The sequence below is a fragment of the Triticum aestivum genome, chromosome 1D (assembly GCF_018294505.1).
Source record: "Triticum aestivum cultivar Chinese Spring chromosome 1D, IWGSC CS RefSeq v2.1, whole genome shotgun sequence".
Lineage (NCBI taxonomy): Eukaryota > Viridiplantae > Streptophyta > Magnoliopsida > Poales > Poaceae > Triticum > Triticum aestivum.
In genome coordinates this window covers 84,643,473-84,787,651 of record NC_057796.1, presented here as the reverse complement: position 1 = coordinate 84,787,651, position 144,179 = coordinate 84,643,473, and positions in this window count along the sequence as shown.

Genomic DNA, 144,179 nt, shown 5'->3' with positions numbered 1-144,179 from the left:
CTTGGTGCCTGGAACTGCACCAATACACAAGAAATATTATCGGATGCCTTCCTCAGAATTGGTGGAATTAAAGAAACAATTGGATGAGATGCTGCAGAAAGGATACATCCGCCCAAGCTCTTCACCACAGGGATCACCAGCGATATTCGTGGATAAAAAGGATGGCAGTCTACGAATGTGTGTGGACTACCGACAGCTGAATGACGTCACCATCAAAAACAAGTATCCGCTGCCAAGGATTGACGATCTGTTTGATCAACTAAGTGGGGCCAAAGTATTCTCCAAAATTGATTTGAGGACCGGATATCATCAGCTCAAGATAAAGAAGGAGGATATTCGCAAGACCGCGTTCACCACTCGGTACGGTCTTTATGAGTATACCATTATGTCCTTCGGCCTCACCAACGCCCCAGCCTTCTTCATCCATATGATGAACAAGGTGTTTATGGATTTCTTGGACAAATTTGTGGTGGTTTTCATTGATGGCATCCTCATTTACTCCAAGAGCAAAGACGAACACAAGGAACATCTCCGAGCAGTTTTGCAAAGGCTTCGCGACCATCAGCTTTATGCCAAGTTCAGCAAATGTGAGTTTTGGCTCCAGCAAGTTGGATTTCTCGAGCATGTCCTCTCGGCAGAAGGAATCTCAGTGGATCCAAGCAAGGTGGAAGATGTACTTGATTGGTCCGCACCCACGACAGTCTTAGAAATCCGGAGTTTCCTTGGACTAGCCGGATATTATCGCCGTTTTATTGAAGGATTCTCCAAGATTGCCAAGCCAATGACCGAGCTCCTAAAGAAGGATAAGAAGTTTGAATGGACCGAGGATTGCGAACAGAGTTTCAATGAGTTAAAAATCAGGCTGACGTCAGCACCAGTATTGACTCTTCCAGACATCTACTGCAGTTTTGATGTGTACTGTGATGCATCCAGAAAATGGCTTGGATGTGTACTCATGCAAGATGGCAAAGTTGTGGCTTATGCATCCCGACAACTACGACAACACGAAGGAAACTATCCCACTCATGATTTGGAATTGGCCGCGGTAGTGCACGCATTGAAGATCTAGAGACACTATCTGATTGGAAAGAAGTGCCAGATATTTACCGACCACAAGAGTCTCAAGTATATATTCACTCAGCCCGATTTGAACCTTTGACAGCGAAGATGGCTCGAGTTGGTTAAGGACTACGACCTCGGAATAAATTATCACCCGGACCAAGCCAATGTAGTGGCTGATGCCCTCAGCCGCAAACCAGCCAACCTTAATGCTCTCATGGATTCATTTCCTCCTGAGATTTATGAAGAAATCACTCGGCTCAATTTGGTGATCACCGATGTCCGTCTTGCCAACATATTGGAAGTTGCCCCTACTCTCGAAGAAGAAATCCGCAGTGCTCAGGCAGATGACAAACTATTGAAAATATATGTCCAGAAGATGCACAAAGGGCATGCACCGGATTTCTCTAGGGATCAACAAGGTATGCTATGGTTCCGAGGAAGGATTTGCGTATCCAACCTCGAAGGTCTGAAGAAGAAGATATTGGCAGAAGCACATGAAGCGCCATACTCAATTCACCCAGGTGGTACCAAAATGTATGAAGACCTTCGTCGGGTATTCTGGTGGGATGGAATGAAGAAAGACATCGCATACTTTGTGGCCTGTTGCGATATATGCAACAAGGTAAAGGCGTAACACCAAAAACCCGCCGGACTCCTCCAACCTCTGCCAGTATCCCAATGGAAATGGGACGATATCTGCATGGATTTCATCACCGGATTACCAAGGTCTCACCGAGGAAACGACGCAATATGGGTCATAGTGGACACCTTAACAAAGGTGGCACATTTCCTTCCCATCCGGACCACCTACCGTGCAAATCAACTTGCACAATTATATGTGTCACAAATTGTCAGTCTGCATGGAGTACCCAAGACTATCACTTCCGACAGGGGATCTCTCTTCACCTCCGCATTTTGGTCCCGACTACATCAAGCCTTGGGGACTGCTCTGAAGTACAGCACGGCTTATCATCCCCAGACAGATGGACAGACTGAGCGAGTAAATCAAATACTCGAATATATGCTCTTGGCATGTGCATTGGCCAAAGGAACCAAGTGGGAAGACTGTCTGCCCTATGCCGAGTTTTCGTACAACAACAGTTTCCAGACCAGCTTAAAGATGTCACCCTATGAAGCTCTGTATGGCCGAAAATGCCGCACCCCGTTGAACTAGTCTCAAACCGGTGACAGTAGTATTTTCGGCACTGATTTAATGCTTGAAGCAGAGAAGCAAGTCAAGGAAATCCGAGACAGACTGCAGCTGGCCAAATCACGACAGAAGAGCTACTATGATGCCAAACACCGTCAGATCAGCTTCGAACCCGGAGAACACGTATATCTCCAAGTCACCCCTATGAAAGGAGTCAAGAGGTTTCAGACCCACGGGAAATTGGCACCCAGATACATCGGTCCGTTTCCAGTCATGGCCATAGTCGGAACAGTTGCATATCAGTTGGAATTGCCATCGGAACTATCAGAAGTACAAAATGTGTTTCATATCTCGCAGCTGAGAAGATGCATCTCGCCACCGGAGAAAAGGACTGATATGGCAGAGATAGAATTGGCTAAGGATTTGACTTACGAGGAAAAGCCAATCAGAATATTGGATCTGACAGAAAGGGTCGCTCGCGGCAAAGAATATGGTTTTACAAGGTTCAATGGGAGCATCACACCGAAGAGGAAGCAACCTTGGAAAGAGAGGAATTTTTAAGGACTGCATATCTAGAATTGTTTTCCCAAGCAACCGAATCTCGAGGACGAGATTCATCCTAAGTGGGGGAGGTTTGTGACAGCCTAGATTTTGCCTTCTCTCTTTTTCCGGACTTGCCTTCTCTCTGTTTCCGGACTTGGTTTTTGCCTTGCCTTGATTTGGATTTTGGAATCATTTCAAATAGACTTGTCACTTGGGCATACCCTTGACTTTCACCAAAGTGACCTATCTTCTCCTCATCCAACCTTATTTCTCTGATAAACCCCCAAAATAATCAGATGAATATTTTTCATAAAAAAAATTCATTTTCCTCTCGGAGACTCTATTCAGAAACTAGTGCTCCAAAGCAACCCGCATTTCTATTGCTCCCAAAATTTTGAAATAATTCCTGAATATTCTTTGGACCTTGGCACACCTTCCCAAGCAAAAATATTGCATGACTTTTTGCAATATTTTTGCTATAGAAAATAATTTCTCTTCTGGCCCAAAATTTCAGATTGTACAACAAGTGCATTTTTCCTTGATCTTTTGGCCCTAATCTTTCTTGAGCTTAATTACCCTCCTAAGAAAACCTAAACCACAGCAGATCAGCCCAAATGGCCATCTAGAAGCCAGCTTAACTTGGCGACCAAGTTTCTAGTCAGAAACTTGCCAACTTGGTTGCGTCTAGTCTGGTCGGCCTGGCTATGTGTTCTCAATGTTCCTAGACTAAACACTGCGTGGACTAGAGCGTAGACAAGGTTTGGCAGCGCTTGGACGTTGTCTTGACCATGCCAGGGCGGTGATCGCGTGAGGACACGGCGCCTGGCATGCGTTCGACGCGCTCTGGGTAGCGCCAATGCCTCTGTTCGGCGCGTGCTCGAGCCAGCGCTCGCCGACGACTGCCGCGCCGCGCCACCAGCGCTGACCCATCATCCTTGACCCCTCCCTGGTGCTCGCCGATGCCAGAGATGCCGCAGCAAGCCCGGGCACGCCGCGGCCAAAAGCCACAGTGCCTGCGTGCCCTTGTCCTCTTCCCCCCTTCGTCATGTGCTCGTCCATGAGCGTGGACAGCTCCCGCATTGACGCTGCACGCTTGCCCCCTCGCACTGGAGCGTTTCGTTACCGTTCGCCGGCTTCCAAAGAACTCCGGCAGCGACACGATACCCCCTCGCTCTAGCTATAAATAGGGCCTCCCTCCTCGATTCCTAGCCATGCACCACTCCTCACCACCTCCACGAACACGTAGAAGGGCCACAGCCCGACCGGGCAGGCCTCTGGCCGTCTGCCCTGACCAGAGCACTCCGGCAACCTCCGCAGCTCGGCCACCTCGCTTCGGTGCCTCTCGAGCTCGACCAACTGCTCGGGCGTGGCATTGGAGGTCCCTTGGTGCTGCCTGGATGCTGCTGAGCCCCCGGAGCCGCCTCTAGCCGTCGTCTTCTTCCACTCCAGCGAATCCCGTCCGCCACCGCAGCTTGCGAGCTTGACCGTGAGCAGCTCCGGCCATCCCACAGCAAGCCACGGGTGCGGGCAGGTGCGCCGTGAACCCCGCTTCATTTCTATCCATCTCATCTAGCCCCAAACCCCCTCCTCGCCGGCGTGAGCTCCGGCGAAGCGCCGTCACCCTCTCATCTCGCTCCCCCTCTCTCCTGACGTGCGGGGCCCACCCGTCAGCCTCACCACTCGCGCCCGAAGCAGTATGAGTGGAGACGTATTTCCCCTTTACTCCTTCGATGTCACCCCCAGGAATTTCTGTTTGATTCAAATTTAATCAGAAATTGACCCAAACTTTGACAAGCCACCATTTCTAAACCATAAGTCCAAATGATTTGATTCTTTTTGCATTGTCTTTGTTTCAGAAAGCTCTATCAGCACACCAAAAGGTGGATTTTCCTTGCTGCCTAGAATTTCTAGTACTATTCAGAGAGGTTTTTGATATTTTTTTGTGATTTTTAATTATTTTTAGAAGGAGAAGCTTGTCTTGAAGCAAACCAAGAGGGGTGTGATCCTCCTCTACACTAAGGCAAGCCACACCAGCATTTGGATTGTGTTATTTCAATGTCTATGATTTTCTACTTGAATATGAGTTTTTATGTGCATTTAAAATTTGATAAATAAATCTTGTTAATTGCTAGTTAGTGTATCATGCTTGATATGCTTGTTTTAATTACTGGTAAATTGCATGAACTTGTTTGGTCAAGTAGAATAAAATTTTGCATTAGTTATATTGCTATGGTAGATAATGATAGTTCTTTTATTGTGATATTTTCATATAAATGATGAGCTAATAAAAATATTGCTTGATAATAAAAATGAATTAGGACAAGTGATGTTTTTTATCCTGAGTATTGCAAGATAATTATGATGATAAGTTTGATCCATATCCATGTGTTGTTTGCTTTGCATGTCGATTATTTTCATGATTATGTCAACGTATCATGTTATTTATAAAAAAAATTATATCAAAGTTAAACTTGATTAAGTTCAACTTGAATATGATGTTGATCACATCATGGTGCCACTGAATCAGGTTTTTATTCAGTGCGACCACATTTACCTTGTGGGAAGGTCTTAATTCGGTCCTTTGTTGTGCCTCTCACCGGTGCCTCCCGCGAGGGAAGGTTATGGGCGTGCATACCCTGGCCCGATAAGCACACATAACCTTGTGTGCTCGTTTTTGTTTTTATGGTACCTTGTCCCCGTTTGGGACCGTTTTGCCACGACGGTGGTCGTTGGTGCCTTTGGTAGGCACAGGGCCACCCAAGACCAAGCCCTGAGAGGGAGTTGGTCGGAGTGGCCGGGAGAGTGCCATGACAAAGGGAGGGTTTCGTCAGAACACTTTGGTCCACCCGAATGGGAGTGCGAGGCCAGGGGTTCCGTAGTGTGGGTAAAGTGTGCTACCTCTGCAGAGTGTATTTAATCTATCGATAGTCGCGTCCTGAGTTATGGGCATAGCTCAGGAGTAAGTCACACCATGGATCAACTTTTATAAGTTATCTTGCAAAATAAATGATTGTTGCGATGCATTGTGTTTCGTGGTGATTCATGAACTCTTTAGTTGTTCATGAGTGGTTGGTTTCAGTTGTGACCCCGGTATGGTCACCGTTTGGCTACGAGGTAACCGTTTGGTAAGCGAGTCTGCGAGACTCGGTGCGCGTATTGGTTTCATTGCATCTTTAGTAGTTCTTGCATTGCATTAATTTGATTAATTGTCTTGATACTGTCTGTCATCGTGCTTATATTTGTTGTGAGCTTGCAAGTACATTCAATGTACTGACCTGGCGTGTCATGCCAGCTTTCAGGCAAGTCGGTTTGCATCGGAGGGCATCTCGCCTCTAGGCCGTGTCCACATCGGTGTCCCTGTGCTATGGAGTTTCCACTTCGTCGTTCTTCCACTGCCGCGTAGTTCGTGTGATCGAGGCCCTCGTCATGTTCATTAAATAGCGTACATACTGTTCAGTAACACCGTGTGTGTCGCTTGGCCTCGTATCTCGATGTAATATCAGACTTATGTAATCTGCTAGCATCAATAAATCGGTTGTTTTTATACCATGTTGTTGTGTATTGCCAGAAGACTTGATCTCTGGGCTGGCAATGCAAGGTAAACCGGCTGCTCTGAGCCGGAGTGCCACATTCTAAGAAGAAGAAAAAGAAAAATGATAGGACTTTGCATGCTTCTAGTGAACCTGTTGTTGACACACCTGAGAATCCCAATGATATTTCTATTTCTGATGCTGAAACACAATCTGGTAATGAACATGAACCTAGTGATAATGTTAATAATGATGTTCATATTGATGCTCAACCTAGCGATAACAATGATGTAGAGATTGAACCTACTGTTGATCTTGATAACCCACAATCAAAGAATCAACGTTATAATAAGAGAGACTTCGTTGCTAAGAAGCACGGTAAAGAAAGGGAACCATGGGTTCAGAAACCCATGCCTTTTCCTCCTAAACCAAGAAAAAGGATGATGAGGATTTTGAGCGCTTTGCTAAAATGATTAGACCTATCTTTTTGCGTATGCATTTGACTGATATGCTTAAAATGAATCCTTATGCAAAGTATATGAAAAACATTGTTACAAATAAAAGAAATATACCGGAAGCTGAAATTTCCACCATGCTTGCCAATTATACTTTTAAAGGTGGAATACCTAAGAAACTAGGAGATCCAGGAGTACCAACTATACCATGCTCCATTAAAAGAAACTATGTTAAAACTGGTTTATGTGATCTTGGAGCCGGTGTTAGTGTTATGCCTCTCTCTTTATATCGTAGACTTGATTTGAATAAGTTGACACCTACTGAAATATCTTTGCAAATGGCCGATAAATAAACTGCTATACCTGTCGGTATTTGCGAGGATGTGCTTGTTGTGGTTGCAAACGTCACTATTTTAACGGACTTTGTTATTCTTGATATTCCCGAGGACGATAGTATGTCGATTATCCTTGGTAGACCCTTTTTGAATACTGCAGGGGCTGTAATTGATTGCAACAAAGGCAATGCCACTTTTCATGTTAATGGTAATGAGCATACGGTACACTTGCCGAGGAAACAACCTCAAGTCCACAGTATCAATTCTATTGGAAAAATTTCAACGATTACTATTGGAGGTTTTGAATTTCCTCTTCCTACTGTCAAGAAGAAATATGATATTCTTATTGTTGTGGACATACATATCCGCGTTGAGGTAACCTAGTGCTATTCGAAAATTCTCCGGTTTCATGCGATTCGGAAAGAGTTTGTTAACAAGACTTGATCAACCTTGTTAGTGGATTCCTTTTGATGAGCACGAGATGGACGAAGTTAGAAAGCACAACTCTCTGTACCCTCCTTTTACTTTCTGTTATTTAGATTAAATAAAGCAAAAAAAAGTATTTTCCGTCTGTTTTCTGAATTATCCTTGCAATAAAAATACCCCGAAAATAAAAGTTCTCCAAACGTCCTGAAAATGAAATATGATTTTTTATAGAATATTTAAGAATTTCTGGCACTGAGAACACACCAGGGGGCCCACCATTTGGCCACGAGGGCACAGGGCGCGCCCACCCCCTGGGGCGCGCCCCCTGCCTCGTGGGCCCCACGTGGACCCCCTCCACTTAGTCCAGCACCCACTCACTTCGTCTTCCTCCAGAAAAATCCTCCCATAGCTCAAACCCGTGTTCTAGCTCATCTTGCTGCCATTTTCGATCTCTTTGGTCAAAGCAGCATTCACAAAACTGGTTCGGGAGATTGTTCTTCGGTATGTGACTCCTCCAATGGTCCAATTAGTTTTTGTTCTAGTGCTTTATTTATCACAAATTTTTGCTGGTAAGGTGACCCTGTTCTTGAGCTTGCATGTCAAATTTATATAGTCCAAAGTAGTTTTAATGCATGATATAGCCTCTAGGCACTTGTGGGAGTAGTTGATATCAATCTTGTTGGGTTTGGTTCGCTTTTATTTTGAGTCACTAAAATTTTAAAAAAAAATCAGAAAAAGAAAATGTTGAAGAGATTGTTGAGAGGCTCTTCGAGTCAAAGCTCGAAGGATAAACATAATGAGGAGAGTAAAAAGCCCAAATACAGTCTTCCTCGCACTGTAGAGGTTCGGCCGAGCGAATGGCCTTGTGACGTGTTCTTGAGAGCCACCGGAATTTATGATGACTTTTATTACTTGGCTGAGAATGCAGACCTCACCGACTTCCTCCACGACCAGCGCGACTAGTATCTCCTACTCACTAATATTTTCGTGCAAAATTTTTATTTCCATGCTAAGAAATCATCACCTTCAGTGGAGTTTCACTTATATGATGAGGTTAGGGAGATCTCACTCCATGATTTTTGTCGGGTCTGGAAGATACCCTTTGTGGGCCGCATCGAGGAACCCCATCGTAATGATGTGGATGGATTTATTGATAGAATTGCTGTAGGGGAAACGAGGAAAGTTTCCGATGCAAGAATTACTAGTATACATTTTCCTATTCTATGTTACTTCACGATGTTTGCAAGTAGATGCTTAATTGGTCGCGGGAACAGTGGAAATCTTAGTGCCCTGATCTTGTCATTTTGCGCCATGCTTTGTTTCGTGATACAACTTTCAGCTTAGGTGCTATTGTTGCTAAACGATTAAGTCATCTTCGGAGGCATCTTTCCTTCACGCCTTGCTGAACACTTTGAGATACCTATTAGGCATTATGAGAAAGAGGAAAAGTTGCTGCCCCCTGTTTTTCTAGATTATAAGAGTATGGTAGCACATGATTTTATTGTTAAAAATAAGAAGAAGATGCTTAAGTATAATTTGTTATTTGATAAAACTCACTGTGAGATTATTACCTTGCGTGCACCCTCTTTGTTTAACATACTTTCAGGCACGTACCTCATCTTTCCAGAGGCCATTTATGCATATTGGAGGCTGACACAAGTCCCAAAGCCTGAGCCTAAGCCACCACTGACCCATATCGACACTTTGTTTATCAGTGGGGTCCAGAGGAGATCGCCAACCAGTGGCACCCTGAGGACCCTCCCCAGTACACCGGAGAGAGTAGCTTCGATCCGTGGGTATAGACCAACTTAGGCCAAAAGCCTAACCTTGGGGGAGTATGTATTTCTCACCGACATTACATTCATGTTCACGCACTCATGCCTTATTGTCGGTGCTCATACTTATTCATTGTACTATCCATGCTAGTTTGTTTTCTTTTCTAAGCCTTCTTCTTGTGTGTCTGAAAAACCTTAAGAAAACCCAAAAATATTAGTTGTAGCTTTTAGCTAGTTTACTTTCCATGCCTATAGTAGTAGTAATTAAAAGAAAACCCAAAAAGATTTCTCGTTCTTCTTTTGCTTGTTGGGAGCTTTCCCGTGTAAATAGTTTTATTTCATTTCTTTTCTCTGGGGGTCGAGAGGAGAAGACCATGATGAAAATGTTGAGTGGCTCTCATATGCATTATTGTTGATTTAACCAAGAGCCCATATTACCTTGTCTTCTCCCTTGTATTAAATGCTTGCAAATTCCAGCATAGTCCAATGCACGTGCACTATTATTATTATCCACATCGTTCGGTCGTGCGAGTGAAAGGCACTAATGACGATATAAGATGGACCGATTGAGATGAGAGAAGCTGGTATGAACTCGACCTATGTTGTTTTTGTAAATATGATTAGTTCATCATTCTTGATCCAGTCTATTATGAATGAAACATGTTTGCAATGACAATTAGAGATTATAGTTGTTCATGCCATGCTTAATTAGCTACGAGTTTATAATGGTTTACCTTGCGTGCCAACATGCTATTAAAATGGTTGTGATGTGGTATGATAGGGTGGTATCCTCCTTTGAATGATTCGTGTGGTTTGACTTGGCACATGTTCACACATGTAGTTGAAAGAAAATCAACATAGCCTCCACGATATTTATGTTCATGGAGATTTATATCCTACTCATGCTTGCACTCATTGTTGATTAATCTTAATTCATGTTCATGACTGTTGTCACTCTCTAGTTGGTCGCTTCCCAGTCTCTTTCTAGCCTTCACTTGTACTAAGCGGGAATACTGTTTGTGCATCCACTTCCATAAACCCAAAAGTTATTCCATATGAGTCCACCATACCTTCCTATATGTGGTATTTACCTGCCGTTCCAAGTAAATTTGTATGTGCCAAACTCTAAACCTTCAAATGAAATTCTGTTTTGTATGCTCTAATAGCTCATGTATCAACTAGGGATGTCTATATCTTCCATGCTAGGTGGGTTATTCTCAAGATGAGTGGACTCCGCTCATCACTCACGAGAAAATGGCCGGTAACCGGGATGCCCAGTCCCATGCTCAAATCAAAATAATTGCAAACAAAACTCCCCCAGGATTGTTGTTAGTTGGAGGCACCCGTTGTTTCGGACAAGCCATGGATTGATGTTTGTTGGCGGTGGGGGAGTATAAACTTTACCATTCTGTTTGGGAACCGCCTATAATGTGTGTAGCATGGAAGATATCGAGATCTCTTGGTTGTTATGTTGACAATGAAAGTATGCCACTCAAAATATTATTTATCTCTGTTTCAAAACTCGAGCTCTGGCACCTCTGCAAATCCCTGCTTCCCTCTGTGAAGGGCCTATTGTCGGTGTCAAAACCGGCGGACCTCGGGTAGGAGGTCCCGAACTGTGCGTCTAAGGATGATGGTAACAGGAGGCGGGGGACACAATGTTTACCCAGGTTCGGGCCCTCTCTATGGAGGTAATACCCTACTTCCTGCTTGATTGATCTTGATGAATATGAGTATTACAAGAGTTGATCTACCACGAGATCGTAGTGGCTAAACCCTAAAAGTCAAGCCTGTATGACTATGGTTATATCCCTCTCCTCCGGACTAAGTCCTCCGGTTTATATAGACACCGGGAGGATCCAGGGTTACACAAGGTCGGTTACAAAGAAAAGTATCTACATATTTGATCGCCAAGCTTGCCTTCCACGCCAAGGAGAGTCCCATCCGGACATGGGTAAAGTCTTCGGTCTTTGTATCTTCACAGCCCATCGGTCCGGACCATGGCTAACAGGCCGGACGCCCGAGGACCCCTTAGTCTAGGACTCCCTCAGTAGCCCCCGAACCGGTCTTCAATGACAAGGTGTTCGGCTCATAGATTGTCTTCGGCATTGCAAGGCGGGTTCCTCCACCGATGACTTCCAAGTAGTATATTCGGCCTTCCATTTAATGTCGTATCCATCGGTTTCTGTGTATTAACAACTTCAGCTTCCACTTGTCGAGAAAATGCGAGAGATCAGGGTATTTTTGCACATAACACCCCGGCCACGCGAGGGATATCGTCTAGTTAAAGAGATTGGATCCCAGATCCATTTGACATCTCGCGGAAGAAAAATCCTCAAAGATTGCCAGGAAAAAACACTCCAACATGTCTAGCATCCCCAGCTCCTCCTCCCGTCCCTGCAGCCTAGAAAAAGGCGAGTGGGAGAAGTGCTCCGTATCCCATAGTCAGCTGGAGAAGCTACAAATACAGAGGTTTCCCCCCCCTGCGCATCTGGTCCCTGTTCGAGCAAGGTTGGCCTCCTTCAACGGCAAAACCCAGGCGGAGGATTTCCCCAATCCATCTGGGGGAACGAGTGTGTTTCGTCCCCTATCTGCTAAGGGGCGTGGGATTTCCCATTCATCCATTCCTTCGAGGGCTTCTGGAATATTATGGCCTCCAGCTGCACAACATTACTCCAGCATCCATCCTGCATATTGCGGGTTATGTCGCTTTATGCGAACCATTCCTGGGTTGTGAGGCCCATTTTGAAATGTGGAGAAAGTTATTCTGCCTTGTCCCGCGTAACCACAAGGGATCAATATTTGAAGTTGGCGGAGCCGAAATATGGCGCATTGCCAAGACCGGATACCTATGCGGCACACCGAAGAAGGCATCTGAAGAATGGACTTCCGAGTGGTTCTACATCGAGGACGTCGTACTTCCAGACCCAGTCTGGAGGGGTCTTCCTGAGTTCACAAGTGTTCCTTTGAAGAAACGCCACAGCTGGCGCCCTCGGAGCCTCGAGGAGGAAGATAGTGTGGAAGTTCACCAACTCTTGAGCAAGATAAAGATGCTCGCTTAGTCCGGATATACGATAGTCAAAGTAATGGCGACCTCCATAGTGCGGGGGGTCCAGCCACGCCAATACATAGGACTTCCCATGTGGCACTATAATGGGGAAGATGACGCCTCCCGCTACGGTAGGAAGGGTCCAGACACCCCCGCCGCCCTGGCCAGAATATTGGCCGAACTGTTCAATGGGGAGGAAGAGGAGTTCCTGCGCATGAAGCACATGGAAGGATATTCTATGTACAGTCCTCCTAGCTGGGTAAGCCCCCAACTCCTTTGCACTACTCATTCCACTCCCTGAGCTACGTTCAATGAACATTAACCTGTCCATATATAACAGCACTGATGAAAGATTTTCGAGGGGCTTGACAGCCCCGCCCCGCAGCCCGAGGGCCACAATCGGGACCTTGACCCCGGATTCGAAGAGGATCCGGATATATTCGTGGTGCTCGAGAATGGGGTGTTTTACCGAGCGAGCTACGACGGCACAGAAGTAGCCATCATCGCTGATTATCCCGGCCTTCTCCCCGCTTCACACGTAAGTAATCAGAAGACACCTTGTCCAAAAGAGTTCTCTCATTCTACCTCACCCACCGCACCGTCCTGTGCTTCAGAGGGGAGGCGCTCGACGCGCCATGCTACTCCAAGAGTGATTCTGAAGAGAGCGGCTCCCGTACCGGGCAAGCCTTTGAAGAGGAAGGCGAACGAAGACACGGTTGGGCCCTCATCAAAGAGGTACGAGTTCGCAAGTATGTTTTTGGTTAATAGTCACATCCAACTGTGACTTTCATGTTCGTCCTGCATCAGGAAAAGAGTTCGCCGGACTGTGTCCGGGGATTCGGCCCCAGCCGAGGAGCCAGAGGCCGATATGGAAGTGACGCCGGACTGTCCTTCAGCCGAAAGCTCGGAAGATATGTCCGTCACCAACTCGGAGGTGGAGAGCGCCATGAATCACCAGCACCAGAGGGCCATTTTATGGGACCCCCGCTTCTCGGAAGAGGCTTTTAATGCCTTCAGCTCGGCTGATGCCTACATCCGAGCTGCTTGAGATGGGCTTAGCAGAGCCACAAAGCAACATTTAAAAGATGCGCAAGTAAATTTGATGTGTCCGAATATGATAATCATATGCCAGTAGCCCCCGAGACTTAAAGTAGTTGGTACAACTGATTTGAGGATCGCTGTATAAGCAGGTTCTTTCTGAGAAGAACGACCTGCTAGCCCAAGAGCTAGACAAGTGCCGGACACAGTTAACTGTAGTTACCGCCGAACTAGAAAAATCCAAGAAGGCATCTGCAGGTAATATTTCCCTCCATCGAGAAATAGTAATTGTATAGCAGCTGTGTTAACGCTGCGGTATCAGGATCGTCAGATCAACTGGAGGAGAAAGAGTCAAAAAGACTACGTCGCAGGCGAGCGGGTGCTGGCCCGAGTCAGACAGGAGAAAAACAAACTTCAAGATTCAAACACCCAGCTGGGCGAAGAACCAAAAGATGTGCGGGCCCAGTTGGCCGACTCCGTAAAGGAGAACAAAAGGATGCGAGGCAGCATATTTAGTATGTGGCCGAACTATACCTTATAGAAATTCGGGGCATAACAGGGACTGACAGAGTTATGTCTGCAGGTATGCTGACCAGTCGTCCCGAAGGGGAGATGTCCGGATTCTCGGGCGATCTGCTACAAGAGCTGTCGCGCATGCATGAGCAAGCTCGGCAGGCGATGCGAAGCATTGCCAAGGCCTTGTGGCCATCTGCCTCTCCTCCAGGAAAGATGGAGAAGCTCCTAGAGATATTCAAGGGAGCGCGGCGGCGCTTTCGATTGTGGAATATATTGGCCTGCCGGGAAGGTGCGCGAGAGGCCTGGGCCATGGTGAAAACACGGTACACCAAGCTTGATCCGGATCATATGGCTTGGGTCGGACCTCTAGGGTTAGATGGGAAAGAAGTTTCCGTTAGTTTGGTATATGACCAAGTAAAAGTAGCCGCCAAGTATTCCCAGCAGGATTGTAAGTTAGATAGCCTGCTGGACAGTATAGAGGAGGAAATGTTTGAGTCCAAGTGACTGTGTATTTTCCTTCTAGCTGAATTGTAAAACGATTGTCATGGCAGACCTTTTCACTTCGACCTCTGGACCCAAAGGTGCAGAGTGTTTCCGAAAACTATTGCGGCCGAATAGACCGGTGTATGCTTGGAAACCGGGCGTAGGGGTCATAGTGATTGAACAGACAAGTTGTATCCGGCTAGTTATGCTATATTACATTAAGATTGTAAGAAACATCTTCCAGAGAGAATAGTTCCGTTAAGGGTTCCTTTCCCTGGGTATCCATGCGTTAATGCGCATGTCCGAACTGGGATTCAAAAATCGCAGTATGTTTTAACTTCTGGGGTTTCACAATGTAGTAAATGCAAAAAACATCTTTAGTCCACCGACCGAATATTCCCTTAAGAACGCTAGCTTTCGGCTTCACCCAGTCTGAGGTACTCATCCGGATGACTTGGCAGTAACAATCGCAGAGGTGCTCCCTTTATGCCCTAGCCGAACTAACGGGAACGTAGCGCATAAGCGCAGGAGCCAGGCAACCCAGCTTGGACGTACATATAATGGCGAAGAAAAGGGACATATGGAAAAACGCATATGTGATGAGCTTGGTGCTCGGAAAATAATAACAAGCTTCTGTCCAACAAGCCCCCAGGTATGATGGACGTACATATGTAAGTATGTGTATGTTACCGGTGCGCGGTTAAGCCGCACGAAAAGCTTTAAGGCTAAAAAAAGGGGGAAAAGCAAAAGGAGAGGAAAAAACAAAGGGAACAGTAGGGAGAAGGAGACAAACAAAGAATTCGGCTCTAAGCATAGAATCTTCGGATTCCGGCCGCGTTCCAAGGGTTCTGCTCTAAGAGATTATTTGACGCATCACGCAGGCGGTACGCTCCTCCAGTGAGAACATCGTCAATGATGAAGGGACCTTCCCATTTGGGCTTGAGTTTGTCCTTTTTCTTCTCCGGCAAGCGTAGAACGAGTTCGCCAACATTGTAAGTCTTGGCCCGTACTTCTCTGCTTTGATATCTGCGGGCCTGTTGTTGATAAAATGCGGAACGGGCTTTTGCAACGTCGCGCTCCTCCTCCAGGGCGTCTAGGCTGTCCTGCCGATCGAGCTCGGCTTCTCTCTCTTCGTACATGCGCACTCGAGGTGAGTCATGAATAATGTCGCAGGGCAACACCGCCTCTGCGCCGTACACCATGAAGAAAGGTGTGTATCCGGTAGTGCGATTGGGCGTGGTCCGCAGCCCCCAGAGTACGGAGTCGAGCTCCTCAACCCAGTGCTTGTTTGATTCCTTCAAAGATCGCACCAGCCTGGGTTTGATGCCGCTCATAATAAGACCATTGGCCCGTTCGACTTGACCGTTTGTTTGCGGGTGATAGACGGAGGCGTAATCGAGCTTAATGCCCAGATTGGCGCACCAATTTTTCACCTCATCGGCTGTAAAGTTGGAGCCGTTATCAGTGATGATGCTGTGTGGAACACCATAACGGTGTACAACACCGGATATAAAGTCTATCACTGGTCCGGCCTCGGCCGTTTTAACTGGTTTGGCCTCTATCCACTTAGTGAATTTATCCACCATGACCAACAGATATTTTTTCTTATGGCTTCCTCCTTTAAGGGGTCCGACCATATCAAGCCCCCAGACCGCGAAAGGCCAAGTGATGGGGATTGTTTGCAGAGCGGTGGGTGGCATATGGCTCTGGTTAGCGAAAAGCTGGCATCCGACGCAACGTTGGACAAGGTCCTGCGCGTCTGCTCGGGCCGTCGGCCAATAAAAACCTGTACGGAAGGCCTTGCTAACAAGGGCCCGAGCTGCGGCATGGTGGCCGCCGAGACCAGCATGAATTTCAGCCAGGAGCTGCCGCCCCTCCTCCTCGGAGATACATCTTTGAAGGACTCCGGTAGCACTTTTCTTGTAGAGCTCTCCGTCGTGAACCTTATAGGCCTTCGAACGCCGGACAATGCGGCGGGCCTCGTTCTGATCCTCAGGGAGTTCCTTCCTATTAAGGTAGGCCAAGTAGGGTTCAGTCCATGGGGCAATTACTGCCATAATGAGATGGGCCGACGGTGTTATTTCGGTGGCTGAGCCCCCGATGATAGCGGTGTGTTCGGAATCTGGGGTTGTGTTCGGGTCCGGACTAGTGTCGCCGCTCTCCCCTTGCCACACCACGGATGGCTTAAAAAGCCTTTCAAGAAAGATGTTAGGTGGGACGGGGTCGCGTTTGGCGCCGATGCGAGCGAGGACGTCCGCCGCTTGATTACTTTCTCGAGCAACGTGAAGAAACTCGAGCCCCTCGAACCGAGCCGACATTTTCAGGACGGCATTGCGATAAGCCGCCATCTTCGGATCTTTGGCGTCAAAATCTCCGTTTATTTGAGATATTGCGAGGTTTGAGTCCCCACGCACTTCTAGGCGTTGTATGCCCATGGAGACAGCAATCCGAAGACCATGCAATAAGGCCTCGTACTCGGCTGCGTTGTTGGAGTCTGTATATAATATCTGGAGTACGTACTGGACTACATCTCCAGTGGGGGACGTTAAAATGACACCCGCTCCTAATCCTGCCAGCATTTTGGAGCCATCGAAATACATGACCCAGTTGGAATATGTGCCGTACTCCTTAGGGAGTTCGGCCTCTGTCCATTCGGCGATGAAGTCCGCCAATACTTGGGATTTGATGGCTCGACATGGTTTGTATGTTATGTCAAATGGAAGGAGCTCAATGGCCCATTTGGCAATCCGGCCCGTAGCATCGCAGTTGTTTATTATATCATTGAGTGGTACTTCGAAAGCCACCGTGATCGAACACTCTTGAAAATAGTGTCGCAGCTTTCGGGATGCCATAAAGACCGCGTATGCTATCTTTTGATAATGAGGGTACCGGGATTTGCATGGTGTGAGAACAGTGGATACGTAATATACCGGCTTCTGAAGCGGGAACTTGTGTCTGACCTGCTCTCGCTCAACAACGAGCATGGCGCTCACCACCTGGTGTGTTGCCGATATGTATAATAGCATGGGTTCACCGACATTTGGCGCGACCAGGATTGGGTTGCTCGCTAGGAGGGCTTTTATTTCTTCCAGTCCGGCCGTTGCCGCATCCGTCCACTCGAAGTGATCGGTGCGCCGGAGTAAGCGGTACAGTGGCAATGCCTTTTCTCCCAATCTGGAGATAAAGCGGCTTAACGCTGCCACACATCCGGCCAGTTTTTGGACCTGTTTAAGGTCTGTTGGTGTAGCCAATTGCGACAAAGCTCGGATTTTGGCTGGATTTGCTTCGATTCCTCTGCTGGAAACAATGAAGCCCAGCAGTTTTCCGGCGGGGACGCCGAAAACACATTTTTCTGGATTGAGCTTAATGTCGTATGTACGGAGGTTGTCGAATGTAAGACGTAAATCGTCTATTAGCGACTCGACGTGCCTGGTCTTAATGACGACGTCGTCCACATATGCTTCTACTGTCTTGCCGATCTGCTTTTCCAGGCATGTTTGAATCATGCGTTGGTAAGTGGCGCCCGCGTTTTTGAGCCCGAAAGGCATAGTGTTGAAGCAGAAAGGCCCATATGGGGTAATGAATGCCGTTGCGGCTTGATCGGACTCCTTCATCTTGATCTAATGGTATCCGGAGTATGCGTCGAGAAAACACAGTGAGTCGTGTCCTGCGGTTGCGTCGATGATCTGATCGATCCGGGGGAGGGGGAAGGGATCCTTAGGGCAGGCCTTGTTGAGGTCTTTGAAATCGACACATAGGCGCCAGGATTTATCCTTCTTTGGTACCATCACCAGGTTTGCTAGCCAGTCCGGGTGTTTTATTTCTCCGATGAATCCGGCTTCGAGTAACTTGGCTAGCTCTTCTCCCATAGCTTGTCGTTTGGGTTCGAAGAAACGCCGCAGTGTTTGTTTGACCGGTTTATATCCCTTAAGGATATTGAGGCTGTGTTCGGCTAGCCTGCGTGGGATTCCTGGCATGTGAGAAGGGTGCCAGGCGAATATGTCCCAATTCTCGCACGGGAACTTTCGTAGCGCGGCATTGACCGTTGGGTCGAGTTGTGCCCCAATAGATGTTGTCTTGTTGGGTTCCGTTGGATGGACTTGGAATTTGACTATTTCTTCTGCTGGTTTGAAGGAGGTGGACTTGGGTCGTTTGTCTAGGATCACATCGTCCCTATCCACCGTAGAGCGCAATGCGGTTAGTTCTTCGGCCGCGAGGGATTCAGATAATGCCTCGAGGGCCAGGGATGCGGTTTTGTTTTCGGCGCGGAGTGCTATGTCCGGATCACTGATAAGAGTGATTATGCCATTGGGCCCGGGCATCTTGAGCTTCATGTACCCATAATGAGGTATAGCTTGGAAGCGTGTAAAAGCGTCTCGCCCCAGCAGGGCGTGATATCCGCTGTTGAAAGGGGCCACTTGGAAGGTTATTTCTTCGGACCGATAGTTCTCCGGTGTGCCGAATACCACGTCAAGTGTGATTTTTCCCGCACACTGCGCCTCCCGACTGGGGATGATTCCTCGGAAGGACGTGCTGCTTTGCTTGATGCGGCTCCTGTCTATTTCCATCTTGTGGAGTGTATCCTCGTAGATGAGGTTTAGTCCGCTGCCGCCGTCCATGAGAACCTTGGTGAGCCGAAAGCCGTCCACAATTGGACTGAGAACCAAGGCGGCTGGTACTCGGACTGCTCTGTGTTTTGGTTCGTCACTGGCATTAAAAGTTATAGCCGTGTCGTTCCAAGGGTTTATTGCTGCGATTTGGCAGACTTCGGTGAGTTCACGGAGTGCCCTTTTGCGCCTATTGTTTGAAGCGAATGTCTCGAAGTCCGTCAATACTTTGGGGTCGTCATCTTCTGGGGGTTGTTGTTCTGGTGTATTCTTGGTGAGGATATCTTCGCCGCTCTTGGCCACTTGCCGGAGTATCCAACATGCTCTAAGGCTGTGGGTTGGTATGTTATCCGGTGTTGCGTGTATTTTGCATGGCCCATCGAGCCATCCTTCCAGAACGGTTCCACGCCCCGTAGTGGATTTGTATTTCTTTACTATTGGGACGGGCGTGCCACGAGGGTGCACCCTTTTCCCCTGAACGAGGGGTTGAGTGTGGACCGATGGTTCCCAACGGGCTGCCTGAGTTTTCCAGGCGCTTTCCATTGCGCTGTACTTCTGTACGATAGTTGCCAGGTCAGCAAAGTGTAATATGCGACGGCGGTTGATGGCGTTGAGGATTCCTTCGTCCATGCAATTGTTTCGGAACGCTGAGATTGCTTCCTCGTCGCGGCAATCTTTAATCTTGTCTTTGACAAGAAGGAATCTGGCCCAGAAGTGGTGGACCGTTTCCTGAGACTGCTGTTGTATGCTCATGAGAGCGCTTATATGTGGGTGGGTGGGTGGTTTTAAATCCGAACCCTGACCCAATTTTGGATCCGGAATCTGAAGGTCGTCCGAATTTAACAGATCGGGCTCCGGGATATCCACTAATTTCCTGGGCCCGCCGTCCGATTCTATGTTCGGAGGGCGGGATGCATCTCCTCGCAGATGGGTGTGCAGTTCTATGAGATCGGAGATCTGGACATAGTTCGTCCTTAGTATGGCGGAAGAGTTGTCGTCTCGCTCCTCGACTACCGCTATCTGGTGAATGATCGGCGGAGATTTGATTTCTCTCTGATCGGGTTTAAGCCCAATTCGATCATAGTCTGTAGCAACCCCCAGGGCGGCGATGTGGTCGAGGAGTTCGTTTAAAGACGAAAGCTCCACTGGATCCATCTGCTTGGAGTGTCCGGAGTCGATACGAAGGGGATTATCAATGACCCGGGAGGTCATCGTCGGCTCAACGGCCGAATGGGCGGTCATGGTAAAGCCGCCCAGCCGGAGGGTTTGGCCTGGGGCCAGTGCTCCTCCGGAGGTGATATTGTCCTTGAGAACAAGGCGAGCCATCGATCCTGTCTTCGACGCCACAGTGGAACTCTCAATGAAAGCACCAATCTCGGTGTCAAAACCGGCGGATCTCGGGTAGGGGGTCCCGAACTGTCCGTCTAAGGATGACGGTAACAGGAGACGGGGGACACAATGTTTACCCAGGCTCGGGCCCTCTCTATGGAAGTAATACCCTACTTCCTGCTTGATTGATCTTGATGAATATGAGTATTACAAGAGTTGATCTACCACGAGATCGTAGTGGCTAAACCCTAAAAGTCTAGCCTGTATGACTATGGTTATATCCCTCTCCTCCGGACTAAGTCCTCCTGTTTATATAGACACCAGGAGGATCTAGAGTTACACAAGGTCAGTGACAAAGAAAAGGATCTACATATTTGATCGCCAAGCTTGCCTTCCACGCCAAGGAGAGTCCCATCCGGACACGGGTAAAGTCTTCGGTCTTTGTATCTTCACAGCCTATCAGTCCGGCCCATGGCTAACAGGCCAGACGCCCGAGGACCCCTTAGTCAAGGACTCCCTCACCTATCTATTTAATTTTATGTTGAGTCGTCCTTCTCTTATTAAAAAGCACCACTTGGAGAGCACCGCTGTCATTTGCATGCATTGCTATTAACTTACATTGGGTATGACTGTGACTGGATCTCTTTTACCATGAATTACAATGTCTAGTCAGTCCTTCATCTTCAAGGGTGCTCTGCATTTATGTTTTGCGGTCTCAGAAAGGGCTTGCGAGATACCATCTTGTTATATCATGTTATGATTGTTTTGAGAAAGTGTTGTCATCTGAGATTCATTATTATTGCTCGCTAGTTGATTATGCCATTGATATGAGTAAACATGAGACCTAAATGTTATTCTGAATAAGGTTAGTTCATAATCTTTGCTGAAAAGTTGAATGCTGGCTTTACATATTTGCAACAACAAGATCAAACAGAGTTTGTAAAGGTTTAAGCTTGGGGGAGTTGATACGTCGCCAACGTATCTACTTTTCCAAACACTTTTGCCCTTGTTTTGGACTCTAACTTGCATGATTTGAATGGAACTAACCGGGCCTGACGCTGTTTTCAGCAGAACTGCCATGGTGTTATTTTTGTGTAGAAATAAAAGTTCTCGGAATGACCTGAAAATCCACGGAGACACGTTTTGGAATTAATGAAAAATACTAGCGAAAGAATCAGCATCAGGGGGCCCACACCCTGTCCACGAGGGTGCAGGGCGCCCCCCTGGTGCGTGCCCCCTGCCTCGTGGCCCCCCTGGGACTCCACCGACCTCAACCCCAACTCCATATATTCATGTTTGGGGAGAAAAAAAATCAGAGAGAAGGATTCATCACGTTTTACGATACGGAGCCGCCGCCAAGCCCTAATCTTCCTCGGGAGGGCTGATCTGGAGTCCGTTCGGGGCTCCGGAGAGGGGAGTCTGTCGCCATCGTCATCATCAACCATCCTCCATCACCAATTTCATGATGCTCACCGCCGTGCGTGAGTAATCCCATCGTAGGCCTACTGGACGGTGATGGGTTGGATGAGATTTACCATGTAATCGAGTTAGTTTTGTTAGGGTTTGATCCCTATTATCCATTATGTTCTAAGATTGATGTTGCTATGACTTTGCTATGCTTAATGCTTGTCATTAGGGCCCGAGTGCCATGATTTCGGATCTGAATCTATTATGTTTTCATGAATATATGTGAGTTCTTGATCCTATCTTGCACATCAATAGTCACCTACTATGTGTTATGATCCGGCAACCCCGAAGCGACAATAATCAGGACCACTCCCGGTGATGACCGTACTTTGAGGAGTTCATGTTTTCACTAAGTGTTAATGCTTTGGTCCGGTACACTATTAAAAGGAGGCCTTAATATCCCTTAGTTTCCAATAGGACCCCGCTGCCACGGGAGGGTAGGACAGATGTCATGCAAGTTCTTTTCCATAAGCACGCATGACTATATTCGGAATACATGCCTACATTACATTGATGAACTGGAGCTTGTTCTGTGTCACCCTATGTTATAACTCTTGCATGAGGAATCGCATCTGACATAATTATCCACCATTGATCCATTGCCTACGAGCTTTTACATATTGATCTTTGCTTAGTTACTTTTTCGTTGCCACTGTTACGATTACTACAAAAAAACTGCTACTGTTACTTTTGCCACCGTTACCATTACTTCCATACTAGTTTGCTAGTAAATACTTTGCTGCAGATATTAAGTCGTTGAGGTGTGGTTGAATTGAAAACTCAACTGCTAATACTTGAGAATATTCTTTGGCTCCCCTTGTGTCGAATCAATAAATTTGGGTTGAATACTCTACCCTCGAAAACTTTTGCGATCCCCTATACTTGTGGGTTATCACATAGCATACTTTATAGAACCTATGACTGAGGCATAGGGAATGACTTTTCATTCTCTTTCTATTTTCTGCCGTGGTCGGGTTTTGAGTCTTTACTCAATTTCACACCTTGCAACACAGGCAAGAACTCCTTCTTTGACTGTTTCATTTTGAACTACTTCAAAATCTTGTCAAGGTATGTACTTATTAAAAAAACTTATCAAGCGTTTTGATCTATCTCTATAGATCTTGATGCTCAATATGTAAGCAGCTTTACCGAGTTCTTTCTTTGAAAAACTCATTTCAAACACTCCTTTATGCTTTCCAGAAAATGCTACATCATTTCTGATCAACAATATGTCTTTCATATATACTTATCAGAAAGGCTGTAGTGCTCCCACTCACTTTCTTGTAAATACATGCTTCACCGCAAGTCTGTATAATACTATATGCTTTGATCAACTCATCAAAGCGTATATTCCAACTCCGAGATGCTTGCACCAGTCCATAGATGGATCGCTGGAGCCTGCACACTTTGTTAGCACCTTTAGGATTGACAAAACCTTCTTGTTGTATCATATACAACTCTTCATTAAGAAATCCATTAAGGAGTGCAGTTTTGACATCCATTTGCCAAATTTCATAAAATGTGGCAATTGCTAACATGATTCGGACAGACTTAAGCATCGCTACGAGTGAGAAAATCTCATCGTAATCAACACTTTGAACTTGTCGAAAACTTTTTGCGACAATTCGAGCTTTGTAGAAAGTAACACTCCTATCAACGTCCGTCTTCCTCTTGAAGATCCATTTATTCTCAATGGCTCGCCGATCAACGGGCAAGTCAATCAAAGTCCATACTTTGTTCTCATACATGGAGCCCATCTCAGATTTCATGGCCTCAAGCCATTTCACGGAATCTGGGCTCATCATCGCTTCCTCATAGTTCGCAGGTTCTTCATGCACTACAAAAAAAAGACACATCCGTGACATTTTGGGCCGAACGATTTTTTTCTGTCATACTTATGACACTTCTATGACGCTAATTGTGACAAAACATAGTATCATCATAGATGTGGTGGGTTCCTACTTCTATAACAAAAAATCATGATAGAAAATGGGCTTTTCGTCCTGGGCGGGCCGGAGACGCAGCTGCATGACATTCTTTGGGCCGTCCATGACGGAAAAAACTGTGGTAGAAGCGAGGGCGAGGAAAATATCGGGGTGTTCCCAGTTAGGATGGGTGGTCGGGGCCAAGCGATGCGCGTTTGTCTCGTACACGCACGCGGATGGGTGCGAGGCGTTGGGCTCTAACTGAACCCGAGTGAGGCATTGGGCTCTAACTGAACCAGAGCGATTGCACTGCAGGCTACGCGTTACTGAACCTGAGCGATCGACCGATGACTATTAACTGAACCCGATTGAGCGATTCCTTCGCTACTGCTGCTAACTGAAGCCGATCGATGCTGCCTCTGGATGGACAGTGAGCGTTGCTGGGGGGTTTGGATGAACAGTTCCCTGTGGAGGTGGATGAACATGACCCCGTGGCGTTGCCTCTGGATGAACAGGACCCCGATGATTCGAGCCGGTTGGGGCTGGATGAACAGGACCTCGTGGAGGGCAAGATGAACAGGACCACCCCATGGAGGGCAGGATGAACAGTAGACGGTGGAGGGCAGGATGAACAGTAGCCCATGGAGGGGTGGTTGAACAGGAGCCCATAGAGAGGGCTGGTTGAACAGTGGCCGGTGGAGTAGCGCGCGGTGGAGGCTGGATGAACAGGAGCCCGTGCATGAACAGTCGCAGGTGGAGGCTGGAGGAGGTCGACGGTGGATGAACAGTAGCCCGTGGAGGCTGGAGGGGGTCGACGGTGGAGATGAACAGTATCCCGTGGAGTCCCGTTTTGCGGTACGCCACACCCCTCCCGATCAACAGGACCCCCGTTTTGACCGTAAGAGGTCCGTTTCCTCCGTTTTGCGGTACGCCAGACCCCTCCAGATGAACAGGATCCCGTTTCGAACGTGGCCGTTCGAACACAAGGCCGTTTCCTCCGTTCTGAGGTACGCCAGGCCTCGTTTCCATTGGCTGTTCCGTCCAAGCCCTCCCGATGAACACGACGACGCATTCCGTTCCGACCCAGCCGGTTGGCTCCCCATGAACATGACGACGGCGCTCTTTCTCCGTTCCGAACCAGCCATGTACACGAGCCCTGGCCGTACGTACGCACGAGTAGGCGTTCGAGACCCCGCCCGTATGTACGTACGTGGCCGTATTTACTTTCTTGCACCCTGGCCGCTGTACATACGTGTACATGCTACGTGCACGCCTCTACTATGACACGTGCGCGCCTCTACATCGACTAGTCTGTACGTACACGTTCGCGACCAGAATGACAACGCTACGTACGCTTCGACCTGGTGGGTCCTGACTGTCAGGCACTTCCTTGCGTGCGAAGATGTAGCTGGTGGGTCCCAGCAGTCAGGGGGCGAATCGTTTTTTTGTTTTTGCCCGGACGCACTTCCTTGCGTGCGAAGATGTAGCTGGTGGGTCCCAGCAGTCAGGGGGAAATGGTTTTTTCTGCGAAATACGGTGGCCCGTCCGGTGGGTCCCCGCTGTCAGGTGGAGGAATAATTATTTTGCGCGTAATAAGGAGGCACTTCCTTGCTGCGGCCGTGGACCCAGCTGTCAGCTTCTCCATGTATAGTCCACGTCCGATGGAAGCCGTTCCTTGACCAAGTTGACCACGCCGCGCCGAGAGCACCAGGGCGGTGGACGACGGCGAGGCCTAGGAAGGGGACGACCCGGAGCCAAGTAAGACGCGGAAGTGGAAGCCCGCGGGGAGAGGAGTACGAGGGTTCACTGGTTCGGCTGCGGTGTGAGGCTGCCGTCGCCGCAGGGCCTGGCCAGCGGTGGGAATAGTAGGGGGCAGTGAGGCCTCCGCGGCAGCACAGCCGACAACGGGAGGCAGGAGCATGCGGCACGACCGGCGCTGCTTTGGGCGGCTGGAGCAACAAGACCAGAGGTTGAAGAAGCACTACAGCCGTTGGATGGACATCGTACGATCACTGGAGCTAGAATCATGCATATTGACTAAGTTGACAAAGACTTCCGTCCCCGTCAACTTAGTAGGCCCACAAGTCAGCCTGCCACTATACTGGGTCCTAGCTAGCAGGGGGGTATTCATTTATTTGTGCGTAATAAGGACGCACTTCCTAGCGTGCGAAGATATAGCTGGTGGGTCCGAGCTGTCAGTGACAGTAACGTTTTTTCACGAAAGACAGAGGCCCTTTCGGTGGGTCCCAGATGTCAGGTGGAGGAATCATTATTTTGCGCGTAATAAGGAGGCATTTCCTTGCGTGCGGCCGTGGACCCAGCTATCAGCCTCTCCACGTACAGTCCACTTCAGATGCATGTTGGTCGTTGACCACGTTGACCATGCCGCGCCGAGAGCACCTGGGCGGTGGACGACGGCGAGGCCTAGGAAGGGAACGACACGGAGGCAGGGAAGACTCGGCTGTTGTTTCCCACGCGTTGGGGAGTACGACTGTACGAGGGTTTACTGGTTCGTCTACCGTCGCCGGAGAATAACAGTAGGTGTGGGTGAGTAGAGGGATGGCTAGGCCAGCGATGGGAGTACAGTGGGCGGTGAGGCTTGCGCGGCAGCACAGCCGGCTGCGGGGAGGAGGGAGCAGGCAGTCCCACCGGCGCTTGTTTGAGTGGCTGGAGCAGGAAGAGCAGAGATTGAAGAAGCACGACAGCCGTTGGATGGACATCCAACAGTCACTGCTTGTGCGTCAACCATTTTTTAGGAAAGCCTCAAATCTATGGAAAACAGCATACAACCCATCTGCCATTATTTCTAATAATTTACAGCCCATTTGCTAATTTTTAAGGTTTTTTGGAGCCCATATTCTTTTTGTTAACATTACAGCCCATATTGTGGCCACGGTTAAAAAATTATACGAAATTTTGTATATTTCGGTGCGGTCCGAACTGTTTTTAATCCCGAAATTTCGAGTCACATTCAAACTGATTTTAAAAATAAATGTATATCAATATAAAATCCAACAAATTGTCCACGCATAAAAATTAATGCAATTTAAAATCTCGAAATGAAAAAAAGAAATTTGAAACTAATTGCCGGTTTGATGTGTTTTAAAAATGTACAACCCATTTCTCATTACTGATAGGCCATTTTCTCGTCCAGCCGAATCAAGCTCTCCTCGTCTTGAAAGATTTGCAGCCCAACAGGCCTGACAAAGCAACTTACTTGGCCAATCAAAAAAAAAACTGGGCTAGCCATTTTCAGAAAGAAAAAAAACTACTGGGCTGGTCTGTGGTAAACATAAAAGAGAAGGCTGTCTAGACAGGCCAAAGTGCCCCGCACAGCCCAGTTGATACCCTACTTCCGTCTCAAAAACAAATTAGATAAATGCCACTCCAATTATGGCGATTCATAAAAATGCTACTACAATTTCCAAACTTTGAAAAATGCCACTGCAATTTTTGCAAACTTTGGAAAACACCACTGCAATTTGCAAACTTTGAAAAACGCCACTCCAGACTTCGAAAAATGCCAGCGGAAATGTCATGAAATGGCATTTTTCAAAGTTTGGAAATTGCAGTGGCATTTCTCAGAAACACCAGATTTGGAGTGGCATTTATCAAATTAACCCAAAACAAAAATAACTGGGCGACCTGCTGGGTCCCTGGTGTCAGCCGCTCGTTGTGCAATTCTCTCATTTATTGACTACGTTGACAATGGAATGGGACCCAGATGTCAGAAATCCATTAGGAGGAGCCATTTTTTTATTGGCTTGAAATAAGGAGGCACTTGCTTGCGTACTGCCATGACCTTGTGTAACATCCCAAATTTTCAATTTGGAATGTTATACATTAGAATCATCATTGCATAGCATATTTTATTGCACTTTGGCAAATCCTCGAAAATCCTAAGCAACTCAAGGACCCTCGGAGAGAGTTGGGGATTTTTACCAATTATCATATTTGATTTTTATCAAATAATAAAACGAGGATTTTTGGTTTTAATTATTTTTCTCTCCGAAAAATATTTCGTATTAAAATAAATGAGAGGAGAAAATATGACTTCTCCAAAATAATTGAAATATTGGAGGAAAAATATTAACATCAAATATTTGATTTTATTCGGATTTTAAAAACTTCAAATTTTGGGCCAAGAAAATGTTCACGTCGTCCTAATTATTTTAATTAGATGGTGAAAATTTGTTTTGGCATTGTTGGAGTTTTATTTATTTTTCTACGATTTTTTTAGTTCGGCGTAATATATTAAAAAAAAATCCCCGCGCCCGACTGGGCCGAGGCCCAGCCGAGCCAGGCTGGCCCATCCCGCGTCGCCGTCTCCCTCCTGGAGACCGGGACGAGCACACCGCCGCTGCCCGAGTCCGGGACGGCCACGCCTCCCCGGCGCCCCCTTCCCCAAGCCGGAGTAGCCCCCCCACCTATATATATACCCCACCCCGCCGCCGCCTCCCTCACCTCGCCCCGCCGCCGAACCCCGCCGACGCCGGAGCCCGAAGCCGCCGCCGCGAGGAGCCCGCCCCGACGCCGTTCCGCCGCCGCCCGCCGACCCCGTCGCCACCCGCCGCCTCCCCGCACCCTGCCCGCACCCCGAAGCCCCGCCGGAGCCGCCCCGCCTCGCCGGAGTAGCCTCGCCGGAGGTAACCGAAGCAGCCGCCGCCGAGTCCGGTTAAAAAAAACCGATTCGATTTATTTTTTTCTTGGTTTTATTAATTAGTGAATGTTCACCGACCCGTTCGTTTTAACGAACGTGTTCGTCGGATTGTCGCTGTTAACGAACGTCCGTTCGTTTAACTGTTCGTCAGTTTTCTTTTTCGTCGGATTTTCCGCGGTTATTCCAGATCGCGATTTTCGATCAGATTTTCGTTTTCGTTTATCTTTTCGCTCGTTTATCGGAATCAGGCGATTCAAGCGCCTAGAGTTTCGTCTTGAAATTCTCATTCTGTTTAACCCACTCAAACAAGTTTTTGCTACTGTAAAATTTGACCTAGATCCAGATTAGTAAACGAAGCTTGTTTCTTTCGCCGCTTGATTTCCGTTGCTTCGTTCGATTTGATTCTTTTTTGCAAACCGGAGTTCTTAAGTTGAACTTTCTGGTTAGATCATTATTTGAGTTTTACCTGTGCATTTGATGAGTGCTTATTGTATGCTTGTTTGTTTGCGATAGAGTACCCGGAGTGCGCCGCTTGCTACTTCGAATCTCTAAGTTTCACGGATCACCAGCAAGGCAAGTAACACTTTGATCATATCTTTTACTACCCAGTTTTATTGCATTAGACCAACCCTCAAAAATTGCATGGTTAGGATCTAATTAAATTGTGGGTATTGGGAAGTAGTTGAGCTAATACCTATTGCCTTGTTTATTGTCAAACCCTTGGGAGTTACTTTTACGTTTGCTTATATCGCTGTGCTATACTAGTAGACGTGGATTCGGTTTGAGAGGTATTCACGAAAGATGTGAGATTGTTAATTAATGGTTTACTTAAGGTGGCAACTAAAACTCACATCTGGGTGGATTGAGGCACCTGGAGAACCCAGTGCTGCCTGTATTTTTGGATATCCCGGAGTACCCGTGTGATCATCCTATGGACCGCCACCCAGGCTCAAAGGGATCATGAGATTATTCATGCTAGAAACTTCCGTGTGCAGCCACAAGCTATTATGGGCTCTAGCATAGTTGAGTAGGTTGTGTGAGCTCTTGAAGAGGTAGAATAGCAGATGTAGGGGATGTAGGTGGTACTGTCTACCCGGAGTAGAGAGTTAATGCTTCTGAAAGACTGTGTCTCGGTCATCCGTTTCTCAAACACCATGAAGTGCGAGAATCCCTACGGAGGAGATCGAGTCTTTGGGGAAAAGTGCACAAACCTCTGCAGAGTGTATAAACTAATCATGGTTAGCCGTGTCCCCGGTTATGGACATCTTGAGTATCTAGTACTTGGATTATCATGTGAATCTCACCATCATGTTACTTTAATTAATATTGTTGGGTTAATGATGATACTTAATTGGGATTGAGATGCTGTCAACCATCTCAATGTTTCACAACCACCATGATAGTTAAATTAAATTTATTCCTTTGCAGTAGGGAAAAATTGGCTTTTCGCAAAACTATAACCATAGAGCCTTCTATCAGCCATATATGCATGTAGTATAGCATTATTATGTTCATTACTCTCTATGTGTTACATTGCCAGCATATTCCATGTGCTGACCCATTTCGGGCTGCAACGTTTTATGTTGCAGACTTTTCAGACGATGAGTAAGGTGCCTTAGGTCGTGGTCTTATACTCAGTGATGCCGTTGGAGTTGATGGACTCACTTATCTTCCAAGTCTTCCGCTGTTATCGTATTTAGATGGCCTTAAGCCGTATTTATCATACTTATTTCTCTTTTGAGATACTCAATGTAATAAGTGTGTGATTGCTACTCTGTTATAAATCCTCCATTTGTACTGTGCGTGTCAGCATTACTGATCCAGGGATGACACTAAAGCACAGAGCACAGACTGTTTGAGGTCTGGTCGCTACAAAGGTGGTATCAGAGCACACGCTGACTGTAGGACACGACTACTAAGTTTAAACCCTAGAACACTACTCTCTTCTCATTTGTGACTCCTCTCCACTTTCTACTCTTTAGGAATGGCGGATGCAAGGAACAAGTTCATGCAACCGGATGAAGATACACCTTTTGGACGACACTTGAAGGAAGTCACTAAGTACCTAAACATCGGAATACCAAGCTTCACCGGGACCCACAACGCCACACTACCAGAAGAGGAGCGCTGGAAGATTCAAGTTCAAATTCCTGGAAGGACGTTTACGCCAGTCACTGAGCCTATAGAGTTTTCCTTTGATGCACCAACCTGGAGTTTAGGGAAGAGCATGGCAGCCCACATCTCTATGGGACGCATTGGAGAAGTCTACCGCAGGGAGCTTAAGGATACTATCTATCAGATTTGTGGACGCCGAGATGAACAATGGGAGATGATCAGCACCAAGAAGGATGGATCAATTGCAGCTTTCATCCAGGAGCAAAACCAACACATTCGTCACCAGGAGAACCGGATGTGCTCAGACATGATATATCTGAAGAAGGCATTGACCAAGATCACGGAGTTGGAGGAAGAACTCAAGTCTACGCACGATGGATATGAGGAGGAGATCGCCACGTTGTTGGAGAAGAACGGCGAACTGATACAGAAGATCGAAATATTCATGGGAGACTCATCACCTGGAGGAGAAGATGACGATTCTACTTGCCCGAATAACTACATCATCATCGACGACACCGACTCAGACCCCAGTGAAGATGACTTTATTGATGAAGCTAGAGCAGATATCATGGAGTCTTCGACCGATCAAAATTTCTAGTAGACCACCATATCAGTAGTAGTATTTCCCCATGTATATAGTATAGTCCGAGCACTTTTGTAACGATAGTTAGATTGATTGTATGCCTTGTTTGATTTGATTGAGTGATATTGATTGTGTTTGTCTCATGAGCATATGGGTAGTGTTTTCCCTCTAGACCTCATTCTATTCTAAATTCTCATCTTTTCTAAACCTATCAGATGCCTCCGAGAGGCAACACCGGATTTGTTTTCCCACCGGAGATCACTCAGTTGATTCAGCAGCAGAATGCCCTGATGCAAGTGTTGGTACAGAACCAAGGCAACAACAACAACAACAACCCACCACCACCACCTGTTGATCACTTAGCCCGTTTCTTGAGGCTAAATCCGCCGGTGTTTTCCAGCAGCACCGAGCCGATTGTTGCAGATGATTGGCTCCGCAAGGTTGGAAGGGAGTTGACCACTGCAGGATGCACGGATGCGGAGAAAGTGCGTTTTGCCGCACATCAGCTTGATGGACCCGCAGCATCATGGTGGGAGAATTACACAGCCACACACCCTATTGACACTGTCACATGGGACCAGTTTCAGCAAGCTTTCCGTACTGCCCATGTTTCAGCAGGAGCTATGGCTATGAAGAAGCGTGAGTTTCGCAACCTACGCCAAGGAGGACGAACCGTAGGCCAGTATGTGGAGGACTTTAGTAAGTTAGCACGTTATGCTCCCGATGACGTTGCTACAGATGCAGCCAAGCAGGAGAAGTTTCTCGAAGGATTGAATGATGAGCTGAGCATGCAGTTGATGGTAGCAACCTTCAACAACTACCAGGAGTTGGTAGATAGAGCTCTCATGATGGAAGGGAAGCAACAGCAGATTGAAAACCGTAAGAGGAAGTATGGACAAGAGAAGTACAATTCTGGAGCTCAGCAGAAGCCACGTTTTACCCCGAAATCGGGAGGACAGTTTCAGCATACCCATGGAGGAGGTAGTTCGCACAACCATAGTGGACCCAAGAATGGTAATGGGAATGGAGGAAGCAACGGGCAGAACCGTAATAACCCATCTACCCCAGCCATGAAGGATCTAAGTCACATTACTTGTTTCAAGTGCCAGAAGACTGGACATTATGCAACTGACTGTCTTGAAGCCCAGAATGGAAATGGCAATGGAAGGTCTGGGAAGAAGCCGAACCCTTTCAACAAAGGACAAGTGAACCACGTTTACGTGGAGGAGGTTGAAGCACAGCCTGATGCAGTAATAGGTAAGTTTTTGGTTAAGTCATTTACTGCACTCGTTCTTTTTGATACTGGTGCATTGCATTCATACATATCAAGGGGATGTGTGGATAAGTATAAACTGACAACCCAAGCCCTTAGGTCACCCATGTTAGTAACCTAGCCAGGAGCAGAGTATAAGGCTAGTTTATGGTGTGATCGGTTACCATTAAGGATTGGTAACTATGTTTTTCCCTCGGACCTAATAGTATTGGAATCGCAAGGATTGGATGTGATACTAGGCATGGATTGGTTATCAAAGTATGAAGGGAACATTGAATGCGCCAGTAAGTCAATTTTTCTTACCACCCCAGAAGGAAGGAGGATTAAGTATGTATCCCGGCAAATGCCGAAGAGGACTTAGGTGAATTCCTTATCAGGAGTTGTATAGGAGGAAGTACCAGTAGTGAAGGATTACCGGGATGTATTTCCAGAAGAGTTGCCAGGCATGCCACCGGATAGAGACATTGAGTTATTGATTGAACTTTTGCCAGGCACAGGGCCAATATCTAAGAGACCGTACAGGATGCCCGCAAAAGATTTGGAGGAGATTAAGAAGCAGATTAAGGAGTTACTGGATAAAGGCTATATTTGCCCAAGTTCGTCACCTTGGGGATCACCAGTACTTCTAGTATAGAAGAAAGATGGATCATTGAGGATGGTTGTTGATTATCGTGGATTGAATGAAGTGACCATCAAAAACAAGTACCCACTGCCGATGATCAATGATCTATTTGACAGATTACAAGGAGCTAAGGTATTTTCCAAGATCGATCTACGATCAGGATACCATCAGTTAAAGATTCGAGAGCAGGATATACCTAAGACGGCTTTTACCACCAGGTATGGGCTATATGAGTATACCGTTATGTCATTTGGTCTGACTAACGCACCTGCCTATTTCATGAACCTAATGAACAAAGTGTTTATGGAGTTTTTGGATAAGTTCGTCGTGGTGTTCATTGACGATATTTTAGTCTACTCCAAGAATGAAGAGGAGCATAAGGAGCATTTGCGTTTGGTACTTGAGAAGCTCAGAGAACACCAGTTATACGCCAAGTTCAGCAAATGTGAATTTTGGCTGAAGGAAGTTGGATTCCTCGGACATGTTATATCCGGAGAAGGAATAGCAGTAGACCCCACCAAAGTTGACACAGTAACAAGCTGGGAATCACCCACGTCAGTTGGAGAGATCCGGAGTTTTCTTGGACTTGCAGGATACTACCGGAGGTTCATCGAGAATTTCTCGAAGGTTGCTAAGCCCATGACAGAGCTGTTAAAGAAGGACACCAAGTTCAATTGGACCGAGGAATGTGAAGCTAGTTTCCAAGAGTTGAAGAAACGATTGGTTACATCACCAGTGTTGATTCTGCCAGATCAACGCAAGGATTATGAAGTATATTGCGACGCTTCACGTCGAGGACTTGGAGCAGTGCTTATGCAGGAAGGAAGAGTTGTTTCATATGCGTCACGGCAACTTAAACCCCATGAGAAGAATTATGCCACACATGATTTGGAGTTAGCAGCCGTAGTGCATGCGTTGAAGACATGGAGACATCTTCTCATCGGAAACCATTGTGAGGTGTACACGGATCACAAGAGTTTGAAGTACATTTTCACGTAGAAGGATTATGATATGAGGTTGCATTTGTTGGAAATATGCCCTAGAGGCAATAATAAATTGGTTATTATTATATTTCCTTGTTCATTATAATCGTTTATTATCCATGCTAGAATTGTATTGATAGGAAACTCAGATACATGTGTGGATACATAGACAACACCATGTCCCTAGTAAGCCTCTAGTTGACTAGCTCGTTGATCAATAGATGGTTACGGTTTCCTAACCATGGACATTAGATGTCGTTGATAACGGGATCACATCATTAGGAGAATGATGTGATGGACAAGACCCAATCCTAAGCCTAGCACAAGATCGTGTAGTTCGTTTGCTCAGAGCTTTTCTAATGTCAAGTATCATTTCCTTAGACCATGAGATTGTGCAACTCCCGGATACCGTAGGAATGCTTTGGGTGTAGCAAACGTCACAACGTAACTGGGTGACTATAAAGGTGCACTACAGGTATCTCCGAAAGTGTCTGTTGGGTTGGCATGAATCGAGACTGGGATTTGTCACTCCGAGTAAACGGAGAGGTATCTCTGGGCCCACTCGGTAGGACATCATAATAATGTGCACAATGTGACCAAGGAGTTGATCACGGGATGATGTGAGTTACGGAACGAGTAAACAGACTTGCCGGTAACGAGATTGAACAAGGTATCGGGATACCGACGATCGAATCTCGGGCAAGTAACATACCGGTAGACAAAGGGAATTGTATACGGGATTGATTGAATCCTCAACATCGTGGTTCATCCGATGAGATCATCGAGGAGCATGTGGGAGCCAACATGGGTATCCAGATCCCGGTGTTGGTTATTGACCGGAGAGTCGTCTCGGTCATGTCTGCTTGTCTCCCGAACCCGTAGGGTCTACACACTTAAGGTTCGGTGACGCTAGGGTTGTAGAGATATTAGTATGTGGTAACCCGAAAGTTGTTTGGAGTCCCGGATGAGATCCTGGACGTCACGAGGAGTTCCGGAATGGTCCGGAGGTAAAGATTTATATATGCGAAGTCTTATTTTGGTCGCCGGAAAAGTTTCGCGCTTTATCGGTATTGTACCGGGAGTGCCGAAAGGGGTCCGGGGGTCCACCAAGGGAGTCCACCAGCCCCGGGGGGCCACATGGGCTGTAGGGGGTGCGCCTTGGCCTATATGGGCCAAGGGCACCAGCCCCAAGAGGCCCATGCGCCAAGAGATAAGAAAAAGGGGAGAGTCCTAAAGGGGGAAGGCACCTCCGAGGTGCCTTGGGGAGGAAGGACTCCTCCCTGGCCGCACCCTTCCTTGGAGGAAGGGCCAAGGCTGCACCCCCTCTCCCTTGGCCCTATATATATAGTGGGGGGGGAGGGAGGGCAGCAAAACCTAAGCCCTGGCGCCTCCCTCTCCCTCCCGTGACACATCTCCCTCCTCCCGCAGCGCTTGGCGAAGCCCTGTTGGAATCCCGCTACTTCCACCACCACGCCGTCGTGCTGCCGGATCTCCATCAACCTCTCCTCCCCCCTTGCTGGATCAAGAAGGAGGAGACGTCGCTGCTCCGTACGTGTGTTGAACACGGAGGTGCCGTCCGTTCGGCGCTAGGATCATCGGTGATTTGGATCACGACGAGTACGACTCCATCAACCCCGTTCTGTTGAACGCTTCTGCTCGCGATCTACAAGGGTATGTAGATGCAATCCTTCCCTCTCGTTGCTAGATTACTCCATAGATTGATCTTGGTGATGCGTAGAAAATTTTGAATTTCTGCTACGTTCCCCAACAGTGGTATCAGAGATAGGTCTATGCGTAGTTTCTATGCACGAGTAGAACACAAAGTAGTTGTGGGCGTCGATTTTGTCAATTTACTTGCCGTTACTAGTCTTATCTTGATTCGGCGGCATCGTGGGATGAAGCGGCCCGGACCAACCTTACACGTACTCTTACGTGAGACAGGTTCCACCGACTGACATGCACTAGTTGCATAGGGTGGCTAGCGGGTGTCTTTCTCTACCACTTTAGTCGGATCGGATTCTATGAAAAGGGTCCTTATGAAGGGTAAATAGAAATTGGCATATCACGTTGTGGCTTTTGCGTAGATAAGAAACGTTCTTGCTAGAATCCCATAGCAGCCACGTAAAACATGCAACAACAATTAGAGGACGTCTAACTTGTTTTTGCAGGGTATGCTATGTGATGTGATATGGCCAAAAGGATGTGATGAATGATATATGTGATGTATGAGATTGATCATGTTCTTGTAATAGGAATCACGACTTGCATGTCGATGAGTATGACAACCGGCAGGAGCCATAGGAGTTGTCTTAATTTATTGTATGACCTGCGTGTCAATGAAAAACGCCATGTAATTACTTTACTTTATTGCTAACCGTTAGCCATAGTAGTAGAATTAATCGTTGGCGTGACAACTTCATGAAGACACAATGATGGAGATCATGATGATGGAGATCATGGTGTCATGCCGGTGACAAAGATGATCATGGTGCCCCGAAGATGGAGATCAAAGGAGCAAAATGATATTGGCCATATCATGTCACTATTTGATTGCATGTGATGTTTATCATGTTATGCATCTTATTTGCTTAGAACGACGGTAGTAAGTAAGATGATCCCTTATAATAATTTCAAGAAAGTGTTCCCCCTAACTGTGCACCGTTGCGAAGGTTCGTTGTTTCGAAGCACCACGTGATGATCGGGTGTGATAGATTCTAACGTTCGAATACAACGGGTGTTGACGAGCCTAGCATGTACAGACATGGCCTCGGAACACATGCGAAACACTTAGGTTGACTTGACGAGCCTAGCATGTACAGACATGGCCTCGGAACACAAGAGATCGAAAGGTCGAACATGAGTCGTATAGTAGATGCGATCAACATGGAGATGTTCACCGATGATGACTAGTCCGTCTCACGTGATGATCGGACACGGCCTAGTTTGACTCGGATCATGTATCACTTAGATGACTAGAGGGATGTCTATCTGAGTGGGAGTTCATTAATCAGATGAACTTGATTATCATGAATATAGTCAAAAGGTCTTTGCAAATCATGTCATTGCTTACGCTTTAGTTCTACTGTTTAAGATATGTTCCTAGAGAAAATTTAGTTGAAAGTTGATAGTAGCAATTATGCGGACTGGGTCCGTGAACTGAGGATTGTCCTCATTCCTGCACAGAAGGCTTATGTCCTTAATGCACCGCTCGATGTGCTGAACCTCAGCGTCGTCTGTAGATGTTGCGAAACATCTGACATACACGTTTTGATGACTACGTGATAGTTCAGTGCGTAATGCTAACAGTTTAGAATTGTGGCACCAAAGACGTTTTTGAAACGTCACAGAACATGTGAGATGTTCCGAAGACTGAAATTGGGATTTCAGACTAAAGCCCATGTCAAGAGGTATGAGACCTCTGACAAGTTTCTTAAGCCTGCAGACTAAGGGAGAAAAGCTCAATCGTTGAGCATGTGCTCAGATTGTCTGAGTACTACAATCGCTTGAATCGAGTGGGAGTTAATCTTCCAGATGAGATAGTGATGGTTCTCCATAGTCACTGCCACCAAGCTATTAGAGCTTCGTGATGAACTATAACATATTAGGGATAGACATGATGATCCTTGAGCAACTCGCGATGTTTGACATCGCGAAAGTAGAAATCAAGAAGGAGCATCAATTGTTGATGGTTAGCAAAACCACTAGTTTCTAGAAGGGCAAGGGCAAAAGGGATACTTCATGAAACAGCAAATCATTTGCTGCTCTAGTGAAGAATCCCAAGGTTAAACCCAAACCCGAGACTAAGTGCTTCTGTAATGAGGGGAACGGTCACTGAAGCAGAACTACCCTAGATACTTGGTAGATGAGAAGGCAGGCAAGGTCGACAGAAGTATATTGGATATACATTATATGAATGTGTACTTTACTAGTACTCCTAGCAGCACCAGGGTATTAGATACCGGTTCGGTTGCTAAGTGTTAGTAACTCGAAATAAAAGCTGCGGAATAAATGGAGACTAGCTAAAGGTGAGATGACGATGTGTGTTGGAAGTGTTTCCAAGGTTTATGTGATCAAGCATCGCATGCTCCCTCTACCATCGAGATTGGTGTTTGCGTTGAGCATAAACATGATTGGATTATGTTTATCGCAATACGGTTATTCATTTAAGGAGAATAATGGTTACTCTATGAATAATACCTTCAATGGTCTTGCACCTAAAATGAATCTCGATCGCAGTGATACACATGTTCGTGCCAAAAGATATAAATAGTAATGATAGTACCACATACTTGTGGCACTGCCATTTGAGTCATATTGGTATAGAACGCATGAAGAAGCTCCATGTAGATGGATCTTTGGACTCACTCGTTTTTGAAAAGATTGAGACATGCGAACCATGTCTATTGGTATATATATATATATATATATATGCATGAAGAAACTCCATGCAGATGGATCGTTTGGACTCACTTGATTTTGAATCACTTGAGACATGCAGATCATACCACATGGGCAAGATGACTGAAAAGCCTCGTTTTCAGTAGGATGGAACAAGAGAGCAACTTGTTGGAAGTAATACATTTTGATGTATGCAGTCCAATGAGTGCTGAGGCATGTAGTGGATATCATTATGTTCTTACTTCACAGATGATTTGAGTAGATGCTGAGAATATTTACTTGATGAAACACAAGTCTGAATTATTGAAAGGTTCAAGTAATTTCAGAGTGAAGTTGAAGATCGTCATGACAAGAGGATAAAATGTCTATGATATGATCATAGAGCTATCTGAGTTACGAGTTTGGCACACAATTAAGACATTGTGGAAAGTGTTTCACAATTAATACCGCCTGGAACACCATAGTGTGATGGTGTGTCCGATCATCATAACTGCACCCTATTGGATATGGTGCATACCATGATGTCTCCTATCGAATTACCACTATCGTTTATGGGTTAGGCATTAGAGACAACCGCATTCACTTTAAATAGGGCACCACGCAATTCCGTTGAGACGACACCGTTTAGAGAAACCTAAGCTGTCGTTTCTTAAAAGTTTGGGGCTGCGACGCTTATGTGAAATGTTTCAGGCTGATAAGCTCGAATCCAAAGCAGATAAATGAATCTTCATAGAATAACCAAAACAATTGGGTATACCTCCTATTTCAGATCCGGAAGCAAAGTGATTATTTCTAGAAATAGGTCCTTTCTCGAGGAAAAGTTTCTCTCGAAAGAATTGAGTGGGAGGATGGTGCAGACTTGATAAGGTTATTGAACCGTCACTTCAACTAGTGTGTAGCAGGGCACAGGAAGTTGTTCCTGTGGCACCTACACCAATTGAAGTGGAAGCTTATGATAGTGATCATGAAACTTCGGATCAAGTCACTACCAAACCTCGTAGGTCGACAAGGATATGTACTACTCCTGAGTGGTACGGTAATCCTATCTTAGATATCATGTTGTTAGACAACACTGAACCTACGAGCTATGGAGAAGCGATGGTGGGCCCATATTCCGACAAATGGTTAGAAGCCATGAAATCCGAGATAGGATCCATGTATCAGAACAAAGCATGGACTTTGGTGAACTTGCCCGATGATCGGCAAGCCATTGAGATAAATGGATCTTTAAGAAGAAGACGGACATGGACGGTAATGTTACCGTCTATGAAGCTCGACTTGTGGCAAAGAGTATTTTCACAAGTTCAAGGAGTTGACTACGATGAGATTTTCTCATCCGTAGCGATGCTTAAGTCCGTCGGAATCATGTTAGCATTAGCTGCATTTATGAAATCTGGCAGATGGATGTCAAAACAAGTTTCCTTACCAGTTTTCGTAAGGAAAGGTTGTATGTGATACAATCAGAAAGGTTTTGACGATCCTAAGGATTCTAAAAGGTATGCTAGCTCCAGCGATCCTTCTAAGGACTGGAGGAAGCATCTCGGAGTTGGAATGTACGCTTTGATGAGATGATCAAAGATTTTGGGTTTATACAAAGTTTATGAGAAACTTGTATTTACAATAAAGTGAGTGGGAGCGCTACAACATTTCTGATAAGTATATGTGAATGACATATTGTTGATCCGAAATGATGTAAAATTTCTGGAAAGCATAAAGGGTTGTTTGAAAGGAGTTTTTCAAAGGAAGACCTGGATAAAGCTGCTTACATATTGGGCATCAAGATCTATAGAGATAGATCAAGACGCCTGATGATACTTTCAAAGAATGCACACCTTGACATGATTTTGAAAGAGTTCAAAATAGACCAGCAAAGAAGGAGTTCTTGGCTGTGTTACAAGGTGTGAGTATTGAGTAAGACTCAAGACCTGACCACAGCAGAAGAGAGAGAAAGGACGAAGGTCGTCCCCTATGCTTTAGACGTAGGCTCTACAGTATGCTATGCTGTGTACCGCACATGAAGTGTGCCTTGCCATGAGTTGGTCAAGGGGTACAATAGTGATCCGGGAATGGATCACATGACAACGGTCGAACTTATCCTTAGTATCTAGTGGACTAAGGAAGTTTCTCGATTATGGAGGTGAAAAGGAGTTCGTCGTAAAGGGTTACGTCGATGCGAACTTTGACACTAATCCGGATGACTCTGAGTAGTAGACCGGATTCGTATAGTAGAGCAGTTATTTGAAATGGCTCCAAGTAGCGCGTGGTAGCATCCACAAGATGACATAGATATTCGTAAAGCACACACGGATCTGAAAGGTTCAGACCCGTTGACTAATAACCTCTCTCACAAGCATAACATGATCTAACCAGAACTCATTGAGTGTTAATCACATAGTGATGTGAACTAGATTGTTGACTCTAGTAAACTCTTTGGATGTTGGTCACATGGTGATGTGACCTATGAGTGTTAATCACATGGTGATGTGGACTAGATTATTGACTCTAGTGCAAGTGGGAGACTGTTGGAAATATGCCCTAGAGGCAATAATAAATTGGTTATTATTATATTTCCTTGTTCATGATAATCGTTTATTATCCATGCTAGAATTGTATTGATAGGAAACTCAGATACATGTGTCGATACATAGACAACACCATGTCCGTAGTAAGCCTCTAGTTGACTAGCTCGTTGATCAATAGATGGTTACGGTTTCCTAACCATGGACATTAGATGTCGTTGATAACGGGATCACATCATTAGGAGAATGATGTGATGGACAAGACCCAATCCTAAGCCTAGCACAAGATCGTGTAGTTCGTTTGCTCAGAGCTTTTTCTAATGTCAAGTATCATTTCCTTAGACCATGAGATTGTCCAACTCCCGGATACCGTAGGAACGCTTTGGGTGTACCAAACGTCACAACGTAACTGGGTGACTATAAAGGTGCACTACAGGTATCTCCGAAAGTGTCTGTTGGGTTGGCACGAATCGAGACTGGGATTTGTCACTCCGTGTAAACGGAGAGGTATCTCTGGGCCCACTCGGTAGGACATCATCATAATGTGCACAATGTGACCAAGGAGTTGATCACGGGATGATGTGAGTTACGGAACGAGTAAAGAGACTTGCCGGTAACGAGATTGAACAAGGTATCGGGATACCGACGATCGAATCTCGGGCAAGTAACATACCGGTAGACAAAGGGAATTGTATACAGGATTGATTGAATCCTCAACATCGTGGTTCATCCGATGAGATCATCGAGGAGCATGTGGGAGCCAACATGGGTATCCAGATCCCGCTGTTGGTTATTGACCGGAGAGTCGTCTCGGTCATGTCTGCTTGTCTCCCGAACCCGTAGGGTCTACACACTTAAGGTTCGGTGACGCTAGGGTTGTAGAGATATTAGTATGCGGTAACCCGAAAGTTGTTCGGAGTCCCGGACGAGATCCCGGACGTCACGAGGAGTTCCGGAATGGTCCGGAGGTAAAGATTTATATATGGGAAGTCTTATTTTGGTCGCCGGAAAAGTTTCGCGCTTTATCGGTATTGTACCGGGAGTGCCGAAAGGGGTCCGGGGGTCCACCAAGGGGGTCCACCAGCCCCGGGGGGGCACATGGGCTGTAGGGGGTGCGCCTTGGCCTATATGGGCCAAGGGCACCAGCCCCAAGAGGCCCATGCGCCAAGAGATAAGAAAAAGGGGAGAGTCCTAAAGGGGGAAGGCACCTCCGAGGTGCCTTGGGGAGGAAGGACAACTCCCTGGCCGCACCCTTCCTTGGAGGAAGGGCCAAGGCTGCGCCCCCCTCTCCCTTGGCCCTATATATAGTGGGGGGAGGGAGGGCAGCAAAACCTAAGCCCTGGCGCCTCCCTCTCCCTCCCGTGACACATCTCCCTCCTCCCGCAGCGCTTGGCGAAGCCCTGTTGGAATCCCGCTACTTCCACCACCACGCCGTCATGCTGCTGGATCTCCATCAACCTCTCCTCCCCCCTTGCTGGATCAAGAAGGAGGAGACGTCACTGCTCCGTACGTGTGTTGAACGCGGAGGTGCCGTCCGTTCGGCGCTAGGATCATCGGTGATTTGGATCACGACGAGTACGACTCCATCAACCCCGTTCTCTTGAACGCTTCTGCTCGTGATCTACAAGGGTATGTAGATGCAATCCTTCCCTCTCGTTGCTAGATTACTCCATAGATTGATCTTGGTGATGCGTAGAAAATTTTGAATTTCTGCTACGTTCCCCAACAGCATTATCACCCCGGAAAGGCTAACGTAGTAGCAGACGCATTGAGCCGCAAGAGCCATGTCAATACACTCATGACTGGAGAGTTACCGAAAGTATTAGCCGAGGATCTTCACGAGCTATGTTTGGAGATAGTACCGAGAGGCTATTTAGCAACGTTGGAGATTCAGTCTACCTTGATGGAAAAGATCCGAGAAGCTGAGAAGACAGACAAGGAGATTGATGAGATAAAGGAAAAGATGAGCAAAGGAAAAGCCAAGGGATTTCGTGAGGATGAGCACGATACCTTATGGTTTGAGGACCGCGTTTATGTGCCCAATGATCCGGAGATCAGGAAGTCGATCTTGCAAGAGGCCCATGATTCACCGTATTCGATTCACCCAGGAAATACCAAGATGTATTTGGATTTGAAGGATACTTTCTGGTGGACCGGAATGAAGAAGGATATTGCGGAGTATGTAGCAGTTTGTGATGTATGTCAGAGAGTGAAGGTAGAGCATCAGAAGCCAGCAGGATTGCTACAGCCATTGCCGATACCCGAATGGAAGTGGGATAAACTAGGCATCGATTTTATCACGGGATTGCCCAGGACTCGTTCAGGCTATGACTCAATATGGGTTGTAGTCGATCGTTTGACGAAAGTAGCTCATTTCATCCCAGTGAAGACCACTTACACGAGTGCTAAGTTGGCAAAGATATACATGACCAGAATCGTATGTTTGCATGGAGTTCCGAGGACCATTGTATCAGACAGAGGAAACTAGTTTACGTCGAAGTTCTGGAATCAGTTACATGAAACTTTGCGAACCAGGTTAGAATTCAGTACATCTTTTCACCCACAGATAGATGGACAGACCGAGAGAGTCAATCAGATTTTGGAAGACATGTTGAGAGCTTGTGCGCTAGATTATGGATCTAGTTGGGACGACAATTTGCCATATGCAGAGTTTTCTTACAACAACAACTATCAAACTAGTTTGAAGATGGCCCCTTTCGAAGCGTTGTACGGAAGGAGGTGTAGGACACCATTGTTATGGGACGAAGTTGGAGACCGTCAGTTGTTTGGACCAGATTTGATTAAGGAAACAGAACAGAAGGTGAAGTTGATTCGCGATAGGCTCAAGGTAGCCCAGTCCAGGCAGAAGAGTTATGCGGATTCTAAACGTAAGAAGACAGTTCACGAAGTCGGAGGCAGAGTTTATCTTCGAGTATCACCACTTCGAGGAGTGAAGCGCTTTGGAGTTAAAGGAAAGTTAGCGCCCCGTTTTATCGGACCATACAGAGTTTTGGAGCGTATGGGAGAAGTTGCTTACAAGCTGGAATTGCCTGAAGGATTGTCAGGAGTTCATGATGTATTTCACATTTCCCAATTAAAGAAGTGCCACGCAGAGATGGCTGAGATACCACTGAGAGATACAGTGCCCCTGGAAGCGATTCAGTTGGAAAGTGACTTGACCTATGAGGAGAAACCAGTTAAGATTCTTGAGTATGCCAGCCGAGTCACCCGCAGCAAGGTTATCAAGTTCTGCAAAGTTCAGTGGAGTCACCACACTAAAGATGAAGCCACCTGGGAGCGAGAGGAAGGTCTACGGAAGAACCACTCTCACCTATTTTCTAACCAACCCGAATCTCGAGGGCGAGATTCATCTTAAGGGGGTAGGTTTGTAACATCCCAAATTTTCAATTTGGAATGTTATACATTAGAATCATCATTGCATAGCATATTTTATTGCACTTTGGCAAATCCTTGAAAAATCCTAAGCAACTCAAGGACCCTCGGAGAGAGTTGGGGATTTTTACCGATTTTCATATTTGATTTTTATCAAATAATAAAACGAGGATTTTTGGTTTTAATTATTTTTCTCTCCGAAAAATATTTCGTATTAAAATAAATGAGAGGAGAAAATATGACTTCTCCAAAATAATTGAAATATTGGAGGAAAAATATTAACATCACATATTTGATTTTATTCGAATTTTTATTTGCAATTTTTATTGCATTAGGAAATTTCACGTTTTCAAAACTGCAAATTTTGGGCCAAGAAAATGTTCACATCGTCCTAATTATTTTAATTAGACGATGAAAATTTGTTTTGGCATGTTTGGATTTTTATTTATTTTTCTACGATTTTTTTTAGTTCGGCGGAATATATATTTAAAAAAAAAATCCCCGCGCCCGACTGGGCCGAGGCCCAGCCGAGCCAGGCCGGCCCATCCCGCGTCGCCGTCTCCCTCCTGGAGACCGGGACGAGCGCGCCGCCGCCGCCCGAGTCCGGGACGGCCACGCCTCCCCGGCGCCCCCTTCCCCAAGCCGGAGTAGCCCCCCCACCTATATATATACCCCGCCCCGCCGCCGCCTCCCTCACCTCGCCCCGCCGCCGAACCCCGCCGACGCCGGAGCCCGAAGCCGCCGCCGCGAGGAGCCCGCCCCGACGCCGTTCCGCCGCCGCCCACCGACCCCGTCGCCATCCGCCGTCTCCACGCACCCCGCCCGCACCCCGAAGCCCCGCCGGAGCCGCCCCGCCTCGCCGGAGGTAACCGAAGCCGCCGCCGCCGAGTCCGGTTTTAAAAAAAACCGATTCGGTTTATTTTTTTCTTGGTTTTATTAATTAGTGAACGTTCACCGACCCGTTCGTTTTAACGAACGTGTTCGTCGGATTGTCGCTGTTAACGAACGTCCGTTCGTTTAACTGTTCGTCAGTTTTCTTTTTCGTCGGATTTTCCGCGGTTATTCCAGATCGTGATTTCCGATCAGATTTTCGATTTCGTTTATCTTTTCGCTCGTTTATAGGAATCAGGCGATTCAAGCGCCTAGAGTTTCGTCTCGAAATTCTCTTTCCGTTTAACCCACTCAAACAAGTTTTTGCGACTGTAAAATTTGACCTAGATCCAGATTAGTAAACGAAGCTTGTTTCTTTCGCCGCTTGATTTTCGTTGCTTCGTTCGATTTGATTCTTTTTGCAAACCGGAGTTCTTAAGTTGAACTTTCTGGTTAGATCATTATTTGAGTTTTACCTGTGCATTTGATGAGTGCTTATTGTATGCTTGTTTGTTTGCGATAGAGTACCCGGAGTGCGCCGCTTGCTACTTCGAATCTCTAGGTTTCACGGATCACCAGCAAGGCAAGTAACACTTTGATCATATCTTTTACTACCCAGTTTTATTGCATTAGACCAACCGTCAAACATTACATGGTTAGGATCTAATTAAATTGTGGGTATTGGGAAGTAGTTGAGGTAGTACCTATTGTCCTGTTTATTATCAAACCCTTGGGAGTTACTTTTACGTTTGCTTATATCGCTATGCTATGCTAGTAGACGTGGATTGGGTTTGAGAGGTATTCACGACAGATGTGAGATTGTTAATTAATGGTTTACTTAAGGTGGCAACTAAAACTCACATCTGGGTGGATTGAGGCACCTGGAGAACCCAGTGCTTCCTATATTTTTGAATATCCCGGAGTACCCGTGTGATCATCCTATGGACCGCCACCCAGGCTCAAAGGGATCATGAGATTATTCATGCTAGAAACTTCCGTGTGCAGCCACAAGCTATTATGGGCTCTAGCATAGTTGAGTAGGTTGTGTGAGCTCTTGAAGAGGTAGACTAGCAGATGTAGGGGATGTAGGTGGTACTGTCTACCCGGAGTAGAGAGTTAATGCGTCTGAAAGTCTGTGTCTCGGTCATCCGTTTCTCAAACACCATGAAGTGCGAGAATCCCAACGGAGGAGATCGAGTCTTGTGGGGAAAAGTGCACAAACCTCTGCAGAGTGTATAAACTAATCATGGTTAGCCGTGTCCCCGGTTATGGACATCTTGAGTATCTAGTACTTGGATTATCATGTGAATCTCACCATCATGTTACTTTAATTAATATTGTTGGGTTAATGATGATACTTAATTGGGATTGAGATGCTGTCAACCATCTCAATGTTTCACAACCACCATGATAGTTAAATTAAATTTATTCCTTTGCAGTAGGGAAAAATTGGCTTTTCGCAAAACTATAACCATAGAGCCTTCTACCAGCCATATATGCATGTAGTATAGCATTATTATGTTCATTACTCTCTATGTGTTACATTGCCAGCATATTCCATGTGCTGACCCATTTCGGGCTGCAACGTTTTATGTTGCAGACTTTTCAGACGATGAGTAAGGTGCCTTAGGTCGTGGTCTTATACTCAGTGATGCCGTTGGAGTTGATGGACTCACTTATCTTCCAAGTCTTCCGCTGTTATCGTATTGAGATGGCCTTAAGCTGTATTTATCATACTTATTTCTCTTTTGAGATACTCGATGTAATAAGTGTGTGATTGCTACTTTGTTATAAATCCTCCATTTGTACTGTGCGTGTCAGCATTACTGATCCAGGGATGACACTAAGCACAGAGCACAGACTGTTTGAGGTCTGGTCGCTACACCTTGGCGGGTCCCTGCTGTCATCCTCTCCATGTACAATCATCTCCTGATTGTGTATGCGTCAACTTGGTAGGCCCACAAGTCAGCCTCTAAACCCGTGGAGGACAAATACAACCCATTTAAAAAAATAACAGCCCATTCCATACGTTCAAACGGAAAGTTCAACATTCAGAGCAAAGTAATAGGTCTGATCCACATATAGAGTATTGAACTTCCACGTTGACAACCATCATAGGCAAGTTAACTATCTACTCCCACTAATACTCTAGTAGCGTACAAGTATTAACTAGACGATGCCGGCCGCCATCTGCGGTACACGCTAAACGCCGGCACCGGCGTCCTCCGCCTCGCCTCGGACTTGCTAGAGGTGCGATAGGGCGTGTTGCTCGCGCGCATTGGCCCTATCCATGCCGGCGTGGTCCACCGAAGCTTCGGCTTCTAAGCGGGAAACCCACTTGACGAGCTGGTAGTAAAAGTCAGCGTCGCGAACGCGTGTGTGCCCGACAGCCTCCAGGGCTATTTGCCGGGCGCCGGCCTCCACGTAGTCGGCCCAGTTGCGGGTGCTCTGCTCGCGACTTAGAGCGTCGGTGCGCTGCTGCTCCATGTCCCGCTGGCGGTGCAAATCGGCGATACGCTGCTCCTCCGCCAAGCGGTCGCGCTCCAACAACTCCTGCTCCTCCGCCAGGTGGTCGCGCTCCAACAACTCCTCGATCTCCGCATTGCCATCTAAAGTCCGATAGAATACCTCCTCCCTTCGTCTGCCTTCCAGTGAAAAACCGAACACTAGTTCCGGCGGTGACCGCCTCCGGTGTCGCCTATCGCGGACGGGCGGGGGCATGGCGGACGTGGCGAGAGCGAGGATAAGTGGCGAGCGATATCGGGCCGGTGGGGGCTTATGAGGATAGGGCGAGTTGGGTGATCGTGCCACCGGAGAAGCCCGGGAAACAGTAATTATAGGCGAAAGGTAGGCGAACTAGCGTGTCGCGGGAAACGAGACGGTCATCGCGGTCATCGGAATTAAATGCATAAGCAGGCATGGCTTAGCGTGCCAGCTTGCCGTGGAAAACTAGAAAAACTAAAATTATGACTGTGCCGTCCCGTCCCTTCAGTGGTGCGTCCAGTCCGTGCTGGGTCGCACGCCGGCATGACGGTCAAACGAGTGCACTCGAATCATCCAGATGAGGTACTCCCTCCTTGTCAAAAATGATTCCACCACTCATCATCTACCTTGGTTCGTTAGATTTTTGAATTAAGCCCTGCAAACTGGAAAGGAGGTAGTACGTGTGTGATCTGCTATTTATTCGTGTAGGATCGAGTAGGTCGTTTTTTGAATTGAGCCCTGCAAACCGGAAAGGAGGTAGTACATGTGTGATCCACTATTTATCCGTGTAGGATCGAGTAGGTCGGATAGTGTACGTGTAGAATCGAGTAGGTCGGATGGTTTACGTATACGATCGCATTAGCTGATGAACGTTCGCTGGGAAATAAGGCATTTGCGAACGTTTTTGCTGGCAGTTTCTTCAGATTCGCATGGCATTTTCTTCAGAGCAGCTTGTCAGTTTCTTCAGAGGTAGGCATTTTTATTCAGAAAACTACCACTTCGAATCTTGCGTCGGAACTAAAACTACCAGGAGCACATTAGTAGGCTAGCTAGTGATCGATCAGTAACTTGTAAACACTGAGCGAACAGAAATAAGGAACTGTTAGTAACTTGTAAACACTGAGAACACATAAATAAGGATCATGCTGTGCACAGCAGTAAGAGCCGATCCGTTCAAAATGTTCACACGAGACTCACAGGCCTGGCATTGTAATATGTTCACATTAGTAGCCCAAATTCAAAACCAACTAGTACGATTCCCATACATAAGATCAACATGTTACTGCATCTCAATGGTTCACAGATCATATATAAATATGTAGCACCAAAAGCAAAGATCTAGAAAAAACATCTGTTCTTCCTACTAAGATGGATGCTTCTCTTGGCCAACATTCAGTACAGACTGAAAGACAATTTTTTTTGTGAAGTCTACAATTCCTCTTGCAAACGTAAGTGGTTTCACCAACAGCTGGAACCATGAGAATGAACCACACATGATGGAGGAACATCCGCTGCAATATGATTTGGTCTTCTCTCGATCACACGGCGAGACTATTTTCGGAATACAAACTTTAACTTTGGCAAAATGATGCCCATTGTATAATAACACCAAAGCAATGAAGCACCTAGTGTTGGCCAATAAATAGTACAGTACTACTTTTCTGCAGTCCATGAAGTTACTATCCAATCTTTCTGTGTCTATTTTCAAATGGCACTGCATGCAGTGACTATACTATTCTCTTGTGCAGTTCAACCAAAATTGCGGTCACTTTGTGTGTTTGCCAAATAGCAACGAGCAGACATCTTTGTATGCACAAATATCAAGTAGCTAGTAAACATATACCCCACCTTGTATTTTCGGTTGAAGCATGTCTCTTCTGCTTAGCATCTGTGATGTTTTGCACTGGACAATTTGATACAGTCATGTTTTGCCCTGGACAATTTCATACTGAATTGATTTGCTGGTTCAGAGCAGAAATATAGCGCCTATTCTTCATCAGACCAAGGATATCCATGTTCGCAGTGATGGAAGAGGTGAAATCGATACAACCGAAATTGAGCATCCAATCATTGAATCCTGTCCTGCACCTCCAATGTAGGTCCACCCTGCCAATAAATTCACATGCAAACCACTAGTATTACTATCTAATGACAGTACAAAAAGAGTAGCAAGATAGTAGCAAACCATGTACCTTCGTAATGAACAGCTCATAGTGCCACCAATTGGATATAAAGGTTTGGAAGAAAACATGCTCCTAATGTTGAACCAGTTGGACTTTTTGTGCAGTTCCACTAAAATCGAGCATCCTTGTTTGCAGAGATATTGAAAGTGTGATTACTATAAAAGTGGCACTAGTTGAAGCATAGACTCACAAATATAAGCATTCCAATTTCTTGATGGGAAAAGGTAGCAAGACTGTTTCTAACCACCTGTTTGAAGGAATAAATAAGGCAACAACGGCTGATGTCAGAAAGGCATATGTAGTTCTTTTTGAAAGAATGATCGATTCCTGAACTTTCCTCTTCTTTTAAGCATATTTTTTGCAGTTCAACTAAAATAAAATGCCATCACCGCCTTGACAATTCAGTGACACTGTACAAAAGGAAATGACTTAACATTACATCATGATGTCAGGTATGTAGTCGACAGGCATTAGAGACAAACATACAGACCTCCTCCGATAACATAATGAACATTAATTTTAACAAAGGTGTGACTAGCTTTACCGAGATAATTTGAGTGAACTCTACACCCTCTGTTCGTTAATATAAGACGTTTTCGCAGTTCAATTTAAAGTACCCAAACGTTCAGTATTTAGAAAAACAGGTAGTAGTTTTCTTGAGCACATATCTGGGAAAGCCTGCCACACTTTATATATGTCCGTACGCTAATGCAACACCATTCGAATAGTACAAATATACACTAATCCAGTGGCTAGTGCAACAGTAGAGTAGTTATTTTATTACAGGGTACAGTACAATGGTTTTATTGAACAGATTTCCATAAGCTCTAGTACTGGAAAATTTCTATAAGAATTAACAATACAAAATGTAAAGGTAACAAGTTTCAGCATTGGTATACTAGCTGTGCAAGAGCATTAAACCAAATACAAAAGTCTGAAGGTAACTAGCATTATTAACTAATGACAGTATTAAAAAATTGCAAACCATGTACCTTCAAGGTAAATATCATTTCGAACTCGAGTGGACATGAAAAATTGCTATCCCAATCTTGATAAGCGATCAAACATAAAAACTTGATCGAACGAATCAATACAATAGCCAAAGGAGGAGGTACCCACTCTTGACCTTTCCTCTTGTTTTCATAATTTTTTGTGCAGTTTAACCAAAATAAAATGACATCAGCGCCTTGGCATTTTGGTGACACTGTACAAAAAAATTGACTTATCTCATGAAAGTGAGGTATGCAATCTATAAGCATTAACAGTGCAAAAATCTGAAGGTAGTAACAAGTTTCATCGTTGGTATACTGGCTGTGCAACAACATTAGAATGCCTTAGCTGAAAAATCTTTAATACATCCACAATCAACAGCTAACCCTGAAATAATCCAGAGACATTAAATGGCATTGCTTAAATTTATCAGTGGCATTAGACTGAATGCGGCATTAGTTAAATGTGGCATCACTTTAGCAGTAGCATTGGTTGACTTTACCGCTGGCGTTATACTAACAGCAAAAAAGTGGCAATAAGAGCATGGGAGACCCATTCGGACAGTGGGCGCACCAATACGATGTACCTCCATGGACGCATGGAGTGGTGAGGGAGGTATGGTTGCCTAGAGCAACAAATATCCAGGCACCATATGTGGATTACGTCCCATTTTTGTTCTCTTTAGCCACCTTTTTCCTATGTGAGGACAACAAACCGATCGACCTGGTCATTCTCTATTGCGTTGTCATGCCTTTCTACCCTTCTTCAACCAAGAGACACGAGACTCGTTCCTTAGCTACTGATTTTCCCCTTTTTAACCTAGATGTGGGTTCGATGCCTACTCTCTTGGACAGTACAGTCTCCCTTCCATTCCTTATTCAACCCAAACATGGAATAGTCTGCATGAAGTAGGATTTCCTTTAATAGTGCAAATTAAGGATTTCGTCTGCATGACCAGCAGAGCAGAGGACAGGAAATTGGGAAGATGGTGGAGTGGAAAAAGATCCACATGCAGCGACAGTGGCGGAGCCAGCTCAAGTTTAGAGCCTGGGCAAGATCTAAGTGCTGCCAAATTAATTTGTTTTTGCCCAAACAAAATTCTACGCTCATGGCAGATGGGGCAATAGAACAAGGGTATGGTTCGAAAAGAGGTAGCATACCTGAGGGTCGACGGGAAGTGGCTTCGCTCGTGGTCGTCGTCCTCCGCATGCACTACGACAGCGAGCTTGGGGACGGAGGCCATCCCGCACGGGCCCTAGGTCTGAGAGGACGGCCTTGTCGTCAGTGCGTGACCTTGCTCGCCGACGATGGGTGCGTCAACGCTGCATGTCCTTTTCTTCCTCGGCGGATCTATGACCACCGGTGAGGAGGGAGAGAGAGGCCGTCTTTTTTAGATCTGGAGAGAGGGTGATAGTGTGAGAAGCAAGTGGGCAGCCCTTAGCAAGAAAGCTCTGAAGCTCCAGCCTATATATCTTTTTTATATTACTAGTATTAGACGTGGAGTAGTGGTAGAGTAGTTTATATTTTCTCTGCAAAGAATACCAGTTAGTCGTGCTTCAAAACTAAACGGCACGCCATTAAAAAAATAAAGTCGAGAAATAATGCGGCACCTCGGGCCAACGCGGCCAGATCGCATTTTGCACGAGAAATTACACACCATGTTTCGTTGACATGTGGTCCTGTTCCAACATGTTAGTGAGATGACGGCGAGTCCTTTTGTGCAATTTCCGAAAGGACGTGTAGGCCGGGGCGCCTCTTCGTGCACCGTGGCAAACTGGTAACCGTCCATCGACTCTTCGCCTTTCCCTCTCGATTTGGAACTGCTGTCGCACGCTCTTCCTCCCTCCTCCATTTGCCTTCACCCTTCCTTCTGCCATTGTTCGATCGTCTTCTCCATGGAAGGAACAAGCCGGAAACGACCCCGTTATTCTTGCCCCGATTTGAAAGATGACGTGGTGGGGGAACTCATTCATCGGTGCAACGTCATCACCTCGGCTAGCATGGCAGGTTCGTTCAAGCTCATTCTCGACTCAACTAATAACATCATTACAAGGAACCCAAGGGTCCAGCAGTGGTTTGATCTGCCTTATCTTCTTTGCTATAAGCTTGTTCGCATGGGCGCGGACAACGGAGGCCTCGCCTTGTGCAAGTTGATGCCACTTGATAATGATACGTGTGATTTCAAGATGCCATAGCTTAAGGGTAAGTCCTGGGCTGGTGCAAATGGAGATTAGGTTGTTTATATTGGGTACGATTGCGAGTGGGAACTTGTGAATGTGTACACTCGTCAGCGGATTCCACTTCCAAAAATCTCCATGTGCCCTGAGGTTGAGCACACAGATGATCTACGTACGTTCAAATACGATCATGGTGACTGTCGTCTACTGAAGATAGCAATTTGTCGACTTCCCAACCGCTCTTGGAATTACAAGAACTATCAAGTTGTTGCTATCTTCGACAAGCTTGTTGCCGTCCATCGTGGTTCGACTGGATGGATATTGCTCAAAAAATCAGTTTCTATACACGGATGTGTACTGTGATGCAATTGAATACGAGGATCTAGTGTTTGCTGCCACCACTCGTGGCACTGTTTTTGCATGGGATCCTCGTAGTTTCGGAACGTTTGTCTTCCACTGTAATTGTAATTGTGTCATCCACATGCATGCGGGTTAGCAAGTTTCCCTTTACTAATTAACCTTCTTCTTGTGTTTCCAAGGTCCTGTGAACATTCCACCACCTATACTTGAAAAAATTTATAAGCAAGGGGGAGATGACGATGGTGATGATCACGAGCATGAGGAGGAGCAGGACTTATATACTCAGTGGCGCCTGGCAAATAATTCCGATGGATCACCTCTTCTTGTCTGTATACAGTGCACTCAGACTGTTAATACTAAGGAAGCAGGTGTTGTCTCCCATGGTCGCCCTCTCCTGACCTATTCCAACACCCGTTGCATGGTATTTAGGACGGATACTAGTGTGCTAGCGCCAACACCTTCTACCTGGTTCAGTATTGATAGTCTTGGAGCAAACTCGCTCTTCCTTGGACCAAACTATCCAATGATGGTGAAAGGCGATCCAGCTGCTGTTGACACAACGTTACTACCATTTATGAGAAGCAACTGTATCTATACCTCAGACATTTCGGTGGTTCCCTACCCTGGTCCTGATATATGCCGCTTCAGCCTAGATGACCAGTCATGCATTGCTCTCGATATTGACAATAGATGGCCCTTTCCAGAGCACCTATGGTTCAAAGCAAGCGTTTCCAACGCCGAGGATTGGTTGAGTTGAAGTTCATTTCATTGCTTGTTATTTGTTGTGTGATGAAAACTTTAGTGTTTGCTAGAATGTTTTGTTGGAAATAATCTATAATCCAACATGTATTTAGTGAATGGTACATTTCAGTTGCAAATGCATGTCATAGACTCAATTTATGAATGGTTTTCGAGTCACTTCTTGGAGTGTGAGTACCGTAGTAGTATAGCCAGCATCCGGTTAGTATATGAAGTTGCCACATCACATAAAGCCAACCTAATATTGGAGTATGCTAGCCCTCTACCGGCGCGCCGCTTCAAATGGCGGAGGAAGTGAGAGGTCGCGTCACCTTGTGTCCAGATCTAAGATGCCACGTGTACCGGATGAATGACTCCAAGTTCGACCACCGTGATGCTAGGTGCGAGCCCAGGAACACTGTTGGAGAGACCCCCTCGTAATTTTCCTACATTGGTCGTTTGATTCATAAGATAGAATGCTATCGGATTTTTTTCCTATGTAATCATGTTCTAATTGGCAATCTAGCATCCACTCCAACTTTTGTTTCACTTCCTTTGTTCCTACGAAGAGAGTACTTGCTCTAAATGATGTGCCGCTGCAAGAGCCGCCTATATTTATTAACCATGCCCTAAAAAGGTGGACCAGCTTTGGCTATAGTAGTACAGTACTAGGTTAGTAGGTGACCTTGCGCTTGGCTCTTCTCCTCTTCTGGAAGTCGAAAAATAATGATGGTACTACAGTAGTACTTCTGGCAATCTGTCACCAAATGAACTGCTGCACGTCCACTGCTTGTAAGCAAAAGTTTCTCCTCATGCTGTGAGCCACCGCGCAGCGTTGGCGAGGGAGAAGGCGTAGTAAGCAAGCTTCTCGTCGTTCTGCGAGTTGACGGGACACATCAACGTTATTTATTAGTACTCTCTTCAAAAAGGGCCGACCATGTCCATGGCTACCATCCCGTGCTCTGTCATTGAGTACGTGCACTATTCACGTGCCATCGAGGAGAAAAAAATATTGCGTAGTACTAGGTGCCATCGAAGTGCACGACTCACTTACACACTGCATATCTCCATTTTCTTGCATGACATGCCACCTTGATGCTAGATCTCCCGCGTGTCATGGAGGCATAGAGTATGATTTTGTAAAATGGAGGCATATAGATGCCCCGCGTGTCGGCAAAAGGATGAACAAAGCTCATGTCTTAAACGAAAGAGTGGAAGAACATAGATTCCCGACGACCGAGAAGGAGCAACAAACCTCGGGGTGGAGCATCTGCACTCATAATATTTTATATTATTCAGCGATATAAAATCAACCAAATCTCTCCATGTTCGTATACCATTCTATAGTATGAGAATAACTTTGAACGTAAGCCATTGATTCACTCTATCCAATGTTCATAGTTGGAAAATCCAAACAAAACCAAGCATTGGATCAACTCTTTTTTCGAGATCAACTCTTTTAGCACTTACCGCCTGCCCACCTAGCCCACCTATATATCCGCTCACGTGTGATGACCACATGAGCTATCCACTCCGATTGTATGTTTAAAAAATAAAGGTCGATAACTAATGCGGCACCTCGGGCCAACGCGGCCAGATCGCATTTTGCACGAGAAATTACACACCATGTTTCGTTGACATGTGATCCCGTTCCAACATGTTAGTGAGACGACGGCGAGTCCTTTTGTACAATTTCCGAAAGGACGTGTAGGCCGGGGCGCCTCTTCGTGTACTGTGGCAAACTGGCAACCGTCCACCGACTCTTCGCCTTTCCCTCTCGATTTCGAACTGCTGTCCCACGCTCTTCCTCCCTCCTCCATTTGCCTTCACCCTTCCTTCTGCCATTGTTCGATCGTCTTCTCCATGGAGGGAACAAGCCGGAAAGGACCCCGTTATTCTTGCCCCGATCTGAAAGATGACGTGGTGGGGGAACTCATTCATCGGTGCGATGTCATCACCTCGGCTAGCATGGCAGGTTTGTTCAAGCCCATTCTCGACTCAACTGATAACATCATTACAAGGAACCCAAGGGTCCAGGAGCGGTTTGATCTCCCCTATCTTCTTCGCCATGACCCTGCTCGCTGGCGAGCGGACGATGGAGACCTCGCCTGGTGCAAGTTGATGTCGCTTGATAATGATACGTGTGATGTCAAGATGCCATCGCTTAAGGGTAAGTCCTGGGCTGGCGCAAATGGAGATTAGGTTGTTTATATTGGGTACAATTGCGAGTGGGAACTTGTGAATGTGTACACTCGTCAGCGGATTCCACTTCCAAAAATCTTCGACTGCCCTGAGGTTGAGCACACACATGATCTACGTACGTTCAAATACGATCATGGTGACTGTCGTCTACTGAAGATAGCAATTTGTCGACTTCCCAACCGCTCTTGGAATTACAAGAACTATCAAGTTGTTGCTATCTTCGACAAGCTTGTTGCCGTCCATCGTGGTTCGACTTGATGGATATTGCTCAAAAAATCAGTTTCTATACACGGATGTGTACTGTGATGCAATTGAATACAAGGATCTTGTGTTTGCTGCCACCACCCGTGACACTGTTTTTGCATGGGATCCTCGTAGTTTCGGAACGTTTCTCTTCCAGTGTAATTGTAATTGTGTCATCCACATGCATGCGGGTTAGCAAGTTTCCCTTTACTAATTAACCTTCTTCTTGTGTTTCCAAGGTCCTGTGAACATTCCACCACCTATACTTGAAAAATTTATAAGCAAGGGGGAGATGACGATGGTGATGATCACGAGCATGAGGAGGAGCAGGACTTATATACTCAGTGGCTCCTGGCAAATAATTCCGATGGATCACCTCTTCTTGTCTGTATACAGTGCACTCAGACTGTTAATACTAAGGAAGCAGGTGTTGTCTCCCATGGTCGCCCTCTCCTGACCTATTCCAACACCCGTTGCATGGTATTTAGGACGGATACTAGTGTGCTAGCGCCAACACCTTCTCCCTGGTTCAGTATTGATAGTCTTGGAGCAAACTCGCTCTTCCTTGGACCAAACTATCCAATGATGGTGAAAGGCGATCCAGCTGCTGTTGACACAACGTTACTACCATTTATGAGAAGCAACTGTATCTATACCTCGGACATTTCGGTGGTTCCCTACCCTGGTCCTGATATATGCCGCTTCAGCCTGGATGATCAGTCCTGCGTTGCTCTCGATATTGACAATAGCTGGCCCTTCCCAGAGCACCTATGGTTCAAAGCAAGCGTTTCCAACGCCGAGGATTGGTTGAGTTGAAGTTCATTTCATTGCTTGTTATTTGTTGTGTGATGAAAACTTTAGTGTTTGCTAGAATGTTTTGTTGGAAATAATCTATAATCCAACATGTATTTAGTGAATGGTACATTTCAGTTGCAAATGCATGTCATAGACTCAATTTATGAATGGTTTTCGAGTCACTTCTTGGAGTGTGAGTACCGTAGTAGTATAGCCAGCATCCGGTTAGTATATGAAGTTGCCACATCACATAAAGCCAACCTAATATTGGAGTATGCTAGCCCTCCACCGGCGCGCCGCTTCAAATGGCGGAGGAAGTGAGAGGTCACGTCACCTTGTGTCCAGATCTGAGATGCCACGTGTACCGGATGAATGACTCCAAGTTCGACCACCGTGATGCTAGGTGCGAGCCCAGGAACATTGTTGGAGAGACCCCCTCGTAATTTTCCTACATTGGTCGTTTGATTCATAGGATAGAATGCTACAGGATTTTTTTCCTATGTAATCATGTTCTAATTGGCAATCTAGCATCCACTCCAACTTTTGTTTCACTTCCTTTGTTCCTACGAAGAGAGTACTTGCTCTAAATGATGTGCCGCTGCAAGAGCCGCCTATATTTATTAACCATGCCCTAAAAAGGTGGACCAGCTTTGGCTATAGTAGTACTGTACTAGGTTAGTAGGTAACCTTGCGCTTGGCTCTTCTCCTCTTCTGGAAGTCAAAAAATAATGATGGTACTACAGTAGTACTTCTGGCAATCTGTCACCAAATGAACTGCTGCACGTCCACTGCTTGTAAGCAAAAGTTTCTCCTCATGCTGCGAGCCACCGCGCAGCGTTGGCGAGGGAGAAGGCGTAGTAAGCAAGCTTCTCGTCGTTCTGCGAGTTGACGGGACACATCAACGTTATTTATTAGTACTCTCTTCAAAAAGGGCCGACCATGTCCATGGCTACCATCCCGTGCTCTGTCATTGAGTACGTGCACTATTCACGTGCCATCGAGGAGAAAAAAATATTGTGTAGTACTAGGTGCCATCGAAGTGCACGACTCACTTACACACTGCATATCTCCATTTTCTTGCATGACATGCCACCTTGATGCTAGATCTCCCGCGTGTCATGGAGGCATAGAGTATGATTTTGTAAAATGGAGGCATATAGATGCCCCGCGTGTCGGCAAAAGGATGAACAAAGCTCATGTCTTAAACGAAAGAGTGGAAGAACATGAAGGAGCAACAAACCTCGGGGTGGAGCGTCTGCACTCATAATATTTTATATTATTCAGCGATATAAAATCAACCAAATCTCTCCACGTTCGTATACCATTCTATAGTATGAGAATAACTTTGAACGTAAGCCATTGATTCACTCTATCCAATGTTCATAGTTGGAAAATCAAAACAAAACCAAGCATTGGATCAACTCTTTTCTCGAGATCAACTCTTTTAGCACTTACCGCCTGCCCACCTAGCCCACCTATATATCCGCTCACGTGTGATGACCACATGAGCTATCCACTCCGATTGTATGTTTAAAAAATAAAGGTCGATAACTAACGCGGCACCTCGGGCCAACGCGGCCAGATCGCATTTTGCACGAGAAATTACACACCATGTTTCGTTGACATGTGATCCCGTTCCAACATGTCAGTGAGACGAGGGCGAGTCCTTTTGTACAATTTCCGAAAGGACGTGTAGGCCGGGGCGCCTCTTCGTGTACTGTGGCAAACTGGCAACCGTCCACCGACTCTTCGCCTTTCCCTCTCGATTTCGAACTGCTGTTCCACGCTCTTCCTCCCTCCTCCATTCGCCTTCACCCTTCCTTCTGCCATTGTTCGATCGTCTTCTCCATGGAGGGAACAAGCCGGAAACGACCCCGTTATTCTTGCCCCGATCTGAAAGATGACGTGGTGGGGGAACTCATTCATCGGTGCGATGTCATCACCTCGGCTAGCATGGCAGGTTTGTTCAAGCCCATTCTCGACTCAACTGATAACATCATTACAAGGAACCCAAGGGTCCAGGAGCGGTTTGATCTCCCCTATCTTCTTCGCCATGACCCTGCTCGCTGGCGAGCGGACGATGGAGACCTCGCCTTGTGCAAGTTGATGTCGCTTGATAATGATACGTGTGATGTCAAGATGCCATCGCTTAAGGGTAAGTCCTGGGCTGGCGCAAATGGAGATTAGGTTGTTTATATTGGGTACAATTGCAAGTGGGAACTTGTGAATGTGTACACTCGTCAGCGGATTCCACTTCCAAAAATCTTCGACTGCCCTGAGGTTGAGCACACAGATGATCTACGTACGTTCAAATACGATCATGGTGACTGTCGTCTACTGAAGATAGCAATTTGTCGACTTCCCAACCGCTCTTGGAATTACAAGAACTATCAAGTTGTTGCTATCTTCGACAAGCTTGTTGCCGTCCTTCGTGGTTCGACTGGATGGATATTGCTCAAAAAATCAGTTTCTATACACGGATGTGTACTGTGATGCAATTGAATACGAGGATCTTGTGTTTGCTGCCACCTCTCGTGGCACTGTTTTTGCATGGGATCCTCGTAGTTTCGGTTCGTTTGTCTTCCACCATAATTATAATTGTTTCATACACATGCATGCAGGTTAGCAAGTTTCCCTTTACTAATTAACCTTCTTCTTGTGTTTCCAAGGTCCTATGAACATTCCACCACCTATATTTGAAAAAATTTATAAGCAAGGGGGAGATGACGATGGTGATGATCATGAGCATAAGGAGGAGCAGAACTTATATACTCAGTGGCGCCTGGCAAATAATTCCGATGGATCACCTCTTCTTGTCTGTATACAGTGCACTCAGACTGTTACTACTGAGGAAACAGGTGTTGTCTCCCATGGTCGCCCTCTCCTGACCTATTCCAACACCCGTTGCATGGTATTCAGGACAGATACTAGTGTGCTAGCGCCAACACCTTCTCCCTGGTTCAGTATTGATAGTCTTGGAGCAAACTCGCTCTTCCTTGGACCAAACTATCCAATGATGGTGAAAGGCGATCCAGCTGCTGTTGAAACAATGTTACTACCATTTATGAGAAGCAACTGTATCTATACCTCGGACATTTCGGTGGTTCCCTGCCCTGGTCCTGATATATGCCGCTTCAGCCTGGATGATCAGTCCTGCGTTGCTCTCGATATTGACAATAGCTGGCCCTTCCCAGAGCACCTATGGTTCAAAGCAAGCGTTTCCAACGCCGAGGATTGGTTGAGTTGAAGTTCATTTCATTGCTTGTTATTTGTTGTGTGATGAAAACTTTAGTGTTTGCTAGAATGTTTTGTTGGAAATAATCTATAATCCAACATGTATCCTCGTTGTCGTTGTGTGTTGATGACTTGTTGTATTTAATGAATGGTACATTTCAGTTGCAAATGCATGTCATAGACTCAATTTATGAATGGTTTTCGAGTCACTTCTTGGAGTGTGAGTACCGTAGTAGTATAGCCAGCATCCGGTTAGTATATGAAGTTGCCACATCACATAGAGCCAACCTAATATTGGAGTATGCTAGCCCTCCACCGGCGCGCCGCTTCAAATGGCGGAGGAAGTGAGAGGTCGCGTCACCTTGTGTCCAGATGTGAGATGCCACGTGTACCGGATGAATGACTCCAAGTTCGACCATCGTGATGCTAGGTGCGAGCCCAGGAACACTGTTGGAGAGACCCCCCTCATAATTTTCCTGCATTGGTCGTTTGACTCATAGGATAGAATGCTATATGATTTTTTTCCTATGTAATCATGTTTTAATTGGCAATCTAGCATCCACTCCAACTTTTGTTTCACTTCCTTTGTTCCTACGAAGAGATTACTTGGTCTAAATGATGTACCGCTGCAAGAGCCGCCTATATTTATTAATCATGCTCTAAAAAGGTGGACCAGCTTTGGCTATAGTAGTACTGTACTAGGTTAGTAGGTGACCTTGCGCTTGGCTCTTCTCCTCTTCCGGAATTCTTAAACTAATGATGGTACTACAGTAGTACTTCTGGCAATCTGACACCAAATGAACTGCTGCACGTCGACCGCTTGTAAGCAAAAGTTTATCCTCGCGCTGCGAGCCACCGCGCACGCGTTGGCGAGGGAGAAGGCGTAGTATGCAAGCTTCTCGTCGTTCTGCGAGTTGACGGGACACATCAAAGTTATTTATTACTACTCTCTTCAAAAAGGGCCGACCATGTCCATGGCTACCATCCCGTGCTCTATCATTGAGTACGTGCACTATTCACGTGCCATCGAGGAGAAAAAAATATTGCGTAGTACTAGGTGCCATCGAATTGCACGACTCACTTACGCACTGCATATCCATTTTCTTGCATGACATGCCGCCTTGATGCTAGATTTCCCGCGTATCATGGAGGCATATAGTATGATTTTGTAAAATGGAGGCATATAGATGTCCTGCGTGTCGGCAAGAGGATGAACAAAGCTCATGTCTTAAACCAAAGAGTGGAAGAACATAGATTCCCCACGACCGAGAAGGAGAAACAAACCTTTGGGTGGAGCGTGTGCACTCATAATATTTTATATTATTCAGCGATATAAAATCAACCAAATCTCTCCACGTTCGTATACCATTCTATAGTATGAGAATAACTTTGAATGTAAGCCATCGATTCACTCTATCCTATGTTCATAGTTGGAAAATCCAAACAAAACCAAGCATTGCATCAACTCTTTTTTCGAGATCAACTCTTTTAGCACTTAACGCCTGCCCACCTAGCCCACCTATATATCCGCTCACGTGTGATGACCACAGGAGCTATCCACTCAGATTGTATGTTAATAATATAAAGGTCGATAACTAATGCGGCACCTCGGGCCAACGCGGCCAGATCGCATTTTGCACGAGAAATTACACACCATGTTTCGTTGACATGTGGTCCCGTTCCAACATGTCAGTGAGACGACGGCGAGTCCTTTTGTACAATTTCTGAAAGGACGTGTAGGCCGGGGCGCCTCTTCGTGTACTGTGGCAAACTGGAAACCGTCCACTGACTCTTTGCCTTTCCCTCTCGATTTGGAACTGCTGTCGCACGCTCTTCCTCCCTCCTCCATTTGCCTTCACCTTCCTTCTGCCATTGTTCGATCGTCTTCTCCATGGAGGGAACAAGCCGGAAACGACCCCGTTATTCTTGCCCCGATCTGAAAGATGACGTGGTGGGGGAACACATTGATCGGTGCGATGTCATCACCTCGGCTAGCATGGAAGGTTTGTTCAAGCCCATTCTCGACTCAACTAATAACATCATTACAAGGAACCCAAGGATCCAGGAGTGGTTTGATCTCCCCTATCTTCTTCGCCATGACCCTGCTCGTTTGCGAGATGACGACGGAGACCTCGCCTTGTGCAAGTTGACGCCGCTTGATAATGATACGTGTGATGTCAAGATGCCATCGCTTAAGGGTAAGTCCTGGGCTGGCGCAAATGGAGATTAGGTTGTTTATATTGGGTTCAATTGCGAGTGGGAACTTGTGAATGTGTACACTGTCAGCAGATTCCACTTCCAAAAATCTCCGACTGCCCTGAGGTTGAGCACATAGATGATCTATGTACGTTCAAATACGATAATGGTGACTGTCGTCTACTGAAGATAGCAATTTGTCGAGTTCCCAACCGCTCTTGGAATTACAAGAATTATCAAGTTGTTGCTATCTTCGACAAGCTTGTTGCCGTCCTTCGTGGTTCAACTGGATGGATATTGCTCAAAAAATCAGTTTCTATACACGGATGTGTACTGTGATGCAATTGAATACGAGGATCTTGTGTTTGCTGCCACCACTCATGGCACTGTTTTTGCATGGGATCCTCGTAGTTTCAGTACGTTTGTCTTCCACCGTAATTATAATTGTTTCATCCACATGCATGCGGGTTAGCAAGTTTCCCTTTACTAATTAACCTTCTTCGTGTGTTTCCAAGGTCCTGTGAATATTCCACCACCTATACTTGAAAAAATTTATAAGCAAGGGGGAGATGACGATGGTGATGATCACGAGCATGAGGAGGAGCATAACTTATATACTTAGTGGTGCCTGGCAACTAATTCCGATGGATCACCTCTTCTTGTCTGTATACAGTGCACTCAGACTGTTACTACTAAGGAAGCAGGTTTTGTCTCCCATGGTCGCCCTCTCCTGACCTATTCCAACGCCCGTTGCATGGTATTCAGAACGGATACTAGTGTGCTAACGCCAACACCTTCTCCCTGGTTCAGTATTGATAGTCTTGGAGCAAACTCGCTCTTCCTTGGACCAAACTATCCAATGATGGTGAAAGGCGATCCAGCTGCTGTTGACACAACGTTACTACCATTTATGAGAAGCAACTGTATCTATACCTCAGACATTTCGGTGGTTCCCTACCCTGGTCCTGATATATGCCGCTTCAGCCTAGATGATCAGTCATGCATTGCTCTCGATATTGACAATAGATGGCCCTTTCCAGAGCACCTATGGTTCAAAGCAAGCGTTTCCAACGCCGAGGATTTGTTGAGTTGAAGTTCATTTCATTGCTTGTTATTTGTTGTGTGATGAAAACTTAAGTATTTATAATATATCCTCGTTATCGTTGTGGGTTGATGACCTGTTGTATGTAATAAAATGATATGCCTGTGATAAACATACTAAATTTATGAATGGCTATCGGGTCGCTTCTCTGAGTGGGTGCTGCGACGAGGCAAAAATATATTTTCCGAATACATAATTGTACGTGCATTGCAACGGGTTATCGGATGAGGCCAATAACAATAGTACACTATTTGTACTAGCTTCACATGATGCACTATCTCTACGTCTATGTACATAATACAACAAGTTTTAAACTTGAGACCAGTCACCCATCCTCACAAAGAACACTTTTTAACCTAGCACCGACTCCAGGAAATTTGGCCACAGTGTGAGGTGGGCCATATGTTAATGTGTTCGCTGTACGTAACCAGCACCTCGAATCCTCGATACTACTACTATAAGTAGTACTAGGAGTAGTAGGGTGGCATGGGACAGAACAAGCATTCACGTCCTCGAGTACGACACACGCCACCAACACGACTTCCATCTGACACCATATTTCTTGGAGTCCGTGCTACAGCAATCTCTTCAACCTAGTCGTTTCTCTAACTCATCCATTGCGCGGTGGGCGAGGTGGGAGTTTGCCGATAGTCGGTTTCCTCAACTGCGGTCCCACTTGTAAGGCCAACTCCAACACACGACCCCAAACGGACCTCTATTTTGCCCGGATTATGTCTGTTTGGGTAGGGCAATGGGGTCGTGTCCGGGCCATTTCTCGGATGCGGTGGTCGTGCGCCGAACGCGCGACCGCATCCCGGCCGCATACATTTTTCTTTGCAAACACATATCTTTTTTTCATCATTGATTTTTTGGTACATGGAAATACATCACCAAAATTTTGACTAGAAAAGCATGACCAAAGAAAACAAGAACCACAATAATACGTTTTAGAAGATATCCAACTTCCATAACTGCTTCTGTAAGTTGGATTAGTGCCTTCTCGATGCATTCATTGTTGATCTGCGGAGGCTCGCTCTTGCGTGCTTCTTTCTTCTTCGAGTGTAAAGAAGTAGACGTGTCTAGCCTCTATTCTATCAAGTGCACTAGTCTCATCTCTAGCCTCTATGCTAGCTAAAAGTACTAGAACATCTACTAAATTGCGCTCTATCAATATATCGTTGTACTCTTCTTCCCAATACCAAAACTTGCATCCATTCTACACAATAAAATTTTAAGTTAGCACAACTAGTCTAATCTGAGAGCACAACCGAAGATTTAGTCGAGTTCTTCCTCCTTTTGCCGACACGTGGGACATCCAGCATCTAGGTCGTGTCATGCAAGAAAATAGAGTGGTAGGTGAAGCCACGTGATGTGCATCTTGGGTTAAACTGTAAATAGAATCTACTACTCTTGAGTAACTCCAAAAGCGGCCACCGAAGATCTTTATTGCATTTGTTTTTCATCACCAGCACGTCGAGGTGAAAGATGTGCAGGTTCAGTAGGTCCTCTTGCGTTTTCACTGACATGTGGGACCGCATATGAGCAAACAGATGATGGGCTCCGCGCGTCTGCTGGCTGGCTGAGAAGAGAGATAGAGGAGGGCTGAGCACAGACTCTAGGAAATTTGTTTGACGTACTCGATATAGTGGAGTAACCAGCCCCTCGATATAGTGGGGTGGCATGGGCCATAACTAGCATTCATCTCTAGCAGTATGGCACACGCCACCCACACGAGTCCCATCCGACACCAATTTTCTTGGAGTCCATGCTAGCTACAGCCATCTCTTCTCCCTCCTGTTTTCTCAGCCATCGCGCGGTGGGCGGGGTGGGGGTTTGCCGATAGTCGGTTTGCTCAACTGTGTTCCCACTTGTAAGTGAAAATGCAACACAGCACGCATTCCCCCTTGAGCGGCGTGCCGGACAAACCGTGTGGGGGTGCGACGCGAACACGGCAGGCTTTTCCCTTTGAACTTGTAACCTGTAAAATTTGGTTCTGCTCCATGGGGCGACCGATAGATAGAAATAACGATTTTCCCTAGAGTAATGAGAAGTTTGGTTCTGGCGCGGTTCATGCATGGAGTACGTAGGAAAATTATGAAGTTGATGCGAAAGGTAAGATAATTACTAGTAGTACCATATACTAATACATGGATTTGACGGAAAGATAAAGATACATATGGATCCATCAACGACATCCTCATGCCCTAGTGCACCGGGTCACCAACTGACGTATGAGGAGCAGTGGCGTTGGCGGCAAGCTCAACGTGCTTCTGAACAATGCCGTCCAAGGTTGCCCTGCAGTCCAAGAAGGCCAGCGTCCTATCGTCCTCCTCTTGCATGTAGTAGTCCTTGTGGACGATTTGCGCGTAGACGTGGGTGATTATGTCGATGGTGTCTTGCTGCACCAGGCGCTGCGCGGCGAGCGCGACCTCGAGGTGGACATTCTTCGGCGCGACGAGGGGCAGTCGCAAGGCCACCAGTGCGTCGAAGAGGTTGTCACCATAGAGCCCGTTGAGGGTGGCAGGCATCGCAGAGCCTAGGCGCGTGGCCTAGAGGCGTACGTCAAGGTCGTCCGCGAGCTTCTTGACGACGGTGAACTTGTCGAGGAAGCCGACGAGGACCTCGTCGAACCAGGAGACGAAGCTGTCGTCCAAGTGGCCCCTCGCCCTGGCGGCCTCAAGCACTACCTGAAGACGTTCCTCCGTGCCGGGCAGCAGGCCGGTGTCGTGGACCATCTGGGACAGCCGGCTGATGCTCGCGCTCATCGCCTCCATGGGTATAGCTTCTAGTCAACTGATCTTGCGATTGGAGTGATCACTCTTGCCCTTGGGTGCGTAGGTGCGTAGGATTTCGTAGATTGGACTGGCGGGAGCCTTTATATGAGAAGTGCAGACTGCGTTGAATTCACGTGTGTGTTGGCCATCTACTCACCCCTCTACTGCACCTGCCTTTGGCTGTATGACAGGTTGGCCAGCCACCAGTTGGACCCACGTGTCATACACCCAAAGGCAGGTGCAGTAAGTCAATGAAGTTGCGTCCCCCTCCGTGCCCATGCATGCTTTCAATGACTTGAGACTACCAAACATCACATGCGGTGGTTAGTTCATTGCATGTAATCCTATTAAGTAGCAAAAAGACATTAAGTTACCTCGCCGATAGGAATAAAACAATACACCATGTATTTATTTACAGAGGGAGTAGTACATTTTTTGTGACATGCATTACTAGATATTGCTAGTCAAATACTAAATCCAGATGGACGTGGTAGTACTACTAAATCCAGACGGTGGTGCTAGTACTACCAATGTAGTAGCACTGTACTACCCGTTGGTCAAATTATTACGTGCTGCTCCTCATAGTGAAGTGACAAGACCCTACGCCGGAGATGACACCTGAGTATAGGCGCCATGTTCGGCGTACCATAGTCAGCCTCACCGTCTGCAGTCACTATCATCATGGCTGTAGACCTAGCCTGCTTACAACTAGCCGTGTTCGACATAATTTCCCGTGCATAGATGCCCGTGCATTGCAGGGAACACCAAGATTGGGCGGTGGACGGCGCCGGCAGCGGCCATCGCGCCAGATTTTTCCATGGCCTTCTAGATGTGGTGGGGAGGAGATAAGGCTGATTGTGAGAGAAAAGGAGTTGTTTGTAAATAGGGAACAAGCGCGGGCATCTTTTTGCAAAACTGGAGAAGTTTGGTTTGTATGCGTCAGATCTAGATCCGACGGCTATTGGTGAAAGATGGCAGGCGCAACATCATCACCAACTCAGGACCTGTTTGATTCGCAGGATTTTGAAAACGCAGGAATAGGACACGGCAATATTACAAGTTTCAAACTGATATTACAAATGTTAGGAGTAATGATGCACCTACGAAGAGGGAATTACTAGGAAGTTTACATAAGAACTTTCGTTACTTTAGGTGGATGCAGCATTATCGTACAAACTAAAATCCACCGCCCTGACAAGTCACTAATGGGCAAATAAGTTTTCGAGTCTCTGGCCACTTGATGTTTCAAAAACAAATTCAGCTTCTGCGGAGACTTTGTCATTTAGGCTTAGACGCTTGCGGTGATCAGCACGCCATTCGTTGTGCCAGAGAACGCCAAACCTCATTACCTTGAGCACACTTGCCTCCAGAAGAAAGAACCTGGCCAATTTAATCTCAGATGTGCTGCCTTGGTAGTCGATCAAATCAATTTCTGTAAGATGGAGATCAAGGCATTCGATGAGATTGTTATAGTGCAACACATTTTCACTTTCGGGTCTTTTTTTATCTGCAAAAGAAGAGAACATATTAGAGCAGCTGGCTGTATAAGATTGTCGTGTCATCAAGAGGTACCAATATCATTCGCTCATACGATAGGGTTGGCTGGCTAGTGATATTTTTTCACTCTCTCTTTCTCTTTCCTCTCATTTACCTAGGAGTACGTGAAGAGCTTGGGAATTTGTTGCCTTCCACTATGTGGCCGATGCCATATTTCGCAAAAGTATGCCACATAATACGCATCGATGTCAAATCAAAAGATTTTGGCACCGCTCTTGCGATGTGAGAGAGTTGGCACCCCTGTGCACTCAGACCCACATGTATAAACAAATCAATCAAACCAACAACACCAGCCTCCCACTCTCCCAAACAAGTGTTTTTTATTGCCTCAGTCCTCTCTCTCCCACGCAAGTGTTTTTTCATTGCATGAGTTAATTTGGCACCGTAGCAAAGTAGGTGATCCAGATTGGGGCACCAGGTGAGCAATGGAGGGGCATCGATGCCAAATGCATCACAAGTGAATTTGGCACGTGTTTTGGCCTACATAGTGGAGGGCCGTTATAGCCCACTTTTGTACTACCTCTTATTTAGTATAAAATTTTGACCATATATTTATGTAAGAAAATGCCAATGCATGTCACTAAAAATTACACCATTTGAAATTATGTTCAAATACGACTCCAACGATATAGTTCTTAGTGACATGCATTAACATTTTGTCAGTTAAATCTATGGTCAAATTTTCATACTACAAAATAGGAAGAGTAAACCAGGATGGAGGTAGTACTTGCTCTTAGGGTAACCATAGAGTTACTGGAGTAGTCTAAGTTACTTACCACTATGACTAGCCTAGGCTACTATAGTAGTACAACAAAAAAACGTTGCAGGTGATCACGTAAGAAAAAATACTAAAAACATTTCTTTCGGTGCAGTGCGTAGATGCAGTTTTGAACACTACACTTGTCATCATAATTTGGGAAAATTACGAAAAATTTGAGCTACGTTGTGATTACCGTTTACTAATAGGAAAGAAGTTTCACCTCGATGAGTAGCTTCTCCGTGCACGGAAAGCATGTAAGGAATCCAACAACTTGATCCAGATTGGGGCCGATAGATTTTATTGCCAAGATCTTCACTGTGCGCATAGACTGGGTCAAGCTTGTAGGAATCATTTTATGGAATACGGTCGTAAATACATCAAGAAGAAATAAAAAAAATGTGAATTTCAATAAGACGGAGAAGAAGATGAGTGATGTACCTGAACGATTACGGATCCAATAAAGAGTTCGGAGAATTTGGCAGACGAGTGCACCAACGCTGTCAGTTTCGACGCGTCAATGACCCTAATTTTTGTTGGACCTTCTAGATCCGATACAAGCAATCTCTCAAGGAAAGGCGCATTCTCAATGACCATAACGTGGAACAGTTGGAGTGATCTCTTCCCAATTGATGTCTTGTTGCGGGGCCAGCAAGACACATAAATCCATCGGAGATTCGTCGAGGCGATGTGGAGGCTAATGAACCCGTGGATCTGCTCAAGACAAAGGTACTCGAGCCCAGTACAGCTGTGGAGCAGGAGCTCCATAGCCTTCTTCGAGATGACAACGTCAAAAAGGTCAAGCTGCTTGAGTTGAGGGAGAAGAAGGGCGGACGCGGCATTAATCTGGGGAAGATAGCAGGAGCTGAAGCTGGCGCATCGCAGCGTTGGAGCGAGGTGGAGCGCGGACGGCGGCAGAGAGCGACATCATCCAGCTTCAAAGCTGAGCTCCTCGAGCTGATCTAGGGCGGGGGATAAGAACCACTCGTCGAACTTGGGTTGGACCTTGCAGTTGGTACTGAACATGCGGACGTCAAGGCGTCTGGCTGGCCCAGGGTGCGATAAAAGGATCTTGGGGACTGCCGCCATGCATTTGCAATCCCCGTCGCAGAGGCAGCTGTTGACAGTGAGGTTGAGGGGAGACGGCGCCAGAGGGTGTGCCACCGCCGGGAGAGCAGGGTGGTCTACACGGCAGATTTGGTGGGGAGGAGGCCGATGATGACGAGCAGCATGTCGTCGGGGAGGCTGCTGATGAAGTCCAGGCTCGCCGGATGCGGTTTTGGCTCGAGCCGCCTCCGCTTGTTGGTTGCCTCGCCGTCCATCTCAACCGGCGGCGACGCCGGTGTACACGTGTGCTAGTGTGTGTTGTGTGCTGGGTGTGCGCGAGTGCGTCCTTCTGTGCATGTCGCCGCGTAGTGGTGAATTGTGCGCGAGTGCGTCCTCCACGCGGAAGAAGTGTGTCCTCAATGCGCCCTCAGTTTACTAGCGTGTGGGGTGCTACCTCGAGTGGTTTCAACTTTGTTTACTTCACCGCGTGTCAGATGGGCCTCTAGTTTAATTATTTTCACCCACTGCCACATGGGCCATCACACGAAGATACAGAACATGAGCTGACAAGGCAGCATGTGGACTGGTTGACCAGTCAACTAAACAATATACGGAGCTATACGCTGACACAGTGAGCGTATAATCCGTCGGTATAGAGTGTTCGTGTGAGAGGGGAGGCCCGTGAGAGATAGCAAAGAGAGAAAGAGCTACTCCCTTCGTTCGATAATGTAGTTCCAACATTTTTTTAAAAGTCAAACTTTTGAAACTTTGACCAAGTTTATAAAGAAATTACTTATATCTACAATACCAAAGATATATGATAGTATGAAGTAAGTACATGTTGTGATGAATCTAATGATCTTTCCAGATGTAAATGTTTTTCTCCACATATACCTGGTCAAACTTTTCTAAGGTTTGACTTTTCAAAACATCCATATGCTTATGGACGTGAGAGAGTCCCTAACTAGAGAGAGAGAGAGAGAAATAGAAAGAGTGAGTGAAAAAGTGTGTGTGATGTGTGAAAGAGACATGGACAACACTCGATAAAAGTCGAGAAAAAACGTGTGTGTCTTATGCAAACATATCACAGATGCATCTTCGACAACGGAAGCAAGGTGAGGAGATAGTGTGTGGTTGTTTGCATCCGAGAGAGCAAGACCCCCAGCATGTGGACAAGAGGGGTCTGACAAACAAGGGAGAGAGGTCGAGAGAGACGTACGGAGAAAATGCAGACATGAGGAGGAGAGAGTGTATGTTTGTCATAGAGAGATCCCCTGGAGATCGTGATGGGACTACATGGGTGGGAGATCGAGTGACAAGGTGTGTGCGCGATAGAAGATACCCCGAGAGATATCGAGATAGACGTATGGATGGAAGGAGACAATACGTGTGTTCCTGATGGCTAGTGAGAGATAATCATACTTAGGGGGAGTGCTTGCGCCTATGATGGAGTGAGGGATTATGGTACTTATTAGGGGGTGCGTGTCACATAGAGAGAGAACAAGGGCGGAGAGTGTTGGATGGGTCTATATGTATAGCACGAGCGAGACATGTGTATGTGTAAACCAGGGAGATATAAAGTTTGAGAGAGATTGAGGAGCCCCGATAAGGCTGAGTGGTGCGTCAGATAGCTGAGAGGGGGAAAGAGATATTCCATCCGCTCGATAATGCAGTGCATGTAACTTTTTTAGACGTCAAACTTTGGAAACTTTGATCAGGTTTACACAAATGTTATTTATATCTTCAATACCAAAGATACATCATATGAAACTACATCTCATGGTGAATCTAATGGTATATGTTTGCCGTTCCAGATGTAATTGTTTTTCTCCACGTACATGGTCAAACTTTGTGATGTTTGACTTCTCAATAAATCAATATGCTATGGACTGAGGAGAGTGCCTAAGTCGAGAGGGATCAAGTGCGTGTGAAGGAGAATGAGTAAGTGTGCAAAAAGAGTATGTGTGTGAAAGAGAAAGTGACAACAAACGATTAATTAGAGAGAGTGTGTGTTTTTTTCGTTTCTTAGGCGAACATATCACGCATGCATCTCCGAGATAGAAAAGCGAGGCGAGGAGATACATGAAGATAGCTAGTGTGTGATTGTTTGCAACGGAGAGAGACACCCCTATAGCACATGTCCAATAGAGGTCTGGCCAACAAGGAACAAAGGTCAAGAGGGACACATGGAGAACATGGACGCATGGGGAGGGCGAGAGGGTGTGTTTGTGATAGAGAGAGCCCCTCGAGATCGTGAGGGGACTATATGGGTGGGAGATCGAGGGAGGTGCGTGCGCGATAGAAAGATGCCCCGAGAGAAATCGAGATAGACCATGCACATGTTTGTGATGGAGACTACGATTAGCTAGTCATATACATATAGGGGGGACTACGTGTGCCTACAATTGAGTGAGAGACCATCATACTTGGCTAGCCAGGCATGAGATTGTGTGTGTGTGCATGTGAGATGGAGAGAGAACGAGGGAGAGAGATAGAGTTTTAGATGGGCCTATCGAGTGCAAGTGAGATATGCATGTGTATGTGTGACCCAGGTAGATGGAGAGTTTGAGAGAGGGGGGGAAGAGCTCTGAGACGACAGAGTGGTGCGTGAGAGAGTTACGGGCAACGAGCCAAGGAATTTGTGTGTATACGATGAGTGCACCCAAGATATCTAGCTTGGACTAGAGAATCATACATAGTGTGCGAGAGAGACCTATAGATGGAGTATATATGCATGCGAACTAGAAAGACCCCCCCCCCACCCCCGCACACACACAAAGAGAGAGAGAAATGGAGAGAAAGAGAGGACCAACAAGGTTTGTGTGTTGGATGCGTGCGACAGAATTGAAGATTGTCGGCGAGAGAGAGAGCAGGAGTCCGGGAGAGGGGGAGGTCGTGTTTTATGCATTAAAGACTGATATAAACCATGTTTCGATATAAACTTGTATTCAAATATTTAAATTGGAGAACACATTGTCTGCAATCCACACATGAACGGATATATGCGTATATCAAACAAGTTCATTAATTTGACTTTCAACATGTTCATGGAGTACTATAATACTGTACAACATGCTATTCGATTGAGGTGTTCAATTTTGGATTTAGTTCACTATTTTGACCTGGTGAACGAGCTATTTCATTGAATCGAGATATTTCATTTTGGGTTTGATTGCCGTTTTTGAGTGGGTCAACTATTTGTCATATAGTAAATCGCTAGCAACGAGCATGTAAAAACACATTACTCCCGAGCATCATCTCTCCATCTAAAAAAGAAGTGGCAAGCTAATATTTCTAAATTTGATTTGAATCGACTTTTTTTGAGCTTGATTCGAATCGACTTGGTAAGGTAGACGTGGATGCTCGTTCTCCCAAATTTTGAACGAACCGTTAAACATCCTCTGCTCGGTGGAATTCGCCCGAACCAATAAATGGGAGACGCGAAATTACCGTCCTATGTGGGAGACGCATTAATTGGCCTATTGTGCATCGAGGGTAGGTTCATAACTTCATCCAAGCACGCCTTCTCCTCAGCCGAAATGACATGTGTCGAATAATTCATAAACCATGGTCGGCAAAACACGCTCTCCTCGCCCGAAATAGCTCGCGTCCACTATTTCAAAACACGCTCTCCTTGCCTGAAATCGCTCGCGCCCACTATATTTCAAAACACGCCCTCCTCGCCCAAAATCGCTCCCGCCCATTATTTGGGGAGAAGCAAAGTTACTCTACTATCCCCGACCCTCAGTACACAGACCCAAGCCGAGAAGCCTAAAGGCAGGGGTAGAACTGTAACTCCCCCTTACATTTCAGACAAATGCGTCCGTAAAACATGGTTCCACTCCCCTCCCAATTCCCCCCGCCCCATTCATACCTCGTGGGCGCCAAATCACCTTCTCCCCGGAAGCTCCCTTCTCCCGAGCCGCGAAACCTTAGCCCCTCCTCCATGGAGCCCCCACCGCACCAATTTCATAGCCGCCCTCCTCCCTAACACCGGAGACGCTGTCCATTTGCCGTCGTGCACTGGGCCGTGTGCCTCTTACTCCATGCTGCTGGAGCTGCCTCGACGACGGCCGCGTGAACCGTACCGGAGCCGATTCACCCTCTCCGTTGTTCACGGCGCCGGAGCGGCTCCAACTTCGGATCCGTCCAGAGTCCCGGCGCTGCTTCCCTGTAGCCGTCGACCGTCGTGACATCGCTGTTTCCCTGCCGCTGGTGGCCACCGCAACCGCGCCGGCCTCACCGACTCGGCAGCTGGACCTGCCTACTTCACCATGCCGCCAGATAGGTCACACCCTCATCTCAAATCACTTTATTTAGGAGTCAGTTGTCTGAATTTTTATTCTGGGTCAGTCGATTCCCAATGGGAAGCAGCACCCCTCGAGGCGGCGGAGCTCCTAGGCTGCCGGTTGGCTGGTGTCTAACGTAAGGGTGCAGGGCCGCAAGTTCGCCGCGGAAGCAGCGCTTAGATGGCTATCTTAGAGTTGCGTCGGTTCAAGGTACTGCCCCCGCCGGATATGGATGACGGGGAGTCTTTATGGATTGGCCCGGGGCGGCGCAACCACGGCAGTGCAGGGGGCGGGGAGCGGGGTTTTGGCCGGGGCCACGGACGGCGGAGGCAAGCTGCTCTGCCGTTGGTCGCTGGCTCTTCAGGGAAGATTCCTAACAGTGTCAGCCGGGAGGCACAAGACGGCCATCAAGCCATCTGGCGTAGATCGGACAGTACCAAAATAAAATAAAATTGTGTGACGCTAATTTAGTCTCAGTCAACAGACGTGTGACCACTCTCGTACCTTGTTGTTGATCTCTTAGTGTATTTCTTCAGATCAAAGAGATGTGTCGTTCTTAACATTATGCGTTATCTGCATCTTCAGCCACACCGTCTTCTGACTCACCGCAGCTGCTCCAACAAGGGAAGCATACACCAGAAGGGAGCTATAGTCCCCACTCAACAGTTCCCTGCATCGAATGCGCGTGCCCGACATGGACAGCCACAACAACTGCAGGGCCATCGACAAGTCAGCACATGATGCTCACTCCTATGGATGGCGGCCAGATAGGTTGTACCCTCATCTTACTTGTGTGCAACATTTATGGCTTTGTTATTCATCTAAGCATGGAAAATAGATTATCACATTTCACTGTATATTCATGCTGATCTCTTACGGGTCTTGTTCAGGAGTTAACGTTGTTCCATAGTTCAGCTAAGATACTTGTTCTTTAGGTAACGTTGTTCCATAGTTATCATCCATCAGCCAATGCTATCCCACAGGCTGATGATTATAGTATTATACCACTTCTAGTATTACCTATGTTGTTTAATACTTTTGTGTGCCATCTAGTTAATCTCTAGTACAAACAATACATATTCTGTAGCTTTCATCTCAGTTCCCCCTTTAGTTTTTGAGACCTGTTGCTGCTAGTTAACCCCAGTCCTACTATTTATGTCGTCTCCTACAGGCACTCATTATATAAATCTAACTACTAGTTGTCTTCCATGCATGTCAGATATAATTGCACACACTGATATATCCACAAGAACCTCATGGAGCAATGTAAAGGCCAATAAACATGATGTCAATGATACCCAATATGATGGAACATGTAAAGGCAGTTCTTCAGAAGACTTGCAGAAAGATGTTGAATCCTCTTCACCCCACAAGGTCCTTGCTCTATCGCAATGCCATCTGCTTAATTTGGACATCATGCTTCTGAATATCTTATGCATTGTTATTCATCAGTATGTACTTCATCTATCTACCATACCATGTTTTTTTACATTGAAGTGCTGTTCTAGTGCTCTGTTGCAATGCCATCTTAGTTTCCCAATCATACACGTGTATGTTGCCTTGGTTTTTCTGTACGTATTCCGCTAGCATACAGTTTTACATTCAACTAGTGCTTTTTTTACTGTGTTTTCCTGTCGTATCCCTAGCTCTTACACCATACCCCCTCCGTGCGGATTACATGTTGCCGAAATGGATAAAAGGGATGTATCTAGAGCTAAAATACGCCTAGACCCATCCATTTTTCTCCGGATGGAGGGAATACATGTCAATATGTCATGCCTTTCTATTCTTCGGTACCTATTCCATCTCTCTGCTGTCGCATGTTTTATAATTGAAGCACCATTCTTCTATACAAGGCATGCAAGGGGAAGACGACTATGTTAGAATCTGAAGGGTTACAAACCCGGTCTTTGCAAAAGATCCAAACGCCAGGAGATAATAAACCAACTCCAGTTTTTATGGATACTACTCCAGAACAGAGAAACCCAACTCCTACTGATAATAAGCAGATTCCAGTGGCCAAAGAACTAGTCCGCTCCAGTCCAGCAAAAATATGTCAACTCCATTCTAAGAAGCGTGTGCATATCCTTGCATCATGAAATTTTATAGCATGCTGATCATATTTTCTACATGTTTCTTACCCATCTCTCTTTTAGAAAATAAGCTTAACAGATAGAACAATTTCTGCACTGGTATCGTCTGTGAGGAAAGATTCTTGCAGGAATTCTCTGTACTCCAATGCAGATGTAAGTACCTGCTGTATATCACTATATTTTTACATCAGCAAGTATTTTTTTAGTCAGCGTGAATCCAACCTTTATCTGATCTAAATTTAGTTGTAGCAAAATGTATGATTAAAGGCCACAATGTTGATCTTTGTAAGGAAAACTGCCTGGTAGTTTTGCATCATGAGCTGCATGAGTGTACTATCTCATATCAGTGGGTTTGATTACTTTGGTTCTGCAGTGGGTTTTCGGTGTTTTTTTTACTGTGTTGTCCTGTTGTGTCCCTAGCTCTTACATCATACTCCCTCTGTCCGGATTACATGTTGCAGAAATGGATAAAACTGGATGTATCTAGAACTGAAATACGCCTAGACCCATCCATTTATTTTCGGATGGAAGGAATACATGTCAATATGTCATGCCTTTCTATTCTTCAGTACCTATTCCATCTCTGTTGTAGCATGTTTTATAATTGAAGCACCATTTTTTCTATATAAGGCATGCAAGGGGAAGACGACTATGTTAGAATCTGAAGGGTTACAAACCAGGTCTTTGCAAAAGATCCAAACGCCAGGAGATAATAAACCAACTCCATTTTTCATAGATACTGCTCCAGCATAGAGAAACCCAACTCCCACTGATAATAAGCAGATTCCATTGGCCAAAGAACTAGTCCGCTCCAGTCCAGCAAAATAATGTCAACTCCATTCTAAGAAGCGTGTGCGTATCCTCGCATCATGAAATTTTATAGCATTCTGATCATATTTTCTACATGTTTCTTACCCATCTCTCTTTTAGAAATTAAGGTTAAATGATAGAAGATTTCCTTCATTGGCATTGTATTCGAGGAAAATATCTTGCGGGAATTCTCTGTGCTCCAATGCTGATGTAAGTACCTGTTGTATATCACTATATTTTTGCATCAGCATGTATTTTGTTAATCGGCATGAATCCAACCTTTTTCTGATCTAAAATTTGTTGTAGCAAAATGTTAAAGGCGCCAATGTTGATTTTTGTAAAGAAAACTTCCTGGTGGTTTTGCATACTGAGCTGCATGAGTGTACTATCTCATATCAAGCACATTACTGAATTGTAGTGCTGCTCTGGTTGCCCATTCATTCATTGTGTCAATGTTGCTTTCGTATTACCTTACCTGGCTGATGATAGCTATGCCATATTGTGTTAATTTGGTGTTGGCTAGTTGCCCAAACGTTCGTTGTGCCAATGTTGCTTTCCTATTATCTGACTTGGCCAATGATAGCAATGCTAGTGTCTTAATTTGGCGCAGGGTGCTGAAGATAAGAAGACAAACTCTGAAAACAGCAAGGCAACCCCATTGTTTCTTTCCAATAAATCTAGGCCAGGTAATATGCCAATAACTCATGATTAATCTGCTTGGTTCCCCTCCTAATTTATGTTATGATGCAGTGGTCGAGACAATCTCCACTATCAATAATACAAGCCTGCCAAAATCGCCATCTGAATCTGTTCAGTATCCTCTGTCTCAAATGCAACGGAAAAAATGTATGTTTGTGAACCATTTAATGGCTGAAGGAATGATGGAAATGGTGGAGGAATCAGAGGTGCAGAGTCGTGCGACACAACAACTAATCAATGTTTTCAGAGAGAGTGTAGCAAAGCAGCAAGAACTTGCCCACATGCTTATGGGCGTCATCCGTGCTGAGGTTGCAGATTGTGACGTTGTAGATCATTACGTTCTGTTCATTTATTTGCACTGGCATCAATCTTTGATTGCCCAGTGGATGTAATTTCCTGTAATATATGCTAGATGTGCAACGTTTTTCCCTGTATGCCGTACCTTTGCTTGATCAGTTTTGGTCCTGTGCATAATTGCTCGTCGTAATGGGCTCAAATTATCTAATTTGGCCTAAAGACATGTACGAACTTTGGTGGGCCCATTAAGTTAATGGGACGTTACCAGGCCGAAAGTTAATGGTCGGCCCTCTTAACTACCAGGTCGTTAACAGGCTGACATCGAAGCGGGCAACAGGTGGGCCCAATTGATTTCATGGGCCGTTAACAGGCCGTTACTAAGTTCGGGCTACATATGGCCCAACTATACTGTGGGCCTTTAGCATGCCGAAAGAGACAACGGGCTTGTACTGGACCATGTAGAGCATGGGCCGCTAAGAGGCCGAAAGTCAGGTCGTATTGTAAATGGCCCAACTGTGTTGTGGGCCTTTAGCAGGCCGAAAGAGAAACCGGGCTGGTATTGGACCATGAAGGGCATGGGCCGTTAAAAAGGCCAAAACTCAGGTCCGACTACAAATGGCCCAACTGATTTATGGTCCGTTAACAGGCTGAAAGGCACACATGGCCGGGAATTGGCCCAACACTTAAATGGGTTGCTAAAAGGCCAAAACTCAGGTCCGACTACAAATGGCCCAACAGATATATGGGCCGTCACCAGGCTGAAAGACACATCGGGCCGGAAATTGGCCCAACACTTAAATGGGTCGCTAAAAGGCCGAAACTCAGGTCCGACTACAAATGGCCCAACTGCTTTATGGGCCGTCAACAGGCTGAAAGACACACCGGGCCGGAAATTAGCCCAATATTTAAATGGGTCGCTAAAAGGCCGAAAGATGTACATCGTCAAAATTGGCCCATCCACTGAATAGGCCGTTAACAGGCCGAACTCTCATCAGGCCGATATTGAGCCCAAATATATAGCGGGCTGTTAACGGGCTCGAACTGACGATGGGCTAAAATGGTGTCAAATCTTTAACGGGCCGTTGACGGGCTGAATTGGCACATCTCGTATGGGCCGTGGGCTTAAATGGACCTGACACAAGTAGGCCTTATATGGGCCGGCCTGCTATTTTTTACTGGGCCGGCCTTTTTCACCGGAATGGGCCACTGTTGGGCCGTGCCACGTGTTGACCTATCATAGGCGCCTCCTGTCCAATGAGTGGATGACATCTGTCCCAACGGTGAGGCAACACGTGTTTCCTCTGGCCAATGATGATTTTACACGTGGAAAATCCCCATTGGTCCGGGCTGTTAACGGGTTATCGGATCCAAAACTAGACCCGATAGCTTAACGGTGTTCTGTTACGGTGGATGCCACGTGTCGGTCACCCTTGACGAAAGCACTTTTGTGACGCGCGATTTATCGTCATGGAAGTGGACACTTCCGTGATGATAATTTTGGTAATGTCATGGAACACTTCTACCACAGCACAGGTATGACTATCTAGATTCTGTCATAAATTTGTCATGGATGTACATGCATGACAGAAAACGTGACCTGCTGTGACAAACACGTATCATCACGGATGTGTCTTTTTTTGTAGTGATGGTCAAGTAACATGACCTCCAGAACAGGATTACCGTACCACTCTGGTGCGGATCTTACTATGGTTGACCTACGAGGTTCGGTAGTAACTTGATCAGAAGTTTCATGATCATCATCATTAGCTTCCTCACTAATTGGTGTAGGAATCACTGGAACTGATTTCTGCGATGAACTACTTTCCAATAAGGGAGGAGGTACAATTACCTCATCAAGTTTTATTTTCCTCCCACTCACTTCTTTCGAGAAAAACTCCTTCTCTAGAAAGGATCCATTCTTAGCAACGAATATCTTGCCTTCGGATATGTGATAGAAGGAGTACCCAATAGTTTCCTTTAGGTATCATATGAAGACGCATTTCTCTGATTTGGGTTCGAGCTTATCAGGTTGAAACTTTTTCACATATGCATCACAGCCCCAAACTTTAAGAAACGTCAACTTAGGTTTCTTGCCAAACCACAGTTCATATGGTGTCGTCTCAACTGATTAGATGGTGCCCTATTTAACGTGAATGCAGCTGTCTCTAACGCATAACCCCAAAACAATAGTGGTAAATCGGTAAGAGACATCATAGATCGCACCATATCTAATAAAGTACGGTCACAATGTTCGGACACACCATTACATTGTGGTGTTCTAGGTGGCGTGAGTTGCGAAACTATTCCACATTGTTTCAAATGAAGACCAAACTCATATCTCAAATATTCACTTCCACGATCAGATCGTAGAAACTTTATTTTCTTGTTACGATGATTTTGTACTTCACTCTGAAATTCTTTGAACTTTTCAAATGTTTCAGACTTATGTTTCATTAAGTAGATATAACCATATCTGCTCAAACCATTTGTGAAGGTCAGAAAATAATGATACCCGCCGCGAGCCTCAACACTCATCGGACCGCATACATCAATATGTATTATTTCCAATAAGTCAGTTGCTCGCTCCATTGTTCCGGAGAACGGAGTCTTAGCCATCTTGCCCATGAGGCATGGTTCACAAGCATCAAGTGATTCATAATCAAGTGATTACAAATGCCCATCAACATGGAGTTTCTTCATGCGCTTTACACCAATATGACCTAAACGACAGTGCCACAAATAAGTTGCACTATCATTATTAACTTTGCATCTTTTGTCTTCAATATTATGCATATGTGTATCACTACGATCGAGATTCAATAAACCATTCACCTTGAGTGTATGACCACAAAAGGTTTTATTCATGTAAACAGAATAACAATTATTCTTTGACTTAAATGAATAACCGTATTGCAATAAACATGATCCAATCATAATATGCTCAACGCAAACACCAAATAACATTTATTTTAGGTTCAACACTAATCCCAAAGGTAAAGGGAGTGTGCGATGGTGATCTTATCAACCTTGGAATCACTTCCAACACACGTTGTCACCTCGCCCTCAACTAGTCTTTGTTCATTTTTGTAACTCCTATTTCAAGTTACTATCATAGCAACTGAACCAGTATCAAATACCCAGGGGCTACTATGAATACTAGTAAAGTACACATCAATAACATGTATATTATATATAGTTTTGTTCACTTTGCCATCCTTCTTATCCGCCAAATACTTGGGGCAGTTCCGCTTCCAATGACCAGTCCCTTTGCAGTCTCAGGCTTAGGTCCAGACTTGGGCTTCTTCACTTGAGCAGCGACTTGCTTGCCGTTCTTCTTGAAGTTCCCCTTCTTCCCTTTGCCCTTTTTCTTGAAACTAGTGGTCTTGTTAACCATCAACACTTGATGCTCCTTCTTGATTTCTACCTCCGCAGCCTTTAACATCGCTAAGAGCTTGGGAATTGTCTTATCCATCCCTTGCATATTATAGTTCATCATGAAGTTCTAGTAACTTGGTGATAGTGACTAGAGAACTCTGTCAATCACTATCTTATCTGGAAGATTAACTCCCACTTGATTCAAGCGATTGTAGTACTCAGACATTCTGAGCACATGCTCACTGGTTGAGCTATTCTCCTCCATCTTGTAGGCAAAAATACTTGTCAGAGGTCTGATACGTCTCCAACATATCTATAATTTATGAAGTATTCATGCTATTATATTATCTGTTTTGGATGTTTATGGGCTTTACTAAACACTTTTATATTATTTTGGGACTAACCTATTAACCGAAGGCCCAGCCCAAATTGATGTTTTCTTGCCTATTTCAGTGTTTCGAAGAAAAGGAATATCAAACGGAGTCCAAACGGAATGGAAACCTTCGGGAGAGTTATTTTTGGAACGGAAGCAATCCAGGAGACTTGGAGTAGACGTCAGGGAAGCTTCGAGGAAGCCACGAGGCAGGGAGGCGCGCCCTACCCCCTGGGCACGCCCCCACCCTCGTGGGCCCCTCGTGGCTCCCCTAACCGACTTCTTTCGCCTATATATATCCATATACCCTAAAAACATCATGGAGCAGAATAGATCGGGAGTTCCGCCGCCGCAAGCCTATGTAGCCACAAAAACCAATAGGGACCCTGTTCCGGCACCCTGCCGGAGGGGGGGAACCCTCACCGGTGGCCATCTTCATCATCCCGGCGCTCTCCATGACGTGGAGGGAGTAGTTCACCCTCGGGGCTGAGGGTATGTACCAGTAGCTATGTGTTTGATCTCTCTCTCTCTCTCGTGTTCTTGATTCGGCACGATCTTGATGTATCACGAGCTTTGCTATTATAGTTGGATCTTATGATGTTTCTCCCCCTCTACTCTCTTGTAATGGATTGAGTTTTCCCTTTGAAGTTATCTTATCAGATTGAGTCTTTATGGATTTGAGAACACTTGATGTATGTCTTGCATGCGCTTATTTGTGGTGACAATGGGATATCACATGATTCACTTGATGTATGTTTTGGTGATAAACTTGTGGGTTCCGTGACCTTGTGAACTTATGCATAGGGTTGGCACACGTTTTCGTCTTGACTCTCCGGTAGAACCTTTGGGGCACTCTTTGTTACTTTGTGTTGGTTTGAATAGATGAATCTGAGATTGTGTGATGCATATCGTATAATCATACCCACGGATACTTGAGGTGACATTGGAGTATCTGGGTGACATTAGGGTTTTGGTTGATATGTGTCTTAAGGTGTTATTCTAGTACGAACTCTAGGATAGATCGAACGGAAAGAATAGCTTCGTGTTATTTTAATACATACTCTTGAATAGATCGATCAGAAAGGATAACTTTGAGGTGGTTTCGTACCCTACAATAATCTCTTCGTTTGTTCTCCGCTATTGGTGACTTTGGAGTGACTCTTTGTTGCATGTTGAGGGATAGTTATATGATCCAATTATGTTATTATTGTTGAGAGAACTTGCACTAGTGAAAGTATGAACCCTAGGCCTTTTTTCCTAGCATTGCAATACCGTTTACGCTCACTTTTATCATTAGTTACCTTGCTGTTTTTATATTTCAGATTACAAAAACCTATATCTACCATCCATATTGCACTTGTATCACCATCTCTTCACCGAACTAGTGCACCTATACAATTTACCATTGTATTGGGTGTGTTGGGGACACAAGAGACTCTTTGTTATTTGGTTGCAGGGTTGTTTGAAACAGACCATCTTCATCCTACGCCTCCCATGGATTGATAAACCTTAGGTCATCCACTTGAGGGAATTTGCTACTGTCCTACAAGCCTCTGCACTTGGAGGCCCAACAACGTCTACGAGAAGAATGTTGGGTAGTAGACATCAAGCTCTTTTCTGGCGCCGTTGCCGGGGAGGTGAGTGCTTGAAGGTATATCTTTAGATCTTGCAATCGAATCTTTTTCTTTCTTGTTTTATCACTAGTTTATTTTATAAAAGAAAACTACAAAAAATGGAATTGAGGGTACCTCATATGCTTCATCTTTTTAATATCTTTCATGAAAATAAGGATTCCGATAATTGTGCTCAATTGCTAGAAGAAGAATGCATTCGAATGTTTGGCACTAAATCTCTGAATGATGAGCATGATTCCAATGTTGTTAGTATGAACTATTTGAATATCCATAGTACTAATGATGATTGCACTAGTCATGATGAAAATATCTCTTATAAGTATGTCGATTTTTGTGGAGTGCATAGAGTTTGCAAGTACACACCAAATAGGGAAGATAGATTTGAAATAGGCATAAGTATTAAGAAACTAAATGGTTGCAAGAAAGGCTAGATGTTTGTGTTGAAAATTTAAAATTTCTTAGCCGTACTTGTGAACTTTGCAATGAACGTGGTCATTTAAATCTCCAATGCAAATTGTTTCATGATCAAATCGTGTCCAAAAATTGTGATGACTTGATTTCCCTTGCACATCATAATGAACTTAGTTTGCTTTTGGGTTACGAAGAAATGAAACGTATAACTAAGGATCTTCCAGAATTTGTCCTTGATAAAGTTCTTGATTTTGATCTAGATGAAATTTATATGTATTGTGCGGTGAATTGCATTGAAAATCCTTATATTGCCAATTATATAAAGACAAGAAAACAAATAGAAGATGAAGAGAATACTAATGAAAGGTAAGAGACTTCCAATCATTCTCCTATTATTTCTTATGATGAATCAGGTAACGAGGAGGAGCCTTCTATTCAACCAATCTCATTAATAAGGAGCTCAAAAAAGAGGGTTAAACCCACACATGATGTGAAGAAGAAAAAGAAAAGACGGAGAAGCAAAGGTAGAAAGGTATCTCTCCCAAATGATGTTGCTCCTATTACTCATTGTGATGATGATAATTGCTATACTATTGATGCTATCCATACTATTAATGATGAGGGTGATTATGCTTATGATATGAAAAGGCCCAAGCTTGGGGATGCTATGTTTGATGAGAATGACATGTTTGAGAATATATTTGCTGCAATTAATGTTTGTTCCAAGCTTGGGGATGCGATGTTTAATGAAGATGATATTTTTAGCCTCCCAAGTTTTGATGAGCAAATTTATTATGATGATAGCATGCCTCCTATTTATGATGATTATTGTGATGACACTTATGCTATAAAGAGTAGTGATGATTATATTTATAAAACTTGTCATGATTATGATTACCCTTTTTCTAAACATTACTCTTTTAATGTGAAAACAATTTATAGTATTCGAGTCTCTTATGATACTCCCACTATTCCGAATGAGAAGAATTTTGCTTATGTGGAGAGTAGTAAATTTTCTATGCTTGTAGATCATGAAAAGAATTCTTTATGTGAGGGTTATATTGTTGAATTTATTCATGATGCTACTGAAAATTATTATGAGGGAGGAACATATGCTTGTAGGAATTGCAATAATATCAAGTTTCCTCTCTATGTGTTGAAAATCTTGAAGTTATGCTTGTTTTGCCTTCCTATGCTAGTTGATTATTGTTCCCATAAGTTGTTTGCTCACAAAGTGCCTATGCATAGGAAGTGGGTTAGACTTAAATGTGCTAGTCATATTCTTCATGATGCTCTCTTTATGTTTTAATTCTTATCTTTTATGTGGCATCATTGAAATCATCATGCCTAGCTAGGGGCGTTAAACGTTAGCGCTTGTTGGGAGGCAACCCAATTTTATTTTTTTTCCTTGCTTTTTGTTCCTGTTTAGTAATAAATAAATCATATAGCCTCTTGTTATATGTGGTTTTATGTTTTAATTAGTGTTTGTACCAAGTAAGACCTATAGGATCTTCTTGGATGATAATTATTTGATCTTGCTGAAAAAGACAGAAACTTTCTGCTCACGAAAACAATTGTTAAAAATCACCAGAAAGTGATAAAATACTGATTCCAATTGAAGTAGATCAATAATCAAATTATCTAGGTCGTCATATTTTGGCAGATTTTTCTGAGTCCTAGAAGTTTGCGTTTGATGCAGATTACTACAGACTGTTCTGTTTTTGACAGATTCTGTTTTCTATGTGTTGTTTGCTTATTTTGATGAATCTATGAGTAGTATCGGAGGGTATGAACCATAGATAAGTTGGAGTACAGTAGATATTACACCAATATGAATTTATAATGAGTTCACACCAGTACCTAAGTGGTGATTTATTTTCTTATACTAACGGAGCTTACGAGTTTTCTGTTGAGTTTTGTGTTGTGAAGTTTTCAAGTTTTGGGTAAAGATTCGGTGGACAATGGAATAAGGAGTGGCAAGAGAATAAGCTTGGGGATGCCCAAGGCAAACCAAGGTAATATTCAAGGACAACCAAGAGCCTAAGCTTGGGGATGCCCCGGATGGCATCCCCTCTTTCGTCTTCGTTAATCGGTAACTTTATTTGGAGCTATATTTTTATTCACCACATGATATGTTCTTTTCTTGGAGTGTCATTTATTTTTTTAGTATTTGCTTTATGCTATTTAGAATAATGTTTTGCATCTTTATTTTCAATAAAAATGTCAAGGATATCCTTTACCATGCTTATTTTGCAAGTATACATGTTGCTGTTTCAAAATAGAAAGTTTACCGCTGTTGCAAAAATTCCCTAGAAAAGTCAGAATGTGATAAAATGTTGAAACTTTTTGCATATTGAGCTCTGATAAATTTTCTACAGTGTGGTATAATTTTATAATGTTTGGAGTTAGGGAAGTATTGATACTCTTGCATTCTTTACAGACTGTACTGTTTTGGCAGATTGCTGTTATGATTGCATTGTTTGCATATGTTTGCTTGTTTAATGATTCTATTTGAGGATAGGAGTATTAAATATGCAGAGGCATTTAGTATTCAATGTTTATTAATAATTTTAGAGATTTGTTACAGTAGAAAATGATAAGGTTTTTGCATTGGTTTATACAAACTTATCTCACGAGTTCTTGTTGAGTTTTGTGTGGATGAAGTTTTTGAGATTTAGGGAAACCGTGATATGAGAGGAATTAAGGAGACACAAAAGCTCAAGCTTGGGGATGCCCAAGGCACCCCAAGATAATATTTCAAGAAGTCTCAAGCATCTAAGCTTGGGGATGCCTCGGTAGGCGTCCCACCTATCTTCTTCAATAATTATCGGTTAGTATCGGTTGAGCCTAAGTTTTTGCTTCTTCACATGATGAGTGCTATCCTTGAAGCGTCGTTTTATTTTGTTTTGCTCGCTGTTTGAATAATATCCCAAGATCTGAAATTCTTAAATGAGAGAGAGTCTTCACAAAGCTACATAATTATTTAACTATTCATTGATCTTCACTTATATCTTTTTGGAGTAGTTTGTCATTTACTCGTGTGCTTCACTTATATCCTATGAGTAAATAGTTGAATGATTTGAATATCATAAATCTGAAATTATATATGTTTCATATGCTTATCCCATGGGGAGTAATTACTTCACATATCAGAAGTAGAGGTGGTAAATTTATTGAAAGTTAGCAAACATTGTATTGGTCACTTGAACAATTCATGAAAGAATATTGAAGGAAGAGAGATTTCACATATAAATATACTATCTTGGACATCTTCTATGACTGTAAGCCCCATTAATTATTTTCAAACCTGAGCAAATTAGTAGAAGTTGGACAAGGAAGACAACATAATGAGTTATGCTTGGGTATATTTGTATAGAAGTTATATTGTTATGGATCCTCTAACATGTGGTGCTTGCTATTTAGAATCCTTTGCTAGGCAAAATATCTGTACTAAGCGGGAATACTGCTTGTGCATCCAAATTCCTTGAACCAAGTTTCTTCCATGAGTGTCCATCATATCTACCTACATGCGGTATTTACCTGCCGTTCCAAGTAAATTTGCATGTGCCAAACTCTAAACCTTCAAATAATAATTTGTTTTGTATGCCCGAATCGCTCATGTAGCGACTAGGGGCTATCAGTATCTTCCATGCTAGGTGGGTTATTCTCACGATGAGTGGACTCCGCTCATCATTCACGAGAAAATGGTTAGTAACTGGGATGCCCAGTCCTGTGATCAAAAGATCAAAAACAATTTTGTAAATAATTTAAACAAACTCCCCCCCAGGATTGTTGAAAGTTGGACGGCACCCGTTGTTCCGGACAAGCCGTGGAGTGTGATTGTTGGTGGAGGGGGAGTAAAATCTTTACCTTTCTGTTTGGGAACCGCCTATAATGTATCTAGTATGGAATATATTGGGAACTCTTAGTCGTTATGTTGACAATGAAAGCATACCTCTCAAAATTATTTTCACCATTTTTTTAGCTTCGAGCTCTGGCGCCTCTGCAAATCCCTGCATCCCTCTACGAAGGGCCTATCTTTTACTTTTATGCAAGAGTCGGTAGTATTCCTTCTCATTCCAACCTACTCTTTAGTTGGCAAGCATCATGTGATGGAAAGATCTAAGCATATATGGCCATTCAACTATATTTGATCATGAATTATTATTGTTGACACTTATCTATATGATAAATAAGTTGGGAGGCAAAACATTAAGCCCCTATCTTTCTCTGTGTTCGATGGATGCTATTTGTTCTAAAAATATGCTTTGAGTGGTAGCAATCATGGAAGACTGTATGATAGTTGAGTATGTGGGATTTGCTAAATCAAAGCTCTTACATAGACCCTTCCTGATAATAAGATGAATTGCAATTTTTTGATGACTGAGAACATAGTTTGTTAGTTTTCAAGAAAGTTTATGGTCTATGCTTTAACATGTGAATAGCATTTTACTTGATCGTGAAAAGTTTTATGAGATGAGCTACTGTTATGACATATAATGATGCTAGAAAAGGTGATTGAAATTATCATTGATCAAACTTGTGCACCTGCTAGCATTCACACTTCATAAATTATTTCTTTTATCATTTACCTACTCGAGGACGAGCAGGAATTAAGCTTGGGGATGCTGATACGTCTCCAACGTATCTATAATTTATGAAGTATTCATGCTATTATATTATCTGTTTTGGATGTTTATGGGCTTTACTAAACACTTTTATATTATTTTTGGGACTAACCTATTAACCGGAGGCCCAACCCAAATTGTTGTTTTCTTGCCTATTTCAGTGTTTCAAAGAAAAGGAATATCAAACGGAGTCCAAACGGAACGAAACCTTCGGGAGAGTTATTTTTGGAACGGAAGCAATCCAGTAGACTTGGAGTAGACGTCAGGGAAGCTTCGAGGAAGCCACGAGCCAGGGAGGCGCGCCTTACCCCCTGGGCACGCCCCCCACCCACGTGGGCCCCTCATGGCTCCCCTGACCGACTTCTTTCGCCTATATATATCCATATACCCTAAAAACATCGGGGAGCAGAATAGATCGGGAGTTCCACCGTCGCAAGCCTCTGTAGCCACAAAAAACCAATTGGGACCCTGTTCCGGCACCCTGCCGGAGGGGGAAACCCTCACCGGTGGCCATCTTCATCATCCCGGCGCTCTACACGAGGAGGGGGTAGTTCACCCTCGGGGCTGATGGTATGTACCAGTAGCTATGTGTTTGATCTCTCTCTCTCTCGTGTTCTTGATTCGGCATGATCTTGATGTATCGCGAGCTTTGCTATTATAGTTGGATCTTATGACGTTCCTCCCCCTCTACTCTCTTGTAATGGATTGAGTTTTCCCTTTGAAGTTATCTTATCGGATTAAGTCTTCAAGGATTTGAGAACACTTGATGTATGTCTTGCATGTGCCTATCTGTGGTGACAATGGGATATCACGTGATTCACTCGATGTATGTTTTAGTGATCAACTTGCGGGTTCCGTGACCTCGTGAACTTATGGATAGGGGTTGGCACACGTTTTCGTCTTGACTCTCCGGTAGAAACTTTGGGGCACTCTTTGAAGTACTTTGTGTTGGTTTGAATAGATGAATCTGAGATTGTGTGATGCATATCGTATAATCATACCCACGGATACTTGAGGTGACATTGGAGTATCTGGGTGACATTAGGGTTTTGGTTGATATGTGTCTTAAGGTGTTATTCTAGTACGAACTCTAGGATAGATCGTACGGATAGAATAGCTTCGTGTTATTTTAATACAGACTCTTGAATAGATCGATCAGAAAGGATAACTTTGAGGTGGTTTCGTACCCTACAATAATCTCTTCGTTTGTTCTCCGCTATTAGTGACTTTGGAGTGACTCTTTGTTGCATGTTGAGGGATAGTTATATGATCCAATTATGTTATTATTGTTGAGAGAACATGCACTAGTGAAAGTATGAACCCTAGGCCTTGTTTCCTAGCATTGCAATACCGTTTACGCTCACTTTTATCATTAGTTACCTTGCTGTTTTTATATTCCAGATTACAAAAACCTATATCTACCATCCATATTGCACTTGTATCACCATCTCTTCGCCGAACTAGTGCACCTATACAATTTACCATTGTATTGGGTGTGTTGGGGACACAAGAGACTCTTTGTTATTTGGTTGCAGGGTTGTTTGAAACAGACCATCTTCATCCTACGCCTCTTATGGATTGATAAACCTTAGGTCATCCACTTGAGGGAATTTGCTACTGTCCTACAAACCTCTGCACTTGGAGGCCCAACAACGTCTACGAGAAGAAGGTTGGGTAGTAGACATCAAGCTCTTTTCTGGCGCCGTTGCCGGGGAGGTGAGTGCTTGAAGGTATATCTTTAGATCTTGCAATCGAATCTTTTTCTTTCTTGTTTTATCACTAGTTTATTTTATAAAAGAAAATTACAAAAAAACGGAATTGAGGTTAGCTCATATGCTTCATCTTTTTAATATCTTTCATGAAAATAAGGATTCCGATAATTGTGCTCAATTGCTAGAAGAAGAATGCATTAGAATGTTTGGCACTAAATCTTTGAATGATGAGCATCATTACATTGTTGTTAGTATCAACTCTTTGAATATCCATAGTACTAATGATGATTGCACTAGTCATGATGAAAATATCTCTTATAAGTATGTCGATTTTTGTGAAGTGCATAGAGTTTGCAAGTACACACCAAATAGGGAAGATAGATTTTGCAATAGGCATAAGTATTTAGAAATTAAATGGTTGCAAGAAAGGCTAGATGTTTGTTTTGAAAATTTAAAATTTCTTAGCCGTACTTGTGAACTTTGCAATGAACGTGGTCATTTAAATCTCCAATGCAAATTGTTTCATGATCGAATCGTGTTCAAAAATTGTGATGACTTAATTTCCCTTGCACATCATAATGAACTTAGTTTGCTTTTGGGTTATGAAGAAATGAAACGTATAACTAAGGATCTTCCAGAATTTGTCCTTGATAAAGTTCTTGATTTTGATCTAGAGGAAATATATATGTATTGTGCGGTGAATTGCATTGAAAATCCTTATATTGCCAATTATATAAAGACAAGAAAACAAATAGAAGATGAAGAGAATACTAATGAAAGGTAAGAGACTTCCAATCATTCTCCTATTATTTCTTATGATGAATCAGGTAACGAGGAGGAGCCTTCTATTCAACCAATCTCATTAATAAGGAGCTCAAAAAAGAGGGTTAAACCCACACATGATGTGAAGAAGAAAAAGAAAAGACGGAGAAGCAAAGGTAGAAAGGTATCTCTCCCAAATGATGTTGCTCCTATTACTCATTGTGATGATGATAATTGCTATACTATTGGTGCTATCCATACTATTAATGATGAGGGTGATTATGCTTATGATATGAAAAGGCCCAAGCTTGGGGATGCTATGTTTGATGAGAATGACATGTTTGAGAATATATTTGCTGCAATTAATGTTTGTTCCAAGCTTGGGGATGCGATGTTTAATGAAGATGATATTTTTAGCCTCCCAAGTTTTGATGAGCAAATTTATTATGATGATAGCATGCCTCCTATTTATGATGATTATTGTGATGACACTTATGCTATAAAGAGTAGTGATGATTATATTTATAAAACTTGTCATGATTATGATTACCCTTTTTCTGAACATTACTCTTTTAATGTGGAAACAATTTATAGTATTCGAGTCTCTTATGATACTCCCACTATTCCGAATGAGAAGAATTTTGCTTATGTGGAGAGTAGTAAATTTTCTATGCTTGTAGATCATGAAAAGAATTCTTTATGTGAGGGTTATATTGTTGAATTTATTCATGATGCTACTGAAAATTATTATGAGGGAGGAACATATGCTTGTAGGAATTGCAATAATATCAAGTTTCCTCTCTATGTGTTGAAAATCTTGAAGTTATGCTTGTTTTGCCTTCCTATGCTAGTTGATTATTGTTCCCATAAGTTGTTTGCTCACAAAGTGCCTATGCATAGGAAGTGGGTTAGACTTAAATGTGCTAGTCATATTCTTCATGATGCTCTCTTTATGTTTTAATTCTTATCTTTTATGTGGCATCATTGAAATCATCATGCCTAGCTAGGGGCGTTAAACGTTAGCGCTTGTTGGGAGGCAACCCAATTTTATTTTATTTCCTTGCTTTTTGTTCCTGTTTAGTAATAAATAAATCATATAGCCTCTTGTTATATGTGGTTTTATGTTTTAATTAGTGTTTGTACCAAGTAAGACCTATAGGATCTTCTTGGATGATAATTATTTGATCTTGCTGAAAAAGACAGAAACTTTCTGCTCACGAAAACAATTATTAAAAATCACCAGAAAGTGATAAAATACTGATTCCAATTGAAGTAGATCAATAATCAAATTATCTAGGTCGTCATATTTTTCTGAGTCCTAGAAGTTTGCGTTTGATGCAGATTACTACAGACTGTTCTGTTTTTGACAGATTATGTTTTCTATGTGTTGTTTGCTTATTTTGATGAATCTATGAGTAGTATCAGAGGGTATGAACCATAGATAAGTTTTAGTACAGTAGATATTACACCAATATGAATTTATAATGAGTTCACAACAGTACCTAAGTGGTGATTTATTTTCTTATACTAACGGAGCTTACGAGTTTTCTGTTGAGTTTTGTGTTGTGAAGTTTTCAAGTTTTGGGTAAAGATTCGGTGGACAATGGAATAAGGAGTGGCAAGAGCCTAAGCTTGGGGATGCCCGAGGCAAACCAAGGTAATATTCAAGGACAACCAAGAGCCTAAGCTTGGGGATGCCCCAGATGACATCCCCTCTTTCGTCTTCGTTAATCGGTAACTTTATTTGGAGCAATATTTTTATTCACCACGATATGTTCTTTTCTGGGAGCGTCATTTTGTTTTGTTAGTATTTGCTTGATGCTATTTAGAATAATTTTTTGCATCTTTATTTTCAATAAAAATGTCAAGGATAGCCTTTACCATGCTTATTTTGCAAGTATACATGTTGCTGTTTCTAAATAGAAAGTTTACCGTTGTTGCAAAAATTCCCTAGAAAAGTCAGAATGTGATAAAATGTTGAAACTTTTTGCATATTGAGCTCTGATAAATTCTCTACAGTGTGGTAGAATTTCATAATGTTTTGAGTTAGGGAAGTATTGCTACTCTTGCATTCTTTACAGACTGTACTGTTTTGGCAGATTGCTGTTATGATTGCATTGTTTGCATATGTCTGCTTGTTTAATGATTATATTTGAGGATAGGAGTATTAAATATGCAGAGGCATTTAGTATTCAATGTTTAATAATAATTTTAGTGATTTGTTACAGTATAAAATGATAAGGTTTTTGCACTGGTTTATACTAACTTATCTCACGAGTTCTTGTTGAGTTTTGTGTGGATGATGTTTTTGAGATTTAGGGAAACCGTGATATGAGAAGAATTAAGGAGACACAAAAGCTCAAGCTTGGGGATGCCCAAGGCACCCCAAGATAATATTTCAAGAAGTCTCAAGCATCTAAGCTTGGGGATGCCCCGGTAGGCATCCCACCTATCTTCTTCAATAATTATCGGTTAGTATCGGTTGAGCCTAAGTTTTTGCTTCTTCACATGATGAGTGCTATCCTTCAAACGTCGTTTTATTTTGTTTTGCTCACTGTTTGAATAATATCCCAAGATCTGAAATTCTTAAATGAGAGAGAGTCTTCACAAAGCTACATAATTATTTAACTATTCATTTATCTTCACTTATATCTTTTTGGAGTAGTTTGTCATTTACGTGTGTGCTTCACTTATATCCTATGAGTAAATAGTTGAATGATTTGAATATCATAAATCTGAAATTATATATGTTTCATATGCTTATCCCATGGGGAGTAATGACTTCACATATAAGAAGTAGAGGTGGTAAATTTATTGAAAGTTAGCAAACATTGTATTGGTCACTTGAACAATTCATGAAAGAATATTGAAGGAAGAGAGATTTCACATATAAATATACTATCTCGGACATCTTATATGATTGTAAGCCCCATTAATTATTTTCAAACCTGAGCAAATTAGTAGAAGTTGGACAAGGAAGACAACATAATGAGTTATGCTTGGGTATATTTGTATAGAAGTTATATTGTTATGGATCCTCTAACATGTGGTGCTTGCTATTTAGAATCCTTTGCTAGCCAAAATATCTGTACTAAGCGGGAATACTGCTTGTGCATCCAAATTCCTTGAACCAAGTTTCTTCCATGAGTGTCCATCATATCTACCTATATGCGGTATTTACCTGCCGTTCCAAGTAAATTTGCATGTGCCAAACTCTAAACCTTCAAATAATAATTTGTTTTGTATGCCCGAATCGCTCATGTAGCGACTAGGGGCTGTCAGTATCTTCCATGCTAGGTGGGTTATTCTCACGATGAGTGGACTCCGCTCATCATTCACGAGAAAATGGCTGGTAACTGGGATGCCCAGTCCTATGATCAAAAGATCAAAAACAAATTCGCAAATAATTTAAACAAAACTCCCCCAGGATTGTTGAAAGTTGGACGGCACCCGTTGTTTCGGACAAGCCGTGGAGTGTGATTGTTGGTGGAGGGGGAGTAAAATCTTTACCTTTCTGTTTGGGAACCGCCTATAATGTATCTAGTATGGAAGATATTGGGAACTCTTGGTCGTTATGTTGACAATCAAAGCATACCTCTCAAAATTATTTTCACCACTGTTTTAGCTTCGAGCTCTGGCACCTCTACAAATCCCTGCTTCCCTCTACGAAGGGCCTATCTTTTACTTTTATGCAAGAGTTAGTAGTATTCCTTCTCATTCCAATCTACTCTTTAGTTGGCAAGCATCATGTGATGGAAAGATCTAAGCATATATGGCCATTCAAATATATTTGATCATAAATTATTATTGTTGACAATTATCTATATGTGTGACGCCCGGATAATTAAGCTACAGTAATCCCCTGCTAATGATGCCAGGTTACCATCATTACTGTTGCTAATCTCACTCGAGTCAAAGCCGGTTCATATTCAAATTTAAATCAAAGTCAAAATTTAAATTTTTCAAAAATCAAAACTAAAAAGTACAAACTATGACAAATAATTCATAAGTAATATTGTTGGAGAAATCATTTTCTATAAAGAATTTGAATACACTAAAGCAACTAAATCAGAGGCTTAAACTATTATTTAAATACCTTTTTAATACAAAAATATTCTAACTAATTTAATTAAAATTGCCAAACTTTTGTGGCAGTGACATATTTTAAACCACTAATTATAGTGCAATATTTATAATTTATAAAACAAAATTAAATAGAACCAAAAAAAGAAAAGATAAATAAAAAAGAAAAAGGAAACAAACCCCCCCCCACCACGCTGGACCAACCGGCCCAGCAGGCCTCCAGGCCGCACGGCCACCCGACCGGCCCACCAGGCCCAACCGGCCACCCCACTCCCCTTACCCCCACCCGACAGAAACCCTAACCCCCACCTCCCCACTCCCTCGCTCCCCCACTCCCCGATCCCCTCTGGATCGGGACAACGACGCGGTCGCCCCCCTCCCTCGCCCGGAGCCTCCGCCGGCGCACACCGTCGCCACCCCGACGCCACGCCCCATGCTCGCCGTCGCCCACTCCCCCCTCGATCTGGATCGAGATCGAGGGCTCGACCCGCCGTCGCCGTTCGCCATCACTGTCGCCCGAAGACCCGCCTTCGCCGGAGCACCACCACCACCCGGACCTCGTCGCCTCCTCCCCTGCGTCGTCGTCGTCTCCGTCCGCCTCCCCAAGCCCACTGCCCTTTTCCCTACGGACCCGCGGTGAGGCCCCGGGCTCCCGCCCCCTCTCCTCGCACTCCCTCCCCCCCCCCCCCCCGCGATTGTCGCCGCGCCTCATGCGTTCCGTCCCCGCGCTTACCGCGGCCGGCCGCGCCCTGGCCACGCGCTACACCGACCGGCCGTGCCCGTCTTCCCCCGCCCCTTCCCCCTGCTCATCGCGAAGCCTCGCGCCACGGGCCTGCCCCTGTTCGCTGTGTCCGCGCCCGGAGCGTGGCCGCGCCCTGCGCCTCGCCTGCGGGCATGCCAGCGGCCTCCTTCCCGTGCGCGCCCACCGTGCGCTACCCAGCATCACCGCCGTTCGTCGACCCGTCGCCGTCCGCCGGTGCCGTCCGTGGCCGGGCTCCGGCGAGCCACCCGCCCGCGCCCCGATTTTGCCCGTTCAGGCGGGCGTCCGCTGCGCCAGATCGGGCTGCGCTCGATGCCCATTAGCGTCCGCTGCCCCCCCCCCCCGAGCCACTGACATGGGGCCCCGCCCCTAGAACGTAAATAAAAATAAAAATAAAAATAAAAAATTAATTAATTAAATAAAGAAACAATTAACTTAATTAATTTTGGTTAATTAAATTAAACAATTAATTAAACTAATTACACATTAGTTACCTAATTAACCTGATTAGTTAATTAGTTAATTAAGTAGTCAATGACAATGGGGCCCACCCCTAACTAGTCCTGTTTAGGTTAATTAATGTGTTTAATTAAAATGTGTCACTGACAGGTGGGACCCACACGTCAGTTTGACCAGTCAACACCTCTGTTGACTGCTGACGTCATGCTGACGTCATGATGACGTCAGCAAACACTGTTCTGGATAATATTGAATTAAAATATTTAAATTAATCCTAAAAATGATTTAAATCTTTTAAAATTAATATAAAATAACCCGTCGCTCGGATGGAAAAACTTTGTACATGAAAGTTGCTCAGATCGACGAGACGAATCCGGATATGCAGTCCGTTCATTCGCCACACCTCCCTAACATATCGAACTCGCAACTTTCCCCCTCCGGTTCATCTGCCCGAAAACGCGAAACACCGAGAATACTTTCCAGGATGTTCCCCCCTTCGCCGGTATCACCTACTACCGCGTTTGGGCACACCTAGCATCACGCTTTGTCATGTCATGCATCGTTATAGATATGTTTGCATTGTATTCATTGTTTCTTCCCCCTCTTCTCTCCGGTACACTACGAGACCGACGCCGCTGCTGGTGCCCCGACCGACTACGCTGTTGACGACCCCTCCTTGCCAGAGCAATCAGGCAAGCCCCCCCCCTTGATCACCAGATATCGCCTATTCTTCTCTATACTACTGGGCCGTGATCACTTTGGGAGGTGATCACGGGTATATACTATATACATTATATACATGACACATGTGATGACTAAAGTCGGGTCGGCTCGTAGGAGTACCCGCAAGTGGATCTTTGTGGCGGAGCGACAGGGCAGGTTGAGACCACCTAGGCGAGAGGTGGGCCTGGCCCTGGTCGGCGTTCGCGGATACTTAACACGCTTAACGAGATCTTGGTATTTGATCTGAGTCTGGCCATTTGGTCTATACGCACTAACCATCTACGCGGGAGTAGTTATGGGTATCCCAGCGTCGTGGTATCAGCCGAAGCCTTCGTGACGTCAGCGACTAAGTGGCGCGCGCCGTGTTGGACCGCTTTGACGTAACCGCCGTGATCGTGTGGGTTGCTAGGTCTGCTCGCGGCCGCGTTCGCAACGGGCAGGTGTGCATAGGGCGATGGGCCCAGACCCCTGCGCGCTTAGGATTAGACCGGCGTGTTGACCGCTCTGTTGTGCTTAGTTAGGGCTGCGACGTGTTGATCTTCCGAGGCCGGGCATGACCCAGAAAAGTGTGTCCGGCCAAATGGGATCGAGCGTGTTGGGTTATGTGGTGCACCCCTGCAGGGAAGTTTATCTATTCGAATAGCCGTGTCCCTCGGTAAAAGGACGACCCGGAGTTGTACCTTGACCTTATGACAACTAGAACAGGATACTTAATAAAACACACCCTTCCAAGTGCCAGATATAACCCGGTGATCGCTCTCTAACAGGGCGACGAGGAGGGGATCGTCGGGTAGGATTGTGCTATACGATGCTACTTGGAGGACTTCCATCTACTCTCTTCTACATGCTGCAAGATGGAGATGACCAGAAGCGTAGTCTTCGACAGGACTAGCTATCCCCCTTTTATTCTGGCAGTCTGCAGTTCAGTCCACTGATATGCCCCTTTACACATATACCCATGCATATGTAGTGTAGCTCCTTGCTTGCGAGTACTTTGGATGAGTACTCACGGTTGCTTTTCTCCCTCTTTTCCCCTTTCTATACCGGATTGTCGCAACCAGATGCTGGAGTCCAGAGCTAGAGATCCGAGGATGATTCTACATGGAGTTCGGCTTCGAGGAGTAGTTAGGAGGGTCCCAGGCAGGAGCCTTGCCTTTTCGATCGTTGCTACTTTTGTGCTAGCCTTCTTAAGGAAACTTGTTTAACTTAAGTCTGTACTCAGATATTGTTGCTTCCGCTGACTCGTCTATGATCGAGCAATTGTATTCGAGCCCTCGAGGCCCCTGGCTTGTATTATGATGCTTGTATGACTTATTTATGTTGTAGAGTTGTGTTGTGATATCTTCCCGTGAGTCCCTGATCTTGATCGTACACATTTGCGTGCATGATTAGTGTACGGTCAAATCGGGGGCGTCACAAGTTGGTATCAGAGCGGACTGCCTGTAGGAATCCCCCTTTCCACACTCCTTGGCCGAAGTCGAGTCTAGACATGACAAAACTTTTACTAACATGGCTGTGTGTCTTACAGGCCCACGTCGCCATTGGGTGGTAGTAGGATCTTTTATTCCTCAACCTATACTCTGGGACTCTGACATCTCTTCTATTCAGGTTAAATGAATTTTGATAAATCTAACATTAGGATCTCGTTATCACTTTCACCCGGAGAGCCCCTTATTACTGATGATCGTCTGCTGCACGTGAAGACCCTGAAGATACTCCCCGCTGATAACCCGAGAACTTGTGTTCATCGCTTTTGCAATTCCCTTTCATCGGTAAACTCCTATGGATAACCACGTATACTCGCTATTCATACAATGTTTCCCGGTTGATCTTGTTACTACAAGATACCCCGTAATTCCCTCTGTTGTTACGAGAATCCTTTGAGCTTACTGCCTTGCTGTTCTTTGTCACCTGAATACCCCTACGGATAATTCTCGCACTTACCGAGTATCCGCTCATCCCCAGTTGATTCAAGTATTTCACAAAAGTGTTCAAAATACCATTCGATCTTCCGAAAATCCTCAGCAGCCTGTTGCACTTGAAATTCTTGCTTACTAGCATTATGATTAATCCCATAAGTCTCGAAATCTTATTGGCACCCTTTGTCATTATCTTTTTGAGTCCATTGATTCAATATGTTGCGAATGCTCGCAATCCTCAATCAGATCCTAGAATTCATCCTTCCGGCTCAGACATCTTTAACATGAGCTGGATCTCGAGCAATCAAATCGTCATCGATTGTACCCCTAAGGCTATTCAACTTATCCATCCCTAATCAGAGCATTGCTTCTGATCCCTTGTCTTGGAATTCATAATTCCTTTGCATTTGAGCTTGTGAGTTAGTCAGTTGTTTCTATAGTCTGATCTCCTTGCATTCTTCTTCCTCTGGTAGAGTACTGGTGCTCACATCAGATCCCTTGTGGACCACCAGACCCTTTTGTCGGATTTTATCCGACAATGTCCTCCATATTAAATAAGCTGGTGAGCTTTTCCTCGGATACATAATGCCTTTGGTAAATTGTATCCTCTGCTTTGTCAACCATGCTCCACTTTTGAGCTTGTGTTATTTACTCTTGAAGTTTGTAGTATATCTTTCTACGATGCCCCGATGGGTTGAACCTATGCCTTCCTTAATCTGTGCGAACCCGAAAGATTTCGTGGGACATACTTATCTGGTATTGCACCAGGTAAAACTTTCGACAACTAATGTCATTATCAAAATACGAGAGGAAAATGGAAGGTTATGCATTGAAGAAGTGGGAGTCGACCTTGAACTTTGTGTTCATGCCCATGGACACGATGTAGATCGTATCATTAAAAGCTTCTCTTAAATTAATTATTCCCTTGGTATAAGTTCATCTTATATCTGGGATCTGGCCTTTTGCAATCGTGGTTCCGACCATGTTCTCCATTAAATACCATTTCTCGTACAAGTTGAGCACTTGTCTTCTGCAGGGCAATACCCTAGTCCAACCTCTACCTTGATCTGTCATCGAGTATCACCCCTTGGTATCTCGAGATTAACATGGAACTGCATAACTTCTTATGAGTTCTTCATCAAGTGCTACATTCTCACTCATTCCAATTTTCCACGGGCCCTGAGTTATTAATCACGCAAAGACACCGATAACTGAACCGAGTCCGCACTACAGTTCAACAACTCTTAGTATTCTTCTTTAAGTATGAGTTTGTACCCGATCACGCCATCCCTAGCCTGTTTGGCTATATCATTATCATGCATCTTTTTAACTATGTTATCTGGTTCCTTCTTTTCGAAGCACGATTTTCGACGATGAGCTAAGCTTACGCCGACTTCCTCGTCATATCATTTCGCCTTGAACAACAAGCTTGATTCCGAGTTTGTGTCGTACCCAGGGTTCCAATAACCTTTCGCTTCATCATTCCTTTGACTTGATGTCATCGCCGAGTGATTGCATCTTCATGGAATCTCTCGACAAATGTGTCATGATCATCATGAGCAGTCTGAGTCCTTCCGGAATATCGATTGAATTCATGATGAGAAAGACCATCCTTTCCCTTGATGATTTGTGTTATCATCGGCCACTTTACTGCCTTCCCTCCAACACAAACTTGTTCGTGTTATGTGTTATACCTTGAGATCCTTGCTATCCAGCATTTTTTCCTCTTTACTTTGGAGTATTACCAAATTTTATATCAAGAATGTCGTGAGAATTTCACCACCTCTTTAGAATTCTTGATATAGTAATACATCTTGCCGTCTACATTTAGTTCTTGGTCCCCATGTTGATTTTAACCAAAGTACCCACAAATGAACTGTGATGTGTAAAATTCAAAACTTCCAGCAACCCTATTGCTTGTAAGTTAATGAACGATAGTTCATTCCTTGTGTATTGGTTATCGAATCACCATTCTAACCTTGATCATGCTACCTAAGCCCATATTCGGGTGCACCTTTCGACCAATGTTTAATTGTGTATGTTTTCCTCGAGCATACATCATTAAGTCATTCGATCTAGCTAATGCTATCTCCTTGTTCACATAGTTGTGGGAATCCATCTTTTGGAAATCTTAATGGATTGTCGCTGAGTCAATCAGTCACCTCCTCACCTCTCCTTCATTTCATTATGAACCCTTGTTCGGAACTCGCTTCCATAGTTCATCTCCCGAGAATCTTCGATGTCGTTTCGACAATTTGTGTTGCACCTTTCTCCTCAGGCATCCTGAGTCTGAGTTATCCTGACACCAATCAGATCTGAATCTCGGTCAGAAATGATGGTTGGAACGTAATTCCAAGAGTTATAACATTGGCCTATTTATGACCCGGTAAGGTGATGATACCCAGCACACCTGGCGGGAGTACCTATTGTTATAAGTTTTCCCTTTTAGCAAGGTTAGCTATTCTTCCATGAGGAAATTGTAAGACTTATTCTATAAGTTGTTCCTGATGGATCCTTTTTGTTTCCAAAGTCCGATCTTCACCTGTTGACCATGTCCATGCTATCTCGAAGCATGTCTATGGTACTCCGATTTTCAACAGGAACATTTGAAGCCCAATGCTAAATGTTTCCTGCTCAATTATCCAAACACCGTTGTATGGGTAATGTCATGAAATTTCTCTCCCCTACCTAAAGAGTTTTCTACATTATATCCTGTCATGAATATCATGCTCAGCTTGTCCTTGGGAAGGATATACCCTTGAAATATGTGTTTAAACACATTTTCCTTTCCATTGTTCTGTTTAATCTGATAATCATATTTTCCTATCAATTGGTTGGTTTAACGTTTCTTGTGATCTATATGATCTAAGCAGTAATATTCGTCTGCTTATGTAAAGACCTCGGTGTACAATTTTGTCAGCAAGACCCTAATACTATTGTTGATGACATTCCGGTAGCCACCGATGGACGAGAACCTTGCCTAATGGTGCGCCTCGTTCCACGAGCAGGAAAATGGTTCTTTTCGTCCCTCGCCCTTGGTACTGACGTTGTTGCCGACATAACCGACAGGCTATTCCCTGCCATGCCTTGCTAGCATAACCGTGCAAGATGTCAGCGCCTTTCCTACTTTAAACCCACATGGTGGGCCCATAACCCACAGTTCCACAGGATCGAAACCTGACTCTCCTGTACAACCTATTGTCAAAGTTATTCCTCGCGCTTGACTTCGTATGTAATTCACGGGCCACCTGCCTAGTGATCTATTATGGTATCAGACGCAATACTCATTCCCATTGCTCTGAACCCCTTTCACACTTCGTTTTAGGCAACGAGCGATTGTCTAAGCGCTTGAAACTTCTATTTTGCACCTCCTTACCTTGCTCTCGATAATTTCTTAAGTTTCAATTCGAGAGTTACTATTCGCCACCCTGCCTGATGTTCTCTACCAGATACGTGACCTTGTAGAGGTCAATTCTTCTGAAGATACCCCTTATCATTTATTTTTCATAAGTACGATGAGACCCCAGAAGAAAGGATGAAGACTTCATCATGATGACCTAAAGCAGAGAAATGAAGACATCAACAATAGGATTCAACTTTTTCGAGAAGGGCACCCAAGACCGAGAAGATTCATTAGAATATCGTAACCAGACCTTTCCCCCTTGCTCTACCTCTTAAATCTCGGGACGAGATTTCTTGTAGTGGAGGAGAATTGTGACGCCCGGATAATTAAGCTACAGTAATCCCCTGCTAATGATGCCAGGTCACGATCATTACTGTTGCTAATCTCACTCGAGTCAAAGCCGGTTCATATTCAAATTTAAATCAAAGTCAAAATTTAAAGTTTTCAAAAATCAAAACTAAAAAGTACAAACTATGACAAATAATTCATAAGTAATATTGTTGGAGAAATCATTTTTATAAAGAATTTGAATACACTAAAGCAATTAAATCAGAGGCTTAAACTATTATTTAAATACCTTTTTAATAGAAAAATATTCTAACTAATTTAATTAAAGTTGCCAAACTTTTGTGGTAGTGACATATTTTAAACCACTAATTATAGTGCAATATTTATAATTTATAAAACAAAATTAAATAGAACCAAAAAAAGAAAAGATAAATAAAAAAGAAAAAGGAAACAAACCCCCCCACCACGCTGGACCAACCGGCCCAGCAGGCCTCCAGGACACACGGCCACCCGACCGGCCCACCAGGCCCAACCGGCCACCCCACTCCCCTTACCCCCACCCCGACAGAAACCCTAACCCCCACCTCCCCACTCCCCCGCTCCCCCACTCCCCGATCCCCTCTGGATCGGGGCAACGACGCGGTCGCCCCCCTCCCTCGCCCGGAGCCTCCGCCGGTGCACACCGTCGCCACCCCGACGCCACGCCCCATGCTCGCCGTCGCCCACTCCCCCCTCGATCTGGATCGAGATCGAGGGCTCGACCGCCGTCGCCGTTCGCCATCACTGCCGCCCGAAGACCCGCTGTCGCCGGAGCACCACCACCACCCGGACGTCGTCGCCTCCTCCCCTGCGTCGTCGTCGTCTCCGTCCGCCTCCCCAAGCCCACTGCCCTTTTCCCTACGGACCCGCGGTGAGGCCCCGGGCTCCCGCCCCCTCTCCTCGCACTCCCTCCCCCCCCCCCCGCGACTGTCGCCGCGCCTCGTGCGTTCCGTCTCCGCGCTCACCGCGGCCGGCCGCGCCCTGGCCACGCGCTACACCGACCGGCCGTGCCCGTCTTCCCCCGCCCCTTCCCCCTGCTCATCGCGAAGCCTCGTGCCATGGGCCTGCCCCTGTTCGCCGTGTCCGCGCCCGGAGCGTGGCCGCGCCCTGCGCCTCGCCTGCGGGCACGCCAGCGGCCTCCTTGCCGTGCGCGCCCACCGTGCGCTACCCAGCATCGCCGCCGTTCGCCGACCCGCCGCCGTCCGCCGGTGCCGTCCGTGGCCGGGCTCCGGCAAGCCACCCGCCCGCGCCCCGATTTTGCCCGTTCAGGCGGGCGTCCGCTGCGCCAGATCGGGCTGCGCTCGACGCCCATTAGCGCCCGCTGCCCCCCCTGAGCCACTGACACGGGGGCCTCGCCCCCAGAATGTAAATAAAAATGAAAATAAAAATAAAATATAAAAATGAAAATAAAATTAAAACTAAATAATTAATTAATTAAATAAAGAAACAATTAACTTAATTAATTTTGGTTAATTAAATTAAACAATTAATTAAACTAATTACACATTAGTTACCTAATTAACCTGATTAGTTAATTAGTTAATTAAGTAGTCAATGACAATGGGGCCCACCCCTAACTAATCCTGTTTAGGTTAATTAATGTGTTTAATTAAAATGTGTCACTGACAGGTGGGACCCACACGTCAGTTTGACCAGTCAACACCTCTGTTGACTGCTGACGTCATGATGACGTCAGCAAACACTGTTCTGGATAATATTGAATTAAAATATTTAAATTAATCTTAAAAATGATTTAAATCTTTTAAAATTAATATAAAATAACCCATAGCTCGGATGGAAAAACTTTGTACATGAAAGTTGCTCAGATCGACGAGACGAATCCGGATATGCAGTCCGTTCATTCGCCACACCTCCCTAACATATCGAACTCGCAACTTTCCCCCTCCGGTTCATCTGCCCGAAAATGCGAAACACCGAGAATACTTTCCCGGATGTTCCCCCCTTCGCCGGTATCACCTACTACCGCGTTTGGGCACACCTAGCATCACGCTTTGTCATGTCATGCATCGTTATAGATCTGTTTGCATTGTATTCATTGTTTCCTCCCCCTCTTCTCTCCGGTAGACTACGAGACCGACGCCGCTGCTGGTGCCCCGACCGACTACGCTGTTGACGACCCCTCCTTGCCAGAGCAATCAGGCAAGCCCCCCCCCCTTGATCACCAGATATCGCCTATTCTTCTCTATACTGCTTGCATTAGAGTAGTGTAGCATGTTACTACTTTCGGTTACTCCTATTCTGATGCATAGCCTATCATTGTTGCTACAGTTGTTACCCTTACCTGCTATCCTACTGCTTAGTATAGGATGCTAGTGTTCCATCAGTGGCCCTACACTCTTGTCCGTCTGCCATGCTATACTACTGGGCCGTGATCACTTTGGGAGGTGATCACGGGTATATACTATATACATTATATACATGACACATGTGATGACTAAAGTCGGGTCGGCTCGTAGGAGTACCCGCAAGTGGATCTTTGTGGCGGAGCGACAGGGCAGGTTTAGACCACCTAGGCGAGAGGTGGGCCTGGCCCTGGTCGGCGTTCGCGGATACTTAACACGCTTAACGAGATCTTGGTATTTGATCTGAGTCTGGCCATTTGGTCTATACGCACTAACCATCTACGCAGGAGTAGTTATGGGTATCCCGGCGTCGTGGTATCAGCCGAAGCCTTCGTGACGTCAGCGACTGAGTGGCGCGCGCCGTGTTGGACCGCTTTGACGTAACCGCCGTGATCGTGTGGGTTGCTAGGTCTGCTCGCGGCCGTGTTCGCAACGTGCAGGTGTGCATAGGGCGATGGGCCCAGACCCCTGCGCGCTTAGGATTAGACCGGCGTGCTGACCGCTCTGTTGTGCTTAGGTAGGGCTGCGACATGTTGATCTTCCGAGGCCGGGCATGACCCAGAAAAGTGTGTCCGGCCAAATGGGATCGAGCGTGCTGGGTTATGTGGTGCACCCCTGCAGGGAAGTTTATCTATTCGAATAGCCGTGTCCCTCGGTAAAAGGACGAACCAGAGTTGTACCTTGACCTTATGACAACTAGAACTGGATACTTAATCAAACACACCCTTCCAAGTGCCAGATATAACCCGGTGATCGCTCTCTAACAGGGCGACGAGGAGGGGGTCGCCGGGTAGGATTATGCTATACGATGCTACTTGGAGGAGTTCCATCTACTCTCTTCTACATGCTGCAAGATGGAGATGACCAGAAGCGTAGTCTTCGACAGGACTAGCTATCCCCCTTTTATTCTGGCAATCTGCAGTTCAGTCCACTGATATGCCCCTTTACACATATACCCATGCATATGTAGTGTAGCTCCTTGCTTGCGAGTACTTTGGATGAGTACTCACGGTTGCTTCTCTCCCTCTTTTCCCCCTTCCCTCTCTATCTGGTTGTCGCAACCAGATGCTGGAGTCCAGGAGCCAGATGCCACCATCGACGCTGACACCTACGATACTGGAGGTGCCTACTACTACATGTAGGCCGCTGACGACGACCAGGAGTAGTTAGGAGGATCCCAGGCAGGAGGCCTGCGCCTCGTTCGATCTGTATCCCAGTTTGTGCTAGCCTTCTTAAGGCAACTTGTTTAACTTATGTCTGTACTCAGATATTGTTGCTTCCGCTGAGTCGTCTGTGATCGAGCACTTGTATTCGAGCCCTCGAGGCCGCTGGCTTGTATTATGATGCTTGTATGACTTATTTATGTTGTAGAGTTGTGTTGTGATATCTTCCCGTGAGTCCCTGATCTTGATCGTACACATTTGCGTGCATGATTAGTGTACGGTCAAATCGGGGGCGTCACAATATGATAACTAAGTTGGGATAGTTGAGTATGTGGGATTTGCTAAATCAAAGCTCTTACATAGACCCTTCCTGAAAATAAGATGAATTACAATTTTTTGATGACTGAGAACATAGTTTGTTAGTTTTCAAGAAAGTTTATGGTCTATGCTTTAACATGTGAATAGCTTTTTACTTGATCATGAAAAGTTTTATGAGATGAGCTACTGTTATGACATATAATGATGCTAGAAAAGGTGATTGAAATTATCATTGATCAAACTTGTGCACCTGCTAGCATTCACACTTCATAAATTATTTCTTTTATCATTTACCTACTCGAGGACGAGCAGGAATTAAGCTTGGGTATGCTGATACGTCTCCAACGTATCTATAATTTATGAAGTATTCATGCTATTATATTATCTGTTTTGGATGTTTATGGGCTTTACTAAACACTTTTATATTATTTTTGGGACTAACCTATTAACCGGAGGCCCAACCCAAATTGTTGTTTTCTTGCCTATTTCAGTGTTTCAAAGGAAAGGAATATCAAACGGAGTCCAAACGGAATGAAACCTTCGGGAGAGTTATTTTTGGAACGGAAGCAATCCAGGAGACTTGGAGTAGACGTCAGGGAAGCTTCGAGGAAGCCACGAGGCAGGGAGGCGCGCCTTACCCCCTGGGCACACCCCCACCCTCGTGGGCCCCTCGTGGCTCCCCTGGCCGACTTCTTTCGCCTATATATATATCCATATACCCTAAAAACATCGGGCAGCAGAATAGATCAGGAGTTCCACCGTCGCAAGCCTTTGTAGCCACCAAAAACCAATTGGGACCCTGTTCCGGCACCCTGCCGGAGGGGGGAACCCTCACTGGTGGCCATCTTCATCATCCCGGCGCTCTCCATGATGAGGAGGGAGTAGTTCACCCTCGGGGCTGAGGTTATGTACCAGTAGCTATGTGTTTGATCTCTCTCTCTCTCTCGTGTTCTTGATTCGGCATGATCTTGATGTATCGCGAGCTTTGCTATTATAGTTGGATCTTATGATGTTCCTCCCCCTCTACTCTCTTGTAATGGATTGAGTTTTCCCTTTGAAGTTATCTTATCGGATTAAGTCTTTAAGGATTTGAGAACACTTGATGTATGTCATGCATGTGCTTATTTGTGGTGACAATGGGATATCACGTGATTCACTCGATGTATGTTTTAGTGATCAACTTGCGGGTTCCGTGACCTCGTGAACTTATGGATAGGGGTTGGCACACGTTTTCGTCTTGACTCTCCGGTAGAAACTTTGGGGCACTCTTTGAAGTACTTTGTCTTGGTTTGAATAGATGAATCTGAGATTGTGTGATGCATATCGTATAATCATACCCATGGATACTTGAGGTGACATTGGAGTATCTAGGTGACATTAGGGTTTCGGTTGATATGTGTCTTAAGGTGTTATTCTAGTACGAACTCTAGGATAGATCGAACGGAAAGAATAGCTTCGTGTTATTTTACTACGGACTCTTGAATAGATCGATCAGAAAGGATAACTTTGAGGTGGTTTCGTACCCTACAATAATCTCTTCGTTTGTTCTCCGCTGTTAGTGACTTTGGAGTGACCCTTTGTTGCATGTTGATGGATAGTTATATGATCCAATTATGTTATTATTGTTGAGAGAACTTGCACTAGTGAAAGTATGAACCCTAGGCCTTGTTTCCTAGCATTGCAATACCGTTTACGCTCACTTTTATCATTAGTTACCTTGCTGTTTTTATATTTTCAGGTTACAAAAACCTATATCTACCATACGTATTGCACTTGTATCACCATCTCTTCGCTGAACTAGTGCACCTATACAATTTACCATTGTATTGGGTGTGTTGGGGACACAAGAGACTCTTTGTTATTTGGTTACAGGGTTGTTTGAAAGAGACCATCTTCATCCTACGCCTCCCACGGATTGATAAACCTTAGGTCATTCACTTGAGGGAAATTGTCTACTGTCCTACAAACCTCTGCACTTGGAGGCCCAACAACGTCTACAATAAGAAGGTTGTGTAGTAGACATCAAGGTCTCATACCTCTCGACTCGGGCATGAGTCTGAAATACCAATTTCAACTCTTCGAACATCTCATATGCTCCATAGCGTTTCAAAACATTTTTGAAGTCCCAGTTCTAAGCCGTAAAGCATGGTGCACTAAACTATCAAGTAGTCATCATACCGATCTTGTCAAACGTTCATAACGTCTGCATTTGCTCCTGCAATAGTTCTATCACCTAGCGGTGCATCGAGGACATAATTCTTCTGTGTAGCAATGAGGATAATCCTCAGATCACAGACCTAGTCTGCATCATTGCTACTATCAACTTTCAACTTAGTTTTCTCTAGGAACATATCATAAATAAAACGGGGAAGCTATATGCGAGCAATTGATCTACAACATAGATATGCAAATACTATCAGGACTAAGTTCATGATAAATTTAAGTTCAATTAATCATATTACTTAAGAACTCCCACTTAGATAGACATCCCTCTAGTCATCTAAATGATCACGTGATCCATATCAACTAAACCATGTCCGATCATCACGTGACATGGAGTAGCTTTCAATGGTGAACATCACTATGTTGATCATATCTACTATATGATTCACGTTTGACCTTTCAGTCTTAGTGTTCCAAGGCCATATCTGCATATGCTAGGCTCGTCAAGTTTAACCCGAGTATTCTCATGTGCAAAACTGGCTTGCACCCGTTGTATGTGAACGTAGAGCTTATCACACCCGATCCTCACTTGGTGTCTCAGCACGAAGAACTGTCGCAACGGTGCATACTCAGGGAGAACACTTATACCTTGAAATTTTAGTAAGGGATCATCTCATAATGCTACAGTCGTACTAAGCAAAATAAGATGCATAAAAGATAAACATCACATGCAATCAAAATATGTGACATGATATGGTCATCATCATCTTGTGTCTTTCATCTCCATCTCCAAAGTACCGTCATGATCTCCATCGTCACTGGCATGACACCATGATCTCCATCATCTTGATCTTTATCAACGTGTTGTCACATGGTCGTCTCGCCAACTATTGCTTTTGCAATTATTGCTATCGCATAGCGATAAAGTAAAGCGATTATATGGCGCTTGCATCTTATGCAATAAAGAGACAACCATAAGGCTCCTGCCAATTGCCGATAACTTTAACAAAACATGATCATCTCATACAACAATTTATATCTCATCACGTCTTGACCATATCACATCACAACATGCCCTGCAAAAACAAGTTAGGCGTCCTCTACTTTGTTGTTGCAAGTTTTACGTGGCTGCTACAGGCTTCTAGCAAGAACCGTTCTTACCTACGCATCAAAACCACAACGATTTTTCATCAAGTGTGCTGTTTTAACCTTCAACAAGGACCGGGCGTAGTCAAACTCGATTCAACTAAAGTTGGAGAAACAGACACCCGCCAGCCACCTGTGTGCGAAGCACGTCGGTAGAACCAGTCTCGTGAACGCGGTCATGTAATGTTAGTCCGGGCCGCTTCATCTAACAATACCGCCGAATCAAAGTAAGGCGTTGCTGGTAAGCAGTATGACTATTATCGCCCACAACTCATTGTGTTCTACTCGTGCATATAACATCTACGCATAGACCTGGCTCGGATGCCACTGTTGGGGAACATAGTATTTCAAAAAAATTGCCTACGATCATGCAAGATCTATCTAGGAGAAGCATAGCAACGAGCGGGGAGAGTGTGTCCACGTACCCTCATAGACTGAAAGCGGAAGCGTTTAGTAACGCGGTTGATGTAGTCAAACGTCTTCGCGATCCAACCGATCCAAGTACCGAACGTACGACACCTCCGCGATCAGCACACGTTCAGCTCGGTGATGTCCCTCGAACTCTTGATCCAGTTGAGGCCGAGGGAGAGTTCCGTCAGCACGACGGAGTGGTGACGGTGATGATGAAGTTACCGGCACTGGGCTTCACCTAAGCACTACGACGATATGATCGAGGTGTGTAACTATGGAGGGGGCACCGCACACAGCTAAGACAATTGTCTGTTGTGTCTTTGGGGTGCTCCCCCGCCCCCGTATATAAAGGAGGGGAGGAGGAGGCCGGCCAACAAGGGACGCGCCTCCCTCCTATGGCCCATAAGGCCCATATCTTTCCCCAGGGGGTTCTGGTAACCTCCCGGTACTCCGGAAAAATGCCTGAACCACTCGGAACCATTCCGATGTCCAAATGCAACCTTCCAATATATGAATCTTTATGTCTCAACCATTTCGAGACTCCTCGTGATGTCCATGATCTCATCCGAGACTACGAACAAACTTCAGTACATCAAATCACATAACTCATAATACAAATCGTCATCGAACGTTAAGCGTGCGGACCCTACGGGTTGGAGAACTATGTAGACATGACCGAGACACATCTCCGGTCCATAACCAATAGTGGAACCTGGATGCTCATATTGGCTCCTGCATAATCTGCGATGATCTTTATCGGTCAAACCGCATAACAACATACGTTGTTCCCTTGTCATCGGTATGTTACTTGCCCGAGATTCGATCGTCGGTATCATCATACCTAGTTTAATCTCGTTACCGGCAAGTCTCTTTACTCGTTCCGTAATGCATCATCCCGTAACTAACTCATTTGTCACATTGCTTGCAAGGCTTATAGAGATGAGCATTACCGAGAGGGCCCAGAGATACCTCTCCGATACACGGAGTGACAAATCCTAATCTCGATCTATGCCAACTCAACAAACACCATCGGAGACACCTCTAGAGCATCTTTATAGTCACCCAGTTATGTTGTGACGTTTGATAGCACACAAGGTGTTCCTCCGGTATTTGGGAGTTGCATAATCTCATAGTCTGAGGAACATGTATAAGTCATGAAGAAAGCAATAGCAATAAAACTAAACGATCATTATGCTAAGCTAATGGATGGGTCTTGTCCATCACATCATTCTCTAATGATGTGATCCCGTTCATCAAATGACAACACATTTCTGTGGCTAGGAAACTTAACCATCTTTGATTAACGAGCTAGTCAAGAAGAGGCATACTAGGGACACTGTATTTGTCTATGTATTCACACATGCACTAAGTTTCCGGTTAATACAATTCTAGCATGAATAATAAACATTTATCATGATATAAGGAAATATAAATAACAACTTTATTATTGCCTCTAGGGCATATTTCCTTCAAATTTAGCACACGGGGTTTTATGTTGCAATGGTCAGACAACCTATATGTTGCATTTAAGGGAGATCCAACAAGGAGAAAAGCGATCGATCTACTTGCACTGCTTGTGTAGCGACCCGACCCGAATGGATCAAGTCTATGTGCTTAAGTGTCATCCTTGGATCGGTATGCTGACACACACAGTACTCGAGAATTTATAACAAAGGTAAATCACATGTATAAATTGACGTAAATACTATTACCTCAATCCAAATAGCGGAAGTAACAACAAGGTTGTGGAGTCCCAACAACACCAACGGCAAAGTTGAGTGTAGACATCGCTAACCCTAACGTATCACTTACTCGTCATAAGATTCCTGCAACATTAGACGTTACAGCCATGTAGGTTAGTACATTGAATGTACTGGCAAATTCACATCATAGAGCAATGAAGAATAATAGCTATCACTACATGCATATTTGGCTGGTGGAGGCTCTAAGTTCAATTTTGCATAAAGCCAATTTTTTCCTACAACAAAGGAATAGATTTTATTCAACTACAAAGCTTGTTGAAAATCATTGAGAAGGTAACCCCAACTCAATCCCAAAATTAAAAGTTAATAACCCGACAAATTAATTAGGTAAAGTGATGAGATCAACATAATAATTCAAGCACCAGATACTCAAGATGTCCATAACCGTGGACACGGCTAATCATGATTAGTTTGTACACTCTGCAGAGGTTTGCGCACTTTTCCCCACAAGACTCGATATCCTCCATTGAATTTCTCGCATTACATGATGTTTGAGAAACGGATGACCGAGACACAGTCTTTCAGAAGCATTAACTCTTTACGATGGGTAGACAGTACCACCTACATCCCCTACATCTGCTAGTCTACCACTGTAAGAGGTCACACAACATACTCAACTATGCCAGAGCCCATAATGTCTTGTGGCTGCACACGGAAGTTTCCAGCATGAATAATCTTATGATCCCTTTGAGCCTGGGTGGCGAACCATACGATGATCACACGGGTACCCCGGGATCTCCTAGGACAACACTGGTATAACCCCAGGTGTCCGGGCAAGCCACTGGTATATCCCCAGGGTGCCCCAACCAATCCACCCAGATGTGTATTAAAGTAGCCACCGTAAGTTAACTCTTAGATATAAATAACTCTCGCATCTTTCATGAATCTCACAAACCAATCCACGTCTACGAGCACAGAAAAGTAGTGCAAGCATAACGCAATAGTACCCTGGGATTGAATGCAAGACAATAGGTTCCTACCTCATCAACTACTTCCCAATACCCACATGTTATCAAATCCTATTCATGCAATGTTTGAGGGTTGAAACTAATGCATAAAAACTGGGTATGAAAAATATGATCAAAGTGTGAACTTGCCTTGTACTGTTAATGAAGATGATTCACACTCATAACTCCTGATAGTTCTACTCGTCACACTCCGGTCAATCTATCGTAAGCGAGCAATAGTAACCACACATAAGCAATCATACAAAAGAATCAAAGAAAAAATCTCGGAAAACTTCGAAAACAAGCAATTAACTCTTGCAACAGAAAAAAAATTCTAATAGTACCAAAATTGGGTGGATTTGGTCTTATCAGAAAGTTTAGGTCAAGAGCTTCGATTTGCAAAAAGAATCAACTCAAACGGAGTTACGAAACTCAAGTTATGAACAAAAGAAATTTGAATTCAAATTTGTTTGAAAACAAATTTTAAAGTTTCAAATACATGTTTAAGTTGATTATCTGGACAGAGGGGATCATAAGGAAGCACTTGGCATTGGTTTCGTTGGATTTGGACAAGCGGTTGAAAAGTTGTGAACGTTTGAAGAACAGGGACTAATCTGTAAGAAAACTAATTACATCTAAGTCCCTGGCCGAAAAATAAACAGAAAATGAAAAACCTAACTAACCAACGTTCACTACAGAACCTAATCTAGCGAATATGTTCGTTAGAGATCCTAAACGAACGAACGCTCGCTATTTAGAACTAACAGAAAAACCGAAACTAAACCGACGAAACCCTAAAAAACGATATAGGTTTTTACCTAAACTTCGGTGAAAATCCGGCGAGAGGCGGCGAGCTCTGGCGTCGGGTTTCGGCGGGGCCGACGGCGGTGGTGCGGTGGCGCGGGGCAGCGAGCGGCGAGGCAAAGCGACAACGCTGGTGGTGTGCAGCGGCGGCGGCGCGAAGCGAGGGCAGCGGCGGTTGCTGGTCAGGAGGAGAGGCGGCGGGGCGCGGCTATTTAAAGGGGAGGGGGCGACAGGTGGTGTGGAGGAGGGGACAAGGCGGTGAGGCGGAGGCCGAGTCGGCCACGGCGGCGGCGCTGGCGTGCGGGCGGCAGACTCCCGCTCGGGAGGGAGACGGCATGCGCGACTGGGCTTTGGCCTGGCCCAGTTGGAACGTCAGCGGAAAGTTTTTTTTATAAAACATTTTTCCAGACAAACAAAAACCAGAATAAAACCATATAAAATAAAATATACTATAGGCATATTATATATCAAATTTTTCAGAAAAAGATTGGCTACAACATGAACATTTTTCTAGCGTCAAATAAATTATTCAAAAGTTTAAATAAAGCAAACAATGCTACTGGTGCCATAAAACCTCATAAAAATCATTTTTTAAAAACCAAAATGATTTCCAATTTATTTCTCCCCAATTTTCTGATGTAGGGAATCATTTTACCCTATTTTCCATATATTTTATTTTTGGATAAAAATAATTTGCAAATAACTCCAAACTGAAAAATAATTTCAAAGGGACTTTAAATTTGATTCTTTTAAACTCCCAACTCATATTTCATATGATTTGAAGAAGTCATTTTGTCTTCTCTCATGAAAATCATTGAGTTGCTTAAAGTTTCTGAATTTGAAATAGTTCCAAATGGAATTCACATCTTTTCAAAAACCTTTTTCATTTAATTAAATGAAAGAAGTCATGTCATCTTCACTCTAGGGTTTTATGATGAAATGAATTTGAATTCATGAAGATCATAAATGTAAAATGAAAGTTTGGGAAAGTCCTTTTATTCCCTCTCATTTAACTTTCAAAAAGTTTCAAATTTCACTCAATTTCACTCAAGCAACCACACCACAATCAAACAAACAATCAAAACTATTTATTTAATATAACATTCCAAAATTTAGAATTTTGGGATGTTACAGCATGGTTGACAGGAAATGATGCCCTGCTTTAGTGTGTGAAATCACTTCATTTTCATGGAATCCGTGTTAGTATTATCGTGGTTTCACCGATACTGTCATGTGGGACACATGGTTATTCAATTTTTTGCATCTATTTTTCCATAAAGTTAGAATGATTCAAATTTATACTATTAATTGTTTGGTATTACTTGATTCAGTCACATATATACCAATCCACTCCTAAGTGGTGCGAGCATTTGTTTTAGATAAAAGGTGCAAGGGGCGCTCGACTTTAAATTAATAAAGCCAACGACAGGTACAAAGTCTTACAACGAAATAACAAGTTTGGACCAACATAGGCATGGGATAGAGCCCGAATAAACTGAAAGAACTAAGTTAGGCTTCATCTGAATCACTTCGATTGATGACGTGGAGACGTTTGATAGCACGATGAACTCGAGTGCCAGCTTCACTGTCCTGACTCTTCCCTAGAGGGCTCCATTAACCATTGCTGAAAGAATAAAGACCATTTAAAGATGTAATTAGCTGAAAGAATAAAGAACATGAGTTTGTATGAACATTATTATGAAAAATTAATGCCACGATCCAGTAAATTCCATTAAATTGTCCAGTGCTTTCAACATCACACTGTTTTTCCTGCAAAAATTAATCGCATTTTTAGTTGTATAGATACTTTTCCAGATATTGTGAAGTCCAACTTTTCTAACTTTGGCTGGTAATAATAGATACAAATAGAATTTGTTGGAAAAAAACTCCGCTAGATTTGCCATGAAAAATATTTTTCTACAAGGTTCTGTATTAATGCATGCCTAGAAATAGTTGTGAAAGATATGTACCTAATAATAAAGTACGGCGTGTTTCTTCGTTTTTTTGTACCCAACTTTCGAGTCTAGTTTAGAGAACCATGCAACTCCACATATGAGACACACCGTACCTAATCTGGAGTTGCATGGTACTATATGAGACTATGTGAACATATCTATATCTATAAAAACAAAAAACATATCTATATCTATACCTAATAATAAAGCATGGTGTGTTTCTTCGATTTTTTTGTCCCCTCCTTTCCCGACTATGGGCGATTATTATTTACGAGAAAGGAGGGGAAGCGAGTTCAACGCATTGCTAGAAAACCCACTACATTCGCCCGTCATCGAAAAAAATGTTATGGGGCGAAAACCTAAACAACACCAAAATAGAATAGCCCTATTACTTGGTAGAAAAACCAACAGTCCAACAAACATAGGGACACACAAAACAGTCTTCAAGATACGACATAAACCCAGGGCTCGCAAAAAACTAAGGAGATTGAAGACATAGAAGAAGCTGGGTGCAACACATCACTCTCCCCTGATCGGCTCCTTTGATGCATCACAAAGCCTCATAAGCGATATAGCACTTGTGCAGATCATCTCAGCTCCAGCACGAAGCATCTTCACGCCGCCCTCCTTTTGCAGCCCTGGCCAATACAACAAAAAAGAATAATCAGTAAACGCACTCTCAAAGGGTTTTTGATCATTTTGTTCTCAAATGTGGCCTGATTTCTAGCCAGCCAAATGGCCCAGGTGACAGCAGCCAAACCAACAGTGAATAATATTTTCCGGGCCGGCAGGAATGAATGACACCAAGCATAAAATTCCCAATGGTTGTTTGGACAAAGATCCATTCCCAACATCACTCCAATTGATCTCCACACCACCTTGGCCACTGGACAAGTGAAAAATAAATCCTAGGAAGTTTCGACTTCCTTACAGAAAGAGTAGATGGGATTCCCCGGCCAGCAGCACTGTTTCACTACTTGCATAGTAAGGACAGTGTTTAGGAATAATTGCTATCGGAATATTTGAATTTTGAGGGGTATTTTAGCCTCCCAAATCCATTTGAAGTTACAACCACTAAGTGGTTTCTCTAACCACTTGTTCATGGAATTAGTCATATAATGGGTAGGCTTGTTAATGTCCCAATAGGCCGAATCACTAGTGAGCTAAATATCAACAACACTACTGCACAAGTCATTCCATTGATTTGACAACACCGGATCAAGCCTTCTTTGAAAGAAGGAAGAAGTGTTTATGGCACTAAACTTGTCCTCGGTACAGTCCTGGTCCGGGCAAATGTCGAACAATTGAGGGAGTTGCTCCATAAATGGGGCCAGCCCATTAATAGAGTCTTTCCACAATATTGCTAAATTACCAGACCCGATCTTGATCTTTCTATACCCACCATATGAAGATCTTTGACTTTCAACAGGCTTTCCCAACATGGAGAGAAACAAGGGCTAAGAGTGGCAACAAATTTGTTTCTCAAGTATCTAGCCTTGACAATGTCCCGCTAAAGCCCAACTTGAGTATCAAGCTTCCACCACCATTTCACCATAAGACTAATATTAAATTTCCTGAGATCTTTAACTCACATGCCACCCTTATCATTGGATCGATAAATCCTATTCCATTTAACCAAATAGTAGCGCCTTTGCTTATTACAACCCTACGAGAAAAACTTCCTCCTATGCTTATCTAGTTTTTCCATGAAGGTTTCATTCATACGCCACATAAACATATGATGCGTTTTTTTGTCACCGGCTGCTGTTGTCCGGTGATATAGTTCCTTGACCTGGCCAAACACAATAATACTAAAACTTTCCACCATTGCAACGTATGGGCATATATGATGTCCGAATGCATTTTGCCATCTAACATAGTACCCCATCAGTCTGCGAACCGGTTCAATTGTCCAAAATCTCACAAACCGGAAACACATAATTAGGGACTTTGCAGGAGTCCAGACATCTATCTGGTCAATCAAAAGCCATCATGTACCCCTCTCTTCTCTCTGTCCAGATTGCAGACGACCGTTGATGACCCCCTTTTTTTGCTTTGCATGCTTAGCGTTTTGGCGTAAGGCTTTGAAACCTCCCAACATGTTTGGTGGAAGCCACTTTGTTTCACTTTTTTTTCTTCAGATGCAGCCACTAAACTAGGCATTAGTTAGTGGTTGTGAAAGGTTTTGCCAACACTCACTTGGATTAGTACTTTGCTTCCGCCAACACTTGAAGGCTCGCCAAAGCGTGCTATCTGTATAAATTTTTTCTTCATGTGCTTGGTGAAACAAATCTACTGTGAGTCAAGCATGGTTCGGCTGAAGCCTTTCTTTAAGTGCTGGTGGAAGCTACTAATCCATGAATTATCATGAATATTTGGCGGACTTAACAAAACAGTGCGACAGTTATTGTGGCCATTTTGATGGACGGTGTTGAAGATGCCCTAAGCCGACTTCTCTGGTACGTGAAATGCATGCGGTTATTTTTCATGGCAACACTCCTCACAATTCATCATCTTAATTTGGTTCTGAGAGTGACCTCTCAGTTGACAGTAACTAAGAGCATCTTCACTCGGCCCCCAGAACTAATTTGGTTCTGGTCGAGCACCGGCGGTAAAAAATGGTCCCAGTCATGCCCTCAAGACGTCGTTTTGCCCCGGATTTGAGCAAAAATAGCCCCAGAGACCCTAGGCCAAACCCAGCCCCTCGGGGGCACTTGGGGCGTCCGACGCTATTTTGTGCATGGTCAAACCCCGTCACCGCCAGTCAGCCTCTCTCCTCCCTTGTTCTGCTAGGCCCACCCACCCATTTGCATGAAAAAAGAATCTCTCCTCTCTCTGCAAGCAGAGCTCCTCACTCCGGCCGCGCTCGCCGCCACTGTCTCCTTGCTACCCGCCGAGCCCTCGCCCTGGCCGCCGCACGCCCTCGCAACGCCTCGTCACCGCCCGCGCTCGCCTCGCGCCCTCACCCTGGCTGCCGCGCGCCGTCGCCACGCCTCCTCGCCGCCCGCGCGGCTGGACGAACGGGCCGCGAACTGGGCGTCCTCGCCCGAGGAGCTGCCGGCGGCTGACGACGAGGAGACGCTCGCCAGGACCACCCGCGTGGCCCCTCGCCCTGGCCGCCGCCACTACTAGAAAAAGGCTTACTAGTGGCGCACCAGTTTTGCCTACTAATGGCGCACTACTGGTGCGCCACTAGCATCACGCCACTAGTAATTTTTACTAATGGCGCACTGCTGGTGCGTCATTAGTATCTGGTACTCTAATGGCGCACCGGGCAGTGCGCCATTAGTATAGGCCACGGTGCGCCATTAGTATCCCTCCCAGGGGGCCATATATACCCATGTGCTTTGCCATACTAATGGCGCACTGCAGTGTGATGCGCCATTAGTATCCTTCGGCATACTAATGGCGCACTGCTGGGTGATGCGCCATTAGTACCCTCTGGCATACTAATGGCGCACTGCTCCGGGATGCGCCATTAGTATCCTTTGGCATACTAATGGCGCACGTTGGGGTGATGCGCCATTAGTATGTATATTAGGGATTATTATTTTTTTCTTTTCTGATTTTTGCACAGATTACAAAATATATTATTGGACAGAAAATAAGCAGCAGGACACAGCAACAGCAGATTCATCGAATACAATAGAAGATTAGTCTCCGAATACAATTCATCATATTAGTCTCCGAATTCAAAAGACCGAACGAAGATAGAACATTACAAGTCTCGAGACCGCGAGTAGCGAGTTTGTCTTCACATTACAAGTCGATATCGATCATCTAAACTACCATCACATAGAAGAGAGATGCGGTCATCACGATGAGCATCATCGTGATGAAACTGGTCTTCATCCGGTTCCTCCAACGCTCCCTCCTCTCTCCCGCTAGATAGCGCGCGTATCTAGATTCCGCCTCCGCCCTAGTGGTGTACCCTTTGTAACTGTTACCGCTGAAACGGTGAACCTGTCTCCGACACTCCTCCCAGTCGTCGTAGACTCCGGGAACCTTGCCCTTATACACGACATACGACGGCATCTCTATGCACTAGCCAAACAACAGACAATACATAAGCAATATAAGTATGCAACAAAAGGATCGGAAGAGAAAAGCAAGACATTAATAGCACGATTCATGGTCCTACTAACAAATAGCATCGATTACATCTAAGTTGAACGACTGTCCAAACCGAAGAGACATACAAGTTCACTACAGTTTAATTACAACATGAGCTAATGAATGTTTCAGAACTACACATAGCATCACAACTTTCGACTCGACTCATGGGACCGGAGCGTGGATGAAGCCGCCGTCTGTCGTGATGGTCATGAAGTCGCGGGCGTTGTCAGCCTGCATTTGTAGCGTTGTGTCTATCTCGCCGTTGGACGGTTGAAATTTGAGGTAGAACTGCCCCGAGGTACGAAGGACATCTTGATGGATGATTTCTCCAAACTCCAACTGGATGCGAAAGAATTCTTGTCGGATGTCCGCGTCCTGGATTGCCCCCAAGCTTGCGGCCCAATCTTTGAGATTATTTGGTAGCGGAAGGTGATTATGGTCCCGCATGATCGCCCGCATGTGATGGAGGGCGTAGTAGGCATCCTTCTGATCGCCAGGCGGCTGCTTGACGCAGGGGAACGTCGTATTGTGGGTGAACACGTGCCTGCCGTACCTACGAACTGGCCTCTTAAAGGTGCCTCTAGATGCGGCGTAGCCGGGGAGAGCATCATCAAGAACTTTCTTGATATTTGTGTAGTCTATCTTGGAGTCACGGTCCGGGTGGAGATACGTGGCCATGGAATATTTCGGGCTTAAGAGGATGAGTGTGCAATGTGTGTCACTGCACAGAACACGGAATGTTAGAAAAAAAAGAACGATCGAAATCTAAGAAATCATATGTTACGGGGCGGTTAGGAGATGACTTACTCAGGAAAGTAAGGCACGAGGAAGTTATCCTTATCTGGGTTTGCCAGAATGACGCCTTCGAGGTGTGAACTCGCGACTTGCCGGTCCCCAGCGCTGCCCAAGATCTTGGCACGCATGTAGAAGGGGTCGACTATCACAATGTCTGGGGTCTTGTCTCTAATGATCCGCATCTCCATACTCAGCGAAAACAGCCGAACGAAGGTGTAGTGCAGCGGATGAAGGTTAAGTATAGCAAAGATGTCATCAAATCGCAGGACGATCGTACCCCCGACGGCGCTATCCACAAAGCCCTTGCCCTCTGGCACCTTGGCCACGAAAACCGGGTATGCCACTGTCACATCCCTAGCCTTGCTATGCACTAGGCTAGCTTCATGTGTGCATCATGTTTAAATTTTGCCTAAACTTGAAATGGGGATGTTCAAACCCTAGCACCAAATGAAATCCAACTAGGATCACAATGAAATATTTTCAATGATCCCAAAATGCCTTTGGAAATGTTCATCATTTCTGATAAAGGTAAAAACCTCTGCCAAAAATGATAAACATATTTCTAGGTCATTTCTGGATTTCTGAATTAAATCATATAGTATTTGCGTTTGGGCATTTAAATGCTATTAAATATTTTAAATGCTCAAATAATCATGAACTAAAATGTTTGCTGTTGGTTATATTCCAAAAAGTGGCATTGAGCAGTTTGATGATTTTTGGATCTGTCTAAGTATTTTTAATAAAGCCCTAAAGACTACAGAACAATAGAAAACAGAAACTAAATTAGGAGAGAGAGAGAGAGAGAGAGAGAGAGAAGTACCTGGCCACTTACCTGGCACAGCCCACCTGCCAGCCCACCAGATAGCCCAACACTGTGCGGCCCAGTGCCAGTCGTCTTCTTCCCGGCGCCAGTAGGAGCTGCTGCGTGTCGACGGGCGCAGCCACCCCTGGCCACCTCCTGCTTGCCACCGAGGCGCCCCCGAGCCTACCCGACGCGTCTGGAGAACGCCCTGGCCCCTCTCGCTGTTCCCTCCTCTCTCTGGACCTCCCTCCCCTCCTCTGGCTCGCTCTCTCACGCCCACCGAGCACGCCGTCACCACCGTCGCCGTCCACCGTGGCTACCGAGACCCCCTCGTCCAACCACCGTATCCCCGAGCTCTGTCGTCCTGCTCTTCCTCTCCTCGTCGACGCACGCAACTCCAGGAGCAGCAGAACGCCACCCCCCGTCGTCTTCATCACCGTTTATGTCCGGTGGTCCCCGTGGTCGAATTCGCCGCCGCAGAGGCCTCCCCGAGCCCAATGAGACCACCAACGACCCCGCTGTGAGCTCCACTCCGTTTCCCCTCCTTCGTTTTGCTCGCCCGTGCTCCGTAGCCTCCTCCCCGATGAGCCCGTGTGTGCGCCGCCGCGCGAGGTCGTCGCCGGCATCGTTTCCGGCCACCCCGCGGCCTCCCGTCCGGTCCTTTGGATGCGGACGAGCGAGAGCCCCTCCTTGGTGCCAGCAGCGCGACGAACTGCCGTCCCTAACACGAGTCCGGCGAGCTCTCGCCGTCGGGTTGGTCATCGCCGGCGTAGATCCGGTGATGATGACATGGCACTCTTAATTAGGGGCTAATCACTCCGCTAACTAAACCGTGTGCCACTGACAGTGGGCCTCGTGCCCTAATTAACCCCGGGATTTATCCCCTGTTTAGTTTAAATTAAACCAGCCGACCCCACATGTCAGTTGACCCTGCCACGTCAAACGTTGACCTGGCCCCACTGGTCAGCCTCTGTTCTTGCCCTCTTACACTGACGTGCGGGCCCCACTGGTCAGGTTTGACCTGGACCAGCCGCTGTTGACTTGCTGACATCATCCTGACGTAGGGCTGACGCAGTAATTTAATTACTGGAATTATTCTTATACAGGAAATTCCAGAAAATAGTGCAAACTTCTAAAATCCATAGAAATTCAACCGTAGCTCCAAATCAAATAATTTATATATGAAAAATGATCAGAAAAATCCAATCTATCCATCTGCACTGGTTTCATGCATGTTAGAGCAACCTAACCTTGCTGTTTAGATGAAACAAGATAATGCACTTATATGACTTTATAAAATGGGTTTGCATTTGAATCTTTGGTTCAAATGGACTCATCACAATCTGTTCTAGCTTGCATTAGCCCAGAACACATTCATATTGCCATGTCATGGTCATGCATCATATTGTGCATTGCATTGATTGAATTTCTTCTCTGTTGCCGGTATTTGTCCCCCCCCCGGTAGACGATGTTCCGGCGTTGTGATCGTTGACACTAATGAAGACTCAATGCTATCTTCAGAAGTGCCAGGCAAGCAAAACCCCCTTGCTCATTCCGATACAATCCCACTCTCTCGCTCCTGCTCTCTTTTACTGCATTAGGACAACAATGATTCATCTGTTACTTGCTGCGGTAGCTGAACCCCTTTATCCTCTGCATGACCTGTCATTGCCACAGTAAATAGATGAAACCCACTAGCATGAGTAGGAGTTGCTTGAGCCTTGATGTGCCTGCTCATTCATGCTTGTTTGTCATGCCTGCTATTGCTTAGAGTTGAGTCAGGTCTGATTCATCGGGAATGAATTGGGAAGTGGTGAACATGTCCTACTGTGCGAGAGCTAAGGGTGTGAACACGATTTGGTAAAGGTAGCGGTGAGAGGCCATGTAGGAGTACATGGTGGGTTGTCTCATTGAAACCGTCCTCAGGAACTGAGTTCTGTGTTTGTGATCCATGAACAGTTACTACCACACATTGGGTTCCGGTAACTCGACCCCTCTCGGCTTATTAACCGCCTCGATCTCTGTCCAGGAGTTGCAACTAGTTTCTGGTGTTTGTAGGTTGTGTTAGTAGTCTACCAAGTGGTACCCGGTACAGGTGGGCTTGGGACAGACTAGGCACCGTGGCACGGTGTACCAAGCGTAGATCCATCCGTCGAGGTGGGCTTGGGAACCCTGTTCACATCGTTTGGGGCCGTGAGCGACACCCCGGCCGGATCTCCTTGCGGATGGAACCCGAATAGGCGATAAACCTGGACTAGAGACTTGTGTGGTTAGTCAGGTCGTGGCCGACTCCCTCGCCAGGCTTCCGCTTGAAGGTTGCCGAGGTACACGACGTGTACATGGTGGTAAGTGGCGAGAGCGTGTGTGACGAAGTACACCCCTGCAGGGTTAACATCATCTATTCGAATAGCCGTGTCCGCGGTAAAGGACTTCTGGGTTGCCTGTACAGTTCATAGACAAGTGAAAGTGGATACCCTAAAATGCGCAAGATAAGCGTGAGTGCTATGGATGGCGTTCTCGTAGGGAGACGGGAGCGGATCCATAGTGGTGTATTGATATGGTGAATATGTGGACTCGTGTGCGCCACCTCAAAAGAGTTGCTTGCAGTCGTAGTTCAGGTTAGCCACTGAGTCAAAGCTGGCTTGCTGCAGTTAAACTCCACCACCCCTTTGTTGATACCGATGCATATGTAGATAGTTCTGATGTAAGTCTTGCTGGGTACATTTGTACTCACGTTTGCTTATTTTATGTTTTGCAGAGAGACGTCATTCTCGCTAGTAGTCCCATGTGGACTTCGACGTTTAGCTTGATACCTCAGCTACAATCTTGTGCCCTCGGCAGGATCTAGTAAATAGTCAGGCTTCTCAGCCTTTTTCATTTGTAGATGTCTGTACTCAGACATGTTAAGCTTCCGCATGTGCTTTGACTTGTATGCTCTGAATGTTGGGTCATGAGACCCATGTTTGTAATATCTGGCTCTTCGGAGCCTAATGAATAAATACTCTGAGTCGTAGAGTCTTGTTGTGATGCCTTGTTGTATTTGCACATATCGAGCATATTGTGTGTATGATTGAAATGCTTGGTATGTGTGGGATCCAACAATCTAGTTGTCTATCCTTAGCAGCCTCTCTTATGGGGAAATGTAGTCTAGTGCCTCCTTGAGCCATAGTAGTCCGCTACAGCCCGGTTCACCGGAGTCCTGCTAGCCCAGCACTACTGCTCTGGACACTTGACTGGCCGGCATGTGTTTCATATCGTTCCTGTGTCTGTCCCTTCAGAGAAATGTCACGCGGTGACATCCGGAGTCCTGCCTAGCCTGCTACAGCCCGGGTTCCCGGAGTCCTGTTAGCCCAGTGCTACAGCCCGGATTCGCACGCTGCTGACCGACACGTTCGATGTTGATTCATGTATGCCTGTCCCCATACGTTAGTGCCGCTTTGGGTTCACGACTAGCCATGTCGGCCCGGGTTCTCTGTCATATGGATGCTAGCGACATTGTCATATACGTGAGCCAAAAGGTGCAAACGGTTCCGGGCCATGGTAAGGCGACACCCGTGGGAGTACCGTGCGTGAGGCCGCAAAGTGATATGAGGTGTTACAGGCTAGATCGGTATGACTTGGAATCGGGGTCCCGACAGCTTTGGTATCAGAGCCTGACTGCCTGTAGGTTTACGAAGCCAAACTGGTCGAAGTTGAGTCTAGAAATGCTTTAGTTATATAAGGGAATTGATTGTGGAAGGGAACGTAAGGCTCTTTTTACTCCTTATACCTTATGCCCTTCTGATCTGAGTCATCCTCTTCTCTTCTACGGGGATTAAGAACTAGGCTTCTCATCTTTCTATCAGGATCACGTGTTACTAATCCGTAGACTCGTAGGATTGTTGGTCTGAAGCCCCAGTTCAGTTTCTACTACTTCCGTGTGTTCATAGTTGGTCTCGGAACCTTGATATTGTGCTTCTAAGTGGTTATGCCACCATTTTTGCAGGATGTCTCAAATCCTTTGAGCATTTACAGCCGTTATGCTGTCTGGGTCATCCCAGGCTTCTAAATAATCTGATGCATTTGCAAATCCCTTCTTTCCGTTCTCGATGTTCCTTTGGGCCAGATTAACCACACTAATCGTTGAGTTGAGGTACTCTGTTGCCTTGACATATATGTTGGAGTTATTATTATGACCCTAGGTGTCTTAGAGGACCACTTAGTAATCTAGCAATGCTTGCATCCCCAGTGTGATGATTCTGGCCATCATTCTTGAAAGCATCCCGTGATGCCATTTAGTTAGTAGGCATTCTATTTCTGGGTTCTTGAACCCAAGATTCACTCTACTTAATTCGTGTAGCTAGTGTTTGCTCGCTCCTTTAGGATATTAGTAAGCTTTGTGATAGTCTTCGAGGTCCGTGGTTTATCATTCTTCCAATACCATGAACCAATATGGCAGAAGTTCCTTTGACCCAAAAGATCACAACAACAGTGATCTCGATGAGTTCTCTATTCTACATTGTGAATCTGCCAGTCCTACCTTTTCTGCATGGGTTATCTGGAAGAAACCTGTTGAACTTGGTTCGACATTAATCTATGCATCCACAACTCAGAAACATATATGTCCCCTTGAGTTGTCCCTCTTCATTGGTATTCCGACCATCGTCTGTCAATCGATAGTCAGGAGTAATTGTGCATTTGTGTTATCGATGCCTATTATTCTTGTTGTCTGTCAAGCCATTCTAATCCGGAATGACTAGGAGAAACAAACTCCAGTACCTCGTCCATCTTTGGGATTGGGTCAAAGTAGTTGTATCCCGCAGATCAAATGCCTAACCAGCTTTTGTTCTGTTCTACCTTCGAGTATTACCATCTTTATGTCAAGAATGTCATGGGAATTGCACTACCTCTTATGGATTCTTGACGCAGTGATACTTCTCGCCATCATCGTTCATTCCTCGGTCCCCATGTTATTATAACCGGAATACCGACAAATGAATTGTGATGTGTGAAATCAATACTCCTAGCAACTCCGTTGCTTGGTAGTTAATGGCAACACTCTCATTCTTAGCGTGCTGGTTATTGAATCATCATCCTAAGATTGATCGTGCTACCTAGTCCTTCTTTTTGGTGCACTCTTCAATCAATGAGTTAGGATTTTGTCAAACCCTTGCTCAGTTGATCATATCGTCTTGCCCTGAAAGGCGAGATTGTTCTCGAGCCTAGTAACATATCGGTGGTACGTGATTTTCCGAATATCTTCTCGGAAGTATCACCAGGTTGTCACCTGACCGCTATGTTGAGCTCGTGATTAAATGGTTTTCCTATAAACCACTCTTTCTCCAAGAATCTGTGTTGGATACCTTGAGCTAGTTGGTTAAGCTAAACAACAACTTGGAGAGTTGGAAGATAAAAGCTTGCCTGACTTAGTTCTTTCCAAAGGATATCTTTGTGTTGGTGTGTGTGTTGAAGAAAGATGATATCTCCATCGATTGGTCCTCGTGTCCAGTTGTTGGATCTATTATCTTACCAATCTTTGAGTTGAGTATGGGCTATCGTCAAATCAAATCAGAACAAATGGTGTTCGTAATGTTGTCTTACTCGTGGTTGATCCCTCGAGCATACACCATTATATCCTTTGGATCTGACGGTGGAAGTCCAGTGATATGGAAATTCCGATGAGTTGCTAATGAGCCCATCAGCAGCATCTCGTCTCCTCCATGATTCATGTTGAACGTCTAAGTTGGTGTTGGAAACTTGTGTAAGCATTTTCTTCGTGCCGGCTCATGAAGAATATGTTTAGATGTAAGTAGTGACTTCCTCGAATTCATGTGCATTTGTTGCAAGTTGCCGCCGTGAGTTCGAGAAAGATTGTTTTGTTTTTTCTGGAACCATCCCAAGTCAGTCATGCACGTGCGAAGTATGCTATGGTTGGATAGGCTCGCTACCTCCATTCTATATGTGTTCCTAGCACACCCAGCCACTGACTGATTTGTTCAAGGAGAAGAAGTTCCTTCTTAAGAGCATGCCTTATGCAAGGACTTCGATATCCTCGATGATGGTTCCCAATCAGAACTCGGTAGTGTTTTATCATAAGACTACTATGTGGTCATGCTTGTCTGGGACAGCGTGTTCACATGTGTTTAGCAGAACCAGCTCATGTTTTGGAGCTTGCTATCGTAGTCATTCCCGAGAATCTCGCAACATCATCTCGTCGATTTGTGTTGCAAACTTTCCTTTTCCGGACATGCTGTATGAAATATCCTGTCACCAACCAGATCTGAATCTCAAGCAGATATGATGGTTGGAACATCTCCCAATAGCTTTAATATTGGTCTTCGTAACCCGGTAAGTGGATGTCGTGGCCAACACACCCAGCCGGAAGACCTATTATTGTAGTAACTTGATTGAGGAAGTTGGCCACCTCCCCATAAGGATTTCGTAGGATTTGCTCCCTAGTTGTTCCTTATGGATCCTTTGTATTCCGAAGTCCGACCACTACTTGATGGCTATGTTGATGGTTTAGGCATGACCGTAGTAACCAGTACATCAAGGAGAACATTAGAAGCGGAGTGCTAAATGTCTCTCGGTCGATCATCCAGATTTCGTTCCCTTGGCCTCGCTAAGGTCAAATCTGAGAAAGTGTTGTCCTCCTCTGCACCTGCATCCTCCATCACCGTTCATCATGATAGTATGATGTGTTGCCAGGATCCTCGGCACGGATGTTGGTAAAACCTTGATGAATATGGAAATGCTCAAGTTCTTGAAAGCACGCTTAGTCACTAGGTTATATCCTTGGTATCAACTGGAATGTGCCTTCCATTTGCCGAGTTGTTCTATAACCATAGTTTCCTTTCCAAATTGAGTGTGCCATTCTTTTGAATTCTTTCAAACGATCATTTGTAAATTGCCTTACGCTGGTATAAAGAGTTTCAATGATCTTTGTATCAAAAGTAATTCTTTTTGCCACTTAAGGGAAGAATTCTACGAGTCACCTTTCCTAAGGTGCCCCGTTATGGAGTCATGGCAACTAAATCCTCGCTGCTTTGGAACCCATGCACCATATTACCTAAGCGTGGGATTGTTGCCCACCAAATCAAATCTCATCGTTTGTTCTTCCATCCCTCTCGATGTGTTTTGTGTCTCAACTCGAGATGTTTCAACATCTCATTCCGCGAGTTGATCTTGTATAGCTCGATCTTCGAGAAGATCAATCCTGTAGAGTTTCCCTCTCTTCCGTCATCACAGTTGGATGAAGCTCTCGAAAGAAAAGATGTCAAGATCAAGATGATGCAATGAATCAACATCTTCGAGGAAAACAATTGGATCGTGAAGATTATGTTACTTTGCGTTCCCCTTTCATCTTACCCTACGCTTAAATCTCGGGACGAGATTTTTGTTTAGTGGGGGTGAGTTGTCACATCCCTAGCCTTGCTATGCACTAGGCTAGCTTCATGTGTGCATCATGTTTAAATTTTGCCTAAACTTGAAATGGGGATGTTCAAACCCTAGCACCAAATGAAATCCAACTAGGATCACAATGAAATATTTTCAATGATCCCAAAATGCCTTTGGAAATGTTCATCATTTCTGATAAAGGTAAAAACCTCTGCCAAAAATGATAAACATATTTCTAGGTCATTTCTGGATTTCTGAATTAAATCATATAGTATTTGCGTTTGGGCATTTAAATGCTATTAAATATTTTAAATGCTCAAATAATCATGAACTAAAATGTTTGCTGTTGGTTATATTCCAAAAAGTGGCATTGAGCAGTTTGATGATTTTTGGATCTGTCTAAGTATTTTTAATAAAGCCCTAAAGACTACAGAACAATAGAAAACAGAAACTAAATTAGGAAAGAGAGAGAGAGAGAGAGAGAGAAGTACCTGGCCACTTACCTGGCACAGCCCACCTGCCAGCCCACCAGATAGCCCAACACTGTGCGGCCCAGTGCCAGTCGTCTTCTTCCCGACGCCAGTAGGAGCTGCTGCGTGTCGACGGGCGCAGCCACCCCTGGCCACCTCCTGCTTGCCACCGAGGCGCCCCCGAGCCTACCCGACGCGTCTGGAGAACGCCCTGGCCCCTCTCGCTGTTCCCTCCTCTCTCTGGACCTCCCTCCCCTCCTCTGGCTCGCTCTCTCACGCCCACCGAGCACGCCGTCACCACCGTCGCCGTCCACCGTGGCTACCGAGACCCCCTCGTCCAACCACCGTATCCCCGAGCTCTGTCGTCCTGCTCTTCCTCTCCTCGTCGACGCACGCAACTCCAGGAGCAGCAGAACGCCACCCCCCGTCGTCTTCATCACCGTTTATGTCCGGTGGTCCCCGTGGTCGAATTCGCCGCCGCAGAGGCCTCCCCGAGCCCAATGAGACCGCCAACGACCCCGCTGTGAGCTCCACTCCGTTTCCCCTCCTTCGTTTTGCTCGCCCGTGCTCCGTAGCCTCCTCCCCGATGAGCCCGTGTGTGCGCCGCCGCGCGAGGTCGTCGCCGGCATCGTTTCCGGCCACCCCGCGGCCTCCCGTCCGGTCCTTTGGATGCGGACGAGCGAGAGCCCCTCCTTGGTGCCAGCAGCGCGATGAACTGTCGTCCCTAACACGAGTCCGGCGAGCTCTCGTCGTCGGGTTGGTCATCGCCGGCGTAGATCCGGTGATGATGACATGGCACTCTTAATTAGGGGCTAATCACCCCGCTAACTAAACCGTGTGCCACTGACAGTGGGCCTCGTGCCCTAATTAACCCCGGGATTTATCCCCTGTTTAGTTTAAATTAAACCAGCCGACCCCGCATGTCAGTTGACCCTGCCACGTCAAACGTTGACCTGGCCCCACTGGTCAGCCTTTGTTCTTGCCCTGTTACACTGACGTGCGGGCCCCACTGGTCAGGTTTGACCTGGACCAGCCGCTGTTCACTTGCTGAAGTCATCCTGACGTAGTGCTGACGCAGTAATTTAATTACTGGAATTATTCTTATACAGGAAATTCCAGAAAATAGTGCAAACTTCTAAAATCCATAGAAATTCAACCGTAGCTCCAAATCAAATAATTTATATATGAAAAATGATCAGAAAAATCCAATCTATCCATCTGCACTGGTTTCATGCATGTTAGAGCAACCTAACCTTGCTGTTTAGATGAAACAAGATAATGCACTTATATGACTTTATAAAATGGGTTGGCATTTGAATCTTTGGTTCAAATGGACTCATCACAATCTGTTCTAGCTTGCATTAGCCCAGAACACATTCATATTGCCATGTCATGGTCATGCATCATATTGTGCATTGCATTGATTGAATTTCTTCTCTGTTGCCGGTATTTGTCCCCCCCCCGGTAGACGATGTTCCGGCGTTGTGATCGTTGACACTAATGAAGACTCAATGCTATCTTCAGAAGTGCTAGGCAAGCAAAACCCCCTTGCTCATTCCGATACAATCCCACTCTCTCGCTCCTGCTCTCTTTTACTGCATTAGGACAACAACGATTCATCTGTTACTTGCTGCAGTAGCTGAACCCCTTTATCCTCTGCATGACCTGTCATTGCCACAGTAAATAGATGAAACCCACTAGCATGAGTAGGAGTTGCTTGAGCCCTGATGTGCCTACTCATTCATGCTTGTTTGTCATGCCTGCTATTGCTTAGAGTTGAGTCAGGTCTGATTCATCGGGAATGAATTGGAAAGTGGTGAACATGTCCTACTGTGCGAGAGCTAAGGGTGTGAACACGATTTGGTAAAGGTAGCGGTGAGAGGCCATGTAGGAGTACATGGTGGGTTGTCTCATTGAAACCGTCCTCAGGAACTGAGTTCTGTGTTTGTGATCCATGAACAGTTACTACCACACATTGGGTTCCGGTAACTCGACCCCTCTCGGCTTATTAACCGCCTCGATCTCTGTCCAGGAGTTGCAACTAGTTTCTGGTGTTTGTAGGTTGTGTTAGTAGTCTACCAAGTGGTACCCGGTACAGGTGGGCTTGGGACAGACTAGGCACCGTGGCACGGTGTACCAAGCGTAGATCCATCCGTCGAGGTGGGCTTGGGAACCCTGTTCACATCGTTTGGGGCCGTGAGCGACACCCCGGCCGGATCTCCTTGCGGATGGAACCCGAATAGGCGATAAACCTGGACTAGAGACTTGTGTGGTTAGTCAGGTCGTGGCCGACTCCCTCGCCAGGCTTCCGCTTGAAGGTTGCCGATGTACACGACGTGTACATGGTGGTAAGTGGCGAGAGCGTGTGTGACGAAGTACACCCCTGCAGGGTTAACATCATCTATTCGAATAGCCGTGTCCGCGGTAAAGGACTTCTGGGTTGCCTGTACAGTTCATAGACAACTGAAAGTGGATACCCTAAAATGCACAAGATAAGCGTGAGTGCTATGGATGGCGTTCTCGTAGGGAGATGGGAGCGGATCCATAGTGGTGTATTGATATGGTGAATATTTGGACTCGTGTGCGCCACCTCAAAAGAGTTGCTTGCAGTCGTAGTTCAGGTTAGCCACTGAGTCAAAGCTGGCTTGCTGCAGTTAAACTCCACCACCCCTTTTGTTGATACCGATGCATATGTAGATAGTTTTGATGTAAGTCTTGCTGGGTACATTTGTACTCACGTTTGCTTATTTTATGTTTTGCAGAGAGACGTCAGTCTCGCTAGTAGTCCCGTGTGGACTTCGACGTTTAGCTTGATACCTCAGCTACGATCTTGTGCCCTCGGCAGGATCTAGTAAATAGTCAGGCTTCTCAGCCTTTTTCATTTGTAGATGACTGTACTCAGACATGTTAAGCTTTTGCATGTGCTTTGACTTGTATGCTCTGAATGTTGGGTCATGAGACCCATGTTTGTAATATCTGGCTCTTCGGAGCCTAATGAATAAATACTCTGAGTCGTAGAGTCTTGTTGTGATGCCTTGTTGTATTTGCACATATCGAGCATATTGTGTGTATGATTGAAATGCTTGGTATGTGTGGGATCCGACAATCTAGTTGTCTATCCTTAGCAGCCTCTCTTATGGGGAAATGTAGTCTAGTGCCTCCTTGAGCCATAGTAGTCCGCTACAGCCCGGTTCACCGGAGTCCTGCTAGCCCAGCACTACTGCTCTGGACACTTGACTGGCCGGCATGTGTTTCATATCGTTCCTGTGTCTATCCCTTCGGGGAAATGTCACGCGGTGACATCCGGAGTCCTGCCTAGCCTGCTACAGCCCGGGTTCCCGGAGTCCTGTTAGCCCAGTGCTACAGCCCGGATTCGCACGCTGCTGACCGACACGTTCGATGTTGATTCATGTATGCCTGTCCCCATACGTTAGTGCCGCTTTGGGTTCACGACTAGCCATGTCCGCCCGGGTTCTCTGTCATATGGATGCTAGCGACATTGTCATATACGTGAGCCAAAAGGCGCAAACGGTTCCGGGCCATGGTAAGGCGACACCCGTGGGAGTACCGTGCGTGAGGCCGCAAAGTGATATGAGGTGTTACAGGCTAGATCGGTGTGACTTGGAATCGGGGTCCCGACAGCTTCATCATTCTCTCTGAGACGCCGCTTCTCCAAAGAAAGAACACTGTCATGTAGACTCTGCATAGCACCGGTTGCAGCATTGAGCATATTTGTCGGTAGCATCGGCCTACCCGCCACATGCACCCTCCTCGAGATATCCTTAGGTGAAGGTGGTCCGTCCTGAGCACGGATCGTACTCGGTGCCGGTTGGCTCGCACTGGCGCCCTTGTTAGTCTTTCGTTTCCGTCCCTTCTTCTTGATCTGCTGTAATGGGATCGAGTTCTGCTCACAGACCGCCTTCTTGAGCGTGTTGGGGTTGATAATATTTGGCACCTCAGCTATCTGAGGCTCGGTGAAGGCGGCAGCTGGAGGCGTCTCCTGAGAACTGAACGCCAGACGACGCCTGTTGCAATTTGGTTTCTCCGCCGTACCAGCTAGATCGCGGTCGTCTTTTTGAGGGTTGGGTTCTTGAGAAGGAGGCCCGCAGAACTCGTCACCGTACCCATGTTCGGAAAAGTACTTATCGAAGTTGGTAAATGTACCGTCGTCGTTGTCGTCGTCGTCCGGATCCTGTGCCATATGCATGTTCGGATCCTGTGCCATAGGGATGTCCGGCAGGTCTGGTAGCGTTGCGGCGTTCTTGCCATGGCTTGGCGCTGGCACGACTGGCGGTCTTGTCTGTGGGGTGGTGTCCCCCGCCCCCAAACAAATCTGGCTCTTCGGCCAAAGCAGGGGCCAGCTTACACAGGCGCTGAGGGTCATCACATCATCTTCGTCGGCCCCAGCGGGTCGAATCGGAGGTAACAACTCGTCGCAGCCTGGCAGTACCCGAACCAGTTCAACCCTATAGAAGGTGGGTGGCATCGGATTACCGTGGAACACGCGGTTGCCCGGTTGAACGATTCTGCCCTTGGCGACATCGACCAACTCGCCGCCCACGAAGTGCAGGAGAGTGCAAGGAACATCGGTGGCGCCCTGCGAAAACATGTAGGGCGTCAGGGATGCCCAGTCAAAGGCAAGGAGATGAAGTCATCGGCCGAGAGGCTTAGTTACCATGATGCCGTCGAGCTCGGCTAATGTCGAGGCACCGCCAACGGCGGGCGTGCGCGTGCAACTGACGGAGGGGCCGCTTGCTGGCGAGGTGCCGGCCGGCGTACACCCAGGTGCATTAAGCTCCAATGCCCGTGCCGGCGCCGGAGACACGAATACCGCCTCCGCCGGAGACACCAATGGCGCCGCCTGCGCGTTGTGCGAGTTGCTGGCCGTGAAGCTGGGAACCGGGGGAGGCCCCTGTTGGCCGCCCGCAATCCACGTCGTCAGCCCCTGAATCAAGGTAGGCACAATGGCGGTGAGCGTTGTTCCCAGTTGTTGTTGCACTTGCTCTTGGACAATCTCCTGAATCCGCGCCACTTGTGCCTTGAGTTCTTGAACCTCGCGCGACTGGCTTTCCGAGCTGGTCTTTTTCTCCTTTCGCCCACCAGCGGTATAGTATGACGACCATTTTGTGGACAAGCCTTTGCCGGCCACACGACCAGCTGACGACGGCTTACTGAGCTTATCCTTGTTTTTCATTACGTTCAACGCCCTATTTAAAGGGGTGTCAAAAGGGGAGCTCTGAGATGACCCCGCGCTACTGCTTTCAGCCTCCTGCGGAAGGAATGTGAACCATTTAGAAATTTGGCTTCATTAACTAGAATGCAACCATATATGTAGCTAATTACGCGGGGGTGTATTCCTTACCAGAACTTTCTCAAGCGCCTTGGTCTTCGGATCCGTGGTAAGCTCCTTTGTTACTGGGTCCTCCTTGTACCGGGCCCTGACAAAGTTCCTGGTCTGCTTGTCAGGGAATTTCTCGAAGCGGGGCGGTAGGCCTTGCTCGGCACGCTCCGCGTCCTCCTTGTCCCATATAGGCTCCGCCACTCTATAACCGCCGGGACCGAGTTGGTGGACCCCTAAGTTCAACTGCCGCATTTCTTTCCCCCACTGACTTGATTCGGAGGTTGCGCTGCTCTCGCACTTGATCTTGAACTCCTTGTAGTCATCTTCGCTCATCAAAGGATATTTCGCCTTGATCTTCTCATAACTATCACCTTTTTCAATCATTGCCTTCACCGTGCTTCTCCATGTAGACAGGGCCGTGCTCATCCTCGTGAGGGCGGCACTGTTCACTTTATTCCCTGAGAGGCGTGTGTTTGCAAACTCATTGGGGAACTTGTATCGTTCGTGCAGCTTCGTGAAGAGGAGGCAGCGCAAATTCCCTCGGTCCTTATGCCTTAGGTTCTCGGTGTTGATCGAGACGGTGCTCCGGAGAATGCACCCGAGCTGAACCGAGTACCCCTTGACTACATGTTTGGGCGCCGTTGGATGCCCGTCGGAGTTCACTTCAGTAAATTCCTCCTTGACGGTGCCGAGCACGTTCGGGCGCCGGTCCTTCCGTTGCCTCTTCGGTTGGCTGCCATCTGTGCGTCCGCCGCCATCATCAGTGGTGGCATCCTCGGCGGCACCATCAGTGGTGTCATCCCCGATGCCACTAGGGGTTGTGTAGTCAGGATCGGTGTCTTCCGCGGCGTCCTCATAGCGGTGAGGTTCTTCCTCCATCTCCTGGGACAGCTCCCAGAATTGCTTGCGCCCGAACCGCCAGCCTCATCGTTGTGGGCCATGTTTCGCTCTAAATAGGAAAAAAGTTTGGTCAAAAAGTTGGTTATTGTCAAGGAACAAGATCTCTAAGTTGACCAAATAACCTAATTCTCGAGGAATGTCGCCAAAAAGATGGTTATTGTCAAGGAACAATTGAGAGATGTTTGTGATATTGCCTAGGTGTTTTGGGATGGAACCTGTTAGTGTGTTGTTGCTAGGTGTTGTGGGATGGAACCAGTAGCTTCCTTGCAACCCACAAAAGAGAAAGGAAAAGGGGTGAAAAGGGCGAGATGGTTAGCTTTGATGAGCAGGCAACATCTTCCTAACCCCCTTCTTCTTGTCTCCTCTCACTATCTCTCTCACACACATGGCAAGCAAGGGTGTCTGAGTGTGTGAAAAAATACTAAACTAATCCAACCACTAAAGCACTAGATCACTACTATTGGTTGATGTCAAGATACATGCTGATTAATTTTTGTTTCGGTTGAGAATCGGGCACCTTCTAGGTCAAGAAAATTGGGCATGACCTTTGCTAATTTTCTTGACCTAGGAGTGCCCCATTCTCAACCGAAACGGAAATTAATCAACATTTCAGGAGAAAGGGGTCATTTCAGAAGATCACAAGTAGCAGCAGCATCACTTGACAAAATCACAAGTAGCAGCAGCATCACAAGTAGTACAGCAGCAACATCATCACAAGTAGTACAACAGCAGCAACATCATCACAAGTAATACACTTAATTGGCATAAAATATCAAAAAACAGCATAAATTGGAAAACAAGCAATACTTCTAAAACCAGTTGCAAGCAAATGTACAGTAAAATAAAATGATCCCATAGTGTACTTAATTCAGAACACATGGAAGAAACTTGACTAAATGTACAGATTTTAGAAAAAAAATCCAAGTTAACTAAATGACTGATTCAATTTCAGGCAACTTGGAGAAGAGATCACTTGATCATTGACTGTACTTAATTCAGAACACATGGAAGAAACTTGTTAGAAACTGAAACGGTTAATATTGAGAATTAAGTTACTCTAATGGAGTACCAAATTTTGAGAACAAGCCGTCTGAAAAGAGCACTAGCTAAGATCTAATCCTTATGTCTAGTTAACCACTAATTTACTGTAACCAATGTTCAGAGGCAAATCAGACTTGACAGTAAAGATCAAAATTTCAGACTTGACAGTAAATATAGTGGAAACTGAAGATTATTTAGGAACACACTTGTTCCTAAACTTGATGTCGATTTAGCAACACAGTCTTCAGTGAGAGTATAAAAAATAACTACTCCATCTACTTAAGTGATTCTACACTAAACCAGAACAAGTTGATGTTCAATCAAGTTGATTTCAAACTTAACACATAAATAAAATTTGACATCAATGAAATTTAGACTATGAGTGCCTGCCCATGACATCTGCATGGTTCACTACACCACACACCATCAATACTGCTAACTACTCCTACTCGATCGCCCCAGCTTTTGCCACGGACAGCAAGAACCTAACACGTTCTCCACCTAGCAGCTAGCTAGGATGGCCATGAAATCCTAACACATTTTTAGTGAACATACACTTCAGAAAATTCAGTAAACATGCACTCAAGAAAATTCAGTGACTGCAGAACATACACTCCAGAAAATTTTCAGTGATCTTGTACTCAATTTTACAGTGAACTTGCTAAAGAAGCTCCCAAGCTTCAAGATAGACTAAATTTGACAGCTAATATACTCCAAAGAAGCATTTTGGAGTACAAGAAGGGGAAAGCGGGAGGCAAGAAGAGGGGGGAGCCGCACCTTGGCAGGAGGGGGTGAGGGGACTGTGTTGGGCTATGGGCAGACGGAGGCGGGGGCGGGTGCCTTGGACCAGTCTGGGAGTTGGCGGCGCTTCCCGGACTCGGCGGCGTACGTGACCTCGATGGCCCAAGTGGGGAGCCGCACCTTGGCCCAGGTGGACGCGTTGCTGCTCCTCGGCGAGGTGGACGCGCTGCGTAGTGGGTCGGAGCGGCGCAGGTGGACGCGCTGCGCAGTGGGTCGGGGCGGCGCAGGTGGACGCGCTGCTGCTCCTCGGGGAAGGCACCAAAGCTTCAAACCCTAATCCCCAGCGTGGGCAGGGAAGAAATGGCTAGAGAGGAATTGGGGAAACAAAGGCGAACCTCCTTCTAGTCGTCGAACTGCTGCTGGCACTTGCTCTTGTCCTGGTTAGCGAGGCGGAGGAGTTTGCGGCGCGGGCGAGGGCGAGGTTGGTGTCGGCCCTGCGGCGCTGCTCCGGCGAGAGCGGGGTGGGGTTGGAATCACCTAGAGGACGCCGGCGTCGAGGAGGCTGCGGGCGGCGATCCGGAGGAAGGGGCCCGTGATGTCGTCGGCGGACGGAGGGGGCGGAGCAAGGGGCGGCAGCGTACGGTTGGGGTCGAGGAGTGGGGGATCTGGCGAGCGAGGGAGGGATGGAGGCGACAGTGCGAGGGGAACAAGTACGTCGATTCTAATGGCGCACCTCCCCCTGGTGCGCCATAAGTACGTCGATTCTAATGGCGCACCTCCCCCTGGTGCGCCATTAGAATTTTGTTTTACTTACTAGCCCGACTGGTCAGGTTATATTCCACCTAACCCTATCTCCATTAGAACACGCCCACTAGCCCGACTGGTCAGCACGCAGCACACACACTAGGAGGTCCTGGGTTCAATTCCCAGGCTCCCCAATTTTTGTTTTTATGCATTTAAAATGCTGTTTGATATTTATTTGTGTTTAAATATGTTCAAACTTGTTTAAATCATAACAGTAATATTTTTTATAAAAACAGTAATGATTTTTTAAAAAATATCTTCAAATTTGTTATTTGAAAATATAATCAAATTTGCTTTTTTTTTGCAAATTTAGTTGCATTCATTTGTGACGGTGGAGCGGGCCGGGGAGGGTGCGGGGGAGAGGGTGCGGGGGGTCGTCGGCGACGGCGGTGGAGCGGGGGAGGGTGCGGTGGGTCGTCGGCGGCGGTGGAGTGGGGGAGGGTGCGGGGGGTCGGCGGCGGCGGCCGGTGGAGCGAGGGAGATGGTGCCCATGAAATACAATCGAGAAATGAAGGCTACAATTTAAACACAATCGATCTTAGCTAGCTAGCTGTTCACAATCTTCTTGCCCTTATTTTTTGTAAATGGAGTTCTTCTCTTGAACGGACGTCCTTTTGGTAGGGTGGTTCTGCTTCTTCTTGTGGTGTATGCTAATACTTCATCGTCGTCGTCATGTTCCATCTTCGGGTCGCCGTACTTGTCGAAGTCTTGCTCATTGGCGACTCCATCCATTCCGATGATCTTCCTTTTGCCTCTCCTCACGACAACACGACTGGGCTTTGATGGGTCGGTAATGAAGAAGCATTGGTCCACTTGGGAAGCCAGTACCCATGGCTCATTTTTCGCGGTGACATTCGCGCCTGCGGTCTTGGATTTGGCTTCGGGTATAACCATGGTGGTGAAATACCGGTCTTCTTTTATGACGCTCTTGGCCCATCTGACACGGAACATCAGGACCTTCTCTCCAGCGTAGCTCAGCTCCCAGATCTCCTCGATCCTTCCGTAGTATCTATCCTTGTCGTTACCGGTGTAGGATTCCATCGTTACCCCGGAGTTCTGATAACCATCGCTCTTCATGTCCTTGTCCTCGGTGTAGAATGTGTAGCCGTTGATATCGTACGCCTCATACGTCATCAGGTTGTGCTCGGCGCCCTGTGACAAGGCGAATATGAGTTGTTCTTCCGCGGAAGAATCCTCATGTAAAGGGTACGACAGAAGCTTCTGCTTGAACCAACGCGTGAAACATGAGTTGTGCTCTTTGATTATATCTCTGTCTGTCCTCTGTTGGCCTCGGTCATTGTACGTCTTCTCAATAAACGTTTTGTGCTCTACCACTCAAGGATCGACCACGTCTATGTGTTGTAGCGCGACTAGGTTTGCTCTTTCAAAGTCGGCGAGTCGACCATCGAAGTCGACATGCATTTCGCGGCGACCCTCACGGTGACCACATCCAGCGAGCCTGCCGAGGTGCCTGTTGACGGGCAGACCAACGGGGTTCTCGATGCCTAGATAATTCGTGCAGTAGGAGATGCACTCTTCGGTCAGAAAGCCCCTGGCTATGCTTCCCTCTGGACGTGACATGTTGCGAACGTATCCTTTGATGACACCATTCATCCTTTCGAATGGCATCATGCTGTGCAGGAACGTCGGCCCGAGTTGGATGATATCCTCCACGATATGGACCAGCAGATGCACCATAACGTCGAAGAATGCGGGAGGGAAGTACATCTCAAGCTCGCATAGTATCACCACGATCTCTTCCTGTAGCCTTCTGAGTTGCCTCACGCCAACCGACTTCCGAGAGATGATGTCGAAAAAGTTGCATAGGCCAAATAGCGTTTCACGGACGTGCGCGTCCATGATCCCACGGATTGCAACTGGAAGTATCTGCGTCATCAGCATGTGACAATCGTGAGACTTCATCCCGCTGAACTTCTGCTTCACTGAGTCTAGGTATCTGATTATCTTCCCCGCGTAACTGTAAGGAAGTTTTACTCCTACGAGGCAGGTGAAAAACTGATCGATCTCCTCCTGACTTAGAGTGAAGCACGCGGGAGGGAAGTCATTTCCGGTCTTCTTGGCCTTTTTGCCTTTGCGACGACTTCCCGTGTCCTGCTTCGCCTCATCATCATTAGCGTGAAGCTCCTCCCTGATGCCCATTGATTTCAAGTCTGCCCTTGCTTTCGGCCCATCTTTGGTCCTCTCTGGCATGTTGAGCAGGGTACCAAGCAGACTCTCGCACACGTTCTTCGTGATATGCATGACATCAAGGCTGTGAGGCACACGGTGGATCTTCCAGTACGACAAGTCCCAGAAAACAGACCTCGTTTTCCATACCTTCAGCAGTGGCTCTGGCGCCTTTCGCTTCTTTCCCGGCTCTGGCGCCTTTTGCTTCTTTCCTGGCAGTGGGCAATCTTTCCAATTTTTCAACAGCTCGTCTATTTCCTCGCCGCTCCTCGTACGCGGGCGTCTTCGGGGTTCGGTTTCACCATCGAACAGATCCTTGCGTTTCCTCCACGGGTCATCGACGCGAAGCCACCTTCGATGTCCCATGAACACGGTTTTCGAAGACCCGGGATCTCTATCTAGCTGGCGATACGTTGTGTCATCCATGCACCTGACACATCCAGAAAATCCGTGGACCACCTGCCCCGCGAGATATCCGAAACCGAGATAGTCGTGCACCGTCGTGAGCAGTGCGGCTCTCATAGGGAAATATTCTTTCTCTGTGGCGTCCCACGTATTGGCTGGCGTTTTCCACAGCGTGTCTAGCTCCTCTTCCAGTAGCCCCAGATACAGATTGATGTCGTTCCCTGGTTGTTTCGGCCCTTCAATTAGCATACTCATGTGAATGTACTTCCTCTTCATGCACAACCAGGGGGGAAGGTTGTACATCCACACAAACACAGGCCAGGTGCTATATGTGCTTCTCTGGCTGCCAAACGGATTGACTCCATCGGTGCTCGCGCCCAGCACGATGTTCCTTGGATCGTTCCCAAATTCTGGGTGTTCGAAGTTCAACGCTTGCCACTGGCTCCCATCCTTAGGGTGACTCAGCATCTTGTCTTTTTTATTTATCTCCGGATCATTTGCGTCATCTTCTCGCTTCTTCTCCTCCCTATCCGCGTGCCAACGCAGGAGCTTTGCTACCTTAGGGTCCGCAAAATACCGCTGCAGACGAGGAGTGATCGGAAAGTACCACACCACTTTTCGAGGAGCTTTCTTCCTCTTCTTGTATCGAGTGACGCCGCACACCGGACATATGGTAGACTCCGTGTGCTCGTCCCGATAAATGATGCAATTGTTCATGCACACATGGTATTTCACGTGCGGTAAATCCAGAGGACACACGATTTTCTTCGCCTCCTCGAAACTGGTCGGGCACTTGTTCCCCTTGGGAAGACGTTCGTGCCAGAATGACATGTTCTCGTCGAAGCATGCGTCGGTCATTTTGTGCTTTACCTTCATCTCCAGAGCCATGAGCGTTACTTTCAGGCGGGTATCCTCGGGCCTGCATCCTTCATACAATGGAGTAACCGCGTCTATCTCCAGTTGATCCAGCTTGGCTTTCTCTCGGGCGGCAGCTCTTGCGTTATCCGTCTGCTTGAGAAGCAGCTCTTGAATATGAGGGTCCTGCACCCAGCCCATCGATGGTCCATCGTCGTCTGCTCCGCCGGCATCTTCATCTTCATGATCATGCCCTTCGTCTGCTCCCGCATCTTCCTCATCATCATGTCCGGCATCTTCTACATGATGACTGTGTACAGCATCACCGTCGTGATCATGTCCTGGAGATTCTTCGTCTTCTCGCCCGCCCGAGCCGCGGTGGTTGTCTTGCTGCCCATCCTCATTTCTTGCCCGACCCCCATGGACGACTTCATAGTCATCTTCATCACCTTGCCACCGATAGCCATCCATGAAACCACGCAAGAGCAGGTGGTCCCGCACCTGCCCGGAATCCGGGTCCGCAATAAGGCTCTTCAGCTTGCATCTTCGACACGGACATCTTATCTCCGTCTCGTTCTTTTCAAGCATCTCGGCCTTCGCGGAGCTCAAAAACCTATTCACGATGCCTTCGGTCATCGTGCGGACCATGGTCACCTGCGGGGTAGAGCAAAACGATATTTTAGAACCAAGAAAAAATTTGGCATGACTTTCCCTAAAAATAGGACCAAAAAGAATGCATAGTGCCAAAATTCTCGCCGAAACGGAAATGAATCAACATTCCGGCAAAATATTGGCAACTATCGCATTTCAAATACCGGTACCTGCAAACACAAACATATATGCAACACCACAAACATACATAGATCTAGCTAGGACATAAAAAGTGCATGTGCACGTTGTTGGAGGGAGAACAACATAAAGATAGCTTCCCCCTTACTTACCTATCAAAAAAAGGGGCTTTAACCACGTAATTTGGATGAATTTATGGTGCAAATGAGGTGAGGAGGAGGAGGCAGCCGAGACAAGCTTGGAGGAGGGAGGAGAGAATGAAGTGGGGAAAGTGAGTGGGTAGGTGTGGCTGTCCAAAATATCTAGCTCGTCCCAGGTTACTAATGGCGCACCACCACATAATGCGCCATTAGTAACCCTGGTTACTAATGGCGCACCTGCTGGTGGTGCGCCATTAGTAGTTTTGCAAAAAACACTAATGGCGCACGGGGGAGCAGTGCGCCATTACTAGCTTAAACTAGTAATGGCGCACTGCCCCAGGTGCGCCATTAGTAGTTTTGCAAAAAAGTAAAAAATAAAAAAATATTTTAGTGGCGCACTATGTTGCTGGTGCGCCATTACTAGTTACAACTAGTAATGGCGCACTATGTCCTGGTGCGCCATTAGTATGTCTGGCAAAATAAAAAAAATTGTTACTAATGGCGCACTGTGTGTCTGGTGCGCCATTAGTGTATTTCACACTAATGGCGCACCAGCACAAGGTGCGCCACTGCTACATAGCAATGGCGCACCACATGTCTGGTGCGCCATTAGTGGCCATTCCATCTATAGCCCTTTTCCTAGTAGTGCGCGTGCCGTCGCCACGCCTCCTCGCCGCCCGTGCGCCCGAGCTTCGCGGCTGGACGACCACCCGTAGCAGCGAGGAACTCGCCTGCCGCTGCGAGCAGAAGATGCGACGGCGGTGCGACCATGTGGGATCCACCGCCGTCGTGGCCATCGTCAGCCCGACCCAGCTCGTTGTAGCCAACGCGGCGACTCCCGTGCCGTCCTTTCCCGCGCCGGTGTCCCTATTGCCCTCTCCGTCGACCACAAGGTACGCGTATGCTCTCGTCAGGAATTTGCTCTGCCTCTGGGTCCCGATCCGAGCCAACTTGACTTGTACGCGCGCAGGGGATGGCTACCTGAAGCCGTTCGTGACGGCGGAGCCGGAGGTGACTGTGATGGAGCGCAGTGACGCCGACGAGTGCCTGATACTGGCCTCTGGCCAGCGACGGGCTATGGGACGTGGTGACCAACGAGATGGCATGCAACGTGGCCAGGGCGTGCTTCCGGAGCAACGGCCCGCCGGAGCCGGCCGCATCGCAGGCGCAGCCGAGCAGCGAGGCCAGGACGAGCGAGGGGGTGAGCAAGGCGGAGTCCGACGCGGCCATGCTGCCAGTGTGGTGGTGGCGGTGCGGTGGAGTGGGGGAGATGAGAGAGGTTGCACATGGGGAAAAAGAGACATGAGTGCTGGGTGGGGGGGGGGGTGAGGGGCGGCTGGAAAAATTATCCTCCCCAATGCAAAAATTCTACCGGGGCAACCCAGGAAGCCGAAAAAACGCGTTCTTGGGGGCACAATGGCTAGAGATGTTCTAATATGTACTCCTACAGATGCATTTACAATGTTCATTTTACAGACGTAGATGCAGTGTTTTCGCGCCGGCCCCTTTCACGCAGATTGGATGCGTGTGCCCGGTGCACGACATCATCACATGAGACAACACTAACCAGATAAGCTCCCTCCCACGTACCTTTCCTGCTGTTCCCAACAAGGAAATGTCCACATGTGCTAAATCACGCAGGAGTACTCTATTTCCTGCTATCCGGATATTGAGTGCG